The 144,179-nt window shown below is 34.3% G+C and overlaps 5 protein-coding genes and 1 long non-coding RNA gene across 8 annotated transcripts; 4 read left to right on the top strand and 2 right to left on the bottom strand.

Annotated features, from left to right (window-relative positions):
- Window positions 1-12,291: 12,291 nt before the first annotated feature.
- On the bottom strand, window positions 12,292-27,924 carry LOC123553902 (uncharacterized). Its single transcript, XM_045343638.2, has 6 exons — window positions 27,768-27,924; window positions 26,245-27,132; window positions 20,060-20,102; window positions 19,652-19,819; window positions 13,815-13,962; window positions 12,292-13,437 (listed from the first exon to the last, which is right to left on the bottom strand). Exons 2-6 carry the CDS (start codon window positions 26,929-26,931, stop codon window positions 13,215-13,217), a joined length of 1,269 nt encoding a protein of 422 aa, XP_045199573.1. The 5' UTR covers window positions 26,932-27,132; window positions 27,768-27,924; the 3' UTR covers window positions 12,292-13,214.
- An 11,611-nt stretch (window positions 27,925-39,535) lies between these two features.
- LOC123553904 (uncharacterized) lies at window positions 39,536-55,945 on the top strand. Its single transcript, XM_045343641.2, has 9 exons — window positions 39,536-39,663; window positions 41,680-41,889; window positions 43,522-43,682; window positions 44,104-44,307; window positions 45,264-45,445; window positions 45,834-46,008; window positions 46,289-53,251; window positions 53,838-53,999; window positions 54,480-55,945. The coding sequence occupies exons 2-9, from the start codon at window positions 41,687-41,689 to the stop codon at window positions 54,584-54,586; spliced, it is 8,157 nt and encodes a 2,718-aa protein (XP_045199576.2). The 5' UTR covers window positions 39,536-39,663; window positions 41,680-41,686; the 3' UTR covers window positions 54,587-55,945.
- Window positions 55,946-59,879: 3,934 nt separating this feature from the next.
- On the bottom strand, window positions 59,880-66,014 carry LOC123553905 (patched domain-containing protein 3-like). The gene is made up of 4 exons (XM_045343642.2): window positions 65,934-66,014; window positions 64,402-65,525; window positions 63,646-63,846; window positions 59,880-63,101 (listed from the first exon to the last, which is right to left on the bottom strand). Exons 2-4 carry the CDS (start codon window positions 65,402-65,404, stop codon window positions 61,030-61,032), a joined length of 3,276 nt encoding a protein of 1,091 aa, XP_045199577.2. The 5' UTR covers window positions 65,405-65,525; window positions 65,934-66,014; the 3' UTR covers window positions 59,880-61,029.
- A 661-nt stretch (window positions 66,015-66,675) lies between these two features.
- Window positions 66,676-76,967, top strand: LOC123553906 (uncharacterized). Of its 3 annotated transcripts, none has more exons than XM_045343646.2 (6): window positions 66,676-66,813; window positions 67,308-68,020; window positions 68,282-68,324; window positions 74,105-74,299; window positions 74,678-74,822; window positions 75,134-76,967. In XM_045343646.2, the coding sequence occupies exons 2-6, from the start codon at window positions 67,508-67,510 to the stop codon at window positions 75,366-75,368; spliced, it is 1,131 nt and encodes a 376-aa protein (XP_045199581.1). In that variant the 5' UTR covers window positions 66,676-66,813; window positions 67,308-67,507; the 3' UTR covers window positions 75,369-76,967. The 3 variants fall into 3 exon arrangements, with proteins under 3 accessions (XP_045199581.1, XP_045199582.1, XP_045199579.1); XM_045343647.2 differs by having other exon boundaries at window positions 66,684-66,707; XM_045343644.2 differs by lacking the exon at window positions 66,676-66,813 and adding an exon at window positions 66,874-67,025.
- A 762-nt stretch (window positions 76,968-77,729) lies between these two features.
- LOC128558672 (uncharacterized) lies at window positions 77,730-78,676 on the top strand. The gene is made up of 2 exons (XR_008371806.1): window positions 77,730-78,334; window positions 78,524-78,676. It is a non-coding gene; the product is annotated as an uncharacterized LOC128558672 (long non-coding RNA).
- A 2,479-nt stretch (window positions 78,677-81,155) lies between these two features.
- Window positions 81,156-129,907, top strand: LOC123555235 (uncharacterized). The gene is made up of 13 exons (XM_053548674.1): window positions 81,156-81,240; window positions 84,815-85,053; window positions 90,348-90,637; window positions 91,084-91,236; window positions 92,234-92,404; window positions 93,120-93,260; window positions 97,991-98,024; window positions 99,398-99,497; window positions 109,962-110,032; window positions 111,134-111,337; window positions 122,716-123,008; window positions 126,964-127,339; window positions 128,120-129,907. The coding sequence occupies exons 6-13, from the start codon at window positions 93,234-93,236 to the stop codon at window positions 128,218-128,220; spliced, it is 1,206 nt and encodes a 401-aa protein (XP_053404649.1). The 5' UTR covers window positions 81,156-81,240; window positions 84,815-85,053; window positions 90,348-90,637; window positions 91,084-91,236; window positions 92,234-92,404; window positions 93,120-93,233; the 3' UTR covers window positions 128,221-129,907.
- The last annotated feature ends 14,272 nt before the right edge of the window (window positions 129,908-144,179 follow it).

Here is a 144,179-nt window from a genome sequence, read left to right as displayed (position 1 = left end):
TTTGCTGAAGGGTTCCTGCTTTATTCTCATACTATTGGGGTTTTCCACAATAGGTTGTTGCTAAGCTTAAGATGATTACATATTGTTGTATCTTTATAAGGTGATCGGAGGACAGTATAAACTGTGAATTATATGCAATATTATACAGTTTTATAAGCTCTTTGGTAATGAGTTAACAATTGTGTGTTATAGTTCTATGACAGATTCAGTTGCAATGACTTTTGAAGGTCAATGCATGCAGTTGTACATCACAACATCAACAGTTTTAAAAGAATTGACAACAATTAAAAAAGATCAAAATTATTTTTCAGTGTTAGTTTGTGGTTAGAAAACAATCTGAAAAAAAAAACAACACTTCTTTTTTCACTTTTTATTTACATTCCAAAAACAAAATAAAAAGTATTTTTCAGGCAAAAAAATGGCTTTTATCTGGGGTCCTACCACTTAAATACTTGTGTGAATGCTGGCAGACTCGGACAAACTTGCAGTTAATAATATTTGAGCTATTAGTTTCAGATGTTGTATCAAGTACCCAGATCTGATCAGAGTTTATCATTTTGTTGACATGAAAAAGCCTTACAATATGCCTTAACATCTCATGAAAGTTGCGATCATTTTGGCTGAAACTCCAAATAGAATTTTTTACATTTTCTGCACTCAACATTTATATGGTTGAGTACAACTGGAATAGCTTCCATAATTTTTTTTTACAGATTTTTTTTTTTTGGTGGGGGGGGGGGGGGTATGGGGAAGGAAGGAGACTACACATGCATGAACAGGAAAGTAAATTAATTGTAATTGATTAAAACGAATTACCACTGTTGTGATTTTTATACGACCGTCTGAAAGACGGGACATATTATGGGCGGGCGGTCAGCCAGGCAGAATCCACAAATTTTGTCCAGAGCATTTCTTCTTCATGCATGGAGGGATTTTTAATGTAACTTGGCACAAATGTTCACCATCATGAGATGGAGTGTCATGCACAGAACCAGATTGCTAGGTCTAAGGTCAAGGTCACACAGGTCAAAGGTCAAATTTAAGAATTACTTTGTCTGGAGCATTTCTTCTTGCATGGAGGGATTTTGATGTAAATTGGCACTACTGTTCACTATCATGACATGGAGTGTCATGTGCATGAACCAGATCCCTCGGTCTAAGGTCAAGGTCACACTTAGAGGTCAAGTGTCAGATATAAGAATGGCAACTTTTTCTGAAGCATTTCTTCTTCATGCACAGAGGGATTTTGATGTAACTTGGCACAAATGTTCACCACCATGAGACAGAGTGCCCTGTGCAAGAACTAGGCCCCTAGGTCTAAGGCCATATTAGAATCTAAATGATTTATAGCAAAAGAGTGTTTTAACACTATTTATACACACGGGCAGTAATATGTCGTACAAATAATTTCACTCGGGCTGTGCCCTTGTGAAATTATTACGCCCGACATATAACTGCCCATCATGCATATATAGTGTTAAAACACTCTTTTGCTATAAATTGTTTCTTAAATATAACCTTTGTAAAGATATTGTGGTGCAATTATACATCTTCCATTTCATTTCAGTTTTAAAACTGCATTTCTGTCAGAGTTTGAAATAGATACCAGTTTGTGTATAAATGCAGAGAAAGCAGTTTCTGAAAGTTTCAATATTATTTCTATTCTTGGCATTTGTCCAATTGTATTGGTTCATAATTTCGTCTTTCATTGGTTTCATATTGTATGTATATTTTTTTTTTGTTTTCTAAATATGAATATGTCTCTTATTTTATTCCTGTTTATCTTTGCTTTGTTTATACATGTTTTTGCATGAAAATGTTTTTTTTTCACTTTTCAAGTAAAGTTTTCTTTTTTTTGTTATTTATATTTGTGTTTACGAAACTTGAATCAAAAGTAAGGTGATTTGATATATGTGTCCAGTAATAATACAGGACAGGGAGATTGAGTTGTCAAATATTGAGCATCTGAGCATAAAAATGGGGAAGAAAAATTTCATAAGTGTAGTTCAATACACATGAATCCATATATTTGAAAATTAAAATTCAGGTTGTACAAGAACAAATTAGATGTGTGTAGCTGAATTGTATGGAATTAACGATAAATTTAACTTTGACACTTGTTGCATAAAAAAGAAATGGTTACACACATACCAGTAGCCTTACAAAAATGAAGGTACAACAACCCTATTGTGTTTGGAAATGAAAGTGTTTGGGTTTTTAAATAAATCTGTTTGGTTTTGATGTACATAGGATTTTGTGGCATTAAGAATACAGATTTAGCTGTTTGTATAGAGGGAATGGCATTGTGTGCTTTAGTTTGAACAACTTTTGTTTGCTCAGCTAAATATGTCTTACTCAGATCTTTACGATTTTTATCTCGATGACTGGCAGCTTTTTTACATGGTAACATTTTTAATGGGAATGTTAGTTTTATTTGATCAGATTCTTCGCACTTTTGAAATGCAGTACTGAAGTACATGTTTTCAAGTAATTTTTGCAGTTTTTGATTTTGTATTTTTTGGACAACTTATCTAAAGCACTGTATTGCTCAGATTTATGAGATGTATAAGATTGAATGCCTGTAAACAGGAATAGTTTTATTTGGTTTTAACAGACAAACAACAGAATTTGAAAATGTGCAAAATCTATAGGGGCACAGGGCCTCCAGGTGTTAAAACCTTACAAGAGCTGCCAATATCTATATAACACTAAAAAGCCGAATCTGTATAATTCAATATTCTATGTGTATACTGATAAAGTACAGCTAAAATTGTTTTATTTTACACACAAAAAATTCTGGTAACTTAACTGGTAAAGAAAGTTTTTTTTACAGATTGATTACAAATGAATTGGCCAAGAACTCACAAAATTTCTCTGGTTTTACTGTTCATTTATTATCGTCTGACAAATCAAAATAGATCTTGTTTATTAATTTAGAAAAAAAAGGAAAAATCTTAAGATGTACCCTTTTAAAAGTTGATTAAAGAATAACTGGTTTTTTTTGTTGAATATGTTATTAAGCAGCTGAAGGATTATTAAGATCATTAAGTATCTGTACACATAGTTAGTATTTAGTTTGGTTGTAGGGGAGCTGTACTGCACACTGTTATTTTGTTATCTGCTTTTATATATTGTATAATTTATTTAGGTCCCATACCATTGCATTTTATTTGATATAATGCTTTGTTTAAATGCATATAAGCATATTTAAAATGTTCACATTATATATATATTTTATGAAATAAAAATTCTGGCTTGCATTCCATGTATCTTTATGATTTGTGATATATGTGGCAACAGTGTGCATTGTTTTACTTCTGTCTTGAAATATTTAATGTTGAATTTGATAATGAAAACTTGGATGTCCAGCAAACTATTTGAGAGTAATAGGTGGATAGGGACTGGCGATCCCTACTTGGACAAAGCAGGTTTTACTAAATTCATTTACCATATTTGTCAACATCATTGAACATGTTTCAGATCTTAACACAATGTGTTTAAATCTGTGAATAAAAACCATCTACCAGTAAACTCCACTTTTTAGCTCACCTGAGCCAAAGGCTTATGGTGAGCTTTTGTGACTGCTTGATGTCCGTCGTGTGTCGTGCGTCCGTCAACATTTTCTAAAATCTTCTTCTTGAAAACCACTGGACAGAATTAAATCAAACTTCACAGGAATGATCCTTGGGTGGTCCCCTTTCAAAATTGTTCAAAGAATTGAATTCCATGCAGAACTCTGGTTGCCAGAAAAACTTTAAAAAATCTTCTTGTCCAAAACCGCAGTGTAGAGCCTTGATATTTGGCATGTGACATCATCTAATGGTCCTCTATGAAAATTGTTTAAATTGTGCCCCAGGGGTGAAAAGAGGCCCCATCCCGGGGTCCCAAGTTTTACATAGACTAATATAGGGGGAAAAATATTTTTGTTTAAAACCACAAGACCTAGGCTTTCGATATTTGGTACGTGTCATTGCCTTGAGGTTCTCTACCAAAGTTGTTCAAATTATAGCCCTGAGGTTAAAAGAGGCCCTGCCCTGGGGTGTCTCAAGTTGTACAGGAAAAAACTTTTAAAATCTACTATCCTGAAACTGCAAGGACTAGGCTTTTGATATTTGGTATGTTGCATTGCCTTGTGGTCCTCTACCAAAATGTTCAAATAATGCCTCTGGGGTGAAAAGAGGCCCTGCCCTGGGTGTCCCAAATTTAACATAGACTTACATAGGGAAAAATCTTCTCTGAGAGTTCAAGGCCTAGGCCTTTGATATTTGGTATGTAGCATTGTCTAGTTAATGTCTAACAAGATTGTACAAATTATTCCCCTGGAGTAAAAAGAGGCCCGCCCTGGGGGTCATTTGCTATATGAGTTATATAAGAATAAATACTTCAAAAATTATCAGATCATATTTCCTAGACTGTTTAATTATGATTACCTGATGACCTCAAGTGATTAGGGGTCAACTGACTGTGACCTTGACCTACTGACCTACTTTCTTGTTTTTTAAGACACAGCCTTGAAATTTGGATGACCTGTACAGTGTTGCACATCGATCTTAAAACTGACTTTCAGTGATCATGAATATGACCTACTTTGTAATTTTTTAGCATCAGTTTGCCATTTTAAACATGTGGCTCATATTACTCAGGTGAGCGATTCAGGGTCATCATGACCCTTTTGTTGTTTCTCTCAAGGATTGTCAGTATAGACCGGTTTGGGTATATGCCAATAATGTGTCGGGTTACTTTCCTTGTTTGGACAGTGGACAGACAAAAACCTTGGTCCAATCTAGTGAAATGATGTGTTGAAAAATAGCTAAAATCAAAACACGAACAACTTTAACCCTAATATAAGTCTTATGACTTTTACTGGTCGTATACGGCCTGGTCCTGCTGCTTCGTCTGGTTTGAGGCGTTCCATCTGCTTGTGTGATTGAAACTGTAAAATCTATTAACTTCTTGGGCACAAAATTTCATGGTAATTCCACGAAATAAGTCCCACGAATGTAAATGATTTCACGGTATTTGTGGCATTTCGTGATACTGGCAATTAAAAAGTTAAAGGAAGAAACCCGGAGATACACCAAATTGTTTCAAGCTTGATTTTTGTTGAACTACGACAAATCGTTAGAACATCCATAAATTAAGACAGGTTTTTAAAGACGCCTAGATGCCAATCCGTGTAATATTTCAGGCATGACTGGGAACCTTGGTAGAACTACACTCTGGATGGCTTGCTCACATTAAAAATACTATACCCAATACGAGGTTTCGAACCCACAGTGTAGGGTTAGTGATTCCAAAACATAGACCATAACTGCCAGACCATGGAGGCTGTAAGATTTAATCTTTATTTAACCTTAAGTCAAAATGTGGAGATGGGTCATTCTAATGGGACCTCCAATGAAGTAGGGATACGGCATTTCGATAAACATTCAACGGTACCAATATCTCAGTTTTGCGAAAAACTATTTGTCAGCAGTCAATCTTTTTTTTCACTAGACTCGAAGAAATGCGATTCAACACCAATAGCATCACTCAATACTATGGAAATAAGTTTCTGCAAGATGCTCAGAAAAGGTAGAAGACATACCTTTATCAATGTATATTTCAGAAGTCTTAGAAGGTTGATAGATATTTGATGCACCATATGCTACTTTCTTGAACTAGAAAAAAGTGCACGTCAATATCTAGCATATTGTCACATGATACACAGAAAATAATGACACTCAATGTTACTCAAACTAAAACTAAATTTCCAATAACATACACATGTTAACGCGGTGACAACCGGTTAAAAATGCATGCATCAGATACTACAATCGTATATGGTAATCTTATGTACTCTATGAAACCATACGCACAGCAATAAAAACATTAACTTCTTTCAATTTAATAAGAGAGAATGATTAATGGGTTTGTCTACTCATTTGTATTTTGTTTATTAAATGTCACGAATGCCCCATAATATTTTGGTTAAGATCAACAACAACAACAAATACAGATTTGCTATATTCGTTTCCACACTGAGGACGAAGAATTGTAGAGGCTATATTGCATCTGTTGTCACCAAATTACGCATGAGACAAAACGTTCAAGACCAATGCCCAAAGCTCCACATTTTCAAGTAAACAAAATGAAACTAAAGTTATTCCTCGTTTTTTTTTTTAAATTAAACCTAAATGTACATTCATAGTTATGGAATCAAAGTCAAATGTTCCGCTTTCCAGTCCATAAATGTGCAGTTCCATGCGCGTAGCTGCCTTAACGCAGATACGCAGCTGCGTAGTGATACACAATTAATTGGCTAGTCTTGTTGGTTGCAATAAGAAGCCTATATCAAGTAGCAGAGATTGCTTCATACGCAATCATTGCTTATTTCATATTTTGTTTAAAGTACAGTAAACTCCGGTTATAGCGAACTCGTGTGTTCGTTATAGCCCGAGTTAGTTATCAACATATAGCAAACATGTTCCTTATCAAGGCAGTATGTGTTAGCAAACTGATTTATATAATTAGTTGATTTAACGTGCATTGAAATTAACCAGTTGTCTTTGTAGTTTTATAACGATTTATGTACAGTTTTGCAATTTATTTCATTATCCTACTATTAAATTTGTGACATATAATTTTAGTGCACATGTTAGAACTAGATTTACTAACTTGTTTTGTCTCCATTGTACTGTAATATTTGTCTTGTAATATGCTAACACCTGTCTAGCTTTTCCGATTCTGGATCTGATGTCCCCCTCTGTTCCCCCTGTTGTGCTCACAACACTTCCCAGATATGTGAAGTTGGACACCTCTTCTACCGGACTCCTATCAATATCTATGTGGTTAATCTGTGCTCCGTTGATTCGCATGCATTTGGTTTTCCTGGAATTGGTGGCCAGTCCTGTAGTTAGTGCCGTCTGATGTAGATGCGTCTTTTTCTGTTGGATGTGCCGGAATATATGGAACAGAAGACAAATGTCATCCGCAAAGTCCAGATATTCAAGCTTTTTGATGAACGTCCATTGTAGACCTCTTGGCTCGTACATCGTGGTCTTCAGTACCCAGTCTATAGAAGGAAGATCGTGAGTGACAGTAGACAACACTGGCGTACTCCAATCATAACGCTGAATGAAGAAATGAGGTCAAGGTTGTGACGACGTGACAGTTTATGCCTTCGTAAAAACTGCTGATGATATTGATGACCTTCCCTGATATCCCGTAATGCTTCATTATCCTCCAAATAGCTCTCCTGTCAATCATGCTGAAAGCTTTCTGGAAGTCAATTAAGTTCATGTAGGTGGTTGCCGTTTGCCATTCAAGGGATTGTTCAATGATGATTCGCAGTGTTGCATTTTGGTCTGTACACGTTTCTCCTTGCCTAAACCCTGCCTGCTCGTTCCTTAGCCAGCTGTCTATGGCCTTCTTCATCCCTTCCAAGAGTACCCTAGCAAGAACTTTAGATGGGAGGGATGGTAGTTGGATACCTCTCCAGTTGTTGGTGTCACTGAGATCCCCCTTCGTTGAAAGCTTTATTATCTTTTATTTTTCCCAGATGTTCTGGAGTAGTTTGAGCATGACCTCAACTGTGATTTGGCTGTCGGCTTTCCGTGCTTCTGGTGGGATGTTGTCGATACCTGGAGCTTTTCCCGACTTGATCTTATCGACCGCACGATGTATCTCTTCAGCTGTGATGGGTCCAATGTTTATGTCCAGCTCTTCTCCTTCTTATTTATCTGGAGGATCTTCCACTGGGCAGGTGGGTGGGGGGGGGGGGGGGGGCGGCATCAGGATTTCACTGAAGTGCTCTTTCTGTCTATTGGGCTATCTATTGAGCTGATCTGTTGGTGCAGATAGTGGTGTCCCATCTTTCGCTTTGACTTGCTTTCCCATATGTCGTACAGGGCCTTCATATTGTTTCTTTCCGCAGCTTCCTTTGCCTGTGTTGTCATGTTGTCGACATACGCTCTCTTGTCGTCTCTGGCCATTCTCTTTACTGCCTTCGGCTGTGTACTCGGCCGGAGCTTGTTGTTTCTGTGTTTCAGAGTGCGCTTCCTTCTATCTTGCCGATCGTTTCAGTTGTAAGCCAGCTTTTATATGTCCTCTTCCGATGACCTTACCTTTCTTCGCAGGTGGATGCTATTGCTGTTTTCACCCTATTCTATTCTGATCCTACTCTTCCATCTTCCATATCGGCCAATGCCTGGAAACTGTTTTTCAGGATAAATGGGAACTAATGCCTTGTCTGCCGCTGATGTGAGCTTGGATATACAAACGTATCTGTCTTTGTGGGCCTTCTCTTTTGTTCGCATGATCCTTGCTTTATCTTTAACCAGCACAAGTTCATGGTCTGTGGCTGTCTCCGCGTCCCTATCTGCTCTTACATCTAGCAGCAATCTTCTCCGTCTGCGGGAAATGGCAATATGGTCTATCTGGTTCTCCGTAATGTGGTCTGGAGACCTCCATTTAGTCCTGTGAATGTTGTGGTATGGAAACAAGGTCCCTTTAATAATAAGGCCGTTCTGTCCACAAAGGTCCGCAAACATCTCCCCGTTCTCATTTATGTTGCAAAGTTTTCTCTTCCCATGGTGAACTCCCGGCCTATGTTGTCAGTGCCGACCATTGAATTCATGTCACCCATAAGTAGGATGATATCCCTCTTGGGTATCTTGTCCACCACTGCTTACAGTTGGTGGTAGAAGTTCTCTTTGTCTTCTAGTTCTGTCTGGTTGGTTGGGGCGTAACACTGAACTATGCTGACCTTCTGAAATCTTGACTGGAAGCGTGCTTTGATGACTCTGTCACTTACCGGTTCCCACTTCTCTGTGCGTACTTCACTAACGTGAGGCCAGCCCCGGTTCTGTGTTTATGCCTGGTCACAAGATGAGCCGGAGTACAGTACTGTCTCACAAGTTGCTAGTGTGTGTCCAACATACTTCAGCTAGTCCTAGCATGTCTAGTCTTATCGCTGCAACTCCCTGGCAATCCGAGCTGCTCGGCCTGTCTCTTACATCGTCCGTATGTCCCATGTAACGATCTTTGAACAGTCCGAGTTTGCCACGTCATATGCTCTCCTCTGGGTCGATTCCGAATATCCGTTGTAGATAGTGTGTCTATGGTGTTGGGTTCTGTAGCGTTTCGGTTTTCACATAGTAGGGGTGCTAACCCTACGCAAAACCCTCCACTTTTTACGTCCGGGCTCACCGGGGCTTGGGACCGGCATTGGCAGTGTTAAACTGGTTGTGCCGGGATACCTAAGGCGGGAATATGAAAGAAATTAAGTGCGTGGAAAACATAATCGCAATATCTACTCAACCCGTGACAGTGTGTACATGTATTCTGTAAAAATCTAGTTTCGTGAAGATATTAGTATTGCCTTTGATAGTCTTCGGTGATTTTGACTTTTGTAATATTGAAGTTTTGAATATTTTGCATACATATGCTGCATATGGTTACGATAATATCACTATTTTGTCAACCTTCAATATACCCAAGTTTACTGATTTCATTATGGTAATTACATAACTAGATTTAATTCTATGGGGTCATGCTTTTTGCATAGTTTATCAAATGTATTAGGTACATTGGGTTTAATTGGATAGAAACACAATATTGAGAGGTAACGCTAAATAATAGTGCAGTCCTTAAATATAAAAATAATTATTTTATTGGTTCGGTTAAAAAATGTTGTTTTGACATATATTCGTTGTCAAGTAATTTTCGATGTCTTCAATCTGCAAATCTATTATCCGACACACATCCGCTTACGTACTACAATGTGTTCCCAGAATATTTTTTTTCTATTGGGGGACAAAACTGTTACAATTAATAGTAGTGTAAATTAAATCATTACTTCGCACATAACTGCAGAGACATGACAGAATCGGCATGGTCACAATTAATTGTCAAAACCACCAAAACGCAAGAGAAGTTACTTTAAACCATTTTTCATTTCCCATTTTGAATTACATCACTTCTGCATGGTGATGTTCGACATAATATGATCGAAAATGGAACCAGTTCAATTTTCGTTAAGTTTACCCCCTGACGACTATAGTTTTGTTTCCTTATTTACTTTCTAGCCTATGTAAATGCACTAATAAAATGTAAATTTCTTCTTTAATATACACAAAGATTTCGAAAAAGAATACCTTGATTTCAATTTGTTTTGGCGCATTTGAAAATGATTTTTACAAATATGTTTGATTGACGTTCCCACATAAGTGTATATGTATGAGATTTCAAATGTTTTATATCACTTCGTTATACTTAAAGTATTTCAAATTACTTAACTATACAAGCGACGCTAGTTCATTTCACTAGACGTTTCGACTGTGTTAAATGATGGGCTAACAGTTTCCTATACCTAAGGACGGACACCTTAACCTCGGCTGGTCGAGAAAATACATTTTCTATTCACCCGCACGGGTTCTTTCGTCGATCATCCTCGTAATACTAGAACCATCAAAATTATGTTTGATGTATGTACAAATTGTACATTTACACCACTGAACACAACGCAACTTATTTGATTTACTTATCTCGGTTAACCTATTAGCAAAAAATGTTAATGTTGTTTTCCTCATTTTTGTGAGAAAAAACTCCTGATAGAGATAATTTGTGTTTCACGTAACCCTGACATTTTCAGAAATTACGAAACCGGGTCATTTATATCAATTATTGCTCTGAAGCGATATTAAAATTAACCCTGTTCCTGTATCATCAGCATTTTTTTAGATAGACCTTTTATATCGCAAAATAACCATAACCATATAATAATACTTCCGCTTTAAAAATTGGCGCTAGTGTCCGTAAGGGGACCAGATGTGCACTTTTCATTTCATTACCTCTTGTAAATAGACAAAAATATCCTTTTTTTATGAATACATAATTATGTTTGACAAATCTTAAAATCAAGTTTGCTATCGGTTGCTTCGTTGTGTTACAAAGAGGACCCTCTTCTGGGCGTGTACAGTAGTTATGTGCTAAAGTTAGTTATAATTGTAGTTTGTTATATTTGTTCTTATATTCAGAAGTTATTAATTATTAAAAAAGCAACTAGAGATTGTTTTTCACGAAAAACAGATGTCTCCCACCACTTGCACGCAGAAATTGTAAAATGCCACAAATCGAAGGGAAATCACTGAACCATAACAGTCCGACTATATATATATATATCCAACTAGGCTTGGAAGTGGTAACTCCTGTGAAGTTTGGTGGAATTCCAACTAGTGTTAACCGGAACATGCCGACAACATTCATATAAATGAGGCTTGGTTCTGATCACTCCTGAAAGGTATGTTGGAAATTTGCCCAATGATAAACGAGTGGTAAAAACAAAATAAAACTTGATAAATCAAGGGCCATAACTCCGCTGAAAATCATCAAATGCTGACGTGTTGCACAGTTAGGCTTGGCAATGATCAGTCTTGTGAAGTTTGGTGTAAGTCCGTCAGATGATGCCGGAGGAATCACTTGGAAATACAGACGGATAGACTGACTGACAGACAAACTGACAACACTAGATCAATATGTTTCCGCAATACATGTGGGAGACATAACAAAGTTAACAATAACACTTTTATTTTGGCAGACTCTTAAATAGTTGCAAACTCTGACCTAGAACCAGTACGAATGCTTGCAGATCCGCAAAATTTAGGTTATCAGCTAAAACTATTACGTTCTAAAAATAGTACCTGAAAGTACACACTGACATGCTGCTTTCGCTTTCAGAAAATAAGATAAATATTTTTTCAGGTATACTTGTACATTCCTTGCACCGACTTTTCTTTTCTGAAAGTAACACTTTAAGCGTGTAAATAATGAGTCCATTTTGTTATATAATTGGATCTGCCTTAGCGACCACTTATGTTGACTTGCTACAAAAAGCCAGGAAGCTCATTTCCCAAACTGACTTATTGTTCTAATTCCTATTTGTCTAAGCAACTGCCTGCCTTAAGCAGCCATATGGTGACGCCCCCTTGTATTGGCTGGCTTCCTTAGACAGGTTTGACTGTAAATGTCGATCTCGAGTTATTAATCAGATAAAAACGGACATTTCTCTTGATTTTACAGTTTAAAAATATATATTGACTAATATCATTAATGAACAAACGATTGTGATACAATACATATTCCATTATCAAGGCATCAATTCCATTGTCAGGCTAATTAACATGTATAGCAAGTGACCGAGTATTGCAGTAGCCATACAGAAGTTCCCTACCGGTATTAAAATTTGTTAGTGTTAGTCCAGTCCCTTGGGGTTGTTGGCAACAGTGTAATGACTAAAAATGCTTCAACGCATTTAGGAGCTAAGAAACAAAATTTATTTTTACTTAAATTTCAAAAGTGACATTGACCAACAAGCATAGATCATAAAGTGAACACAATTTGTAAAACATAACGATTGATTTCATCGTTGATAAAAATAAAAACAATCAGATAACAGAATGATAACAACAAATCATACACAACAATTGCCATTTCTACATTGTATATGCATAGCACCCTTATACACTATTCTTACAGATTGTACAGTAATGAAATAGGTATTTCTAGAATAGCATAGACGACATAAATTAATTATATGTATATCCATGAGATAATTAGAGGTTAACATATCCATAATATAGGTTAACACATCGGAATATGGACACACCATATTTATTTGTATAATACCTATTTAGTTTTAATAGACATATGCACTGACCAATGGGTACGTATATGGTTCGTATGGGTTTTCTTTTTATTTGTTTCACGTAAAGTGCATTTTTGCGTTCTACATACCATGTCTTGTGTTTACAATGGCGTAACTGTATTGTTATTTATTGTATGTAACTTTGAGACATTTTGAGCATAAAAGTGACGTTCGAAGCATCATCATCCGTTTAAACTCCCCAATTACGCACAGGCGGAGTACCACTGAGTTCCCTTTTTTGTTCATTTCTTCCTCGTCGCCTGTTTTACTTTGTGTATCCTTTATGTCTATCATGTACATATATCCATACCAATCCTGCTATAGAATTGCACAGGGATTGCGTTGTTCGTTTGTTGCTTAATCTATTTAGAGAGTTATTCTTTGACGTTTTATTACACGTAATAACATTCTTACATTTTGTGTAAATAAGATCTGCAAACAGTCTTACTGGTTAAGACAATGTGTGTATGTGTACTACATGGCAGTCAAAGCTGCCGACCACGTTTCCACCAAAATACACACAAGTCTACTAAATTTCAATCATACCAAACACATGCGTCCTAAAAGCACCGGACAAGAAACCAGACTTAAATCGTATGTAAAAGGTTGCTGTTTCTCTTAGCGGTACCTCTACCAACTTCTGAACATACAATGACTGGTCAAAACTGCCATGGACTGAGCAGCCCTGCTTTGTGTTAGATACAATAGCAGTGGTACTTCCTTTATCTCTCATAACATCATACTCAAACATTCTGAAAGAAAAAATGTGCTTCTGCCATAATATTTTCATTTGATTTTTGAGCAATATGTAAGTTTAAACCTGCAATATTAGGTGAATATCATATAATCTGGACTATATGTAATAAGAAACATTAGGTACTTTCAAGCCCGAAACAACGACAATCCAATCAAACGATATGCCGACATTTTACCAAATGTCAACTCAAACACTTCTTTTCTAGAAAGCGGACTAGCATTAAGTATTGCAGAACATTCCATCGTTAAAACAAATAACTGACAATTCAAACGACAGCTGAATTAAGAACAGCAATAAAAAGAAAACAGAAGTTTATAGTTGTTCATTTCTTACCTCATGTTTATTTTCAAGCACATTTTGGTTTATACTCACTCATTTCCGGTACAATTGTTCTTCAAAAACTTAATCTTTGTGTACAGAAAGTATGTCCCACCGCCCATTACATGAATTCCTTTGTTTTTATATGCCATTATGTTGCCATTTGATAGATCTTTCTGCCATACAACCTGACCTCTACTAACTACAAAACAAGATAATCAACTATTTAAAATCTTACATTCAAACTTCTAGGTATAAATGACTCTTTCTATATTTCGTTTATCATTTTGAACAAATAGCAACAACTATAATGATATCGACAGATATAAAGATATCGAAAAATATAACTGTCTGTAATGAAGATTTTAGTTGTAGTATTTCTGATAAAGATATTCAAGACTTAATCGTAATAACGTTTTTAGCAGTGCTCGCATGATACAAAGATATTCAAGATTATATTTTATTACCGTCTATATTTTATAAAGATATTCAAGAGTATATCCGTAATAACGAATTTAGCAGTGCTCGTATGATACAAAGATATTCAAGATTATATTTTATTATCGTCTATATTTTATAAAGATATTCAAGAGCATATCCGTAAGAACGATTTTAGCAGTGCTCGTATGATACAAAGATATTCAAGATTATATTTTACTAGCGTCTATATGTTATAAAGATATTCAAGACTTTATCCGTAATAACGATTTTAGCAGTGCTCGTATGATGCAAAGATATTCAAGATTATATTTTACTAGCGTCTATATCTTATAAAGATATTCAAGACTATATCCGTAATAACGATTTTAGCAGTGCTCGTATGATACAAAGATATTCAAGATTATATTTTACTAGCGTCTATATCTTATAAAGATATTCAAGACTACATTCGTAATAACGATTTTAGCAGTGCTCGTATGATGCAAAGATATTCAAGATTATATTTTACTAGCGTCTATATCTTATAAAGATATTTAAGACTATATCCGTAATAACGATTTTAGCAGTGCTCGTATGATGCAAAGATATTCAAGACCATATTTTACTAGCGTCTATATCTTATAAAGATATTCAAGACTTTATCCATAATAACGATTTTAGCAGTGCTTGTATGATACAAAGCTATTCAAGATTATATTTTACTAACGTCTATATTTTATAAAGATATTCAAGGCTACATTCGTAATAACGATTTTAGCAGTGTTCGTATGATACAAAGATATTCAAGATTATATTTTACTTCCGTCTATATTTTATAAAGATATTTAAGACTATATCCGTAATAACGATTTTAGCAGTGCACGTATGATACAAAGATATTCAAGATTATATTTTACTAGCGTCTATATGTTATAAAGATATTCAAGACTTTATCCGTAATAACGATTTGAGCAGTGCTCGTATGATACAAAGATATTCAAGATTATATTTTACTAGCGTCTATATGTTATAAAGATATTCAAGACTTTATCCGTAATAACGATTTTAGCTGTGTTCGTATGATACAAAGATATTCAAGATTATATTATACTATCGTCTATATCTTATAAAGATATTCAAGACTATATCCGTAATAACGATTTTAGCAGTGCTCGTATGATACAAAGATATTTAAGATTATATTTTACTACCGTCTATTTTTTATAAAGATATTTAAGACTTTATCCGTAATATGATTTTAGCAGTGCACGTATGATACAAAGATATTCAAGATTATATTTTACTACCGTCTATATTTTATAAAGATATTCAAGACTATATCCGTAATAAAGATTTTAGCAGTGCTCGTATGATACAAAGATATTCAAGATTATATTTTACTAGCATCTATATGTTATAAAGATATTCAAGACTACATTCGTAATAACGATTTTAGCAGTGCTCGTATGATACAAAGCTATTCAAGATTATATTTTACTAGCGTCCATATCTTATAAAGATATTCGAGACTATATTATCCGTAATAACGATTTTAGCAGAGCTCACATGATACAAAGATATTCAAGATTATATTTTACTAGCGTCCATATCTTATAAAGATATTCGAGACTACACTGTATATCCGATTTAACGATTTTAGCAGTGCTCGTATGATACAAAGATATTCAAGATTATATTTAACTACCGTCTATATTTTATAAAGATATTCAAGACTACATTCGTAATAACGATTTTAGCAGTGTTCGTATGATACAAAGATATTCAAGATTATATTTTACTTCCGTCTATATTTTATAAAGATATTCAAGACTATATCCGTAATAACGATTTTAGCAGTGCTCGTATGATACAAAGATATTCAAAATTATATTTTACTAGCGTCTATATGTTATAAAGATATTCAAGACTTTATCCGTAATAACGATTTTAGCAGTGCTCGTATTATACAAAGATATTCAAGATTATATCTTACTAGCGTCTATATCTTATAAAGATATTCAAGACTACATTCGTAATAACGATTTAAGCAGTGCTCGTATGATACAAAGATATTCAAGATTATATTTTACTACCGTCTATATCTTATAAAGATATTCAAGACTATATCCGTAATAACGACTTTAGCAGTGCTCGTATGATACAAAGATATTTAAGATTATATTTTACTACCGTCTATATTTTATTAAGATATTTAAGACTTTATCCGTAATAACGATTTTAGCAGTGCACGTATGATACAAAGATATTCAAGATTATATTTTACTAACCTCTATATTTTATAAAGATATTCAAAACTATATCCGTAATAAAGATTTTAGCAGTGCTCGTATGATACAAAGATATTCAAGATTATATTTTACTAGCGTCTATATGTTATAAAGATATTCAAGACTACATTCATAATAATGATTTTAGCAGTGCTCGTATGATACAAAGATATTCAAGATTATATTTTACTAGCGTCCATATCTTATAAAGATATTCGAGACTATATAATCCGTAATAACGATTTTAGCAGAGCTCGCATGATACAAAGATATTCAAGATTATATTTTACTAGCGTCCATATCTTATAAAAATATTCGAGACTAGATTGTATATCCGTAATAACGATTTTAGCAGTGTTCGTATGATACAAAGATATTCAAGATTATATTTTACTAGCTTCTATATCTTATAAAGATATTCAAGGCTATATCCGCAAGAACGTTTTTAGCAGTGCTCCTATAATACAAAAATATTCAAGATTATATTTTACTAGCGTCCATATCTTATCAAGATATTCAAGACTGTATCATTAACAACGATTTTAGCAGTGCTCGTATAATACAATGATATTAAAACGTATATTTTACTAGCGTCTATATCTTATAAAGATATTCAAGACTATATCCATAATATCGATTTTAGCAGTGCTCCTATAATACAAAACTATTTAAGATTATATTTTACTAGCGTCCATATCTTATAAAGATATTCAAGACTATATCCGTAATAACGATTTTAGCAGTGCTCGTATAATACAAAGATATTCAAAATTATATTCAACTAGCGTCTATATCTTATAAAGATATTCAAGACTATATCCGTAATAACGATTTTAGCAGTGCTCGTATAATACAAATACCTGTATATTCAAAATTATATTTTACTGGCGTCCATGTCTTATAAAGATATTAAAAACTATATGCGTAATATGATTTTAGCAGTGTCCATGAAATATCAATCTATTCATGATTACATCAGCACGATCCCGAAGAAACAACATTTATTGTCAGTCAACATTTGCCGGGTTAGACCTAGTGTTTCTTCACCTCTATTATAATTCTGGCATGTAAACAAATAAAAATGGATTTGAAACCAAATCGCTCATTTAAGCTTAGGTTGAAATTTCATTAAGGCTGTAAGTCGACTAGGCCCTACTTCTGATATAGATGCTAGCGTAAAAATTAGATTAATTGACTGAAGAAAGTTTTCGTTTTCTTTTTAATTTCTAGTCTTTTTTTTTCGCATTTGCAGGGAATTTTATTAAGGTCAGTTTCACTTATGCAGGTTATTTCCTACTTTCGTTTTTTGCATGTTTTATGCAGGTTATTTCCTACTTTCGGGTTTTTTACATGTTTTATACGAGGTTATTTTCTACTTTCGTTTTGAGCATGTGCAATCATGTTTCATTCAGAGATTGTAGCTATTGTAATAGTTAATACCTATACCAATTGTATGCTTTAGCAACCATATGTATTCCACGTTGATGTTTTATTTGTATTATACTGTTATAGTCCCATGCATGTAATATGCCATGACTAAAACTTGAGAGAAGGAAAGAAATCGGACGAGGTTATAACGTGTACGTGTAAATCATGCAAAAGACACGGACGGACGGAGCGAAATAGCCTTCAAAAAAGTTACTGATGAAATAGAGTCTAGTACTTTATCACTAATATTAGAGCTTATCTCAGCTGGTTTTTATTTTATTTAAATTGTTATGTCGGTCAAGTTGAAAATAGGGTAAGTGTGAAGTTCGTATGTTCAAAACTGCTTCCTTTACATAGAATACTAACCGTTCTAAGGCGGTGCCCCTATTTTCTACTTGCTTTTTGTCCATTTTGTTTTATATGCTACGTATATATCGTCTTGTTTGTTGGTGATGTTACTTCCTTTTACTCTCTCCACTATCCCTTTATGAACCCCCCACCCTCCCCCATCCCCACTCCGCCCGTTTCTTATGCTACAGTGTTTACACCATCCTTAGTTTTCATATCTTTCATATTATTACAATTGCATATTTGAAGCAACCCGTCTGCTGTGTCCGCTACAGTTTCTATTTCTAGTTGAGCTATTTGGTAATGTGTGGTTTTAGCGATGTTTGTTTCCAGGGAGTGTAGACTCACCTTATATATTTTTGTACGTAATGCTGAAGCTGATGGAATGAACAGATTTTAAAGAAAGTCACCTCAATCATGTATTTTAAAAATATAGGATATATAAATCTATATAATGCAATAAGATGACCTAAGTCGGGTAACTTTAATTTACAGGTGATATAAACAGAAGTAATAACAGAAAAGAACATTTTAGACACTATAAGTATAAGTAATTTAGTCGTTGGTAAGCGTTCAAATAAATACACAATTTGTTATGATTATGTCGGCCTTGTGTAGACATTGGAATAATATAATGTGATTTTTTAACATGTAATATTCTTTCTTTCATGGAAGTACTATTTTATTATCTGATTTTTGTATTAATAGCTTATTATTTATAGTGACTATGTCAGTATGATCTAAATGATATACACATGTCTTCAATATTACAATGACATTCGAATTTATTACCTGAGGTAGACTTAACACTTATTAAAGTGTTCATGTAATATACAAATACAATACGAGAGATCTTCTAAAAGTTGTTACTGGCCTCATAACTGCCAAACACGAGTTCAATTGTCAGCATTAATATGTATAATAAGTATAATGATGGATAGTTTCTGACAAAAATGATTATTAGAATATCACATTTAAGTGTCAGATGAAATACCAAATCAATCTGATCTCAAATATAATTTGTGTTCGCATGCCCGCCATGTTTAACTTTTAGATTTTAAATATCTTAAAATTAAATTTGAACTGTTAAGTCTGCGACCAATTATGTTTTGTGTCCATAAACATAGTACGTTTTTAATACAGCGCTTTGAAAACTTCTTTTTTTTCGATGACGTCATAAAATTAAAACATAAATAGTTAACATACCGATTATTATGTTGGACAAAGTATAATGAAATTACAGTGCATGTTGTTGTTTTTTTCAAAAGAAATTGATAAAATATGGAACTATAGTATCGGTTTTTATAAGGCCACGACATACTTTTCACAGCTTTACAGGACAAACTTATATTTTTATTAATATATATTCAAAACAGTATTCGAATCAATGTATTCTAGATTGCTTACAGCCTCCTACTAATTGCATAGAAGAGCGTTTCCAATTGAGGATTCTGTTTATCAGCTGGCCATTTTCTTCAACTCTTTCATGTACTGCCGTCTTCTGGAAACCTCCCGGCTTGATGTTGGATCCGTTTTGTTGCAACGCGATCACTTCATCTTCCAGTTTATCAATACCTATTATATCGTGGAGTCATACATTACGTACTTGATTTTACATCTATGTTAATCCAATGTAGATAAAAAACGAGGGGAAACTTGATTCTTCTTACTTAATTTTATTAACACATTCAGGAAAGGTTTTATATGTAAGTCAAAAATATGTGTAGATTTCTTGGTACAAACTACCTTCTGATGAGTAGAAATTTCTACTCTCGATTCAAAAATAAAATATAATTACGAAACTAAGTAACTTACTTTTCCGAACTTTCTGTATATTTGTGTCGTATGTTTCTAATTTCTGTAAAAGAAAAACATGGATTCTTAATATGCCAGTCTGAAGAAGTATTGATTTATTTCATAAAAAGCTCCAATCAATGTTATATTAATTGTTTTTTTTTGTTTGCACCATACAAACATTCACTGTATTTCTGCTTATCATTTATAGAAAATGAGCTGCAATATAATTTTATTATATTTATCTTGCATTACGCGGATGCAATGGGTATAAAACAGTATACTTTAAAGTTCCTCGCCATCAGGTACATTTGTATCATTAAAATTAATATAGAGTTAATATTAGATTTTCATATTAAAACATTTTCCTTAGTTTATGTAGAAATATGCGTTGTATTTTCCATACTCGACAAAATCAATTTTAATTTTAGGATTTTAATTTCCGTTTAGCGTATATATCAGAACAGTATATCCACAGGGGTTGGGGTAAGGGTGAAAAGGTTTAACTAGTAAATACTTGGTCAATGTGTCTAACCGATTTTTAAAAATGTATATGTGCTTTCTGTAAGTATAAACACTTTCATTACAAAATAGATATTAGATGCCAATGTGAATGAACGAAGTTCAAAATAATGGTGCCATATGGTACATTTGTTATTGAACGATATCACAATCTCGTTTATCCTGTACAATATGTTGAAAATAAATGAATATTGTACACTTTTATTGTCACTTAAAATGTGCTCGTTATCCGAAATGATTATTTTTTGACTCTCGGAATCCTGCAGAAATCAAGTTAGCATTTGGTCTCAATCAGTACCAGGCTCAAAATAGATCTAGGAGTATCAACTATGTTAACTCGCTCCATTTTGTAGCCTTGCATTTGTATTTTTGTTGATCTACTCTCAACCGTATCAACGTTGATGACATCCCGTAATTACCACTGCCATTTCATTTCAGTCTGATAGTACGTCCAACTTAGTCCAACTCATGATTATCACTTCCATTTCATTTCATGTAATATTACTGTGGACGGACCATCAGGGGAGGTAACTGTACTCACGGATTGGGTCTACGTCCAACTTAACCGCGTCCGATTCCCATCATAAAAACATGTTTTAAAATTTAGAATATAAGACACGAGTAAAATCGTTCAGTATGCTGTAAGTAATTTATTTATCTTGTAAACAGATATGTACCTTGTGATATAATGGTTTAAAGAATCCATTATACCAAATACTTCTTAAGCATTCTTTTCAGTTAGCTTTACGGTCAATAATAAGTCATGTACTTTAAGAATATATTTCGCATTCCTTTTCACACTTAGCTTTACGGTCTAGAAATTAGTCATGTGCATTAAATGACAGGTTACATTATATCGCCCAGTTAATGCATTGTCCAGCAATGCATGTTTCAAAATTACTATATTGTTTTGACAACTGACTAACTGGATAAATGACAGGGTAATTATAAACACCCGGTCTTTTGATCACGCCGCATGACTCAAGTCACGAATCATTTCTTTCATAAGCAGAAGTTTTGAGACAACACTTCAGTATCATTCTGGTACTCAGTTAGGTTAGATGCGTATGTTCGATACTAGCAAAATGAATTAGTTAGATAAAGACCGAGGCAATTAACGTTGAAGTAATTATGTCGAAGAATAGAAGTTCTGTTAATAACTGAGGAAATGTTAGTGAACTATGTTAGAGAATTATGAAGAAAGACATTGTTGTATATATTATCTTAGAACTTAGTAAAATATTAAATAGTAGTTATCATACAGAACAGAGTTGTTGTTGTTGTAGCTAGAATAGTGAACTTTAGACCCTGTTACACCACACGGGTTGATTTGGTGCCTTAAAAGAACCAGGATTCGAACGAACCTTCGAAACGTCGCGGACACAACACAAAAGAAGTACTACCAATACCACGAGGCCACCATGACGAATAAAATGGAATAACAACACTTGCGAATTGGCAGACGACTGGAAATGGAACTGACGACCGATAAACCTCTTAAGACAGCTGTTAGAACCCCCATGAACAAACGAAACGTACGGACAAGATGCAATTTAAGGCTCGGCAAGGAAAGAGAACATCCATGGTGTATGGTTATGGAAAAAGAAATCGATACTCCATCAGGTTAGTGACTGTTCATTTTAACTCGTATACCAACGATGCTATTCGGGAATTCTTTAGATACATTTTTGATTTGAAGAGATGTTCAGCTCTCTTTAACATTTTTTTACAATTTTACAGGCGATCCAAAAGAAACTTTATTCTTAAATTTTACGAATTTTCGTACATTTAAGTCAACAATTAAGATTATTTTACAAGAATATCATATAGAATTTTTCGAAAATGGTATATTTCATAAGGAAAATGCATTATTGTTGTAAAGATAAATTTCAAACAGATTACTCATTAAAATATAAAATTGACAAGCATGTAGTCCAGCTTCGTTTTTTTGTTATATTAAGTGAGGAATACCCTTAGGGAAGTAAAGTTGTATAATTGCTCTCAATTACTAAAATGACAAGATAACATTGTATGAATCATAACCCAAATGCTCTGAACTCCATGAGATTTTGAGATGACGTTGATAACGTCTGTGATGTGTGTGTAACGCTATATGTATTATTAAAATGTATCGTTGTATGATGTGTCAAGAACCATCATAGAGCATGTGTAATGCTTATACATAGTAGAATGTCGCAAGAAATGCGACCGTTGATGAAACAATAAGTTTCTTATTTTATGAGTCTTAGGGGAATTATGTCGCTAGGAAAGCGACCGTGTATTGATATGGACAGGCCCGTGTGCAGGATTTGTTTGCTGGGGGGGCCAACCTGGGGTGGGTTCGGGAGGGGTATCCCCTCCCGATTGTGAAATTTTTGTAATATGGCACATGAATAGATGCATTTTCCTGCTACCTGAAACACCTTTAAGGATGCATGAATGTATTATATATTTGAGGAAAAGTCTACTTTTTAATCATTTCATCAAGCTTTTTCAATGTATGTATGATTGTACAGTCACAGTGTATGGACTTATTTTTCTGTATGATACCCAGTTGAAAAAAATGTTAAAGTTTTAAGATGATTATAAAAATAGATGTGTATTTTATACTTCTTTGACTGTACAAACACATCACAGCACATATTAAATGATATTTTTATGTTAAAACCCTCATAAGTAAACGAGTTTTAGATGCGTTTTGTAAGATTTACCGAAGAACTACTTTTAAAACTATGAGAGTTTTTAAGTAAGGTTATGGACCCAAAAGAGTAAAATTAGATACAGTAGTTTCAAATTCATAATTGTTGTAAAATAAAAAGATAGGATAAATATCTATCAATTTAAAAAAATTGGGGAATGTGCCTTAATGTAAAAACAAAATACAACCATCATAATGTTTCAATTTTCAGATTCATTTTATGATTTACTTAACAAAACCAACAATGTAATGATCATTTTATAACACATCCAAAGAGTAAAAAACATAATAGTAGTAGTAGTAGTAGATGAGTTTATTTATACTCGCCGCCGGTTACACCATATGGGCGAGACTATCTGCGCCGTCATCTCCGATCCTTGAGCCGAGACGGGCGTCTTGTCATGCCGCTGTCGTAGTCCAGTTGGAGTACCAAGTTCTTCGTTCGATGATGTTTCAAAATTACTATATTGTTTTGACAACTGACTAACTGGATAAATGACAGGGTAATTATAAACACCCGGTCTTTTGATCACGCCGCATGACTCAAGTCACGAATCATTTCTTTCATAAGCAGAAGTTTTGAGACAACACTTCAGTATCATTCTGGTACTCAGTTAGGTTAGATGCGTATGTTCGATACTAGCAAAATGAATTAGTTAGATAAAGACCGAGGCAATTAACGTTGAAGTAATTATGTCGAAGAATTGAAGTTCTTTTAATAACTGTGAATATGTTAGAAAATTATGTTAGAGAATTATGAAGAAAGACATTGATGTTTATATATTATCTTAGAACTTAGTACAATATTAAATAGTAGTTATCATACAGAACAGAGTTGTTGTTGCTGTAGTTAGTAGAGTGAACCTTTAGAACTGTTACACCACAACCTTTAACTTATTCCGCATAAAATCCGTAGAAAAGGCAGCTATTAAGTATGTGCATGAACATACAGTGAAGTCATGCTCGATTTGCCCACAAAGTTTATCTGGGACGTTCATAAAAAACAGGCAGTAGATCTGGTTCCTTATAAAATACAAATACAATTGGGCCAATATATTTTGCTTGAGATGACATGCTTTCCAGTAACTGCTATAATGGCAATGGTTCGTGACGCTGAATGAAATGCCTGGGAATGAAGACGTAATAAAAATGGTACGACATCAATGGAGAAAACACATTAGTGGGCGACTTTTTTTTACTGGAAATGCTTATTACATGACATATGATGTGCTGCACAAATCCCTGCACAAGTTCGGACTTTTTTCTTTTCACCATTTAAGTCATCGTTGTGTTAAAAATCATGTCTGAAAGACAGATGTACTGTACCTCGATTATGCCGATATTCAATTTGCAGCTATCAGAAAGTGCAAACATTATTTGGAAATTGTAGAATTACAAAACAGATATTACTACAAAATATTCTTGGATACTAAAAAGATAAATCAATGACTAAGTCATGAAGACTAGAGCTAATTACTATTGCGAACCTAAAAGTCCCTTGCTCTATCAGAACTTACTTCTGTGTGTAAGGATACTATTTATAAAACTTTAACTGAAATCACAAAAAAAAAATCAGGACTATATTTATCTAACAAGTTAGATCCATTTCATTATATGGTGAGAGATTCAAGTTGAATAGAGGATCGCTGTTTAGTAAAAACCCTCCACTTTTACATTGCTAAGTTTAATATAGAATAATGTTCGTATTCGTATACTCAGTCAGTAAAAAAAATGCGTCAATGAAAATTACTCAACTAGATCTACATTTCATTCTTAAATTTACAGTGTTGTATTCCCCTTAAGACTGGAAAACTTTACGTTTCAGCAGCTAAGAAATTACGACTTATCTTAGGGGCACATAAAATGATAAAAAAATTACAAACCCCCCCCCCCCCCCCCCCCCAAAAAAAACAAAAAACAAAAAAAAAAACATAACGCTTATATTAATTCAGTACCTCATTGATGCATCAATACACGTATCGCTAGGAACCAATATTATATAAATTGTCGCCTTATAATTCTTATTAACGTGTATTTGAACATATCCTTTCACTACATATTTATTAGTCATCTAATTATAATATCAAAGACAAAATAGGAGGTTAAACGAATATTCTTGAGATAAAGCTTCAATGTCATTTTTAAGTTATATATTTATAAACACTTGACAGAAATCTAACGATGAAATATTATATATAGCAAAATATGATGAATTATGTACCATTTCTAGTTTTTGGGGAAAAAGACCATAAAAGACCATAAATTTGCATGATAAGGAAGGCGTACATTTTGGCTAGAAATTGCCCGGTAAGGCACGTACGTAATATCGGTTAAGCACACCCTTGGAGTTAACCGCCTATTGTATATACGGCATTTGCGAAAAGTTATTTACCGCGCGAAAAAGTAAATTTAGGATATTTTTACACATAACGAAATACCAATAATATAAACAAAAATGGAAGGGCGGCTTAAGGGACAAAATGAATTATAATAAACGCGAGATCTAACTATCATTCTATATGTAGCACATGGTGTCTACCGTATATTGATATACAAAAATTAATACTCCCGTGCCCTATAATCAGCCGGCTCTAAAATACATCTTAATTATATTAGCGATTCTATAGTCATTTTGTACGGAAATAAAGAGGATTTGAAAATTCGTTTGATATCACAATGGTATTGTTTTAGTAAATAGCAAGAGTCATTTCCAAAAGGAAACCATTTTTAAATTCTTAAAAATGGTTTGAAAAATTGCTATTATGTATGCAGCATCATACACGCTTTTAATCAAAATTAGTTAAAATACGTTATACATCCTTGGTTACAAACAATGTAATTCATCGTGCAGCCGAAAGAATGCACATAAAAGACATTTACTAAACTATATCGCATTTAAAATTTAGGATGTATTAAAAATATACACTACTCTCACTACAGTTTATGCAATATGTATTTCTTTCAGTCTCTAAAACGGAGTACTTACATCGTTCATACGACGACAATCGTCACAGGACGCATGCTGCCGTATTATTTCCTTTGCACGTGGGGAATCCAGTTTCCCGACCACAAACTCTTCCATAGCAGCATCAAGTGAGATTTTGTCTGACGTGACATGGTCGTTTCCAATACGTAGTGGCATCAACATAACGGAGATGACAGACACGGCACAAGTAATCAAAATGATGTTCAAAACTGCCAAAGTCAAGAAAATTTTCTTTAAACTTTTGTAATTCTTACGAGATTTCACAATATCAGCATATTCAGTTTCAAAGAATTTCCTGAAATCTTCGCTTCGAATTAAGTCCTGCACTGCGTATTCCCTTTCACTTCTTGTAAGTAATGGCACCGACTCTCTTTTCAGTCCTATGGCACGTCCTTGTGGATTCCTCAATAAATATCTTGCTTCTTTTACATCTGATGACATGTAGAAATAGTCATCATGTTTGCTTTCTTCTGAAAGATGCACATTTCTCCGCTGACACTCAACATCTGAGTCTATGGCGGGTCCATTACGTACTGCATCCAAATGTCCAATACCTTGACCTGAGAGTGGTTTTGGTGTTTTGGCGCAATCGCTAACGGTTTCATCAGATAAATCCGTTTGTTCTGTACTTCCAGATGCGTTCGTTGCATTTGAGCTCTCACTTGTGAGTCGAGAATGTGTATACATTTCTTCATTTGAGATATCAAATGTATTTTGAGATCAAAAGTAAATGTTTCTTTTAAAGTGAAAGGTTTGCACGTCATGTAGGCCTAAATGGAATTTTCTTTAATTACTCGTCACTGATAATTTCAACTTTAAAAAAAGTACAGTGAATATTTGCTAAGACACTACACTTTGAGTTTATAGTAGAGCTGTTGGCGGTAAATCCTGAAAAAGATGAGATATTCTTATTATACCGAGTGAACGTAACCTAGAAATTCAAGAATAAACTAAAAATAACAGGTCAGGGACATATCAGGCTTGAAATAGGTCATGCGCGCTCACTGTAACGTTTACAAGAAAACGAATGTAGTGTTTATCATATTCATAATTTATGAGCAGTATTGCAAGCTCGAAGATCTGAAAATAAAATTTTCATTGTAAGCGTGAAAATATATCAGAAATAACATTATCAATAAAACGTGTTATTTTGTAAGTCCATGTAATTTGCGTTTCAGCTACATGTAAAATCGTTGTTCTCATTTTAATTGCGACTATTTAACTAATATTTGTATCATCCTTCATTTTCATCTGCCATTACTTGACTTTTATGCGTACAAATGAATTTGTAAAATGCATTTAACTTTCTAATTTAATAAAGGATAAGTCAATAAATCAATATAAATATATTTTTGGAGAAACAAATGTGTCATAACGCAATTTAAAAATAAAAAAAACAGGCCTGTCAAAATTAATAGTGCTAAAAACTATACAAAACTGCATTTTTTTTGTATAGGCATGAACCATTCCGGTAGTTCAGTGCGCATTACTTAACGCAATATTCTGCATGAAAAAGTACCTACCTGTGAAATTACGTCCGCAGCATTCGAAAGTAACAAGTGATCAGATTAATTCATAAATTATACACAACTTAAATGCAACTGTTAGCATGTATAAATCTGATATTCAGTTAGGCAGCTCTGATTTCATTTTAATGAGGCCGTTAACGTTTTCCGAAAATCTAGACCATAATTAAACGATATCAGAAAAAGCGGTTATATCTACCTTGATAAGGGTTATAAATAGGTCAGGTAGTAGGAAGTATATTAAATGTCAACACAAAATAAATATATAATAGTTTGATTCGACAGAGACCATCTTTTCGATTGGTTTTAATTATATAATGGGATATTGGATGATAATCAGATGAAAGCAAGAGAGGATAAATAATCTAAATTCATCTGGCCGATAAAAAAATCTACTTTTTTTCTGATACAGCGAATATGTAACAGGGATTTCCGTGAATTGCGTCTTAAAAACCGAAAGATCCAGATATAAACTATACAGCATTCTAAATGTTTCCGAGGGGTCTTAGTAGGATAGTTTTGACAATTTCAAGTTTGTAGCTAATTGTATTTCTTATTGTAATAATCTGGCAAAATCACAATATTGATTTTTTAAAAAAAAAAAAAAAAATGTTGTTGCTATATACGCAACTCAGATATTTCTGAAATTGGTAAAACGATCCATTCACAAACGAAGTTAGAATTGACTTTTAAAATTAGTGTAAAAAATGTAACTGATGTGGAAGTGGTTCCTTTGCTGAAAAGCAATACCGTGTTAATTTCTGAAAATTCGTTTCGAAGTGAAAAATAGTTTCTCAATTTTTAAAACATGTTCTATCGTTTTAATGATCCGTTTGTTCCTTTGTGTTGCGTTTAACAAAGATCACTAGGCGGCTTTCCAGCTTTAATAGTGGAGGAAGACCCACGGGCGGGATTCTGGGTAGAACCTCCGACCTTCCGTAAGCCAGCTGGATGACTTCCTCACATGATGAATTCAACGCCTAAAATTAGGCTGTAACCAGCATTGGTGAGGGGCAAGTGATTTGCAGTCTTCGACCCCCCCCCCCCCCCCCCAATTAGGATCAAGGTCACTGACCAATGTGCTTGGTTTGGATCGAAACTATATAACTCACAAGCAGAAAGTGAAATTCAGAAAACAAAAACATGCATGTTTCTTTTGCAAACATAATATGCTGATTAACGTGACCATGATGTGGGCGACATGAGACGTATGTTAAAGATACGAGATAGTAAAAATTTGACATGGACCTTATATTCTGCATCTAATAGTATTAAGAAAGAAAGTTCAGGATTAAACCATTTTCTTTCATATTACATCTAAAAACTTACTTGGGGTGGCGCAAAAGTATCAGAAAAGAAGCTTGATCTTTGGCAGGAAGGTGTTGTAGGTAATCACTGTAATAAATACTATTTACAACTTTCCTGAAACTGGCAAATAACTATTGAACAAATCGTTGTTTAATCCAGACTACGTCTTTAACTACTCTGATGAAAAACTTACATATTATTAAAATAAATAGAAGGTTCAAAACATATTATCATTATTAATACTTAATGAGTGCATCTCATATAAATGACGTCTCTAAAATATAGAGACATTTTTAAAAACTGCTTAAAGATTTCTAACTTTGATCTAATCATTTAGTTCATAATTGCTGACGTACATATTGCGGCAGACTTGCGAGCTGAATATCTAAAACAGAACAGTTAAAAGAACTGGATGAAAAGCGGGCTTAGACACTTTCCAAAGCGGGATGATTGTATCTAATATAAACTGTTCCCCCGTGTTTCTATAGACAGGATTATTATTATTATATACCACATTTATATAGCACTGTTTTCATATAAAAATACGTTCAAAAGTGCTTTACATAAAAACATTTATATAATGTTCAATAAAAATGGTGATTGAACTATTATAGAAAGAATTTAAAATTACATTACGGTAATAAGATACCTAGCATTTTAAATTTAAGGTAAGCAGATCAAAACATGAAACAAAATACAATATCGTAAAAAACATTAACTAACCTATTAAAGGATGGCACCAACGTATACACATTAGGAGAAAACATGTACATTTTCACATTAAGAAAGCATATACACATTAGGAGAAAACCTGTACATTTTCACATTAAGAAAGCCCTTTCAACATTTTTGAAAAATGAGATGTTTGTTTAAGTACGCTGAAGTAGAATTGGAGGGGCAAATTTGAACTATCTTTCGGGAAACTAACCTAGCAAGATTGTGTAATCTACGTTTACTTTATCGCATATATCTGTATTTATTACCTCCCTTGACCAAGTGGGCTGGCCAAGGAACTAGATCATGTTTATCTACAACCGCACTTATTGCGATAATCAGTAATTGTTACCATTCCAAGACCATGACGCTTGTCCTGAGCAAGGAGATATTTTATTAGTAGTCAGAGAAGCGGATCTTGTCTATCCATAACTGTGCCAACATTCCAATACATTGACCAGTAGTTTCGGCAAAAGTAGTCTCCCTTGAATATACACGGATCGCGGACCCGATAACGTTTATCGATAAACAGTTTTACTATAGATTTGTATAGGAAAATATATTTCAAACATTAAAAACGTATTTTTATCGTTATTAAACAAAATTTTATAACCTCGTGAAGTGATCTTCATTTTTTACCCTTTATTTCAATATATTTTTTATCGATGTGATACAAAAACTTATTGCTTCCATTTTTGTTTGAAGTTGATGACTATGGTCTATATAGAAATTTTGAAAAGATTGGTTATGTCAGGTTTTAAAAGGCTATAAAAGTATTTTCTATCAAAATGACATTATTTTATAACCCGTGAAGTATTCTCCATTGTCTGAACATTGTCTAGGTATTTTTTATTTTAAAATTAAATAATGACAAATTGCTTCCATTTTAATTTGAAAATGAAGTAATCGCAATCTTGAGCACGCTTTTCACAAATATTTACTTGACGGTACGACGGCACAAGGCAATGCTTATCAATGTGTTGCATATCTGTCTGAGCGTTTTATTTATTGATTTATATACTATAACATATATACATAACATATACTTTATTCGGCATAAAATGACATTAATTTATATATTATGATTAAATGTAAAACTTTTTGAATTAGCAAACTTTAAGTCACATCTTTAAAGGCGCTCGCTACAGTTTCGTTTTTTTTTTCCTCAATAATAGATTTTGATGAAATGTTTTGTATTAAAAGATCATGTTAAGATGTATTGAAAAATGAAATAAAAATACTAAGTCACCAGCTTTGTTTCAATTTAATTTGCCCCTAGACATGGTGCTATTTTAAACATTTTTCAAAATTTCTGTAATCCTAAAATATCTTTCAGTAAAGTACAATAATAAGCATAAATTTGATTATCTAAGCATTTTTATAACGGAAAACAATATATCTATTTGAAACATGCTCAGAGAAATCAAAAGAACATGATTTTGTAAAGAAAGGAATACTTGTTCAGCAGACCCAAGTGCTATTTTTGCCTATTTTTGTCAGTTTTAAGTTGGTACTTCTGCTATTTTATCGAGTTTCACATAATAGAATTTAATCAAACTCTGCACATACCTTTGGTTATGTCTACATAGTCTAAAACAAAAAGAAAATTGATAGGTCACCATATTAGATTTCGCTTAAATCAAATTACAACGAGGTAGGGTGTGACGGGCATTTATACAACGCAGGATGGTACGAAATACTCTTTCAGTGTTTGAGCAAATGACTTAGAAATATATATATAAAATTATCAAACGGCAGATTTCTTAATAAGCGGATTTTAAGGTATTTCTGAAGCATTTTGATGGCATAGAACGATGAAAGTTTCCGCCCTTTTTTTAAACAAAACCTGTAGTTTACGAATGTACGGTACGGATACGGTACGGGATTAGAAACAGCTGTGACTCAATGCAGAGTTTGAACGCTGGTAATAAATAACAGCCTCCAGTATATGTCGGATTGAAGCAATTTGAACTAAAAGTACCTTAAATGTATATATTTTGTAACCATGGTGATACTTACCCTAACCTTTAGTCAGTATATTAAACATTTTGTACATTAAATGCATGCGAACATGCAATAATTTGCCATACGCGACATTAGATAATCACTTCCGGGCATGCGCAGAAGACCGCACCAAGTCTGCAGTGAGCTACATCGAACCAAATTGGCACGGTGTTGGGGTAAATATCGACCCGTCTGGAAAAACTGTAGTGGAAAATTGGTCTTAAAAAGTCCGCATTAAATTAAAAAGGCATATAGAATTAATTCTATGTAACTGCTTTACAAACTGTGGCCGATATAATTTTTGACGATATTATAATAAACTGTTCATTAATTGAAACATTTCACGAATTTTTTTTATATATTATATGGGCCTAAAATATTACATACAACCATGGCTTCTTTACGTTCACTGATCACTGCGTGAACGTAAAAGTATAAATTACAAATTAATGAATGATGGTCATATTTTGATTTATTTACCCGTGCGTGCATTTCAGTAGAAGATGAAAATAGGTACACTTTACGAAACTTATTATTGAAATTGAAAAAAATAACAAGTATATATTTATCAAATACAATAATCACTTTCACCGGTATATGACCTTTTTCATTATCATGATATTGGCAGATATCTTTTATGAAAACAGGGACATAAATAGATATATGTATACATTGTTCCTGATGAAAATAAAAACATTTTTATAACTATATCATTATTCATGTATTCTACATTCCATAAAGGAAAATTAATTCCTACTAATTTAATAAATAAATATCTGTTTTATCGTTTAAGCTATAAGAAGATATATATGGCAGAACATCTCTACTTAATGTCTCAGTTGATGATTTTTATTACAGACGTATTTTGGGGGTAATTAGCATAGCCTGGGGTGTTAATCTTGTCTCCATCCAGTGTATTCGCAAAGGTCCATAAAACATCACGCGTAAAACACTTACAGTCAATAGGCAGTAATTGTCAAAATCGAAATTTTCAGGGCGATGAATTGAAAAAAAAAATAACACGAGAACATAATTTTACAACGTTACGCTTCGCAGCAAAAAGGGGAAAAGCTTTCAAAAGGGAATTGAAAGAAAAAGAATTGTTTTGTGTTATGTTTTATCCTTTACCACTAAAAAGTGGCATTTTTTATTTTTATATTTCCGGTCCATGTATTCAACGAAACTTTTAACTTCACCCAGTATATACATGACAGAAAATACTCATTACAAACGCATGATGAACAAGTATTTTTACTGTAAAATCGTACATTTTACTTATTGTAATGTTTAATATATAATTATTTATAACTCATGGAACAATGTCGGTATCTAGCAAAGTCCATAAAATACATTTAATTACAGTAGCTTAAAGATGTGTTATATTCTGCTTTAATTTGCATACTTCAATAATTCTATCTAACCAAGATGCGTTGCTCAAAAATGTAGAGGCGAGTTTATATAATTATGCCAAACAGCAGGTTTATCGATATTTTAGTGTAAAGGGAAACAACTACAACGGCGCACAAGGCAAAAAATCAATACCGGCAAGAGTTGCGGTTTTCGTATATTTCACGCTCAAAGGTGGGGATGCTTCAGCAATTATCATCACTATTGTCCATGGTGCCTGTCTGGTTAGGGATATATTTCAGTATCAGTCAGGGAAGAGAACCTTGTCTAACAATTTAATTTCATATCGAAGGCATTGGATCTTAGTGGTAGCGGTTAGCGCTAGGTTTCCTCTTAGAGCCTCCATGTCAGTACTGGTAGGTGTAGGCCTCAGGGCTTTTCACTATATCCAGCTATGGCAAAACCTTCTTCCATAATTTCTAAACCATAGGGCTGTATTCACAGTCCTTACTCAAACTCACACTTGACTAAAACATGAGTATATCTAAAGTGGACTTCGAGTGGATCATGCGGGAGTGTGAGTGAAGTTATCATATTTTTAAATCCCTCTCAATTTTAGCTTCCGGAAGGACAACTCAGCTTTAAAATAAACATAAGCTCTTTCTTTCACTGAAACTGAAAATTATTATTACATCTTGACTAAACTCATGCCAGTAATTCTTGGTGTTTCAGAGCAAGTTTCAGTTATTACCAACATATCATTGATCCGATGTCATTTAAAAGAAATGAAATTAAAGATGACACATTTAATTGGAGGGAGTATGTATATTTTTCAGCATGAATGAACTGTCATCTTAGTTTGTTAAAATGTAAATTTTCGTTTCAGCGACGTGCGTTTCTGGTCGTTACAGTGACGTACGTGTATTTCTGGAAGTGACTGATAAGCACCGTTATGCTGGGTTTCGACATGTTTAATTACCTATATCTAGTTTTAAAGAGTTTACATCAATTAAAAATTTGTTGATTTGTTTTCTTTGATGTGTTTACGTCGTCCTCAACTTTATTGATAAAATACAAGTTAAAACTGTTTTCAAAAATGCCATACAAATATATATACTTTTACTCATGCGCGGTACAGAGGGAGTGGGGGTCCGGGGGTCCGGACACCCCCTGGAAAATCCTTAAAAGAAAGGAAAGAACATGCTTTTTTCGAAAAGGTAACATTAGGACTGCATTCAAAGTGTATGTGGCTGCGACCCCGACATAATTCATATTTATATTAATTATCTCAAAGAAACTAAGAATAATTTTTCCCAAATTTAACAGGTTAGTCCATGAAATAAGGGGTATATTGTATATAAAATTGCAGTAAAAAAGGTGTTCTTAAATGCTCCTAAAAAGTCGTCATATGACCTATCATGTGGCGGTGCGACGTTAAATCCAACAAAAAAAAAGCTCCTAAAATAACCCAGAATGCAGGAAATAAAGCGCTGAATTTCAAGGGGTGGGACATGCCCCCGAAACCCCCTAGCTGGACGGCACATTTTCTGGTCAACCTGTTCAACAAGAACTTATTGACAACCCTGTACCTTTAAACGGCTAACATCCACACAACACACACATCGAATATTTATTGTGTGAAGACACACGTGTGTCATAGCTGGAACGACTGATCAATACTTGTTAGACCTTCCTGGTCATAGTGAGGGGTTCGGTCGGACCCCCTCTGAGAAAATTGGCTTGATCCGCGCATGCTTTCACTTTATATACATACATGTATTCGACACTGTTATTGTACCTTCGTATGGATAAAATATTTTTGTAAATCTATCATTTAAATTTGAACACTCAAGTATCCCCAGGACCTCCTCAACATTCACTCACTTTGGAATACACACCTTTATGAATACAATTCGGGATTACATGTCCTCCAGTGCTTTGATAGGTAGTCCTATTTGCCAAAGATACTACATGGAAATTAAATAAAAAGTTTCAGAAAAGCTTGAACAGCATGCTGAAAAATGACCAAATCAAGACTTCAGTGTTACAGTCGGTCTTAAATGTTATGAACACCAACCGTTAATTTTTTAAATTGTTTTTCATAATATGCAATTTCTATCATGTTTTTTTCCTTTCCTTTTTTTTTTTTTTTTTTTTTTGGATTTAACGTCGCACCGACACATGATAGGTTATATGGCGACTTTCCAGCTTTTATGGTGGAGGAAGACCCCCAGGTGCCCCTCCGTGCATTATTTCATCACGAGCGGGCACGTGGGTAGAACCACCGACCTTCCGTAAGCCAGCTGGATGGCTTCCTCACATGAAGAATTCAACGCCCCGAGTGAGGCTCGAACCCACATCGATGAGGGGCAAGTGATTTGAAGTCAGCGACCTTAACCACTCGGCCACGGAGGCCCCCTTTTTTCATAAAATGACACTGAAGTAGGCTAAGGTTACAACTATAAGCAAACTTCTGGATTACTATTTACTCGTCAGACCATTGGGGCTGCTGTGATTTTTTTCACGTTATTTACTACAAACTATTCAAGGCTTGGTGAATCTAAACGAGATCTTAAAATTAAATGACGTTAAATCATAGCTTGACATAAACGTTTCTTTCCTCCATGAGTTATATACTTACGAAAAACATGCACGATAATTGAGTACGCCACTTATGACAAATGTTTGAAAAGGAGGAAATTGGAGTTTTTTCCCCATCAGACACTTAGTATGTCAACGGTATCAAGCACTGTACCACTTGTGGTTATAATTGATCATATTTAGATCAAACGCGGTCCTACACTTCCCATACCAATTATAGCTGTTTTAAAAAGGAATGTCCAACTTCCCTCTGACCGAATAATAATAAAAAACATTCAGTTCAATTTTTTTCGGTATGTAGAAGTTGTCGTTTTTGGTTTAAAACAGAACTTTCAACGCGGTATTGCCGTAAAACGATTACAAGTTTCTGTAGCTAATTGTAATCCTATATTTTGAAAAGTTATGTTTTTCTGAAAGCTCATGTGACACCTTTTAAGAATTCTTTTTTTTTCTGCAATCAGTATGGCGGCCTCTTGAATTTCTAAATGGCTGCTATAATTGAATACGTATGCATTTATATATTCAGTCTAGCCTTCAAATAAACCTTTTTACCTGTATATTTCTAATAGTTTAGGCTTGTTTTTATAATGTTTATATAAAGTTTTAATTAAGTATAATTGATTTTTTGTACATGAACAACATTTCAAATGCAAATATAGGTAGAAAATCGTCTTTGTGTACATGCAATTCTTAAATGGTAAAATGTGGTTATTCTTTAAAGGAATTAATATATTTCTCCAAACACATGCGTAACACTTCATTTTACACATAATATCAATTATTTAAAGACATTGTATTTATAAGTTATGAGTGACGGGGTTTAGCAAAAATCCATGCTGCAATGAAAAACCTATTATAATGACAGAAAACACAAATATGTTATCCGATTTTCCTTTCGTTTAAACATCATCACTTAAACTATAACAGTCTATACAGTATTTTGTTTATTTATTCATTTCAGTCTTATCTATGTACAATGCAACTAGCAAATACATGGTATTAAAAACATAGCATTGCACATAGTCACTTTTAAGATAGAACTATAAGAGACTATAATTATATATATATATAAATTATAATTACCTTTGTACAAACTAAATTCTTCATCTGTACAAGCAAAATTGCAGGTTAAAAAGTTAGACTATTTCTGCTAATCACTACACACCTAAAATCACTGAAAACAATATTGGAAAACATTTATGAGCAATGCCCTATGTTCACCGAAAAAGTTTAAACCTTTCTATGCTATCATAATTTTTAAGAAGAATCAGATAAGAAGTGAGTAGATTAACAGATATTTCCCAACTTGGATAAACACCAAACAAATTAATTAATAAGACACTGCATACAAGTCTTAAAATACATGAGCTAATATTAAAATTGTTTACGATTTACTGTACAAAGTATTGTTTCTAACTTTTAAAATATTGCAACAAGTTTTTGCTATAGTTCTAATCATGTCTGGATGGGTAAACATGAACTTGAGTTTATCAATATCACTGAGAACTCCAAAATTACTGTTTACAGTGTTAGCTTTTTCAAACAATAACCTCCTGTTTTCTAAATATGTAGGACAATTGACAATCACATACTCATATTTTCGGACGATTTACCACATACAATTCAAAAAAGGATATAAAACAAGTAAATGAAATGAAGTGTCCCTCTTCATTCGCATATCTGATTTATGTTTACCACTCAATAAGCAAAAATATTATTGAGAACTGTCAAATTCATGCTTCGACTTGGCCTACATAAAGACTTAATTATTGAAACATCGAGTTTCAAGGTACAACAGAATTATCAATAAAGCTAGTCAACAGTCATTTATTTTTTATTAATACCATGAGAACTTTCCTTGCTACCAAGACAACGCGTTAAGATGAATATGATACGCATCCGTTAATACTGCTACATGTGAAGAAATGCACTTCCGTGGTCAAGTGGTTACGGTCACACATTTCGAATCACTTGCCTCTCACCTCTATGGATCCAAATCCCCGTGCGGTGTAGAAAAAATAAAATCTGTAAACAGATCCTTTGGAAGTATAGAATGAAAACAAGCAGAACAATAGCAGACTCAGTTTGATTGAGTTTGTTCATGAGAGGTAAAGAAATGTGCAACACCCCTCACCCCCAATAGCGCCGGCTTAAGCCGAACTCTATTACACATCTATTGAATGGACTCCATGATCCCAAAGGACAAGAAAGTATAAATGCACTGAATCCAAGTAAGGGTAGACTTTTTACAGCCGCCACACGGCACTTAAAGATTGTTGCTGTGATAGTTAATAAAATCTGTAAGAAAGATCCTTTGGATGCATAGAATACAACCAAGCAAGTCTTTTACGACAGGAAGCCTTCCAGCTGACTTACGGAAAGTCGGCAGTTCTAACCAGGTGCATGCCCTTTTAAGTGATAATGCCCATAGGGGCACGTGGGATCTTCATCTATCATCAAAAGCAAGAATGTCGTCACTTGACCTATAATTGTACCGGTAACAAAAGAAAGAAAGAAACAAAACAAACTAGAGCTATCACTAAAGGTGATGAATGTACCCCCCGCATGCACCAACACAGTACATTGCAATTTGACGCACACAAGATTGCATAATTATGTGGACTGTATGTATATACACTGTATGTATACAGTATAGTAACAAAAAACAAAGTCCCATATCTATGCAGAATATTTATCTAAAAGAACGTAACATGTACCATGCACAACTAGGGTTGGTACTGATCACTTGTGTGAAGTTTCATTAAATTGTGTGCAATGGTTCGGAAGATTAGGCGCGCACAAGATTGTATATGCCGACTGTATGTACATAGTATGTTAACAAGAAACAAAGCCCCATAACCCTGCATTTTTTTTGTTGAAAGAACCTAACATGCCCCATGCACAACTACTGTTGTTACTAATCACTTGTGTGAAATTTCATTAAATTGTGTCAAGGGGATGAGGAGAGATGGTGCGCACAAGATTATGTCTATGTATATAGTAAAGTTACAAAAAACAAAGTCACGTAACTCTGCAAATAAAAATTTCTGAAAGAACCTAACATGACCCATGCACAACTACTGTTGTTACTGATCACTTGTGTGAAGTTTCATTAAGTTGTGCCAAGGGGATGAGGAGAGATGGTGCGCACAAAACTGTGTCTATGTATATAACATAGTAACAAAAAACAGTCCCGTAACTCTGCATTTTTTTTCTGAAAGAACCTAACATGCCCCATGCACAACAACTGTTGTTACTGATCACTTGTGTGAAGTTTCATTAAATTGTGTCAAGGGGATGAGGAGAGATGGTGCGCACAAGATTGTGTCTACGGACAGACGGACAGACAACCTGAAACCAGTATACCCCCCCCCCCCCCCCCCCACACTTACAACTTTGTTGTCGGGGGGTACAACAACGATATCAACAAATGACATATCCTCATTTCGAAGTGAAATTACACAGGATGATTCACTGCTGATTTAAATATTGCTTATTGTTTTTCGTGTCATTAATTTTTATGCTGTCTATTGCAATAAACAATTTTATTATGCTTATATAAAAATAATTTTGTCAACCGGGAAAACTTTACGTACTCTAATAAGATAAGACCTGTCGTAAAAGGAACATACCTAGTACGTATCAAAAGATGACGTTGAGATGAGGAATAAGGAAAAGAGCTGATGAAGTGAAGGAAACACTTTGACTTTTGAAATTGGCGAATGAAAAAATAGAACATCCCTTTTAAAGTGGCCCAGGTAATAAGTTACATATACGAAAATGGTAAATTAGGTAGACGCGTTGGTAGATTATTGGTTGTTTGATAACTAAGTACTGTAATATACCTCCTATATAAACACCATTGTTATATTCGATGGCATCGTCTGCGGAGAAGGCATGCAAGCCAAACAACAACCAGGTTAGTTTTTTTATAATGCATAAATTAGTTTATGTTATAAAAGTTCTAAGTGTTGTTCAAAGACTTTATGATATGCTAAGATATGCAATTAATTACAGCATGTTAAAGAACTATTTCAAGACTATTAATCAATTACTTATATATTCAAAAGGGTTTCTTGCCAAACAGATACAAACATTTCATCTAATTTAATACTAATTTAAAGAAGAGCAATGACTTACATGCCAGTTGCACAACCTGGAAATCGATGGTTAAATTGGTGTCACGACCGTATATGATACCAGTATTGTTTAATCACGGAAGCGGACACTTGAGTGCTTTAGATCAGCCAAAAGTTTTCGTCACAAATTAGTTTCATCTATAATTAACTAAAGAAAGAATCTGAAATTAAGACTAGGTATCCTTTGTAATGTATTGGTGTTCATGTATAAGTTGCAAACTAAGCAATTAGTCCGTTCAAATTAACGAACTCTAAATTTTCGTTTAGTAGAATTAATGCACTTGTGCCTTTATGGGATAAGTCTTGTCGAAAAAGGAACATTTTTAGAATGTCAAACATTCACTGTTTCTGTCTGGCTCGAGAACATGTATTATTCATAATTAACAAATTCAGATGATATATTTACGCGTTTGAACTAAATACTACTGTTGTCTCGAATGGCTATTTCACAACGTTATATTACTAGCAGAGCTACCGGCGCCGCTTCGCGGCGCCGACAGCGTCGCATTACGGTTAGACGTATGAAAAAGAAAATGAATAGAGAGATCTTACTGTGTATACTATCGAGTTGAAAATTCGTGGTACTTTTTGGAATCGGTGTTGTTCGGATTTTTTCAAGTACACTATGCACATAGTAATTAATCAGTAAAGACGTCAGTAGACGCTTACTGTTTACGGCTGACAAAAGCGTCTCGCTGACTGCTTTGAATATTGAATAAAAATGTAAATGAGCGTTTGATAATAAGAAATTAGTGCTAAATACATTTTCTACGAAGAAAAAAGAAATAAAATAAAATATTTTCAATCTGAAACGACTTTCGTCACGCTGCCATTACTGAACTTTATTATATATACTTATGTTTGTCCAGATGACGTCATAACTCCGTAGTGGTGTAGTGGTTAGCGAGTTCGCGTTGAAATCCAGAGGTCGTGGGTTCGAACCTCACCTGGACCAGATTTTTTTTTAATTCCTTTTTTTATTTCAGGGTGTTTTTTTTTTGTATTATTATGAGTTTTGAAAATATTGTATAACTAAAATCATTCATGTGAAATTTGTTTAGTTTTGATGTCAGGTTCCAATGTAGTGTCTGTGCAGTAGTCAGTAGACATAACTTAAAATAAAGCTTTAGGATCAAAATATACAGGCATTGAACTGTGAAAAGCAAATAATGCTCTTCTCCCGTTCACATATACATGTATTTCATTCGTTAGCTTTAAAATCACTGACCAAAGTTTATCAAAAAAACTAAAACTATTGGCGATGAACGATCAATAAACATCAAAAAGGTTATTACTACCATCCCTATTCTATAGTGCTAAAAGATTAACCATAAAAAAGCCATAGATTGTTAACTTAAGTTCAGTAAATGACATTTAAAAGAATTTCAATAGTCATTTCCAGGATTTCGTAAATTCTAATTTCTATTAACTTTGGAATGGAACATTAACTATTTACATTAAGTCCTCATTGCCAAACATTCACACGGAAAGAGGCAGAATTCCTTTGGCTATTGGCCTAATGAGATTCTGTTAGGTTTGAAATTTTCAAGGTTCAAGCTTTTCAATTTAAAGGAGTTATCATTTAAAACATGCATGCACTGGTGATTTTTCAAGGGAGCTCTGCTTTTTAGGTAGCCCCTAATTTCATATTACATTTAATGTATAGAAAGGAAATACATGTAGAAATCGAGTGTTCTGATTTGATTTGTGTGTATGAAATGTTTTGCTGTATTTTAAGTAAAAATGAAATCGACTTTTCTGTCTAAAAATTAGTTTACACATTTTCTCATTTCAAGCAATAGAATGGACGACGAAATTGCTGTCGTCGGGATCGGATGTCGCTTCCCCGGTGCCGACAACATCGACGAATTTTGGCGGGTTCTTGTAGAAGAAGAAAATCACGTGGTAGATATCCCAACAGAACGCTGGAACAATGACGCATTCTACAGCGATGACAAAGATGAGCCGGACAAACTTTATGTAAAGAAAGCTGCCTTTATAAATAGGTAAGATTATTTGTATGTCTGTTAATAATATGCTGATTCATTATAAACTGTTCCGAAAAACGTATTCAATTTTTGAGCAGTTAGAGCTACCAACTGTGGGGTTTATAGTAATGTAAAGACCTGACAAAACTTATACATCACGCAAAAAATAAAGAAAATAGAATTTCCCTTTTTAAACACTGATTAAGTGCAAAAATTTACATGTGTACACATACTGAGCATAGGTGCAAGAGGTGTTCATTTTTATAATTTATCAAAACACAAATATACATATTTTTGAATAATTTGCATTTCATTGTAACAAGACAGTGTTCCATTTATGATCTGTTACAGTAAAGCTTAGATGAAGAGGGCAAATATTTTTGACCAGTTACTTCCAATTGTCTTTAAAAAGCAGTTTCATCCATTTAAAAGACTTCATAGTGCAATTGCTACTTCGGTATATACAATAGGCCATTGGACATTTTCAGTTGTATTGCTGTCTTTATGGTGTCAAATCCTCTCGAAACAGACACTAAGCATATGTTGTCCACAAATTGTCAAAAGTAATACATTTCCTGTATAGAATTTCAAGTTCGCTTTAGCTCATTTGTTGCCAATACTAATATCAGTATTGCCTCTAGAACCACACAGCCAAAGAATGACGCTTAATGGTTTTTCAGTTTTCATGATCATCGACAAGTCTTAGTCGTGTTGAGCGACCTGTGGAGTTTCCACTTTTTCTATTTTGTTTTGTAGGACAATCTCCTATGTATAAATGATTAGTCTTCAAACGCCCACACAATACGACTACATGTACCTACTTGTTTTAGAATCAAAGAAATTAATGCTACTGGTATCAGTAACATAATGTTATGAAGAAATCAGTGTAATGTGCACATTTTGAAATTTCCGTGTAATCCTGTCTGAGGTAAAGATTAGACAGTATTCCTTGACAAGTCGAATACCTCTCGTATACATAACATTTATGATACTTAATAATGATTTAATAGATTAGATATGTCATAGAGTCTGCTGTTTGTGTTTCAAATATATTGACACGATCGAATTGTAAGTCTGAAGTCATGGCGTTTTTTTCGATATACAATCATGGCTTCAGTTTTATTGAAATGCCAGAACTCACAGCATAGAGCACTTAAGTAGGAACAGTTATATTTCACATTTAGTTCCTTAAGTTAATGAAACATCTTAATATTTCACTATCATGATATCTTTTATTAGGGTCATTACAAAATAATATACCAGAACATCTGTTTTTGGACGCATAGAAAACAACAAAGCAACATAATAGTAATTGCAGATTGACTGAGTCTGTTCACCAGAAATTAGTAACATTATACTAAAGTATATCAACACTGAGTCTACGGCGTCGCATGACAGTTTCTGTTGCTTTGATAGTTAAAAGAATATCTTTTGCACGCTTAGGATGCAAACAAGCAAAATAATAGCAAGCTCTGTTCGACTGATAGGCTAACCTTGATTAATTATCTTTACAGCTTGTATTTTATCTCCAAAATGTTACTTGTTTACATCCAAACAAGTATTCATTTTACAAGGATTTTTATCAATGTAACTATTCTTCAAAGAGTACTCTATTAAATGTTGTTATACACCTTGTATTTGTAAATACAGTTTTGATAAATGGGACAACAAGTTATTTGGTATAAGTGATAATGAGGCGGCACAAATCGATCCACAGCAACGCCATGTTTTAGAATGTACACATATGGCAATGGAAGATGGCGGTATAACAAGAAAACAGCTCAGCGGATCCTCTACAGGGGTTTACATAGGTAGCTCATTTAATTTTTTTTATAAAATCAAATTGTTTACTCACATCGGAGTCGAATGTTTTAATAAGTTGAGAAATATATCTAGACTTATTAACATACATAAATATACTAGCGTATATTTGCCTTTTCCACCAATAATATGTATTGTGTATCAGTACCTGCGTAACTATACATGTCAAGGAGAAATTTAGTCATTCGATAGGATCAGTTTCCATTAAAGTCTTTTTTGCGAGTGGCTCATGTTATTTCATAAATAGATACTTTGTTATTTCCATAATTGTGTCGCACAGTCTATCAGCGTAAAATAATGTTAATTGTTTCTAATGATTTAGAACTGTTGATATATCATCATCACTTCTTAGCGTAAACTACATGAAATGGTACAGTTCATTTATTGCATGAAATACTAATTAAATTGCAGGCGCAATGGGTGCTGACTACAAAACACTTTTTGATTTTGATCACAGTGAAGATACAAATTACACTGTAACGGGCGCAAGTGGTACAATCTTAGCATCTCGTGTTTCATACGTATACAACTTGCAAGGTCCTTGTATGGTCATAGATACAGCATGTTCTTCTTCAGGTGTTGCTATGCATCTTGGTAGCCAAGCTATTCGAACAGGTATGACTTTCTTTTCAACTGGAGGTTCTAGAAAAATGAAACTCCCTAGAAAATTTATTGTTGAGCTTTTACAAAATTAGATATAGCAAACTATACAAAATATATGTGTAAAGATAGGTAATTACCCTCCGGTTACAATAACTTGAAATACGGTAAATTGTGAAATATTTTCGATTGCTTTATTTTCGTTAGCATTCGCTATTAGAGCGACATGCGAATTCTAAACATTTGTAAATTTATACAAAAATTTTCTGATAAAGTTTGGAAGTATGGACTGCAAATTGTAGACAACACCATAATGTCTATTGTCAATTATGTAGCAAAGTAAAGTGACACGTAAAAGACAATGTTGGTAGTGGAACTGTATGCTATCGATCACGCCCTCTATGTTCAGGCTATAAGCAACATAAATTGAAATAAAAAAATCAAAAAGATGATATCTGAAAAATTTATACTTGGTTTGCTTCCAGAAAGATAAATTTCTACACTGTAATTTGTTGTGTTTTTTTTTAGAAAGAATTATTTTAGTCCAAGGGAAACAAATATACTTTGACCATATGTCCACCTTTCTTTACAGAGTTTGTGGCAATCTTTAACTGTGACTGAAAGCTATGTCCATATTAAAAAATTATTGATAAAACATTTAGTCTTTGATGATCGGAAAACTGAGATTTACTCCATTTGTAGACTTTTAGTTTTAGGCCATGCTATACATGTACTTCTTTACAAAAACACATGCTCAGCACGTGTATCACCCTTTTAAAGTAGTAAACTGAAAAAGGAACTGTACTGTAGTGTTGTAATTAATTTTTGTTACTTATAGTAAGATATGTCTGTGCATCAATCTGTGGATTTTGATATCTTCGTATTTATTGAAACGACAAGTTGTACAGCAACCACATGCTGTAAACCTTGCTATTCATTATCTCTGTATTTCTCTATATGATTTATTTTAGGGGATTGTGATATGGCAATTTGTGGTGGGGTTAATCTTATGCTTTCACCTGGGGTCTTTCAAAGTCTTAGTCGAGCTAAGATGTTGTCTCCGACATGCCAGTGTCATGCTTTCTGTGACACTGCTGACGGTTATGTGCGTGGAGAGGGTTGCGGAATTGTTATTCTAAAGTCGTATACAAAGGTAGGTTAATTATAGTATATTAAACAGAAAATTGATGTAGCGTAATTATTATTTATATATTACCAATTTTAATTGTTAGTTTTATCCACTTTTTATGAGGACATTTTTGCTAATTTTCCGTAAAAACACATAATTGTCGTTTTTTTTTAAAAAATAGTCTTTTACTCTGGCCTTGTGCAACCCGTCCTACTTGTCTGGTGTTTTGGAAAGAACCCCGGGCTATATTGTAAAAACACTTCTTCAATTAGAATCGCTGAATCCGAGGTAGGAAGAACATTTAATTAATTAATTATTAATATATATATATATATATATATATATATATATATATATATATATATATATATATATATATGCGTTTTTATATCATTTATTGATATTGACATAGGCTGTCGAAGATGATAATAAAATTTGGGGAATTATAAAGACTGGAACAAATCAAGATGGTAGAATGGCGTTGCCAATAACAGCACCGTCTGGTGAGCAACAAGAAAAACTATTAAACAAACTATACAGTCAGCACATGATCGACCCTTCAGCTCTGCAGTACATAGAGTGTCATGGTAATATTTTTATATGTTTAATGTGTACGATTAAAAGTTTTAGCATTGTTACGGACTTTATCTCGTGCCGAAAATGCCGTCTTAGACTTTCGCCGTGACAAATCACGGAGTATAGTATTTTATGACGAAAAATTCAAACTGTCTGTAATGGGATTCGAACCCAGGTCTCTCAAGTTCTAGTCCAGTGCTCTAACCGCTGAGTCAAAGAGCCTACTCCCTGGCGCAGTTGTCAGAGATTGGCTTTAAACTTAAATATAGATAGCATTTAAATCAATTTCAGGAACGGGAACGCCTACTGGAGACCCGACGGAAGTGAATGCAATAGGAAAATTCATTGATTCATATAGGAAAAAGCAGATATTTTCCAATGAAAAACTATTTTACCGAAATGCAACTTCAGCAAATAAAAGCATTGAAAGCAACAACTTCACAGGCAGTGAAGATGTAAGAGGAGAGGTAATAAGAAACAACTCAAGTAACATAGACAAAAATGATAGTCAAGGCATCGACAGAATTTTAATTGGTTCTGTCAAAACAAATATTGGTCATTTAGAATCTGCTGCTGGTGTTGCCGGTCTAATCAAAGTTCTCCTTATGATGAAGTATTGTAAGTTCGTTCCAAGTTTGCATGTAAAAAGGGACAAATCAAACCTGAACCGAAACATCAACTTTAATGAGTATGGACTTGATGTTGCACTAGAAGTAAAAGACTGGCGTTTTAACTCGGACGGAGAAAGAATCGCATGTGTCAATTCATTCGGATTCGGTGGTTCAAATTCACATGTCATTGTTATTCAGAAGCGCACGTATAAGTTACCTGAGAAATTGTTACCAAAGAGAGCTTTTGGTAACAAATATGCCGTCATTTGCATTTCAGCTGGCAGCAAACAGACACTGAAACTTGCATTGAAAGGTCTAGAAGATGATCTATCAAAATACAGTTTGGAAGATGTTTCATATACATCCATTTTTCGTCGTGATCATTATGCCTACCGGACACTGGTTTTTGGAAGAAATGTAGAAGGTGTCAGAGAAGACTTGCAACAGAAATTACATTTGATGAACATCTTGGAGAAAACAAACAGACTTAGACTGATTTTTGTCTTCAGTGGAGTAGGGACAACATGGACAGGTATGTGTAAAGAAATGATGGAAACACAACCTGTATTCAGAAGCACAGTATCAAAGATAGATTATGTGTTGAAACCTTTGACGGGCTGGACAATTACAGAAAAGTTTGACAGAGTTACAGACTATGATGACCCCTTGCTGAACCATATTGCTCTTTTCTGCATGCAAGTTGCTCTATTTAAACAATGGCAGTGTTGGGGTATTGAACCTGATGCAATTATCGGCCAATCTGTCGGAGAAGTTGCCGCTGCCTACGCATCTGGAGCACTTACGTTAGATGGTGCCGTTTCTGTAATTTATGCTAGATCAAAAGCCCTGTCTAGTCTTAAGAGTGGCAAAATGATGGTGGTAAGTAATTACGACTGCCACAAACTCGAGGAGCTCTGTCTAAATTACAAAGAACGAGTCGAAATTGCTGTGTATAACAGCTCCATTTCATGCACTCTATCAGGTGATAGTGATGTCATCGAATGTATCAAGAGGAATATTGAAAATATCAACGAAAAGGAAAATACCGGTATATTGTTGAAAATACTACCTACTCAATGTGCGTACCATAGCCATCACGTGGAATCTTGCCTAGATAATGTTGAAAGACAGCTAAGGCATATTGACACAGGACAAAGCAGAATAGAACACTACTCTACTGTGACTGGACAACTTGCTGTTTCTAGAGAATTCAAAACCGGTCGATACTGGGCTGAAAATATTCGAAAACCTGTACAATTTATGCAGTCAGTTATAAACGCTGTTCATGACGACGCCATGAATGTTTTTGTTGAAATTGGACCTAAACCGGTTCTCAAGGCTCATTTGAACAATGTCATTACAGATAAACGAAACGGAATATGTATCCCGTCTATGAGAGAGAACAGCGAATGTGCAAGTTTTTTCTCATCACTCAGTTCTCTTTATGAGCTAGGAGCAAACGTTCAGTGGGAAAATGTTTCCATATCTGGAAATCTCGTCCCTGTGGCGCGATATATACAAACCAAAGAAAGACGACTGGATGTTCCAGTAAAGCACCAAGCAATGTTAAAGGGTTACTTCGATTTCTCTGACTCTCACATGTTTGTTAGACGAAATGGAGGCAACGAAACAAAGTTTCAGATGACCTTGGACCAAAGGACAACACCGTTTATCTTCGAACATTTTTTCTCTGACACATGTATAGTTCCTGGTGCAGTATATGTAGAAGCAGCCATCGAGGTAGGACAAAGAACGTTGAAAAATCATAATGCATATGAGCTTAGTATTTCAGCAGAATTCGTAAGCATTCTGTCCGCTGAAAAAGGAAGGACTCAAAATGTAGACATAATCGTTACAGGTGGACTTCAAAAAAGAGCTTGTTATTACGAAGTAATGCATGGACGACAAATCCTTTGTCGTGGCACTATCAACGACAGAGTACAACAAGAAAGGGAAAAGTTAGACTTGGGTCTTGTCAAAAGTAGATGTTATTCATATAAGAACAAAGTTGATTGTTATGAATACCTGGAAAGAATGTTTTTTTCTTACGGTGCCTCTTTAAGAATCATAGAACAAACATGGTCGTCACCACTGGAATGCCTCGCGGAAATCGAATTGCCGGAACTAGTGAAATTACAAAGTAAGCAGTTAAATATTCATCCGAATGTTATTGACGGATTATTTCAGATGGTTGTAGTCCTACACCATGAAGCATTAGATAATTACAAAGGAGACCCAGACCCATTCTTTCCAAAGGAAATTGGATCAATTGTGTTATACAGACCGTGCAAAAGCAGAATGTTTGCATACGCCCGTTTAATGGAGAAATTTCCGACAGGACATCTTTATAACTTTCTCTTAGTTTGTCCAGATGGTCATGTAATTGCCGAAGTTCAAGACTTCTTTTGTAGAAAGATGCATGATTCTGTTACACTGACGCAAAGCAAATACTGTGATATATTGTGGCAAGAAACAACACCACCTTACAATACTTATCACAAAACATCACCGGTGGATGACGGAACACTTTGTGTAATCGGTTCTGATCGTTTCTTAGAAAACATCAAACAGACAAATGTCTCGGATATAACTTACATATCTCTGAAACAAGACGAAGAGTTTTGTATAGAGTTTGCTTCTTCTAAAACAAAGGCATTTCTATTTGCACCGTTTTTCCACGTCAACGAGCTTGTATCGGACAGTATTGCTCTTTATCAGACATCAAAACAAATGATGATGTATCTACTTCATATCATAAGAATATTACAAAGAAACAAATATGAAAGCCCACTTTACGTCATAACAGAAAACGTCGTGTCGGCTCCAGTACTACAAATTTCGGCAGGTAATGTCTGTGGAGCCGAGCTATGGGGTATGGTCAGATCAGCTGTAAGTGAAAATGCATACAGAGATATACGACTAGTGGACATGACCCTTACAGCCGAAAATATCACGGCATTGACAGAAGTTTTAGATAACAGTTCAGCTGGTTACAATGAGTACCTGATTAACAGAGGTAAGGTATACTATTGCGAGGTTGTCGAAGTGCCGGTTGATACCAAAATGTGTCGTCAGAGAAACATTTCACACCACTGCAACTATAACTTGTCACTTAAGTCAGCAAGACAAGATTGTCTATATGATCCTTGGTATAGATTCACTTCGATGGAGGTCATGTACACAAAGCCAGATGATTATCTCAAAATTCGACTAAACAAGATGTGTCTACATGATTCCGACCTGTATCCAGTATCGTCGTATAACAATGACGACGATTATAGTGTCTGGTTACCAGAAGGAAGTGGCTTTCAGGCTATATGTCTCGAAGGCGTTGGTGTGATAAGTGACGAAACGGATAAGGATAACTTCTTTAAGAAAGAGGTCGTGTTTTGCAGTCCGGTAGATGTCACGTCATATGTATATGTACCGAAAGAGTGCGTACATGACATTGAAGGGCTGAATGGGTATGTTCCAGGAATGTTAACAGAGGCAGTTATCTTATGGAATATGTTTTCAACCTGCAGAAAATTAGACTGTGTAGCTGTAATAGTTGATGGTGAAAAACGTATCTGGATATCACTTATTAGGCACATGCTTTCAAACCTAGGAGCGACAAAAGTTACCATAAAACCAAAGGATTATTTGACTACGTCTGTACGAAATGGTACTTCCGATACACAAGTCGTCGTAGTTCTTACAGACATTACTCGCAAGCATTTTGAAAAGGTGCCTTTTCATTTTCCTGTGGCGAAACAAATCATCAGCACAGACAGCTGCATACCTAGGCTTCTTAAGCTCTGGATAGAAAGGCATGTTACTGACCATCCTGTTGATATTCTAAGGACGGAGAGTATGTTTCATGCATCAACTCTAAAGGAATCGTTGCCGCAGATATTTGGCATTTTGGAGTCGCATGAAATAAATGAAAGCGGCATACAAAAGAATCTAAATCATTATGAGGACAATAGAGAGAACAGAAATGTATTTAATCTGCCTCACCTTTCCTTACAACTCCAAGAATATAATGGTGGAACCAAACAAATACCACTGAAAGTATGTCAGTCAGAAGTATTTAGACCAAACGCTTGCTATATTGTTGTCGGAGGATTAACTGGATTGGGTTGGGAACTAACACAGTATATGGCGGAACTTGGCGCCGGATATATTGCAACTATTTCACGACATTTGCCATCACAGGAGAAAAGACTGCAGATTGAAAAACTTAAAATGTGTAAAATTATTCCTCTACAAGGTGATGTTACTGATATCCGGTCGCTGCAAAAAGCCTTTGAATTCCTTCAAACACAAATTTTTGATGTTCCTATAAAAGGTGTATTTCACGGAGCAGGTGTAATATGTGATCAATTACTGGAAAATATGTCCATAGAGGACCTAGAAATAGCCCTCCTGCCAAAAGTTCTTGGGACGTGGAACTTACATTTTCTCACATTAGAGATGTCACTTGATTTCTTTGTTATGCAATCCTCTATCGTATCAGTCATCGGGAATCAAGGCCAATGTAACTATGCTGCAGGAAATTCGTTTCAGGATTCATTTGCGCACTATAGACAAAGTCTTGGTTTGTGTGGGACGAGTATAAACTGGAGTGCATTATCAGTCGGAATGGCAACATACGATAAAAAGCTAGAGGTGTATTTAAAGAACAAAGGAGTTCATTTGTTAAGTACGAATGAAATAAGGTCTTGTTTTATTAGGTCTATTATGGAAAATTCGGTACAAGTCATATTTGGACAGATTGACTGGGAAAGACTTCTAAGTGACACTAGTACAAATATTAATGCAAACAAGTTTGCCAGAATCATCAAACACAATAAACAACAAGCATCAAATAGCTGTGGAGGGAAAAGAAATATTGTTGACGTGTGTTCCGATTTAAACCCACAAGATAAAAGGAATGTGGTTATGGAACTCATAAAATCAGAGGTAGCTAAAACGTTTGTTTTAGACGGTAGCATACTTATAGCTGACAGCCGCTTCGCTTCACTTGGAATCGATTCTATGGCTGCTATGAGCTTCACAAATTCGATGTATGAAGCCACAGGAGTAAGGATTCCTACTGGAAATATGTTTTCAAACTCCGCTTCGATTGGAACTGTAACAGACTATGTGTTACAGTTTATCAGCAAAGGATCCAGCACTTCTTACAATAAAACGGACAAAAAGGCTACTGAAGGTGAAATAAAGTTTTTGGAGGGAAGCATAACCTTCATGCAGAAAAGCGTATTGTTGGATTATGAGGAAGATCCGCATAGCCCAGATTTGATACGACAAGCTGCTTGGGAATTTGCCGGAATGCAATTTTCAGCAACGCAGTGGAAAGTAGTATTGAAATACTTGTTAAAGATGAATCCAGATATGCGTCGAATTTACAAAAAGCAAGCAGATGGCAAATATGAAAGTTTCGTTTTGAAACTAAATGATGTAAACGACAACGTAGAGGAAATAGATTATGAGAGTCGGGAATTTTCAGAAGATTGCAGAGGAAATGTGTCTATAGATCTATCGAAAGAAATACCCATTAGGCTCAAAATTGGACGAAAGAATGGCAGGACTCGTTTAGTCATGTTCATGCATGCTATTGTCACAGACCTCTTTGGAATAGGGACACTTATCCAAGAAATCAGACAGTGCGTAGATAACAACTTCCAAGAACCCCGTATGTCAGATAAGGACAACAGCATTGAACCAGCTGAAGTAGTACGCTCTGCTTTGATTCCAAAAATGAATGTCTTGAAAAAGTACTGGAAAGATCTGATGTCACACAGCATTCGACCATTTACATTAGGCAAAGCGATAAAACCTGTTTTAGATCGAAATTCCTGGAGAGAAATATCAAAGGATATATCAGTAGAATTGATTGACATGATGACAACCTTCATTCACAAAGAAGAGATTACGTTGTACAATTTCTTAACGTCCGTCTATATGTTTTTGTTGTATGAGCGAACGGGATGTAAACTTATACCCCTCATAACAAATGCTGATATGAGAAGTCACTTGCCACGATTACACTCCGTTGTAACCAGATGTGCAAACGAAATACCTATACTTGGAGATCTAAGAAACGTGACTACAATAAAAGAATACATTAAAGCAAGTTCCAAGAACCTCCATGAAACGACAACGCACAGTATATATCCATACCAACTAATAGAAAGGGAATTCAAAACAGCAGAATTAAAGAAATATATCGGCCGTCATAGGCTTATCATGAACAACATGACCAATTTGACCAAATCAATGAGAAACACAGGACTGAGAGTTGAAGATATCAATATGTTTTACAAACGACATATATACGAAACTGCATTGTCCGTAGTCTATGATACAGATGCGAAAAGCATATCCTTACAGTTTGGATATAATTCAGATGTTCTTCGTCCCGATTACGCAGCACAGTTACCAAGTCGTTTGATATCCTTGATACAAATATTTATAGAAAATCCAGACATATCTTTAAAAGATGTTAAGCACCGTAGTCATCCAAGGCCTGATTGTTCCTTCAATGCCGTTAGGACTGAAGATACAGAAGATAGCAATACAGCTGATCATGCCATGATGCAGACAACTGATGATATAGCAGTTGAGAAATCTATCACCAGCAAAGCACCTGTCTTCAAAGGTAAACCGTTTAAGAAAACGTTTTCGTCCGTTATCAGTTGAACGTTTTAGTTATGTGACGACTGAGAGCCAATATAAAGAATTTTATTTGCACTGTTTAGTGGAGATTCATTATTTGCAAGTTCGTAACTACTGTCACGGGCTTTTTAAGACGGATCATTTTAGACTGAATTCTGGAAATGTTCTTTGGAACAGGATCTAAGGTTTATATTATTGACAAGAAATATTTGTTTTGAAGATATAGAATGAAGTCAAAAATTATTTCATTTCTATTAATTGAGCGGTATAATTTTCATAATGAAACGTTTCATAGAAAATCAATATGAAACTTTCTGTTCATTGATAATAATATGCGTGCTGTAAGTCAGGTGCGAAACGTTTTGTCTCATTGTATTTAGCAATTTAACTCGCAATGTTTATCATTATATAGTGTGTCAGTGAATCTAACTGCAATAAGACCATTCAAAATAGATACCGACGAAAAACGAAGGCATTAATTTTTATTGCAAGAAAGATTCAAATACAAAAAAAAGTTAAATAGATATTAAACTGGTTCATATGCATTTAACACTTATTTCACTTTGCAGATTGTTTTCGGAAGCTTTCTAGTACAGGCAAGGAACATACTGTTCAACTTCAGCTGTTCCAAAATGGAAGTAACATTCTACTAAGTTGGCGTGGGAAAGATGATGTACAGGATTACGGACTACCAGTCCAAGCAGAGGATGCAACTTTAACGAATTTAAATGGTATGCATTTGAAAAGAATTGTCTCGGTATGAACAAAATAAGCTAACTAGAAAGAACGACATAACATAGAAAGGATATAAAATTAACATATATTCTCGCGCGGTTTATGTTTTTGCGCACATAAGATGTAAACTGATAAGACTGTCGTTTATTAAATTAAATTCGGAAAACTTTTATTTTCGACAACTTATAGAGTCATGTGTTTATGTTTCATGGGAAAAGCAAAACAGATTGTTTGCAAACATACATTTCTTGCTTGAATAGATAGACCCCCGGGGGTGTATGAAATGACGCTTCATTAATTTATCAAAATACAATGGAGTTTAGAGGAAATTTACTAGTTATCTCAAAGGAATTCGTGTGGCTTTCATATCTGAAGAAAACTCAAGAAAATAAAATATAAAAAAAGTATCTCCACGTATAGTGTAATGCATTCAAAACTGTATTTTTCACTTAACCAAATATTTTTTTTTAATTTAGGTGAGTTCAACATTCGGTTTAGTGTTCCTGATGGGTTGGTCCAATTCAAGACTTCGTCGTCGGACAAAGCCACTGCACTGATGGCTACTTTAAAGAGGGAACATTAGCGAGCGTTTTGTCAAGAGTGAGATTTGATTGGAGTACACCATATGCTAGTAATATCTCTTCATTGGTGTTTTGACAATAATCGTTCGGAGGCGGTGCACCAATGGGCGTTTTATTTTGCTGTTTGTTATCCTTTTTCTATGTATGTTTTGTGTATATTCTAAAAATATAAACATCCATATATCCACAGAATTTAAAAAAATGAAACCACTCCTATATGTTTACAGTTGTAAATATTTCTTTCTTTTAAATTTGTATATGTTGGAAAAGTATTTGAAAGTATATTTCTGCTCCTTCTATAATGCTACTTGCAATTTTACTTGTAAATAATGTACACGTTTTTAAAGTCGCAAAAAGTAGCTTTTTTGATAAATACATGGTACATACGGAGGAAATGGCCATTCTTTTTGCGAATATTTCAATATGTCAATATTTTTGTATAAAATATTAAATTTATTGTGAATCTAAGTTTATTGTGAGTGACTTCTAATTGTCTACAGATTTCAGTTGGTTGCAGGGTAATTTTAGCTAAATGTTATTTGTTCAAATCGGAATGTTTCTGATATATATAAAAAGATATTATAAAAGATTATACTAAGGATTGTTTTTCAGCGTGAAAAAATATTCCCAAACTGTATCTGATGTCATTAGTTTTATCCCACAGGAATGTGGTAAAAATTATTTTAGTACCCTCGCATGCCGACTGTCATAAAAAACCTCAGGCTTTCTCTCAAATATATATAACGAAATTATGTCGGTATGACTAAAGCAAAACATAATACAAACAAGTGCCATTTCTCATATTCTATACCATTTTCTGTTCGTATTTTCATACTTGTCTGTACGAAGGAGATATCATTCCAGTGTCGTCTTCATAATGTTTACAATCATTATCATTATATATATCTTTATTACATTGTACGAGTACAACTGATATATTTATACAAAAATGTTATTTATAATTCTTTATTTCATTTCATGAAAAGTGAACATAAATGTTTGCAAGTAGTACAAATTTTCTTCTGTCGATGAATGATTTTAAATCAAATAGAATTAACGCAATGTGCTGTTTTGCAAGGTTGTTAATACAAAAACTAAAACATTGATGTGAACATTGAGACTAGATAAATTCTTTCTATATCCATTGCCTAAAAGACTGCTATAAATGACAATAACTTTTATGCAAATTGTGATATCAAAGTTCAATGACTATGTCGTCTAACTGTGTTTAAATAATTTACAAATGACTAGTTATAAAGACGAAGGAAATCGGAAAATAAAATGTGATTATTGCATTTTTGTTTCGATGAATCTTTTTGTCCATTTACTGACTTGTAATAAATAAACCTTTGTTTAATTTATTTGTTGTTGCTTTATTCTTCACATAAGCCTATAGCTTTGTTGTATTGTTACACACTGACTCAATAAAATACATAAAAGAAGAGTCATACTATACTGAAGTTCAAATTGTATTGATAAAGTTAGATAGGTATGTCTTGAAAGTAAATAGAATAATTAGATAATTAAGAATCTTTCATTGAAAATGATAGGCAGCCACCCAAAGATATTGCATGTAAATAACTATAGGACCATTCGTAGCTTTTCAGTTGTTTGTTTTGTGTTCAGCGCTGTTTTCAACATATTTTACTTACGTAACTAATGTTTCTGCTCCAAAACTAGCTTGCTCCCCGCAAGTTACAGCCAACATCTCCACATGAATAGTAATGGAGACACTATATTCTGTACCATATCGTCACGGAGACTGTATGTCTCGCCCTGGAATCGAACCCATGGATCCTCCATAGACGTTCTACCTATTGAGCTATGTTCTTATGTCACAATTAGGATTCGAAAAATAAACACTTTATGGTGGTTTGATCAAACATCGCTACAATAATCTGATCTCGGAGGAAAACTTATTGAGGATAAATTTCCTCTTACCCGACGGTCACATATCAGTCGCACCCATTCATTGAATGATGGTTGACCTTGTTTTCAATTTTTTCTTTCTACTGCCACACCCGTAGAGATCTTTAAAATGACATGTACTAGTAATCTTGTATTTGGATTTTGCAAAATAAAGTAAAAATCCACACAAATAAGACATTAAAATGTTCAGTGGCTGAAACAGTAATTCATTTCTGCGGGTTAATCGTGTTTTCCAAAAGTATTTTAGTTATATTTTGCAGAAATATCGCGGTCAGTTAGCATAAATAGTGCTACTGAGGCCTAGCAAATATTAATATATTCTTCGTTAGTAGCTGACAACTTAATTATATCAATCAAGTAAGGATAATGAACGGACTCAAGAACGGTCTGAGTCATTTAACTCGATTGTTCAAAGATTAACGAGGGCTATTGTACTCGTTTTTTCAGGTTACAGTTTTAGGTATGATTATAATAAAATGTAGAAGTAAGTAGAAATTGCCTTTAGACTTACAACTTTACAACTTTATATTTTATTAATGTGTCACATGTAAAACATTCATAGCATTTTACATAATGTATAAAACAGTCACGTTAAAACAGTTTTACATCCAGTCATTACTGACTTATGAGACACTAAAACAGTATAAAACATGAATTTGTACATCAAGATGTTTAGTTTGGAAGTATCTATATTGTTGACCATCATTTACCCGAAGGCGCCCACGCCACCACCACAAAAGCAATGACGTAACTAAAGCATCGACGGGCAAATCAAACTCAACAGCATCGAAACTATCCATTGACCTAACATCGATTTTCCCATATAAAAAAGTAAAACGTTTTCTATATGTAAGTTAAAAGGGACTGACTATCTGATAGGCAAAGACGAAAGAATTATCATAAAACTTTATGTGTCGGTATCTTTTACTCATGGAATAAAGAATTAGACTAATGTTTCTCTACAAAATCAAAAACATACACAACTGATAATTGTTCCAAGAAACCGTGCAAAAAAAAAATCTGCTTAATGATATAAGTGTAAGCATATATAAACTACTTAAACCAGAAAAGGGTGCATTATCTGACAATCAGTCTCTTCAGATCACATAGCTTTCACATCAATATCGTTTTTCTACAATTTAGTACCATAAAAAAAGATAAAATGACTTATTAAAAATAAAAATAACCATTTAAGATTGTTTGCGAGAAAACTAATATTTGGGGTACAACAACCTGGATTAAGCAGGGCCAACATTTTTAATGGCAAAACAGACATAGGCTAGCACCAGATGAAAAGACCCACAAGTTAGTTTTCATCTAGCTTGGTTAGTGTAGTTGTATGTTACAAGACATTCACATATTTCATATTGTCCTGATGGATTCACTTAACACCGGCAATCTGATCTACATAGTGAAAAACATTCCGTGCCACTGCCTGTAAATCAGTGGGATATGTATTAAATTAATATGATGGTAAGATAGAAAAACTGCCGAGCGAGTTGCAGATCCAAGGACTAAAATGCAATTAAAACTAAAAGTTATATGTATCCTAAGTTAACATAAAGCGTAAGTGATGCTACAAACTACTGTGTTAGTAGCACATCAATGGACTAAAATTCAGTTACAACTTAAAATCAAGAACTGACCGTAAGACAGCACGCTCGACTTTTCTAAGTGTTTAACTAAAAGGGGCATACATATGTCAATGTTAGATGTAGGTAGGAATATCCGGTTCAATGTTACCGCTAAACCAGTTACGAGGCAGCCGAATATACTCTCTGAATCTAGAACCAGAGGTACAATACTTTGCAAACCATATTTAACAATTTATATGTTAAATAAAGCAAAACGAAATACTTCCTTTGCAACACGTCTTTTTAAAACTTCACGTCCATAAATATAATTATTATAACAATATCACAAAGACGTATAACAACAAAATCTTATCATTTGTAGCGTTACGTTATGTTTTTTTTATAGAGTAACTTTTCTTGAATCGATAAGCATAATTTAAGAAACAAAGAACAACTATCAAAAGTGTTTGCTTTTTTTTTTTTTATCAAATTTTACCTACAAATATAATAATAATAATAAAACAATCATCTCACGAATCTTTTACATAATGTTATACGTTAGGTGTCTTTAACAACACGAGAGTCACCTGGTATTGGGTGCAAGATGGGTTTTGCCGGCATGGGTTAAATCACCGAAAACGCCTGTCCGCTACGCGTGACATAACCCATATATCAGTATATCAAAATGTTGTATTTGTGACATTGTTTCTTTTTTGTAATTACGTGCAAACTGTCTGCTCCACTTCTGCTGAACAATGAGACAGAATTGACAGCGATCTACAATACAGTATTCACGTTTCTCATACCTTTAAAGTCAAAACTCGATATTCTTCTTTTGAGTACTACCAAATAATAGCAACTCTAAAAGGGCAAAAAACTAAGACCGATCACTGGGCACCTTGCACAATTTGCAGATTGCAAACAAATCATAACCGAATAATCCACCGCTCGTACTTTGACACACATTTCTGTTCAAGAAAATGATTATGTAAGCAGCACATTTCTAATTATCAAACTGCACGAAGCAAGAAAGGTACAAAACTATATCCACAAAAGACTTCTTACGAGTGGAATGTGTAGTTCACTTTGGTCTTGCTTTTTGTCTCCGCGACTTACACAATTTTCTGCTTTGGAAACCTTCAAGAATTATATCGCCGCACCAAGCATCGTTGGACATTAATATGTATTAGACACGACTTAAAATTATCCCTGTATTAAATGGTGATCTAGCAAGCCATTATGGAGATATGTTTAATGTCTTATAAGTTTCAAATAAACACACGTCAACGTAACGTTGACGTAATTCACAACGTTCACGTAGTGTTGTAATACGTGAAACACCAGATCGCAGTCTACCCATTATACTTTCGATGACTCTCCTGTAACGAGAAAACTAGACGCTGATTTTGCCGCGTCTTCTATAGAATGTAAGGAAATAAAAAAAACACACGCTTTGACAAGAATAAAAGCTGATTACATTACAGTTAAACCTGTCTTATCGGCTACCAATATTAAACAGCTCAATTCTCAAACAGACTTTCTGTTCCAATTTAAACTAAAGCAGCCACTTTTCTTCAGTCTCTACCTCTGCTGTCTACTAAATGTAGGTTTGACTGTAGAAGTAACAAAGGTCCGGATATTGTGAGGAAATGATTGTTCATGAGCTTGTTATCGACTTCAACATGTTAAAGTGTTTCAATATTTTTGTAAATATGCGCGCTGTGAATTATGAAACGAGCTGCACGCGCACACAGTACAACGGTTACACATCATATATCACAAAACTCAACCATATTAGATCAGATTTAATCAGTAATAATCAAATGATATAAAATGTTTCCATATAAGTTTGAAAGAAGTTAAAAATAAAATTATTGCCATAAAAAGATGAGGCGTTTTAGTGTAGGAGAGGATAATTTTCAATGCAGATCTCTATAATTGCCGCCATATCGTAACAGAACTGAATCAAATATGACAGGTATGGACAAAATCAATGAATTATTTCCTATATGACAGGTACTATATTATATCATTATGATCAAATAAGTAGAGAGAATCTATATACAGTAATCACCACCATAATATACCAGACTAATTACAGCAAAGCGCCTAGCAGCACAAACGAACGTGCACATTCCACAAGAAATCCAATAACCCATTGATCAAGAAAATTTCTAGGTGAATTTACTTTGTCCTTGCAATACGTGCATGTCAGTGTTCCAAAAACGCCATGGTATTGTAAATATGATTGATGAATAACATTGTGAAGAAAACATTTGATGTGTAAACAATGATGGGCTCAATATGCGTTACTGTGTAAAATTGATATTATCTTTCTTGTGCCTACTGTATCTTCCCCAAAAGTTGCTAAATCGTACTATGTCATGGGCAAATGTACTCAACTGCACAAGACATACTTACACATTACATTGCAACTGAAACAGTTTAAAAACGGAAAACAAACTGCGCATGTCGCATAAATACAAATTGCGAACAAGATGAAAAGGGATTCGAGTTCAAATGACAAAAATGTAACTATGGTTACTTTAATGTGTTGTCATCGCCAGTTGTGCATGGCACTACTTATTACTGGGTAGTTCAACTGGAAGATTGTGTCCACATTGAAACGTTTGGTTCAAGGAAAAACAGTAATTGGGAAATTAAAACCGTTTATCGTCAACAATCCTCTACTTATCATAAATCATAATTGTTAAACGAAGCAATATTACATATAACTAAAACGGTTATGTTTATAACACCATTATGTTTAAAACATCATTTATTTACTGTGAAACAATCCACGAAACTACGATAGCCTTTCTTTCACATACATTACAATCGTTCAGAACCATACAATTTGATAACATTTTGGAAGTTATCAGTTTTCATCATTAAAGTTCGTTAGTTTCCGTTGTGTTTTTTGTGAGGGAACTATTACATGTTCAAGTTTCCGACAATTTGTCATCTACAGTGCTATACCCAGTCCTTGCTTCCGTCGGGAATGTGGAAACTGTATTATTACCAGTAAAACTTTCCGTCGGTTGTGTTGCATCAGTGCCAACAATGTTATTACCATCTTCAGATCCAGATATAGTAGGTCCTTCAGCAACACTTCTTTTACCATTATCGCCTTTCGTCGACTGTGTGGCAACACTGCTATTGCCAGTTTCAGATGTCGTCGGTTTTGTGATATTTGTGCTTTGACCAGTTTCAGCCTCTGTTAATTTTGTAGCACCAGTTTTATAAGCAGTTACCGCTTCCATCGAGTGTGTGGAATCATTTCCAGTACCTGTTCCAGCTTCCATCGAGTGTGTGGAATCATTTCCATTACCTGTTACAGCTGCCGTCGAGTTAGTCCAATCGCCAATTTCAACTTCCGATAATTTGTTGGGAACAGTGATTCTACACTCGGCAGCTTCCGTCAATTTAGTAGTAACATTGTTTTTGCCACTTTCCGGTTCAATCAATTTCAAGCCAACAGCACAAATAACTTTTTCAGCTTCTGCCGACATTGTTGCAACAGTGCTATTTCCAGGTTCGTCTTTCATAGATTTAGTTGCAAAATGTGTATCAATGTTATCGTCGTCCCCCGATTTTACGGCAACAGTGCTATTATCTGTTTTCGCTTCCGTGGAGTTAGTATCAACAGTGCTATTGCATTTTGCAGAGTGTGACATTAACTTTGGTAACCATAAGATGGAGGTGATAATACAAACTCCTGTGGTAGTTATTGTCAGCCGGAAAACAGTGACGAAAAAGAAGGACTCAGCCAATAACAAAAGAAATATAGCAATGAACTGCCCTACCATGGCATGAAGTAAAGATTGCACGACAGTGTTTAGTATTCTATTGAAACTATCCTGCATGTTCTGACTTGATCCGTTAGGGACTGAAATACCGGACTGTACCAGTACTTCAACACAGTAGCATCCACTGATTGTGTAAAACAACATCGATACCTGACACAAGTAGATGCTAAAATAGGATGATAAACCAGCGATACATGTAACCATTGAAACATAACAGAAAGGTGTGGCTAATGCCTGACAAATACTTCTACTGAATAATATAGAAAGGAGAAACAGCAAACTACATTGCACTGCGAGAAATACTATCATTTCCAAGAGAGGTCGCATGTAACCATCAGTAAACAGAAAATCAGGTGAGTAAACAATGACAAATTTGTCCTTTGGAAATACTGATTTTAGGCCAAGGTTTTTATGTTTGTCTTGTAATATGCGATTAAATTGGAATGATATTTCATTTAGCTCTGTTTGCACTTTTGCTATTGAACTAGTCGAAGAAATATTTCCTACTTTAATATAAATCCTCGATGCAACAATTTTGTTTTTCAGGTCGTCGAATACTATGTCATCAGCAGTGAACGGATATTTTTGAATCAATTGGCTTCTAACTGATCTTACTAAAACTGCCTCTGAGTTAAACGGTTCTGTATCATTTTTATTTACAAAAGCCTGCCAACATAACAGAGATTTTGTCTTTAAACTAGACGTTGATGTTATGGTATTAACCAGATCTGACACTAACGCCCTGTCGTTTGTGTAACCAAAAGGGTGAGCAATAGCAATTTGTACTGTTGATTCTTTTTCGAAACTACCTTCTGTCATTTCATTCCAGTCATAAAAATAGGACCCTGGAAGTACTTCATTTGCTTGTATAACATCACAATAAAAATTATTCATCAAACCCAAAATAGCAAAAGCGATGACGGCTATACAGGAAACAACTGCAATAAATTGCATAGAAGCAGTCGACATCAAATGGAACAACCCTTTCCCGGAGTTAGTCTGCAGTTTACTTTCAGTATCAGATCTTCGTATGGGCTTGCTACCGGTGCAACAACAAAGAAAGCAGCAGTTTCCTGTCAGATCACGTGATTTTAATTTGGTGCATATACAGTAATGCCTTCCTGCGTCTATTCGTCGCTCGTGGATGGCGAGGCATGCCGTGTAGAACACAATGTGGTTCAGATAGTTAAACAGTAATGTTGTAACTGAAAATGAAAAAACGTTGATTCTAAAAGTTCTGTCTAGGCACCTTTTTAACGTGTTTATCATGAAAAGCCGCTATATAATTCTGGTATAATATATGAAAACCTCAGACTTTGAAGCTTGTTTTTACTGATAAATTTATACTGATAAATTTACGAAGTATTAGACAAAAAGAAGTATATTAAGCAAGAAAAGATTATAGTTATTCATATTTCCATAAAGTTCGTTTGCCGTTTTCTGTACGTATAGACTATTGCTTAATGAGTCTAAAACTACACACTTTTGATGAAATAACACACAAGCAATTTCAGCACAATAACTAAAATATTCTCTTTTGAAGATCTATTATTTCAGCTGAAGCAAGAAATGGAAAACTTATTGACATTGCTGGGCGCTTTATAATAAAGCAAACGCTCTACCAAATGCAGGACTCCTAAATATACCACAATGGTTATTTTTTATATTCATATTTGAAACCATCTTTGATTAAAATACATTTTAACATTTCTTTTTCAATTCTTGAAATGTTCTAGATAATGTTCTTACCTATATACATGCTGACTTGTTTAATGACATAGAAACTTGACATTAATCCTACAGCGAAAGGAAGTATATGGCATATCACTGACGTCGTGACTGGTATAATTGACTTCTGGATGGCGTACTTGACACGGTCTTTACCGTCAGCTATACCGTATGTGTCTGACAAATGTGATAACGTTAGCATCACGTTAATAATCTGATGACCTGAAAAAGAAGATATATTCTAAAGTGACACATGTTTTAATTACAAATGTGGCAATGTTATTACTTGTGAAATGGTGGATAAACTGTAGCAAAAAAATATTGAAATAAGAAAACATAGATATACGTTTAAATCTTAGTTGTAAAGTTATTTTTGCATTTACACATTATATAACTACATATACTGAATATCAAATTCTTTGCTTGTAAAACAATTGTTGTTATGTCGTAGAAAATATCTTTAAAACAAACTACATGACAATATCTATTGTGTGTTTTATTGTTCAGTCTTATCGACGCAATGTAGGAAATATGGAGACTTCTAAAGTTCAAAGAATAATGGAAGTGTCCCCACTTGCCACCTACACCCCCCCCCCCCCCCCCCCCCCCACTACCACCACCCCACCGAAAAAATCCCAGGCGATAGCAGGCACTTGAGTAGAGCCGTTGATCTTACACAAGAAATACAAGCTAGGAAGCTTCCCCTTTTGAAGGAACCACTCGACCATTTAAACACTCTGGGAAAATAGTTAAAGACAATAAGTATGATGCACGTACATACAACGAAGAACGGAATTATTCCAACGATGTCAGTATACATCACATTGCTGGCTGCAAGTACGCCCCAGGCACCCAAAATACTGACTGGTGTCACTATGATCCCCATTCTGCCGATATTGGCTCTATTTGTAAGGCTGTTTCCGCCCGACAAAACGAAACCAATGTAAATAAAATACACCGTAAATGATAGCGAGAAGTAGCGAATATCTTTCTTAGAATCTTTGCTAAGTTCCTCGAAAAAAGATTTGGTGTGAGAAAAAACGACTCTAAAATCGTTATGTGTAAGAGTTTTAGTAAAACTTTGCATTTCTGTTATGAAGCGATCCATCCATAGTTTAGACTTAACATCTCGCCTTAGATAGAACCTAAATCTGAGATCTCTTGCTGCAATGAATGTTTTATTTTCGTTTGTATCTTTAGCAAAAGTCTCCGTAACCAAATTAAATTTCTTGTCCACAGCGAAAGTTTCCGTAATCAAGTTGAATTTCTTGTCCATGGGCATTTGCAAATACCTTGCATCAGCAGATTTGTTCCTTTCTAAAATGCCTTCTCCATCAATAACGCACTTGCCATTCATACGCGCGCAAACGTCCTGATAAGTAACACGGTTATTGTTTGCAGACGAGGCATTTACTGAAATACGTTTGACATGATCTAGAATGAAATTTATTTCATCATAAAGAGAACTGTTTATTAATGTTCTTATATCTTTTCTCACTATTATCAAATCTGCATAAATGTGCGGTCGAATGCTCCGATGTGAATAGAAATCGTCGTCAATTTGGTCGCCGAATACATTCAACAAAATCTCCATTCTGTCTTGAGTTTGCGTATTGCTTGGTAGATAAATATTCTCATTGTTACAAGTAAGAGAATTTAACAATCCAAGTCCAAGTAATGCATTGCAAAGAAAAATCGCGACACAAACTTTCCAGGCGTGGCAAGCAATGTAATAAGCAAACGTTCCGAATGAACTTTCAATCGTATCCCGAAAATGCATCTTTATTGTGTTCTATAAGAATTGACAAATGTTCTCCTAAACTAGTTGAAGAGATGACCAGTAAAACAACAACTTTTTGTCCAATTCATAAGCAACATTACCACGTGACTTTCTCACGTTTCTGAAATAAACAACAAATTACAATTGATGTTCATGAAAACAGTCGTACAGTTTTAGTTTCAGTTTTTTGATCTCTTGCGTGTTAAAACAGTATTTGTTTATAATGTTGGCGTAACTTTAAGTCCAACCCATTTGCTGTTCTTTTCATTTCAATATATGATTATTTATTATGTATTTTATGTATATAGATAAATCTATGTACAAATGAAAATTATATGCAATAAAATACGATTAAACTAAAACTAAAACAGTATTTAATTCATTATGCTGCGATATTTACTTCAGCTTTTGTGCGTTACAATGTTATTATTTGGAAACAAGTAAGAACTATTGATATCAGTTACAGATTTACATGTTTAAATGCACTTTATTGTTAATTTTTATATATTATATTATTCAAATAACGAACCTTACAGTGTTCCTTGAACATTAATAAAGATGTTTACTTCAAACATAAGAGGTATAAGTATGTCTTACAAACAAGGATGTGACAACCGTATGTACACTTTTCCTTCTTCCGACAAACACGCTGAGTACGTTATATAAGAGTATAATTGAGGAATTGAGGAAAATGCTTTATCAAGAATGGAGGAACTTCCTACAAGACGCACAGTAGTCGTGTCAGTCTTTGTTGAGGTCGAAAACTTAGAATAGAAAAACATCCGACGAAGTGATACCATTCGTAATAAAAATAGTCATAACAAAACATCTTAGTATGCGAGTGTTTGACCGAAAACGGTGGTAACTCAAATATTACAATAAAGTTGAAAATTGCAATGAAAGTCCAAAATTGTGGGCGCATTACTAGTATTTAGAAGTTAGCACCCTATTGCAGGTGCGATTACAGAATAATAGACCGAAAATACAAAAACGAAATATACTTGCCCCGTGTGCTAAGACATGGAAACGAAACAATGGAAATTAATCTATATAAAGTTTTTGTTCCTATTTGTTCCTATTTCGCGGAAAAAAGTGTTATAAAATGAATTAAAATATCAAGATTGCTACCTTAAAAAAACAAAAAACAACAGTTTCCCGCCATTTACAAAATTAGCATAATAACCAGGTATATTTTTATACTCGGATTTTCCGCCATGACCTTTTTAAACAAGAAACTACCACACACTTTGTGTTATCTTTACAAACTAATAGAAGAGATAAACATGACCCAGAGGGTATCAAGGTACTTTTTGTTATGATTTGAACAAGTAAGACAATGTTTTATGCATCTGCAAACGTGTTAGATGCCTTGAAGGATACGTTTGCAACAGTTTGTGGCATACATAACGGTATATTTAAAGTATATATTTGCATTAGGTCTTGATTAATATAAAGTTTGTTTTATTGTTTATCTTAGCAACAGTGTGCAACAACCGTGAAGACAAATGCAAGGTTATTCATTATGATTTTCAGAAAATTACAGTCGGTATGTTAACTGAAATTGAAAGTAGGAATTTAAACCGCATTGTTGATCCATATATTAATATTAAATGTAAAACAGGTAAGATTCTTTATTAACACACGATTAACGACCTTTTGTTTACTTTTGATGTAACGCGGTATAGTTAGCGTTGGGGTTTAAAATAGGCCAATTTATTGTTTTTTATGATGGATGTTTTAAACAACAATTTACGTTTCGTTTTAGTATATTTTGTTTCGTTCAGTCACAACTATTATAACAAGAAAATATGATTTACAGAAGTAGTAAATATGTAAATATATAAATTGCAAATATTATGCAATTTACTGAAAATTCGTTATCTCTTTTTTTTTGTATTTTCAGAAAGCGATAAACTGAAAGTGGATCTTAAATAGTGTCGAGTAGTATGTTATGAAATAAGAAATATTTTTACTGAAAAGTTTTTGTTCAGACATGGGTTATTACAGAACAGCAGGTATTCAGTGCAATGATAGTTAAGTGTATTTTTATATAAACAATAAGAGCAACAAAGAAAAACATATCAGTTTTCAGTAAAACACGCAATGAGTGGGTCCACTATGTCATCAAAACCATTGATAATAAAGAACGGTAGTCATCACACTTGCAACAGTGATGTTGGATCATGTGAGATTAAAATACAAGAAAGCGATAAGAAAGATGATGGCTTCCAGCCACAGGACCAGATACCTTGTCAGTATATGGACAAACCTGAACTAATTCAAAGTTTCAGGAGCTTGAAAAAATTATTTCTGCTTTTGGCAACTTTAAATATGTTACTTATCATTGCCTGTTTTGTCTTAGTCATTCATAAGGAATCAGAATGTACAAGAAAATCAGCAGATTCTGTGAAGATGGTTGAAGACGTGAAGACGATCGTTCAAGAAAATCTTTTATCAAGTAATTCTCTGAATATCGTACGGAAACATATTTTCTGTGCATCATGTGACGCTGTACGAGATGTTATGCCGCACTTTTTCGAGTCCGTTGACAACAACAGATGCTGTATTGAAAATATATCAACCTTACTTCGACTTCTGAAATATATTCTTTTAAAGGTAAATCAGGCTGTAGTATAATTATTCCATACTCATTATCCCATAAATAGCTTTAAAATAATTAATCTACTTTTCGGAAACAAATAAACAGAGAATACCAGATTATGACGTGCCGTACCAGTTAGGTAACTGTGTTTAAAAATAATTATGTCGTAGATCTCTTTATTTCTGACGTATTATTGTCTTAGATACAGTGCTATCTATTCTGATATATTTTATTACTTACTTGTAGTTAGGAAAGAACTATTTTTTTATTTGCAGAACTTGAATGAATACAATTCGGAAGTAAGAAATTTAAAGTCAAGTAAGTTCTATTGTTTTATTTTATGTTCTAAACCAAAATTTGATGAAATTATTGTTTTCTGTAGAGTTGTTTTCCTATGTCTGATCAACCGTTTAAGAAGAAATGTTGAATGATTTCTTATCTCAAGAATGCAAAAGTTTTTTTCCTTCAGTCTCTGTATAATCGGATTTCCAATATTACTATTTTTATATCCAGCAATCTATTTTTATTTGAACCAATCAGACGAATTGTTTCAACAAGCGTTTGGCTAAAAAGGACTGGACTCAGATTTTGGCTAACAATTTTCTTTAGAATAAATGTTTCATTATATTATGAACATAAGAACATGATATTTTGTCTAAACTATCCTTAAAAAATGTGAGCTCAAAACAAAATCAAGCCCGAGTCGGGAATCGAACCCGGACCGCCGCGGAAATAAATATTTTCCTGCCTTCTTGACCAATACACCACACAGCGGAACACGTACTTATCGATGGTTAAATATAAAACTTTATAACTGAGGCAGATTACCTTCGGTGTCTCTTACGTTTGTTTTTTCAATTTTAAAGGGGAAAAAAGAGAAAAACAACCTCTATAAGCTTTCTTAATAGAATTATAAACCCGTATATCGAAAACTGGAATCCCAGGTTAATTAGTTTCCGATTTTTTAAAACTTCTACTTTCACTTTCAAAATGTTGAAAGCAAGACATGAGTCTCAATAGCAAGTAAACGAGGGGTACTGGCTCGGATGAACATCGTGCGTAGTTTATGAAACTCAAATACGACTTTCCTTGAATAAAGCAAGTATCTAGTACCTTAGATTTGAAGCCGTTGGTCTCATCTTTTTTTGTAAATACACTTCAAGTGGTTATTTTCATCATGTTTACTCAAAAACGCCCTACTTTCGATTTTGTTAATGCACGGGATCCCTCTCAGTCAGCGCAATTTTGCCTCACAGGATCCCTCTTAACTCTCAGCATCCAGCACGAGAACCCTCTCAGACACAATTAATTTTCTATCGGCACCGGCTCTTCAGTGTTAGAATTATGAGATGGTATTCGTATAAATATTGGTGGGGAAATATGTACGAGTTCTGCGCGACTTTAGGAGCGCAATATTCTTCCGCTAACGGACGAGTGCATATTTACCGATGTAAAGATAGTAACCTTTTTGTACATACGCATGTACACGCATAAAAATGATGTAACTGTTATAAATTTGTTAAATAACCTAAATAAGAACTAAATAAAAGAATTAATTAAATTACGCCACGCACCCGATATGAAAGTCAGTGTATGGAAAAATATTGACATTTCCGGTACCATTGTAACTCACCGGAGAATATAAACGAGTATGTAATAATACAGACTTGTGTGCCCGGGTGGACGGGGGTTTGTTATGGTACAGATGTGTCACTGAAATGCCCCCTTTTCAGACCTTGCTATGCATGAATAGCCCCTCTTTGTGTCAAATCACATTATACAAATTCTAGTTTAAAAGTAATTTGAGTATCACTAAGGTATAGGTAAATTTGATAATAATATTTAAATACATTGTATGCATATTATGTGAAATTGCTAATTTATTTTCAATTAAAAAGCATATTAAGGGAAGTAAAAATACTATGATTTATTTCCCTTAGAAAAAAATTGTTGTTTTCAATAAGAATACCATCTAATAATTCTAACATTGAAGTTGAGGGTGCAGGATCCGATAGAAAACTTTGTCAAAGAGGGTTCCAGTTCCGGGTGCAGAGAGTCAAGAGGGGTCCTGTGAGGCAAAATTGCACCGACTGAGAGGGATCCCGTGTATTAACGAAATCGAGAGTATGGCGTTTTTTAAGGAAACATGGTCAAAATAGCCACATAAAGTGTATTTACAAATAGGATCGGATCAACGAATTCACATCTAAGGTACTAGATATTTGCTATATTCAAGGAAAGTTGTATTTAAGTTTCATAAACACCGCAAGTTGTTCATCCGAGCCAGTACACTCCGTCTACATTCCATCTTCGTTTGGACTTGTGTCAAATGATAAAACAAATGTAACGATAACAAGAGGGCCAAGATGGCCCTAGGTCGCTCAGCTGAGTACACTATAACAGTGTAAACATGTTTGAACTAGTGACCCAGTTTTTGAATCCACATGACCCAGTTTCAAATTCGTCCAAGTTCTTTTGTTTTGTTTTGAATTTAATGCCGTTTTTCAACAGTAATTCAGTTATGTAACGGCTGGCAGTTAACCAAACCAATGTTCTAGGATTCTGTACCAGTACAAACCTGTTCTCCGCATGTAACTGCCAACTTTCCTACATGAATCAGAGGTGAAGGACGAATGATTTCACACACAATCTTTTATCAAATCGTCACGGAGAACATACGCCTCGCCCGGGGCTCGAACTCACGATTCCGAGATCCGTAGATCTGCGCTTTCCCTATTGAACTAAGCGAGCGGGTTCGTCCGAGTTTTCGATGAGATTAACATTCTAACCAAGTTTCATGAAGACTGGAGTAAAAATATGGACTTTAGAATTATTTGATTTAGCCTTGTGATCTAGTTTTTGAACCAAACTGACCCAATTTTTAATCCGTATGAGATTTCATGGAGACAAATGTTCTGACAAATTTTCGTTAAGATTGGATCAAAGCTGTGGCCTCTTGAGTGTAAATAAGCTTTTTCTTTGATTTGACCTAGTGACATAGTTTTTCACCCAACATGACCCAGATTAAAACTCGTCAAAGATTTCATAGAGACCTACATTCTAACAAAGATTCGTGAATATTGAAGCCACAAAGTGGCGTCTAAAGTGTAAACAATCTTTTCCTTTGATTTGACCTAGTTACCTAGTTTTAGACCCAACGTAACCCAGATTCGAAATCCTTCAAGACTTCGTGATAACAAACATTCTGACCAAGTTTTATAAAGACTGAATCAAAAATGTGGCCCCTAGAGTGTAAACAAGCTTTTTCTTTTATTTGACTTGGTGACCTAGTTTTTGAACTCACGTGACCCAGATAAAACATCCGAGATTTAATAGATATAAACATTCTTTCCAAGATCCATGCATATCAGATGAAAAATGCAGCCCCTACTGCACACACCAAGTTTTTATTTTATTTGATAGAATGACCTACTTTTTGACCCCTGATGACCTATATTCAAACTTGACCTAGACTTGATCAATACAAATAATCTGTTCAAATTCCACGAATATCCCGTTAAAAATGCAGCCCCTATTGCATTCACAAGTTTTCTTGTTAAATTTGACCTGGTGACCAAGTTTTTGACCCCAGATTTCCCATATTCAAACCTGACCTAGATTACATCAAGAAGATCATTCTGATCGAATTTAACTTATATCTTGTGACAAAAGCAGCCCCTGTTGCGCACACATAGAGTTTTCCTTTGATTCGACCAATAGACCTAGTTTTTGACTCCAGATGATCCATATTCAACCTTGACCTAGATGTCATCGAGAAATACATTCTGATTACATTTCATGAAGATGCAGCGAAAAATGTAGCCCCTGTTGCATACACAAAGTTTTTCTTTGAGTTGACCGGGTGACCGACTTTTTTTTACCCCAGATGACCCATATTCAAACCTGGCCTAAATTGCACCAAGAATTTAACATATATCTAGTGAAAAAAGCAGCCCCTATTGCGCACACATAAAGTTTTCCTTTGATTCAACCAATAGACCTAGTTTTTGATTCCAGATATTCCAAATTCACTCTTGACCTAGATTTCATCAAGATAAACATTCTGATTACCCTGTTGCACACACATAGAGTTTTCCTTTGATTCGACCAATAGACCTAGTTTTTGACTCCAGATGATCCATATTCAACCTTGACCTAGATGTCATCGAGAAATACATTCTGATTACATTTCATGAAGATCCAGCGAAAAATGCAGCCCCTATTGCATGCACAATGTTTTTCTTTGATTTGACAGTGTGACCTAGTTTTTGACCCCAGTTGACCCATAGTCTAACTAAACCTAGATTTCATCAAGACAAACATTCTGATTAAATATCATAAAGATCCAGTGTAAAATGCTGCCCCTGTTGCAAACACAATGTTTTTCTTTGATTTGACCGGGTGACCTAGTTTTTGATCCCAGATGACCCATATTCAGATTTGACCTAGATTTGACCAAGATAAACATTCTGATCACATTTCCTGAAGATCAAGTATAAAATGCAGCCCCTATTGCATACACAAGGTTTTTCTTTGATTTTTTTATGGGATGACCTACTTTTTGAACCCAGATGACCCATATTCAAATGAAACCTAAATTTTATCAAGACGAACATTCTGATCAGATTTCATGGAGATCAAGCGTTAAAGGCAGCCCCTGTTGGATACACAAGGTTTTTCTTTGATCTTGTTTATCGGATGACCTAGTTTTTGACCCCACATTACCCATATTCGAACTTGGCTTAGAAGTAATCAAGACAAACATTCTGACTAATTCTCATAAATTTCAAACTATAAATGTGGTCTCTAGAGTGGTTACAAGATTTTCCTTTGATCAGGCCTAGTGTCCTAGTTTTTGACCCCACATGACCCAGATTCAAACTTGGCCTAAAGATTATCAAGATAAATATTCTGACCAAGTTTCAAACAGATAGGGTCATAAATGTGGCCTCCAGATTGTTAACAAGCTTTTCCTTTGATTTGACCGGGTGAACTAGTTTTTGAGCCAACATGACCCAGATTCGAATTTGACCTAGAGGTCATCAAGACAAACAATCTGACCAATTCTCAACAGTTTCAAACTTAAATTGTGGACTCTAGAGTGTTAACAAGATAACTTTGAAATATAGCAATATCTGTAAAATCAAGGGCAAGAAACTCTAGTCCTAATGGTCAGATTTCACTTCACTCATAATCGAACTCATCTGAGATCTTATGCTCATACACATTCTGATTTTGTTCAAAATTGAACTCATCCAAGATCTAATGGCAATAAATACATATACTTCGTAAATATGTTTTGGATTGTGAAGAAATGAAGGTGTTAGAGTGTAAACAACGTAAAATATAGTATTTTTTGTAAATCAAGGGGAACATAACTCTACTCCTACCCATAATTGAACTCATCCAAGATCTTGGGGTCCTATACATTCTATGTAAATATGATAAGGACTGGTGAAGAAATGAAGATGCTAGAATATAAACAAAGTGAAATATAGCAAATTTTGTCAATCAAGGGCACGTAACTCTGGACATGCTAATCCGATCTAGCCCATAATCGAACTCGTCTGAGGTCTTGTGACCAAAAACACTGTGACCAAGTTTGATTAAAATTGCTTCAAAATTGTGGTTGCTAGAGTGTAAACAAACTAAATGTGAACGGACGGACGACGGACATTCATCGATCCTAATAACTCACCATAAGCCTTCGGCTCAGGCGAGCTAAAAAGCAATGGTATATAGCTACGTCATCCCGTGGTTCATGTTTTTTTGCACATACCTGTGATCAGAACGAAAATTCCGATTTTCCAAGCTCCCTGTCGTTAGAGCTCATTGTTTACCACAAAAGAAGGTCCTGGGCCCTGGGCGCGAACAGAGAGGGATCCGTTTTCTCATTTACCACAGAGAGGGATCCAATATGCATACACACCCTGAATAGCCTGTCTTCAGATTCAATGCGTAGCGTTAATTGGAGATGATTTTAATCAGATTGTCATTACAATCAACTTTTTTGAAAGACATAAAAGACTTCTCAATAGATATATATTAACATAACATTCAAGATGATAAGAATACGTGAATAGCTTAATTTATTTCAGGTATTGAAGATTTGAAAGAAGACACTAACATTTTAGAGAATGCTTTGTTCAGCTCAAACAAAACAAATGTGACAGAGGGAACAGATTATGACATTCGGAGAGAAACTGTTATGTGGTCTACAATACAGAAAAACAACCAGCTTATAAACACTGTGCTGAATCATAGGCGCTCGGCACTGCATTTGTCAGGAACAGGTACTACATGGCCAAATTTGATACGTGTTTTTTTCCGTTAGGAGGAGTTCAAAATTACAGAAGATCAGCCTCCTTTTAAGCAATCATTGTACAATTTACAATCTACGACTGTTGGTTTCATTCAGATGTTTTCGGAAATATCAAACCGGTTACACACATTGTACCACACTGTACCCGTTTACTTTAAAATACATTAAGAAGAGAACTTCTCTTAAATAGAAAGCAAAAGACGTAGCCAACAATAATTGGTACGGTTCATCGTGCATTATACACGTTTGAACTAAATATGGTTTAAGTAAATGCTAAAAACTATTCTAATTTACTGTTTCCAAACAGTTTTATTTCCAATTTCCGACATCTAAATGTATCGTCTTTTAGCTGGTGAAACTAGTATCCATTGGTCAGAAGAGGTGCAATCAGGCGACTTGTCGTACGACGACGGTGGCATTCATGTGAGAAGTGGAGGGAAATATTTCATCTACAGCAGCATTCATTTCTCAAAAAAAGTTTGCGACGGAACAGAGTATGTTTTGTGTTTTCATATTATACGAAGCGTGTTGATCAAAAACGAATAAAAATGACATTTTAAAATAAATCTAATTTGACTTCACTATACATTTCAAAGATCAACGGACTCTACATATATACATCAAACAACCTATTATTTGTCGCCATGAAGACATGAAATATTGGAAACGCATCTACCGTAGACACTTTGTAAGAATATATTCAGCTTGATCCTGACATAATTATTTACTGATCTTTAATTTGTTGACTACTATATAATGCTAACCTTATGGCATTGTTGTTAAAGCTTTTTTTATGTATCTTCAGAAACTTCGGGTACAGTATCGATCAAGAATACAGTCCAGGAGAATTTATACCAATTGCTCGAGTTGAAAAGCACTGTGCAACTAGCCGAAGTATAGATACAGGTTTACTCGCGCAAAGTGTTTTACAAGTTGACCTTGGACAGCATGGAACACTAAGAATACAGTACGATAGAAACAATCAGGAGTTTATAGCAAAAGAGAATAAGCTGCACACCATTATCGTTTTTGAAATTTGATATGACAGAAAAATATTGTATATACTTGAGAGATTGGAATTCAAGTGGAAACATTGTTTTCTTGTTTCATGTATAACTAATGCATGTAATTACAAAAAAATATGTAATTTGTTTTATGTATAACTAATACGTGTATTTACAAAAGAGTATATAATTGTTTGATTTTTGTGTTTATGCACCATTTGTAATGCGAATGTATATCAAAATTACATATATTTCTATACAGGTATAAAAAAACGTGTTGTATCATTGTTTCATTACTGATTGTACATCACAGTAATCAGTTCATATTCTCTATTTAAAACAAAATACTGTTTACTGCTTTTCGGACTAAAGAGTCGCTGTGTATACGTCTTAGCAAAAGTAAAATAATATATCTACTTATCAATACCTGAATTCAACATTTTATCGTTAGCAGATTACAATGAAAACTCTCTGAAAAAGCTTATATTCCTTACACCAAGCAATGGGAAAGCAACGCTAATGCAAAGAAGATTCGCTTCAACACAGGTAAATACAATAAGTTGAATGAACTTGTGTTGGAATGGTTCTGCATGGTCCGTTCAAAGAACATCCCAATGTCTGGTCCGTTGATTCAGGAGAAAGCATCGGAGTACGAGAAGGAACTTCAACTGTCCGAATTCAAGGCTTCAAATGGCTGGCTTCACAGTTGGAAAAATTCTTACAATGTGAAAGGATATAAAGTGTGTGGTGAAAGTGGTGGTGTAAACAGTGAAAGTGTCAACGATTATAAGAAATGAATTCCGGAAATAATAAGTGGTTACGACAAATACGATATCTTTAATTGGGATGAAACAGGACTCTACTACAGAGCTTTACCGGATAAAATACTATCTGTAGGACTGTAAGGGTCAGAGTGGCACGAAAGTGGCAAAAGATAGAGTGTCATGTTTGCCCACAGTGCATCTGGAGAGAAATTGAAACCGCTAATGATGACGTGCCCTTGGCAACACTGGTTGCTAGGTTTTCTGTGTCGATGGAGGATATTCATTATATTGACGATGGAGCAGAGACTGCGGAATCTGGATCAGAGGACTGGGAGAAAAACTTATAAATCCTCACACGCTACAGATGATTCTGTTATTGACGGTGACACAGATGACGTTTGTATTCCTGATACGCCAATGCCTGGAGCTGAAATGACTTATTCAGACGTGTTAATCATGGCAATTAAACTGAAAAACTTTGCTCAGGAAAATGACTCTAGTTTGCTGGAACTTGCGGAAGATCTCAAGTTAAGAACTGAATCAATGAAATGCTGACAAGCACAAACAAAACTAGATTCATTTCTTTTGTGTGAAAAGTAGAGATCTTTACAGTGGCATTAATTACATGACATATGAAAAGAAATAGATGTATTCTATGAAAGCTCTTGATAATGTGCTTTATAAGTTATCATGATATTTGAATGAAATCTTTTTCGTATTACAGTACTACATGTATAATACATGCACTATTTTCGATTCCACATATACATTATATACTAAATGTATTTACTGCTTTATGCATAAATAGTTTTGCTTTTTATATAATGTTTGAAAGCATTTTTGTTTGTAAATATTAAAAATGATAACATAATTTGCAAAATGTCTTCTTCAATTATTCTGGTAACATGGTAATATTAATCAGGTATTAACATTGGGTTCATATTCACTGGATCGCCCTGGTACAAAACCTTTGTAATCTGAACACTTCTGTAATCCGAACAATTCTTCTGGTCCGAACAGGTTCGGATTAGACAGGTTCCACAATCGAGTGGCGCTATATTTATCTTTCAAGTATTTTTGCACAACTACCAACGAATGTCTCCTTTGTGCCTCATATATTTTAATTTCACATTTATATGAAAAAGAGAAAACTGAATATCCTATAACACTGCACATGTCTTTTGCTCACCACTCTTTAATTGATTCAATAAATATTTCTCCTCTGGAAATCAAGTACTCTGTGGTGATTAACATCAAAGATCAAGTAATAAAGAGGTATTTCTTCATGGTAATATAATCGATTTTGGGTGTTAAAGAAAGTTTGGTATCTGATCTTAATGGCTATATAATCTTAATCTGGAAAAGAAGATAACCCGTTGTGTGCATTCAATGAAGTCTGACATTTAAAATTGAATATAATATGATACTTTGTTTACCATTCTCCTTTTTCTGACTACTCTACTGTGCTACCTTGTGTGTTGGTGGATGAATATTTGTATGGATCTACTTATTCGATTACTGGTGAACTTTCATAATAAAGTACTGTAGAATATAAACAATCTTCGAAGACAGGTATCTGCTGCGGATGAGAAGGATATCAGACAGGCTATAGTTTTTTAAGTAATGTATCTATACAAGAATGTTTATCTGTTAATGGATGCTATCATATCAATTATATAAATGCAATGACTGGCTTTCTCAATGAAACTCATACTATTACAGTGTTGACAGGGTTGCAGTACTCGGGGATTGGAAAGTATGCTCTTATAGTAAAAGTAATGCATGTTTTCTAATTCTACGTCAAGGTTTGAATACTCGGTGTTTGAAATGTTATGTTTTAAACTTACATATGTTTATGAAGGTTTCGATCGAAGGTTGTGTTCCTTTAGTAAAAATAGTGCCAAATGCTATGTATATTTGTGTAATTAATACTTTTAGGTCACAAATTATCTCATTTAAGAATAAAAAGAAATATAAACGCCTCTTTTGGGGGAACCATTGGTAAGTAAACTCTTTTGTTGTTTAGGTTTTAATTTTATTAAGCGAAGAGGAATGAAGTCAATTAAGTCATGTGTAACGCATTGCTTTAGCGAATACACAAGCTTTCTAGACGTTTTCACATTTGTTTTTCAGCAAAAAGTCAGGAGGGTTTTGTTTACCAATGTGATCTCCCCGAAAGGAAGAGATTAAAGAAGATCCGATAAAGGATGTGCCCGGATACCCGGAGGACTGCGCCTGGTGAGTACATCATACTTTTTAGTAGTTTCGTTTATTTTCAAACTTATAGCAAACTTTTGTTTTAGATGATTATTTTTCCGATGCAAAATTGTATTAAATAAAGCACAGACTATATCTTTGGCGTGGCTTACGTTCATAAAAGATATGTATATCTTTCCCGCCTTATCTACGTTGTTTTCTTTGTTCTAGGCTGAGGCAGTCAGAAACGTTGAGACCATCGAAAGAAACATGTTGCTTTTTACGAGACAGTTGCGAGAAGTGAAAGAACACATAAAAGAAAAAGTTATAAAATGAATTTTAAATGTAGTAAATAAAAAATAAAGTAACAACAAGAACTACAAATTTCGTTGACTTATTTCACTAGTTAAATTATCAAATATTTGTTCTCTACGATCTCTACGCGTGTGGTTATAATAGAGACGATTAAAGTTTTAAAAGAACCCGATAATGGGTATTGTAATAATATTAAATAGAGAAGAATCGAATTGTTTTACCCTTATTCGTGAAGCTGGTGTGAAGAATCTGGGTGCGACCTATGACGCCTATATCTAACCCTTGTCTTACTGAACAATAGATTAATAATAGGGAGACTTCCACTATTGCCCCATACGACAGTGTGGCCGGCCTTGACCTACCTTCAATATTGCCCCATACGAGGGTGTGGCCGACCTTGACAAACCTTCCATTGTTCCTTTGCAGTCATATGATACCCACCCCATTGTTCCTATGCAGTCATACGATACCTACCCCTTGTCCTTTAAAAGGTCACGTGACAGCACCAGGGCACCAGGCAAGCTGCGAAACTCCTTTTGTTGCTGCTGACTTTCCGATTGGGATATTTTTCGTATTTTGGATGTTTTTCACTACTGTAACATGCCCTTTACCTGAGCATCTCTTAGCTCAGCCAACAATATCCATGCATTTACTGAGGGTGTGTGCAGACCTTGCACTAATCAGTTTCCTCTTATTAGAGATAAATTAAAAAAAAATGTGATTTAAATATAGTCGTCTTGCATCTTAGGCGAGTATCCAACAATTAACAGCTTTAAGTCAGTGACAGTTGTTCGAAGGACGCTTCGGGTTGCTGAATCCATGATCAAAAATATACTTGTTGTTTATTAGACATTATGCTGCTCAAATTGGTCGAAATATGTTATAAATTTCTTCTTCTTATCTACTACTTCATTTCAAGTGGAATGTATTTCCGTCCCATTTCTCCTACCCATTTGCACTTGGTCTCTACTATCTTAAAAACAAAGAAAAATATCAAACAGGGAACGCCACGCACCAAAAGCGCAGCCTCCCCAAAACGAACCCCCCAGCACGCAAACGCGTGCACCACACACACACACACACACACACACACCCAAAGCCCACACATCAGGACAAAACAAACAACACACACACACACACACACACACACACACACACTCAAAGCCAACACAAAAGGACAAGACGAACAATAAGCATACACACACGCGCGCACACAAAGTCAACACACAAGGACAAAACGAACAAACAAAGGAACACAGTGGGGCACCGCCTTGGAACGGTCAGTGGCAAAAACACCACTGGGGAGCTTAAACCGGTTTATGGTGCGCACCCAACCTCACTCTTACCCCCACCATGTTCCAAAGACATGGGACAGTGTAAATAAAAGTAATCCCCTCCAGGTGAATCTCTAACACACGTAATGGAAACAAAAAGGCATGACATGTAAAACACAAAAATGCTCGTGTATAAATATATAAAAAGCAAACCTTAAGAACCAAAAACGTATGTACTCAATGCCTTTTCAGAAGACAGAGCAACAAGAGAAACACCCTTAAGGGCCCGACGAAACAGGCCAGAAGACAAATATCAAAACAGTTCAGTCCTGGTAGGATTTAAAAACTGCTCATCATAGAGTCCTCCCCCTCTTCCGTCAGACGCAATCAAAGAGGGAAGCGTAGTGTCCAACTGTAAACGGGTTGAACACTAAACATGCGGTATGTCTCAAAACAGTTGGGTCGTAACCTCTTTTAATAAAACGTTTGATAATCTTTTCAAATACATTTGGAAAATTACCATGACCCAAGATCTTACGAAGATCTTAAGACTTTTCGAACATCTTTAAAGCAGCCAAGTCCCTGGCTTTCTAGTTCATTCTTGGTCTTTGTCCTCCATTAGAACCCAATCGTTCTTAATCGAATATAACACTTGTTAAGTGTAACAGAATCAATAATTCGCACTAGGGTACTTGTACCCCTTTAAATAATAAGTGTTTAATTCATCTACATTTAGAATTAAACGTTTACATCTGACACCATATTTTGGTGTTTGGAAATATTGAACAGTTCAGACGCCAAAGGGGCTGCATACTAGTATATAATGGCCAGTAACAATAACTCCTATTATTTAAGCATACATTTTTTTTTTGGATTTAACGTCGCACCGACACACATGATAGGTCATATAGCGACTTTCCAGAATGGTGGAGGAAGACCCTGGGTGCCCCTCCGTGCACTATTTCATCACGAGCGGGTACCTGGGTAGAACCACCGACCTTCCGTAAGCCAGCTGGATGGCTTTCTCACATGAAGAATTCAACGCCCCGAGTGAGGCTCGAACCCACATCGATGAGGGGCAAGTGATTTGAAGTCAGCGACCTTAACCACTCGGCCACGGAGGCCCCTTTAAGCATACATGGGTTGTTTTATAATGTATATATAAATGGAGCGTGATTACATGTCCATATTTAAAAACGTGGATATCTATAAGATTTAATTTAACATGTAGGTAAGTATTGCCGTGTTATCAACTTTATAAGCGTGATAATATTTACGGGATCCCAACTATTATATGTCCCTACTTAAAAACATGTTACGGATGATTGTCAGGTGTTTGTGAGAATATCTTTAAGATTCGTAAGTATTGTCTGTTTTATCATTTCCTAATTCTCATCAAATTAGATTTTTATCTTAATAAAATTACTTTTTTATCAAATGGAAACAACCCCTGTTTTTACTTGTTTATTCAGAATTTCGGCAGTGTTATTTAGCAAAATCAAAATACATGTAGTACAAGTTAAAGCATAGCAAAGCAAATCTATATAAATATATAATGATAATCTTGTACAATTTAGGTTGAAATGTGTACACACCAAATATCAAAGGCTTAGGCCTTGTGGTTTCAGACATGAAGATGTTAAAAAATCTATTTTACCTCCTGTGATCTAGTTGTGCAATGGGGCGGCACTTAAAGTTAACATTTCGCACTCAAAACGGATACACTACCACTGAGTTATTGAGACGGTTGTCTAGATATCAGGTTACAGGAACCCTTGACATTACCTTATTGACATAATTATATTCGCTTTAATAATAGTTTCTGTTTAACACAGGTAATATAGTGATTTGATGCGCTAACCTAATTGACAATGCATTTGAAGGCAACAACGTATGTTTACCTTTGTGACAAATAAGATGTCTGGCAAATTTCAACTTTTCTATCCTCGGGTTTCATAATATGTAATCCCCGGAGCACGTTCAGCCAGAGTCGCCTCAGTTGGGAAAGAATAATTTTAACGTCAAAGATTATTTCTAAGGTCACGGTTTTTGATTGGCTGGCTTGTAACAGTTTTCAAGATAACTTGCTCAGTCAAATGTGACTTATCAAAGAGAAGAAACAACGATACCTGGCATTTACTAAAAGAAGTTGCGTAGATCTTTCATAACCATAATTCTTAAAAAACGTTTCAAAGATGAAAAATTGAAAACTAGTGTACTTGATTATTTTTAGCATTGTTGGTTATCTGTCTAATATAATTGAAATGATCTTAAATCATGAACTTAAAGCAAAAGCTATCTTAATGTTTACATAGTAGCTTTACGACTGAGGTGTATATGCATTAATTGGACATTATCAAGATAAATTATATTTGTGGTGCATCGAACACAAAATGGAAAACAAATAAGTTTATCCTTATAGACAGAAAATCTATCAGCAAGAGCCAATCTACTAGATATTTGAAGGGGACAGTTTCAAGTGGCACCTGGGGTCTTCCACCATGTAAAGCTGGAAAGTCGCCATATGACCTTTATAATGTCGTTGCGATAATCGTCTTCCCTTTAATATTTGTTTTACAATATAAGTACATGTACACGTTTTTTGGTTTCTTAGTTGGTTTGTTTAAATAAAATGTATTTCAATAGAATTTTTTTCATCACAACAATATAAGTAAGTCAAAATACTTTAATAAATCTCTATCCTGACTTCTCTTTCGGTTCTTGGAATATTGTTTATAGCATGATCCCGTTTTTGTATACGTATTGAATGAACTGTCAGCGATGAAACAGAACAAGTATGAACTCGTTAATATACATTGTATCTATATACTTTTCATGACAGAATTGCCACTCACATTTACTATAATTTTTAAGAAGTGAATTTCGTTCTGTTGACCCATCTCTGAAACTGATCTTTAACTGTTTTTAGAAATACCTGGAAACAAGTATAAAGCTATCACTGTCAATTATGTTTGCAAATGTATATTCACATCGTACCTTTTTGATATTCAATATGCAGTTTTGCTGTCTTTAAAGCGACTAACCCACACATTGTGAATTGTAATTTTTAAAATAATTTATCATCGAAAGGCAAAATACCGCCACTGTTTCATATATTTACATGAAACATAATGGTTGGCCAGTTTATAGTTTCCAGAATTACGGGAACATTCGAATTTTTGCAGTTTTTCTCATGTACTTTTATAAAGCGTTACAACGGTTTATTTTGTAAACATTGGTAAATATAGAACGAGACGCGACAGTATTTTTAGACGTTATCATCACGTGGGCAGCAAATCAAAAGTACTTTGCCTTATTTAGGTAAGAACCACTAATCGTTCCGAATAACACTACCTAAATAATGGACCGTTCCATTATTAAAAGTACATGTAAAAACATCGCTCGCCACAAAACCGAACTATAGGTAGTGCACAGTATCATGTCGTTTAGAATTGAAAACAAAACAATAACATAAAATTAAGTCAAAACACCAAGTTGACGATTTAGTCAGTGATTCCTCGTTGGCCGAGCGGTAACGGTATTTCTATTATACCTTTTTGTCGGGAGTTTGATCCACATTTTTTTTTCAGTTTGCATTACATACTTCGTGTAAGTTTGTTTTTCTCTGGTTTCTAATTTATTGTTTAATTTCTTATTTTCGTATAAAATTGGAAGTATTTATAAATCAATTAATCCTATTAAATTATGACCAGGCAATGCTTGTATTAATGTGAAGTGCAAGATTGTTATAAAATACAGAAAAGTGAAAACTTCACAGGTCGCTCATCACGACAAAAATGAAAATGTTGCAGGCTCGGTTTGATTGAGCCTGTTCATGGAACTAACCCGTACAGGTTTAAAAATATCACAGGAATGATGAAAAAACATTATATCATATTAAAGGTTGAGTGTATTTAGACACAATTACGTGTCAGTTGTGACATATAATTTTAGAGAACATGTTAGAACTAGATTTACTAACTCGTTTTGTCTTCATTGAATTGTAGTTAAAAATTTAAAGGCAAAATTTAACCGGTCTAGGAATCGAACTCACGACAAACAAGTATACCGTATTTTCCGGACAATAGGCCGGAATTTTTTTTCTAAATGGGCCTTTCATGCGGCCTATGCCACATTTTTAATTTTTCACTTGCATTTTGAAAGCCAGTCGAATCATGTTAAATGTACAGAATGGACAATTTTGCCGAAAGGGCCTTTATAAACAGCTCAAGAAACTTACATTCGGACTTAACAGTTCACTGCATCTGTCAGATTAAAAAGTGTAATAACCTAAAAATACAACCGATTTCAATGACTATTTATCGAGGACAGTTTTTATACGACATGGTTATGTTCGCCGCTTAGTCGTGTATAGGCCGCGGCCAATATGCCGGAGCGGCCTATACGTTAAATTTTATTTCTGATATAGTTAAAATATACGGCTGCGGCCAATACGGTGCAGCGGCCTATTGTCCGGAAAATGCAGTAATACGAATGCCGTAACCGCACTAGGCCAATGAGAAATCACTGACTTCATTGTTTACATACTTAGTGTACTGACTTCGTTTTATGTTTTTATTGCAAAACGTCAAAAAAGTGCGCGATACCTATACGTGTGCGCTCTTTTGAAAATTACGTGATGTTTGCTGACGGGAATTCCGTTTTCTTATAAACCGGGAAACCCTTATCAGAAATTGTAGACGGATGCTTTTATTTTAAATGTATTAGGAACACAACGATTTTCAACAGAATTTGATGTAAAATACATTGTAAGAACATGGATTATGCAGCATATAGGTGCATAAAGCAAAAGTTTGATTTTTTTTTAAATCTGACAGCACGATGTGTGGTTTAGTCGTTTTAATAAATCAATATAACATGTTATCAGTATACTGTATTAGAAAGCTTTTCCACGATCTATTTCGACGAACAGGCACTGACAATGATACTGATGCCAGCAATATAGAAGATATATTGCATATACTAGCAAAACACCAGCCTGAAGTATTGAGTATCATCTTACTAAATACTGTAACAGAGGAAGAGGCTCAAGATCAAATTAAATCAATGAAATTGTGAAAAGGTCCTCAAATAGACGAAATCGTGAATGAACAAGGTGCATCTGATGGCACACGGGGTTGTTTTTCAAACTAGGTGAGCTAGGAATTACAGGTAAAACCCTACGTTTGTTACTTTAATCCTATGCAAAATCTAAATTCTATAATAAGACTTCAAGGAATGACGTCACTTTTGGTGTCCGTTGAACGCGGTGTGCGTCAGGGAGGAGTCTTGCCAACTCTTTTCTATATGGTCTACGTGAACGAGTTACTTAACCTCCTCCATAAAAGGTCACCAAGCGCATGCGTTCTATCAACTAAATCCAGTAACCCAGTTTTTGCAGACGACATTTTGCTGACTGCGGAATGAGCAATGAAAAATTTACAAACCTGTAGGAGGTCTGATTACATGACCAAAATCTGTAACATGCATATCTCAAATACATACGCATGCACATAAACATGACTAACTGTACAGATAAACATTATTAAAAAGAGGACGATTGAAACGTCTAGATCTAATATCTTAACTTGACCTCCTAAGCAGGAGATCAAATAAACACAAGCTAAAGTATTTGCGCAATGACTTGTATCCGTTTTTTTTGGGTGTGGCGGGCGTTTGTATGCAGGGGGTATCATTCAGTGTTATAAACATATGTTTGATTTTAAGTATTATATATATGTGGTGTTGAAGACCAGACATGTATAAGGTAAGCCTGAAATGACATCTAAACATGGTTACACATAAAGATCATTCTGTAGTAATGTACCAGCATGCAGTATATTTCATTGTACTTTAATCATTAAAATCAACAATTACAAGAGTGATTATTACCATGGTATCGAACGGCATGACACATCAATTAAAGCGCCCGGTTCGAGGCGGGAGGTCGGACCGCGTCATACCAAAAACGTAAAAAAGGTACTAGTAGCTTCCTTGCTTGGCGCTCAGCATTAAGAGGATAGTACTAGGACTGATGAGCCCAGTGTCAGTATATTGTGACTGGGTGGTGGATCATGTCACGTGTCTACGGCGTGATATACCAGTTAGGCAGCACTATAAAGATGGACATTGTGTACATTGCTAACATTTTTACAGTTCGTAAAATCGAAATCAGCCAAGCAGTTTACTTATTTGCGGAATCATTAAACTCCCCTTGTATCATCTCCTGATCTGTTTTATTCCTTGTTTCAATTTTTAGTCTGTTTAATTCTAGGCTTTAATTGCTACTGTACAGAGTAAGTGAGTATGTCATGCTACAGGTCTGGATGTGACTTCTTGATTACAGGCTGGTATTTTCAGATGCTCCTGGAAGTACTTCACTACAATTTTGTCACGTCGCAGATCTACGCTATAGTCGATTCCATACTTTAGCTGACCTGAGCAAGAAGTGCTCAATAGTGAGCTATTGTGGTCAGTGATTGTCCGTCGTCCGTCGTACGCTGTTCGTCGTCCGCCAACATTTACTCATAAACCACCAGATCAATTTTGATGAAACGTCACAGAAAAGATTCTTAAACAGTCTTCTTTGAAAATTATTGAATTGAATTCCGTTTAGAACATTGGTTGCAATGGCAACCTAAAGGAAAACAAGAGGGTCATGATGACCCTGGATCGCTGAGTAATTGGGCATACATCCTCTAGAGTGTAAAAAGTCTTTTTCTTTGATTTGACCGGGTGACCTAGGTTTTTATCCCAAATAATCCATATTCGATCAACTTTCAAGGAGACAGGGTCATAAATGCGGCCTCTAGAATGTTCCTTTGATCTGAGCTGGTGACCTAGTTTTCTCCCCACATAATCCAGTTTCAAATTTGGCCCAGGGATCATCAAGATAAACATTCTCTCCGAGTTTCATGAAGATATGGTCAGAAATGTGGTCTGTACAGTGTCAACAAGCTTTTTCTTTGATTTGAGCGAGTGACCCTGTTAAATCCACATCAGCTAGATTCAAACGTGGCCTAGGAATCATCAAGGTTAACATTCTGACCGAGTTTCATAAAGATAGGGTCAGACATGTGGCCTCTACAGTGTTAGCAAATATTTCCTCTGATTTGAGCACATGACCTAGTTTTTGACCCCCACATGACCCATATTAGAAATGGACCTAGGCATCATCAAGATAACATTTTTATCAACTTTTATGAAGGTAAGATCATAAGTTTGGCATCTAGAGTGTTAACAAGCTTTTCATTTGATTTGGGCGAGTGGCCTAGATTTTAAATCCACATCACCCAGATTCAAACTTGGCCTTGGAATCATAAAGATAACTATTATGACAAGTTTCATAATGATTGGGTAACAGCTGTGGCCTCTAGAGTGCCAGCAAAACAAATGTTGATGACGCACGACGCACGATGGACGACGGACTGTCAGGATACGAGTTATATGACCCAGGGAAGTGCCTACGCCTTTAGTATCTTGAACAATGAAATGGGTCCAATCGCTAAGATGACTATGTTTTAGAATAGCTGACAAACGATATAGAATTTCCTTTGTTAAAACGTATAGCTGGTGAGACCAACTATCTCATACATAAATTTTCCCACGGCTACCTTGCCTAAATGATTTGTGTACCAATGGATCGTAAATGATTTTAATTATAAGCTAGATAATTTCAGGGATCAGGCAAATCACTAAATGTTTCAAAATAACACTCTTCAGTTAATAATAATTAGCTCAAACTCCTATAGGAATTTATCCGCCCTGAAAGAGTAGTTGCAATAACCTCCTTATCAAGATACTGGGATAAGTTATTAGTTAAATCCTCGATGTGTCTTCTTCGATCGCCAGATACCGAATGATCTCTATGTCATCCATCTACCTATTTATACCTTAGCAGACGTGAGCTTTGATGGTTCTATTTATAGAACTTGTTTCTGATTGGTCCAAATTTGTACACAGTATTTCACGGGTACTTGCTTTAACAAATGGTTGGTTCCCCTTAACTATCGTATGATGTAGCTATTACTGTAATTAACCCAAATCGTCCATAAATGACCCAACTCCTATTATTTACAACAATTCAAATATAATTATAGCAATGGTAACATGAAAAGGGAGTCAAGCACTATCTGTGCTTATGTATAACGTTATCAATATATCAAATATATATATTATTCTGACACGGACGACGCCGGAAAATGACCGGTCACAACAATTAAAAATCTTCTTGTCCAAAACCAGAGGTCCTTGGGCTTTGTTATCTGGTATGTAGCATCATCTAGTAGTTATCTACCAAGATTATTTAAATATTCCTCTTAGGGTTAAATATAGCCCCGCCCTGGCGGTCATTTTGTTATATAGACTTTGAAAATCTTCTTTTCCAAAACCACATGGCTTGGTTAATTGATATTTGGTATGTAGCATTATCAAGTGGTCCTTTACCATGATTGTTTAAATCATTCCCATACGGATAAATATTGCTCCACCCTGGTGGTCACGTTGTTTTTATAGACTTTTATTGGGAAAAACATTCAAGCTCTTCTTGCCACAAAAAAGGGGTTTCGATTTTTTCCCTACGGTCAGTAATAAAAAGGGAAGTAATTCTAAAACAAGGGTGCCTCATGGTGGTGAACATTTGTGCCAAGTTACACCCCTCCATGCACGAAGAAGAAATGCTCCAGACAGTCATTTATGAATTTGACCTTAGACCTAGGAACCTGGTTCAAGTCATTCTTGAATTTGACTTTAGACTATTAAATGTGACCTTGACCTTAGACATAGAAACCTGGTTCTTGTACATGATTATTCGTCTTTTAATGGTGAACATTTGTGCAAAGTTACTTCAAAATCCCTCCATGCATGAAAAAGAAATGCTCCGGACAAAGTCATTCTTGAATTTGGCTTCTAAGTGTGACCTTGACCTGAGACCTTAGACCTAGGGACCTGGTTCTTGTGCACGACAATCGTCTCATATTAAACATTTGTACCAAGTTACATCAAAATCCCTCCATGCATGAAGAAGAAATGCTCCGAACAAAGTCATTCTTTTATCTGACCTTTGGCCTCTAAGTGTGACCTTGACCTTAGATCTAGGGACCTGGTTCTTGCACATGGTGAATATTTGTGCCTAGTAATATTAAAATCCCTTTAAGGATTGTTGAGTTACAGACTGGACAGTAAAAAGCCCTTTTGGCCTTTGACTTCGAAGTTTGACCTTGACCTTTAAGCTAATGGCCGGGGTTTTGTGCATGGCACGTTGCCTTATACAAGGAAATATGTGTGTCAACTGATATTTAAATCCTGTTTGCACAACAAAGTTATAGTCCGAACAGGAAAAAAAATCCTATTGACTTTTGATCTCCAAGTGTGACATTGACCTTTAAGCTAGGTTTCTGGGTATTGTGCACGACACGTCATCTCATCATGGGGAACATTTATGCTAAGTAATATTGTAATCCCTTGATGGATGACAGAGTAAGGACCGGACAGGAAAAAGCCCTGTTGACCTTTGACCTCCAATTGTAATCTTGGGCCTACTTTGCGATGCATGGCTCTATGGCTGTGTTTGTGGTGCTGTGTGCTTCCGGGATATCTACCCTTACCTTTTATCCTTTATAAACTATTGTGCGTAATGATGTTTTTTGTTGCCAACGAACAGTTTGAAATTCTAATTAAAATGTGGATTTTAATTCAACTCCTACTTCCATTGCAGACACGAACAGTTTGATATAATTTATATATTTATATATTTCTACTTCATATAAATGTTTATGGTTTTCTTGAATATTTTAACCTTGCTGATTTTATCTATATTTATAAATTAGTAGGAAAAAGAATGGAAACATACATTTTAAATCACTTTAAGCATGCAATATTTAAATACAGTACAGGATTTTCTACCTAGAAATAGCTACACTGATACTGAGAGTATGAAAAATATTTCTTAGAATAAATGTATAGATATTGGTTGTTTTCCTTTTAACAAATTTCATATCAGAATAAGGGTGTTCTCCAAATTTGTACTTTAATTTTAAATTATTACATTGACGACAAAATGCTAACTTCCTTAAAGTATTTACAACAAATCTGTAATTAAGATTGTAATTCAAGCAATACCTTTGCAAGATATTGACACAAACCATTATTGTATGAAGAATTATCATCTAAATATTCACCCTGACTTCTGTGATAACCTGTATTAAAGAGCCTGTAGCCAAGAATAAGGTCTATAGTATTTCGGTGAGATTCACTTCTTCTCAATTGCTTTTAGTGTTATTATTTCAGTTCTGTTTGAGTCTATATGGGAAAACAAAATCGCCCATTTACACTTATCTATCAAATTTACTGGTGCTCTACTAGATATCTATCAAAAAGAGACTGCATATAAGACATTTATCAAAATGTCAAATATGTATCTTATTATGTTTTTTGTAATATTTAAAGCTTGATGTTAAATATTTCAGATGGATTTCTAATTTGATGGTACACAAAATACATACCTCGTAACATGAAAAAGCATTTTTTAATAATACCCGATATGACAGCAACTTTGATATGCATTGTACTGTGTTCTACACTGCTTGCCTCAACAGAGGGTGTTGTGAAAGGCTACAAGGAAACGATTTGCGTACAATGTACCTCTCTGAATGTTAAAACCACATGTCAGGACTTAACAAGTTTGGGATATATAGAGATTGAAAGTGGAAAGTACTGTCCTGATGCTGGATTTGAAAACGAACTTGATAGTGAAAAGGTAATTACCACTTCACATTTTAATACAGTGAAAGCCAAATAAGTTCATTATATCCGATTTGCATTTAAGTGTTACAAAATTTGTGAAGTGTATGCGGTTTTAGATTTAAAGTTATTGGTTAATCAGCATGGTATCAACAGATAATGTCGATTGAATTGATGCAATGCGTTTGTAGCTTAGCTGTCCAAAATGATTTGATATGTAGGACCTGATAGTAGATATCAAAATACTGATACATCATTTTAACATGCCACACGCGATTAAGTAGTCACCGGTTACTCTGATTACCGTTCAGAAAGAAGTTAATAGCTATGTGCAGAGGACATGTCAAAGTTATTGAAAAAGGAGTTAAAACAAAATCAAAAGGTGCAGACTAAATTAAAAAGAAAACTTACGAAGTGGAGTGAGAATCATTCTGCATAACTTTGAATAAACTTTATTTTCAGAATCGATTATCAAATTTTGGCTCAGCTTTTACAACAGCGGATCATTGGAGAAAATTTGAACAGAAAATTAGGCACACTCTTGGAAAGAGCAGACACTGGTATCTTGTAAAAAAAGAAAAGAAACACGAAACGCACTATGACTTTTATGTATTGGTAAACTTTTGAGATTGTTCATTTTTTATCGAATACTAAAACGCCTTATATATAATAACTTAAAATCTTAAAAGAGCCAAATCGACTAACATATTTATGTACACCAACAAACAAACAATCAAAAAATAATATATATTCCGGTGGCGATTCAGGAGTAAGGATAAAGGGGTCTGATTTGCAAGAGTTCCAGCGTATGCTTCATGTAAAAGTTTGCACAGATATAATTTAATTGTTGTACTCTTGATACCGTTTGTCTGAGTGGCAGCTTTACGTTCTGTAATGTTTGACATAAGTGATACGGCTGTCCGAGATTACCTCAATTCATCATTGTAAACGACCTGTTACAGGAGGTTTACACTACAAAATGTAGTTATATATACCCGAAAATATGTAAGAACTTTCTTTCTTTTCGTTTAACGTCACAACGATACAGTTATAGGTCATATGGCGACTTCTTAGCTTTCCATGGTGGAGAAAAACACCAAGTGCCCCTCCGGACATTATTTCATCACGTACGGGCACCTGGGTAGAAAAACAAAACCTTTATCAAACCGCGATGTAATGCCGAACGTCGTTTCTCTTGTCTCATTTTTGAACAAAACTTACCACCAAAGCGAGGCAGAGTTACGTGTACTAAAATTTACTGTTACCCACTTTACAAAATAGTAAAGGAACAGTACTGCGCAAAAACAACCAATCAGTTATATCTAGACATCCTGCAGTAGAAGTAAATGGTTTAATGCTATGCTCTTAACGAATTTACGTAAGTATTGTATCATCCAAATAATTTTTTTTTATGAAAATCACAAACAAAAGTATGAAAATGACATGTGTCCCCAAGAAGTCTTTTGAAGAAACCTGTATTTTTAAAAAACGGTTGGAAGACAGATGGTGAATGGATTAGATACAATAGCGCTTTGAACAGACATTACTGTAAGAGATAATCACAGCTGTTTTCAGATCACATAACTGTTACAAAAGCAGATTTCTGTTTCAGGTTCATCTTAAGCCATTGATAGAGAGTGTTCAAAAAGCCACAGAAAAATGGGCCATAGTAGTAAAAAGTGCGTACCACTGGACTAAATTTAAAGAGGTGTGTCGTAAATTAAAACTAGAGTATAGAAAGAGAAATGATGCTGAAAAACAGCACTACGGAAAGTACAAAAAGGTATCTATAACTTCGGACATCTTAAATGCATGGAAATGTTGTACAATACACAACATGATATAAAACTACAGTTATAAAACTGCAGTTCAGTTCTTATGATCCGTTTAGCTAAAATCTTTAAAATAAATGCGTAAAATAATTCACTAGTTATACTATAGAATTTACGCAACAATTATTATGTTATCTTAAATCCATCGTCTCGGTCAATCTCTCATTATATCTCAATGCTTAATGGTCAGTCAGTGATTGCTAAACCGATTCATCTGAACGTGTAATGGTAGCTGCACCACCATCTTGAAAGAACTCGTCACACTTTTAAAAGTAATAAATTTTTAAAGGTAATATTTTATGTTCAATTGTATTCTGTGAAAATGTGTTTTGGTAAGCGTATGAAGTTTTGCAATGTGTCACCTTAGGTTGCAGAAGGAATGTTTCGAAACGAGTAAAAAGTCTATGGCGCGTTTGAAACTATAAACAAAATCAATATTTAATATTGGTTTTTATAATGCCTAATATTTGATTTTACATTTTCTTTGTATTTCTCGATGTCTGATATGTACATACAAAGTTGACATTCAATCCCCTCACCCCTAACTGTGATTTTATTACCATATTGTCCGACCGAAATGTTTTCTGGCTTTTGACGAGAGATGGTATAAATAAATATATGACATACGAATTCTATCAAAGCTTAAAATGTGTGTTTCTATTCCAGATCCTGAAATTACTTCGGTCTCTTCTCGCATTTTCTGCACTTCGGCGCTGACAGTATGAAAGAGATATTCTCACAAGCTTGCATAAAGACAGAACCCGATGGTTGCAAACGTATATGCTGCAACAGAATTCTTCTGCAAAGGTATTTCGGATTTAACATTTACTGAAATTTACACATCAGTTCATTAGCAATAGCCATCGTTTGAATTGCTCAAAAGCTCTGGAAATATATTATGTGTTCGAGATTTGATAATGGTCGCAGGTAAACAGTATATCACTGGAAGTGTTGTTGGTCCTGCACTTTGTCAACGATTAAATACTTTACCAAGATGAGACATATTTGCAGCATTTACGTCTTGGATACAAAACTTAAAAAGTGTGTTTTACTTTGTTTTGAATGTCAATTGTCCTGATGTTTGATAATTTAGGCATACGAAGACCAATGACAGAAAGTATTAAATCACTCTCGTACTTGGAGCGTGTACATGATCAAACTAGCTACGAATATCCCACTCTCCATATTTACTTGGAGGAACGGAAATGTAAAAAGGCGAGAAATTCCTCTAAATGTTATCGTTTTCTTTCTTGGATTTCCGGCTACATTATATTTTACTTTAATAGAATCTGTTCGAGTCATTTTTCGAAACTATTTTACAATGTTTAAGTTTTTTTTTATTCTTCTGTATTTTCGACCAATTTGCTTGTCTCCAACTCTATAAAATAAACACTTTATTGGACATATAAAGTTCCACTGAAGGTTACCTGGCTAACCAAGTTGGACATTAATGATATGATGAATCTGATATATTTCTCTAAAACGATACCTTGTCGTTGTTGTTGTCACAAGGGCTTGCCATATTTACTGAAGGTTGCAATAGCAACATTAGGAATCGTTACGTTAGTATATATTGTCTGACTTTTATCATTTTGATATTTTCAATAAGTTAATGATATAAAATATTTACTGTTTAGGAACAAATTTTAAAATTGTCTGTATATTTTGAATGTACTAAATAGAACTAATACAAAAAGTAATGTTCTGACAGGGAAAACCACGTTCAAAGAACACAGCCCCACGAACATAACCCTGTAACAGTGTACATATGGATTTGTGAATGGAAGACATGAAGCAAATAGTGTACTACGAATTGAAATTACAATCTAACGTCGTCCTTTTGCGTGTTCATACAAATATTGTATTGTTTATTATTCCATTTATAGCATTATGATTATTCTTAAGAATTTCTTTTGACTCAATTTTGTTTTCATGTTGTTAATTATGTAACATATTGACACCTGGCACTTTGTATACTCTCTATACAAGAATCAGTTAAGATGGTACAAAAATAAAACATCACGTAATGAGTACCATCTGGTGCTAGTCTGTATAGCGCAGAAAATGCCATCTGCGGGATGAAACAATTTTAAGGCCAACTTATACTCTTCAAGGGATAACATTTGAAGTTTTTCTGACATTGGAAAATATTTTTGCATGTGTACATTAACAGATTATCATATTTGTATCGAGGAATAAACACGAGTTCCGCAGTGGAGTCGGGAAGTAAAAAGTGTTCACGGAAAGTGTTTCACTCATTGAAGTTGTAGGTGCAACATTTGTTCTGGTCAGCATCTGAGCCATGCTAAAAATCGGGATTTTGCTGTTGTTGATCTGTTGTTTCAGTACATATGTTGACCAAAACTTGTTTCATAAACCCTACGATAAAAGTCCAAAAGGGTGGCAAGTTCAAGTTACGCAGTGAAAGAACTTCAAAAAGGGCGCCATCAACTAGAAACAAAATTACTCGAAGAAGCGCAGTAACTCCATGTTAACGCAGGGACCACAGAAAACTCAGAAACTCCATGCAATACTCGAGTCACAGGAAACAAAGCAGTCCATGAAAATTCATGAACCACAAAGGAAGCGCTGCAACTCCATGAAAATGAAAAAACACAGGAAATGCAGCAACTCCATAAAAATGCATGAACCACAGGAAATGCAGCAACTCCATGAAAAATCAGGAGCAGCAAGTCCATGAAAATACAGGAACCACAGGAAATGCAGCAACTCAATATAAAAGACGGAAGACAAGGAATCTCTGCAACTCCACAAAAATGCAGGAACCCCGGGAAATCCAGCAACTCCATGTAAACGCAGGTTCCACAGGAAATGCAGCAACTCCATAAAAATCCAGGTACCCATGAAATGCAGCAACTCCATGAAAATTCAGGAACAGCAAGTCCATGAAAATGCAGGAACCACAGTTAATCTAGCAACTCCATGAAACCAGATGGGAGACAAAGAAACTCAGCAACTTTATGAAAATGCAGAGATCACAGGAAATGCGGTAACTGCATGACAACGCAGGATCCAAAGGGAAGCAGCCACTCTATTAAAATGCAATACCCTCAGGGAACTTAGCAACTCCATGAAAACGAAGGAACCAAAGGACAAGCAGCAACTCCATGAAAATGCAGGAACTACAGGAAAATTATTAAATCCATGAAAATGCAGGGACCTCAGGAAACTCAGAAACTCTATGCAAACGCAGGAACCACAGAAATCCCAGGAACTCCATGAAATACAGGAATCTCAGGAAATTCAGGAAATCCATGAAAATGCAGGAACAACAGTAAATTTAGTACCTCAATGGAAACGAAGGAACCAAGGGTTAGTTATTAACTTAAAACGCAGGAATCACACTGAATGAAAATGAAGGAACCATAGGAAATGCAGCATCTCTCTAGGGAAACAAAAGAACACCGTTAATACGCATGAAACGAGAGGAAACGCAGCAAATCCATGAAGCATACGAACCGCAGGAACAATGGAACAACTGGATGTCAGTAACTCCATGAAAGTGCAGTAACAGCTGGATGACAGCAAGTCCGTGAAAATACAGGAACCACAGGAAACGCAATGATGTTAAATTCTTCAACTGACATAACACATACCTTCTGCACTGGGAGATTGGTGGTGAGGCAACCATTACTATACTGTTTCGGCTGGATTGATACCCTGTTATCCGCGTCGACTTCACTGGGAGCCAAAACGGGACAATTTAGATTTAGACTGTCAAGTGCTATACAAAATCATACGCTTGGTTTAACGTGCAAAATACTACTGTTTGCAGAGATCAAATTGCCCCTTCAACTTTTTTGAAATCGATAGAGTTGCACGTTTACGTCATAAAAACGGTGAGGCTGAAGCTATTTTTGGAGTGATCCTGACAGGTTAACCCCGCCCCATCTATTCACTGAATGCGTCTTTGACTTACACAAAGCGCGCGCTCTGACTCTATCTTTGTAATCGCCGTTCTTGCATACATTGTAAAGTACAATAAGGTGATAATGGATATGTTGTTTTAAAAGTAGAATATAGAATATTTCAACTACATTCAAATGTGGAACAGCGTTTTTTTGTTTGTTATGACAGATTTTATCGACGAAATTTCCAACCACGAAAAGTATATAAGGTTTAAGGTATCATTGAACCATTAAGCTACGCAACACTTGTAGATCTAATTGTTGGGTTTACGTGTATGTGAATTTATCTACTATTTATTTGAAGTCGTTTAAACACTATTTCAGTTATTTCCAAACAGGCAGTTGATAAGCCTTGTCTTAGTTCATGGAAAGAACCAGTTATAGACTCGCATAAGTCAAAATAATTCGAAGTTTAGTTTGTTTTATATTTGTGACGGTCAATCTAAAAGGACCAAAATAATTTAGGATAAATCACAGTACACCGTCATGAAAAAATACTGGTTTTGTCGCTTGCATATATGTGTAACGCTAATCGTGTTAAGTACATACACAGGTTTAAATCTAAAGAAATTTAGTATTTTGGGGAATTCTGATAATTTTTACATAAATTAATCCCTTTTGATACATGTAAGTTTTATTTGAATTTATCTCATATTCGCAACAAAATCAGCATTTAAACCCAAATCGGCAGACATGACAATTTCTTTCGAGTGGAGAAAATAACTCGTAACTGTTTCCTAGGATCGCGTCAAATTAATAAGACTAAGACTCGCATATTCCGTAAGAAATTACCAACTTTTTGCAACTAAAGGGGCATGGTCGGTTCCGGGAATCGCACTTATGCCCTTTAATCAATGATGAGCGAATCCAACAATTCGACCACGAGTCAGTCACGTTTTATAATTATTGTGAAAGCTAAACACGAGATACGTTATTTAAAAGAAAAGTCTGCAGCAAAATGTACTGAAATTTAGGCAGAAAAATGCCTGTAATGTATAAGAGGGTGTCTTTTTTCACATCCTAAATGTAGTGTGCCAAGATTCATTTAAATTTTAAATAAAGATTAGTACATCTGTTACATTCCAGTTAAACACCCGTTCCAACAGTATTTAAATCAGCATTTTATCTTGTAAAGTTCTCGGTCATACAGCCAATGTAAACAAGTTCATTCAATTTACTCGTATCGGAAAATATACTTGAAGAGCGGAGTTACCTGTATAGACGAGGTCCAAAATTAGCTTCAGCATCGCTACTTTTGTGACGTAAAAGTAAAAAGTCTATCAATTTAAAAAGAGGAAAAAGGGCAGTTTGATCTGCAAACAGTAGTACAATAGTAGCAAAGTTTAACATCTGTGTTATGTTTAATGCACATTGATTTCGTTATTACTTTATTTTCCTATGTAAATAAAATATGTTGTTTTTTTTTGTAAACAAACTTATTAATATTGTACTGAGTTTTTTTTTTTGTATATTTTTAGATTTGCTATTATGGTCTATTATGTCCGTCGATCTTCCGTTTGTCAAGTCTTTTTTTTAAAGTAGTATCCTTTAATTATTATTAGCACAATACTCATAAAATTACTAAATACCGAAAACTTCTTTTTTCAGACAGCCGATAATCAAACGGAGAAAGCATATTCAGGTAATCCTCTTACTTTATTTTCTAAATCTTATCAATAAATCGTATTTTTTTGTAAACTGTTTCAATTCTTGTTTTACACATACATCGTTCACCTCGAGTTTTATAACGAATAAAATGTGATAGCTGATATTACTGTTTAAAGTTTTTTTAAGTATTCACTAATTTTTCATTATCCTAGAAAAGGCTGCACATTCAGATGCAAAGAATGATACTCGTATGCTATATAAGACTGTTGTGCTTCGTAAATGATAACACAGTCTGAAAATGATTCGATTGAAGTTTTGATCATTATATGGAAGACCAAGACTTTGAAGATGGGCTACTGATCCCATGTAAATATAATTAAGATAAAGTCGTAAAATTGACAACTCATAAACCCTGATATAAATAGCAAATGCTCTATAGATATAGTCTAAATTGACAAAGCTCATGTTTTCGAACGTCCGAAAGTTCGCATTTTGTAGACTATAATGAATTTCGTAAAAGGACGACATTGGTTTTATGTAAGTATCAGAAAATCAGGGGAACTAGTGCATTGTATATTTAATTGATAAGGTAAACTCGTGACACTGCTTAATTTGTCTATTCATATATCGGTTGGCTTTGTATGCTTGTATTCCATAAGCACATTTCCAAACTTTGCCTGTTGACCAGAAAATACGCTTTTATTTTATGTAAAGTACATGATTTATATCAGTTAATAACAATTTATTAAAGTATATCAACTCCTGTCAATAAAATGCAGTTTTTCAAAGATGATAACAATAAAAACATAATGATTTAGAATAATAGAAAACACCAAAAGCACAAAACCAGTATTGAAACAGTTCCTCATCGACGCAAAAAGAATCCTTTCACTTGATCATCGTTGTTTTTGAAAGATATTTTTATTTCTCCCATTTGTATGGGAAAAAGACCATGTTTTATTCATTTGTCAACGCTATGATCCACAAAAACCATATCTGTTCAACACATTGATGGATACGTTACGCTATAACAAGGACTTGATTATTCATCTTTTGCTACAAAACATTTATAGTAATCAGTCCATAAAATTAAAAAAAAAAACAACAAAAAACAAAAAAACACGTCGAATAAAACATTACTACCTGTAGTTATAATACAGTCTGGACACTTCAGTATATATGTAAATATTACACTAAAAAGTTCTTTTTTACCTTACTAATCTACATTGAATGTGTAGCATATTAAAAAAAAAAAAAAAAAAAAAAATATCAAACAGGGAATGCCATTTTCCAAAAACGCAGCCTCCCCAAAACGAAACCCACAGCTCGCAGACGTGCACACACACACACACACACACACACAAACACATACACACACACTCAACTTTCAGCATATTTACTTTCCAGATATACACTGTACAGAGCATCTGCCCTTGTTCTTCGGTGGAATAGGAATCGGCAGCATACTGGGTGTTATAATTGGAGCATGTGTCTTCAAATGTATAAGGTATGTTTGATACCTAAATGACGTTCGATTGCAATGCTTTAAATTACTTAATGTTAAAAGTAGTTAAATATTTGCTACAATAACATTAACCAAATGCACCGTGTCCTCTTGCGCACGTGTTATTAAACATGCTGACTTTGAAACACTTGCTCATCGCCGTGTCTGCCTGAGTCGAGTTATTTCACTGATGAAAGTTGCATGTTCTTATATGTAGCCAACCCGTGAACGATCTAAGCACATCAATTTTTTTCAACAGACATATGCCGTTCTTTTTCAAACTAGAAAGCTATGAAAGAAATTATGTCAGCATTACCTAAAACATTGAACATAAAACTGAAACAGTAAACAAAGTTCAAATTACGGACATTAGCTCCGGCAGTATGTTAAAAGTCAAGGTCATACTTATTCAGATGTAAACACGGTCACTTGAATATTCATAGGGTAGAGATACATGTAATACCTAAACTTATAGAATATGAAAAACAGTTTTAAAGATTAACGTTTTAGTATTTATACATACTATTTTAGACCGAATGTTACTCTTTTAGACCGAATGTTACTCTTGATTTGTTCATTTTGAAGCATGATAGTTTAGTCTTTCTTAAACGTCTTATTTATTTTCTATCATTGAGTCCTACCTATCATGTCCTTGGTGTAAATATATTCACCATATATAATTTGACTACTGACGGTAAAAGAGTTGTCAAATACATGCATATTGTTTAACATAGAACATATTTTAAGTCTGATAAAAGAAATATGGACCTTCTATTTTTGCATTGCTATGTGTACCATATCGCACATCGTATATAAAAACAAAAAAATAACTCTTCAATTTTTACCTTAACATTTAACATTTACTACTCCCGCAATTATAATTTCTTATAAATAACATCATTATTATTTTGCCTTTGAGATTAAACTTATATGAATGTGTTTGTTCAATTGATTGTAATGTCGTTATTATTTTTATTTGTTGGGTTTAACGTCGTACCGACACAATTATAGGTCATAAGGCGACTTCCCAGCTTTGATGGTAGAGGAAGACCCCAGGTGCCCCTCCGTGCATTATATCGTCACGAGCGGGTACTTCGGTAGAATCACCGACCTTCCGTAAGTCAGCTGGACGGCTTCCACACATGAAGGATTCAACGCCCCCAAGTGAGGCTCGAAGCCGCATTGGTGAGAGGCAAGTGATTCAAAGTCAGCAACCTTAACCACTCGGCCTTTGAGGCCGCAAACGTAGTAGTATGGAAAAATGTTGATAAAAGTATACGCTACTTTGTCATCGGGTCATAAAGAACTTTCAACGTTTGTATGGTTTAAAGTAAACGTGATATTACCAAGTTATTTTGTCAAATGTTTTTAGGTAAGAGAAATTTTCAGAAGTTCGTTAAAAAACTTTAGTGGCTGAAATTATGGTGACTTATTTCTGCCAACCACATACACATTTATTTATGTAGACAGTTTTCTCAAAAAATTGTCACATATCCAGATATTATCTGAAAAGTGGCACAATTGCGTGTTATCCAGATAGTTATGTCAACAGAACAAAACTGACTGTTAGTGCCCACTTCTGCCATCCACATAACTAGTGGTTATTAATATTCGTACCCAAATTGGCGAATATCGGTTAGATTTTTCGTCCTCTATGTAACGTAGCACGTTGTACCTGAAGCTTGTCTTGAAACACAACACATTACGACAGTCCTAACATTTTTATCTACTACGAAGAGCAATGCACAGTTACTTATGAATGTTCAGTCTAATTTCACAGATATTATCAAGGTTCAATGAGACTTTTAAAACAATTCTGTTTACAATTCTATAAACACAATTTCTTAGTTATAAATGTACTTCAGCCTAGCTCTTAACATTGCTTATTAAGTTTCAGCTCATGAGAGCGGGAACAAGTCCCTTAGCCCGCACCTAGGCACCTCACTCTGATCACAGAGTATATTGAGTTTATAAAGGATTATACAGGAAAACACAGCAGACACATTATTTCACTTCCTGTCTACCTGGTAATTAAACTTGGATATTAACGGATGTTTTATACCCCGAAGCTACTGCAGCGTTGACAAGTTTTGTCAGATTGTTAATTAATGAAATGTACAGTTTTCACCTTCTATAATTTTTAAAATCTTAAACTTCTGAAAGAAATACCCGAAATAAAATACAAAACACCTGAGCATTACACTACATCTATACGGAATGAATGAGTGTAAATCATAACTGACTAACTGACAAAATTCAAGATACCTAGTTAACGTTAGTGAATATGTGGATGGCAGTAGTTGGCACTACAGGCAGTTTTGTCCTGTTAAGATACTTAAGTAAATAACACGCAGTTTTGTCACTTGCCAGATAATAACTGAATAAGTGACATTTTTACGAAACTTTTCGAGATAAATAAGTGGATATGTGGTTGGCAGTAATATGCCACCATAGGAAATAGTGGGGTAGATTATTACTCTTTTTTTTTACAGAACAAAAGGGGTAAATATCACACAGGGCACGACAACGGCGCTATTTCGTTTTTGTTGTTGTTTTCTTCCTTAGTAAGGTGTTTTAGCTGGTTCGAAAATCTAGCCATTTAAGTGTAGTTTTATGAGTTTTCAAAAGTGGATTGAAGTGGTACTCGTAAAATGAGTAAATGTGTATGATGAATCGCATAGATTTTTTTGTTGTTTAAATTTTAACAGGTTATAAACAATAATTTTTAAAGGTAGCTTCAGAAATGTGTAGGATATGAGCAAAGTAACAAATGGCGTGTTAACTTCTGTTTAGTATACATTTCAAGTTCAAGATGTTTTTCAGATAACGTTTGTGTATAGACGTTGCATAGTGATATAATACTTTTACTGTAGAAAGAGAAAATGTTGATATTTTGTTGGGCTAAGAACATGCTATATCTGTTCACTTGTGAGACCCATAATGAATACACAATACAGTCCTTAATAAAGTTCAGACATAATTAATTTTAGTAATACATATTCTCAAGTATATATTTATCGCTGAAGTAGAAAGTCCAGCTTTGGTGGCAAAATCATGGATGAGTATAGTAAGGGACGAATAACCCGTTTCTTTTGTATGCTAATCTCTCTGATTAATTCAAACACGACCACGAAGGAAAATTGTTCAGAAAATAGCGTAAGAGGTCGAGCACGTGCAAAAGAATGCTCCAAAGACCAATTAACCACACAAAAAAACCCGAGAAAACAGGGGTCATTTATCTTCCAAGAGTTATAATTTTTCTGACAGGCAAACACTACAGAACAGGCTGCAATGTGTAATAAGGTTGTTCACGTTTTTATAAGTGCAAAAAATCTTCTTGAAAATGCCACCAAATGTCAAGTAAAGGTTCACAATGGAATTAAAACTGGCTTACATAAGACACGAAAATGACACTTTAACACGGAAATAGTAAGTGTTTGTACTTTGCGCTTTTGTCTGACTAGCCCGCAAGTGCTTCTTGATCACCTCTTTAGTACTATTATACCTTTTAAGGGCATTTAGAGGTTATTAGAAGCACCTCTAAACGATTTATTGGGCCACTTGTAGTGCTGTTAGAGCTAACGATTTATAGCAATGGTTCTGCATGATCCCTTTTAAGGCCACTAGACCTTAAAAAGGATATTACTTTTGACGACTTTTCACCATTGACCACTTGATGAAGCTTCATTAACTTGCTATGTAGCATCATTGTGAAGTTTTCTACCAGTTTCGTTCAATTGATTATCAAACATGGTCTGTTTTGCTATTATGAAGTCCTCTGCAAAAATGTATTCAAATATGGGTACTTGGCCATAAAAGAGACCATAGGAACTAACCTTTACTTTGAGGGTCGCCACGGCGAAAACTAGAAGAAAAAACCCTTTAAATGACTCATTCTCATGGATGTACTTGCATATCTTTGGTCTTTAGCATCATTGTAAGATCGTCCCCCAGATTTGTTCAAATGAGAGCACTTATAGGAGCAACTAGTTTATACTAAACACAGTTGTTCATGATTCGGTGTGTCTGAAATATACTAAAAAACTATACATTACATACATGTATTTTCAGAGAGTTTTACAAGAGATGTATGACATATGTATCATGTAAGCCAGTAGATTTCGCTCACCCAAATCTCAAAACTTTATTCTCTTGTGCATGTCTAGTAAAATATGTTAGCAGGCTGTGTTCATCTCCCATGCCAGGGGAATATCATCTCGATCGGAATATATAAGAAACACCAATCGCGGTAACAGAAGCAAATAAGAACGAAAGAACAGTGCAAAAGATTTTTATAACATTTCATTTTGCTCATATTATCTTCGCAACTTTGTAAGATACACATATAAAATATACCCAGAAATCTAAGCCAATTTGCTGGCTCAATGGCGAATTTGTCTCCCTTGAAGACAGCTAATCGAGTGTATCGATTAGCCATTATCGGTCAATTTACGCCTATTAAAATATGAAGATGGGTGGGGTGTAGAATCTTTCAGTTCTTGAGTTCATATTTAACAAGGGCAAAGCAGATAAGATTGTAGATGGGCATATTTGTATTGATGATAGTCAAATCGAGGTAAGATGGCCCGAAAAACTTGGGTTAATATTTTCAGGTATACTATGATAACTTGTGAATTAATAACAGCGCCCACTTGTCAAAATATCAAATTTTGAGCAAATGCTACATTACAAAGTAAAGATGTTATATACACCTTTAAAATAGGGCCCATTTATGAAAAGCTTCACTGAAAATATCCTTCCATAGGAAAACAGTTACTGAAAATCTTCTAACATCCTCCTATTGGAATTAATAAGCTCGATCAAGGTCAAAATCTGCAACTGTCAAGACACTGGTTTGAAACCCAGGAATGAGCAGAACTTAGTGCATTCGGCTTTTATAAAAAGCTTCCAATTTCCAGAGGTGTTAATACGAGTATAGTTTTAAAGTATACTCCAAAATGAATGTACATCAAAGCAACAATATCAAAAAGAAGGAAATAAGGCAATGACGTCTATAAATACAAGACCAAGTAAATTTATTTCTATTTACTACAAACTTAACTGCAAACAGCTTGTTTTGTAGATTTTATAAATTTTACGAGTGTTTTAATGTATTAAAAACTGCCTAAACCTCATCAAGGCACTTTCCTATAAGTTAACATATACCTACGTATGAAAGTTCAGTTATGCATAAACTGTTAGGAAATGCCTGTTTTAAAGGCATTCGGGTTGCAGATATGTAAGTGAGTGAGTTGGATTTTACGGCAAATCGACATAAAAAGGTCGTATATCGCCAAGAAGAATTTGTTTTGACAAGGTAAAATGTAAAGTACCTCTAAAAATATATATGTAAAAGCGTATATACATATCAATCGTTACAAATATCAGTGGCAAACAATAATACTGCAAAATATGTGACTAAAATACATATGATGTTCAGATTTTATGATAAATGCCTGTCTACTTAAAAAAGGATAAGATAGTGCCGATCGAAACTTTTTCAAACAGCTCTTTCAAAGATTGAACGTCATAGTATGTACTGCGCTGTGGAGTAAAGTCCACACAGTCGATTAAAACATGTGTAATATTAAGGTACACCTTCAGGTTGATCTTCTTTGTCCAGAACATAAGAATGAGTCAAACGGGTATGACCTATTCGACAACGAGAATGAACAAGTTCCTCCCTGCGAAACAGAAATAGTCATTAATAATTTATATGGTCCAAACGAAGATAAGCCAAAACTTTTCGAAAAAATTGAGTCCAAAATTCTAAAAATGGATAACATCAATTTACTAACCGGAGGAGACTTCAACGCAGTTATCGATATTAATAAAGATAAAAAGAATGGACAACTTGAAACACGTAAAAAATGCAGAAAAACCATAAATGAACTAATTGATGTATGTAATCTGATTGATAGTTGGAGATTTTTTAATCCACATAAAACACAACTCACATGGCACTCAAATACAAAACCACGTATATTTAGGAGATTAGACTACTTTCTCATCTCTGATAACCTCGTTAACCTAATTAATAACTGTAATATCAAACCGGGTTATAAATCAGATCATTCACTGGTCGAAATCAGTACAAATTTCTTAGAAGACAAAAGAGGACCAGGATATTTTAAAATAAATAATAGTCTAATCCTTGAAAGTGAATATCAAAATAAAATAAAAGAAAATATATGTCGCTTGACTGAAAATAATAAAGATGCAAATCCAAATACATTATGGGAACTTATAAAAGGGGAAAAAGAAATCAGACAATAAAATATGCAACCTATCAAAAACTTAAAGATAAAGAAAATGAGACAATTTTAGTCAAAGAAATAGATACACTAGAATCTAAATTGCATAATGGCAGATCAGATAGCGATGAAATGTCCACAGAAATTAAAAGAAAAAAACAAGAACTTGAAAATATATATGATAAAAGAATAAACAGAGCAATATTAAGAAGTAAAGCTATCAATATTGAAGGAAACGAAAAAAAGAAAAACAGTAAATATTTTGCAAGTCTGGAAAAGAAAACTGCAGAGGGAAAAACAATTTTTAAGCTAAAAATAGAAGGAAATGAAATAATAGACTCAAAAAGGATATTAAAAGGAAGAAACTTTTTATAAACTCTTATATAAGAAGAAGTATAATTTCTATGATAGCTCAGACTTCTTCAAACCAACGATTAATAAATTAAGTGACAATGATAAAACAGTGTGTGAAGGTATCCTGACAGAGGAAGAATGTTACAATGCATAAAGTGGAATGAAAAATTAAAAAAAAGTCCAGGATCAGATGGCATTACGAGCGAATTCTACAAAACTTTCTGGAATTAACTTAAAAAAATACTACATCAGTTCAATAAACTACTCTTACCAAACGGGAAATTTAACAGTATTGCAGAAAACAGGGATAATCTCACTATTACCAAAAAAAAAAAAAAACAGGAAAATATTTATTAAACTAAGTTTGCTAAATGTGGATTACAAAATTGCAACAAAAGCAATTTCAATCAGATTAAAAAAGGTTATTCAAACAATAATAGAAAGTACACAAACAGGTTTTATCAAAGGAAGGTATATAGGGGAAAATGTCATATTAATATTTGAAATGATTGAATATTTGAACAAAAAGAATTTACCAGGACTTCTCCTATTTGCTGACTTTGAAAAAACCTTTGACAGTCTAGATCATAACTTTATGTTTAAAAGTCTGAAACATTTGAACATTGGTGAAAGCTTCATAAAATGGGTAAAACTTTTTTATAATGATGTTTCAAGTGTAGTGATTAATAACGGCTACATGTCCAAGTCTTTTCAAATCGAAAGAGGCGTAAGACAAAGATGTCCACTGTCATCTCTGCTATTAATAATTTGTATGGAAATATTAAGCAATTATATTGCGAAAGACAAATTAATAAAAGGTATAGAAATAAATGGGCAAGAGATTAAACAGTCACTCATTGCAGACGATGCAACCTTCGTTAATAGTGGAACAGAAAATTCCTTTGAACGATTAACTGATGTAATAACAGATTTTGGAAATGTGTCGGGTTTAAAATTAAATACTGATAAATCTACTGTTTTAAAAGTTGGATCATTTAAAAACATAAATATTAAAATTAAACATAGAAATAGATTTATTTGGACATCGGAATCAGCAAAAACGCTAGGAATGATCTTTTCGAATGACTATGAACAAAACCTTAATAATAATCTAGAACTAAGATAAATAGTTTTAAAAACTGTCTTAAACAATGACAACATACAAAATTAACACTCATCGGCAAAGTAACAGTTATAAAGACTTTTGCTCTACCGAAAAATAATATACCCGCTTACAGTGCTACCAACACCCTCAGATAGCAAAATTAATGATATGATAAAAACAATATTTCAATTTATATGTAATGATAAACCAGAAAAAAATCAAGAGAGATATATTAACACTTAATTATGATGAAGGAGGTTTAAAAATGACGGATTTCAAGTATTTTCTGAATGCATTAAAAGCATGTTGGGTTAAACGAATAAATGATGAAAACAACAAAGGAGCATGGAAATTGTTTTATGAAAACATAATATGTAAAATAGGAGTATCTTTAATATTTGAAATTAATCTTAACAAAAATGACATTGGAATGATATGAAAAGAAAATACTTTCTTAAAAGACATATTATTAGCAAGGAAATCCATAAAAGATAATGAAACAGAAGTAAGTCATCAAATCATATGGAACAACTCAGATATAAAAATAAAATAAAAAAAAACATTTTTCTATAAAGTGTGGTATGAAAAAGGCATTAAGTATATAAAACACTTCTTTGACTATATGTCAAATAGTTTCTATTCCTTCCAAAATTTTAAGTATATTTATGATTTGGAAAATATAGATTATTTAAAATATCAAAAGCACCAAATAAGTTTTTGTATGAAATGCAAATAAAAAAATGGAAAACAAAAATTAAAAAATGAAGCCAAATGGGAAGATGTTTTAGATAAAGAAGAAATAAAATGGAAAATGTATACCGTCAAGTATTCAAATCAACCATAGACTCAAAACTGAGAGGTTTTCAATACAAATATATTCACCGTCTTATGTCCACTAATAAGTATCTATTAAAGGTAAAATTAAGCAATTCAAGTCTATGCGATTTTTGTAACATGTATGTAGAAAGTCAAGAGAATTTATTTTGGGAATGCCAATATGCTCAACATATGTGGAATAGATTAACTGATTTCCTAAGTGCCTTAAACATCTCAGCATACTTTAATCTAGAAATAATCAGTTTTGGTTATTTAGTAAGCGGACAAAATAGAAATGTAATAAACTTTCTGATCTTTTTAATGAAATCCTACATTTTTCAGGTGAAAAATAGAAAACTCTTACCTGTCTTTGACAATTTTATTTTATATTTGAAACTATGAATTAAAATAGAACAGGAAATAGCCACAATACATAACAAAATAGAACAACCCAGGCAAAAGTAGTCAGTTTTTGATAGTATTGGAGAAATAATATGAGTCTTAATAACATTTTGCATGAGCTAAAAAATACATTTTTCCATCAATAACAGTATATATATCCTATCGAGAACATCCAAATCTTCATTTAAAAAAAAAAAATCATTCTTCTTCTTCCTCTTCTTTAATTTACTATTTTTTTACTCTCCTTTTCCTTTTTATCACATTTTCCCAATAATATAGACATACATGTATATAATAAAAATAAAATGAATATTGAAGATTAATTAAGAATGTACTTCTTTCTCAATATTGAAAAGAAATAAACTGTCACTGATGTATTTGTTGTAAATGTGCTGTATTTATTGGAAATAAAAATATATTACAAAAAAAGTTCCTCCCTGCGACCCTTGGTGCCATTCACCTAAAGTACGTTTTATATCATGAAGTTTATTGAACGAAGATGTATTTATTTATATTTGGTTTAAAATCCGTATCAGGTAATATCGCCCCGACTTCATCTCAGTGTTGTTATATTTTCTGGTCCTTCGGGCTCATTTAGATTTGAAGATTGAATACTGCTCAAGCCGGTGCTAGGGGTCGTGGGCAGTGTTGCATTTTCCATTACTGCTCATGAACAGACTCAATTAAACCGAGTCTGCAATTTTCACTTTTTGCCTTGTTCTCGGAGCTTCCGAGGGATCTACTTTCCAGATTTAATTTGAATCCAACAGAATATAAATGACTTTTTGGAAGATAGTTTATGAACCCTGAGAAGAATATTTTGAATGAAAGGATTTTCTATATTTCGGTTTTCGAATTGACTATAAAACAGAAAGTGAGTCGGAAAATATGATAAACCTTTTTTCATTGTATTTAAATACAAAATGGGGCTAAATCAATAACTTTTGCCTCGGCTGAGAATATTGTTGCGTTATTTGGCAAATGTTAAATTCACACTAGGCGTGCCCGAGTGATAAAGGTCTCTGACTGAATCATTTGCCCCCACCGATGTGTGTTCGAGCCTCATTCGGGGCGTTGAATTCTTCATGTGAGGAAGCCATCCAGCTGGCTTACGGAATTCGGTGGTTCTACTCAGGTGTCCGCCCGTGATGAAATATTGCAAGGTCTTCCTCCACCATCAAAGCTGGAAAGTCGCCATATGACCTATAATTGTGTCGGTGCGACGTTAAACCCAACAAAAACAGTTCAAAATTCACATTGACTACAGACTAATTTCTAACCAATGATATGTTTTGTGTATTCCTTGTACAATCTGGATGTAAGAAGGTTAATCTTCATACAGAAATTGCTTAAGCTTTAAAGATGTGGGAGGCCTAATAAAGCTTTAAGTTTAAATTTATTTATTCTTTTGCAGGCATCAGTGTAGTAATTTAGAAAATAGGTAAACGCAAAAGGTATTTGTATAAGTATCTGAGCTCATTAGTACATAATTATGTATAATAAGTAAAATTGTTTCGTCTTTTTTTAACGGAGCAGGTCAAGATGTATCCAGATTATGAGGTCCCAAAATACAGACGCATCAGAAGAAGAACAAACTTTTCCAGAAGGTATTCATAGTAAATTTCAATTAATAGAAGATTTATTATATTGCAATTTGATTCAATATGTAACATATACACATATGGTTGTATACAATATACATACTAAAATTATTGATTAAGTCGTCTTCTAGAGACAAGTCTAAGTTAAAAGGAAAAAATCGAGTTCATTAAAAACCGCAATAATTTTGTAACTTTTATGACTAATTAACTAGTCATGGTTTGTTTCGTTTTTGATTCGTTCTTGACAGCTACCTGTAAGATCTAATGTTCTTTTATCTCCACTGCTTATGTTTTTAAAAACATAATTTATGAACCAAACATTGAAAGCTTTTGAAATTTATAAAAGGCGTAATACTAAAGACCTTAAATGCTTAATTGACGTTTGAATAGTACATGGAGCTGTTTCTCAAGAGATTAGAGCTTTACTAAAACTAATATAAAGTCATACTTTGTAAAACTTTCTCTGGCAAAGAATGCCTGAAAAATACATTCTTAGAATACGTTCAAAAACCTATATTGTAATAAGATGTTCCACTATTTGTTACGTTCGCACTGCTGTGAGAAAAATAATTCTTCCTATCGGTTTCTAATTTACAATCTCTAGATTTGTAATTCATTACCTCCGCTGACCTGTAAGTTGCCGACATTACAAGCTGACATCATAATCTAAGGATAGACATTATGGCCACAGAAACAAAGGCACGGAGATCAAATCACACTTATGTCAAAAATTTGTATTTACAAGGATTATGTATTTAATATTGGGACAAGACAACTGTAAACTATCTATACAGCATATGAAAATGACAGTGGTATTTGAATCTGACCGTCTGTTTGCAGAGCTTTAACGGCAGAGATAAAAAAGTTAAATTGAATATACTGCATGTAAATAATAGATATCATGTAATTCTGGTCTAAATAAGATGGTGTAATTGTAGTGAAAGAATATAATGATACCGTTTATCTTGTATAGGGTTATTTCATTAGTTTAATTATTGTTATTTATTGACTTTGGCCTACGTCTGCACCTACAAACACAATCTTAAAACAATTACGATGAGGATGTAAATAACATTTTTATTGACATTTTTTGACGTTTTTTAACAGGCTGTGAAAAAAAAATGCCATCACGACGTGGACTTTTCAAAAAGGATATGGACGAAACGCTCACGGAAAAAGATGTACAATCTATCATGGAAACGATGAAATCAGTTGGCGTTTTCCGTGTCAGTAAGAGGGCAGTTGGAACTGTAGTAAGAGTAGGCGAAAAATCCGTCCTTACAGCCTGGCATATACTGGAACGAACAGTTTGTACGCTATTTTAAGAATTTTATATATATATACGTAAATCATCTAGAATGGAAAGTTGATTACAGATAATAATACACTTTTCAAATGTTATAACGCAACACTTAAGAAACTGCGAAAATCTTTTAACATACGTTTAGATACGAATGCGCATAGGCAGTTTGTAATATCAAATTAGGCATAGGAAATACAGATCAATAGAACTGAACTTTTACTAATCCTACCTGTCAGGTATTACAGCATCATGAATGTGACATTATAATACAAGCAAATCTTCACTATAATATACTTAGTGATATCTTATTTTATTATCGGCTCGTTAAAAGTTCATTTTTACCGTAAAAAAGCTGGCAATAAAAAAAACTGAAGCAGTCTTTTAAGTGTAAAACAAACACATGCGAACTGTCTTTGTTGTAAAAGATAGCTAAACCACTTTTCATTTTCCACTTAATTTTCTAATCAATTGTTTAATCGCAGGGGAAGTAAACTAATAGATATCACTGCTTGTAAGGCAAGAGTTGTCATTATTTGTGGTAACAGCTGTAAATCAAATATCAAAACTTCCGGCATTGTAATAATGAAAACTTTCATAAATATCACATTTGCAAAATCATTTTTAGTTATTTGATGGACTTAGAAATCAATTTCAAGACATTTTTAAATGTCGTTCTATCTTTAGTCAAATGATATTTTGTGATACAGAAAAGTTGTACACGATTTAGTGGTACAAGCATTTTATCCGGTGAACAGGAGGGCAAGACTAAACAATCGCTTCATGTGCAGGAACCAAATTATGAATTTAACATGCTTTATTGTTTGCTTCAGTTTTAAGTTGTGTATTATTCTAAAACTTGATATTTAGGCCCGTCGTCGCCGAGGAAAAATACTTGTATTACACAGGATATTCATTGTGTGATGGTCACTAAATACACTTCTGTATTTTAACTGAATATTTTTCATAAAATCTGTAAAATTTAATGAGAGCTAAAACTTACCTACCAGTATGATATGGTGCTTGCAAAAAGACCCATTTACTGGCTTTAAAACCTCTGACAAAAAGTTAAGAATAGAACTATGCAGGACTACATGTTTTTCATACATATATAGGGTAACGTAGAGCATGGTAACGGATGATTGGTTTTCTTTGTTTTGCTCAAATCATGTAAGAAATAATAGACTATGAGCCAGAAGGGGTTTTGCTCCCCCCCCAGGGGGAATTTTGTGGACCATATTTTTTTGAAACTACAATGTGTGGTGAACATTTTGGCATAAAGTTTGCAACTGGCGAGTGGGGCTTTTCTCCGTAACAATGACTTAAAATACGTTACCCTCAAAACCAATAATTTTTTCATCAATTTTTACAGACAAATGGTACCATAATGTTAGTAAATCATTTCAAGTTTGCATATTTTATTTCAAGGTGTATACTAGATGCTGCAATTTGATTAAATTTCAATGTCTAAAATGTGATGTTAAAGAAGAAAAATATCGGAAAAAGATACGTTACCCTAAAAAACCAAACATTTTTTGCATAAAGTTTTTACTGCAAATTTAGATGACCAGGTAATTAAAAATGGAAGTTACTATTAAAAAGTTCAAAGATCAGCAAAAATAATGATATATAGATTACTAGTATAAGTTAAGGGAAAGCTTACTTTTAGCGATTCTTAAAATGTAACGTCATTCTTCCAAAATATGCTATTTTTCAATCATACCTAATTCAAACATGTTTTTCATAAAAATGTTCTATCAATTTTATATTGACATTCTTTAGTTACATGTAATACAACTATATACTTATTTATCAACAAACCTCTAACTTGTAAGATGTGTTACATTGAATTCTACGTTACATTTTACGTTACCAAACATACAAATTATATTGTATGTCTTCAGTTTCTTTAAAACATACTTTATCATTTGGAAAAAAACAAAAAATAATTCTGTTCTCAACAGTATAGTTTTGCATTTCAAACTGAAGGTTTAACTTAAAATGCATGTATTAATATATATCAAATTAAGTTACAATTTATGTTACCGAACGCACTAACTATATCTCTTGTGTTCTGTTACCTTAAATATACTGTAGCACTTAAAAAAAGCATATTTACAATTCATTCAAAATATGTTTTAACATAGTTTTGCGTTTTAACTTTAAACCCATGTATTTAAAAAACAATCTACGTTACAATTTACGTTACCTAACATATAAGTTATACATTTTTATGTATTCTGTATTGTGAACATACTTTATCTTTGAAAAATAGCAAACTTACAATTATTGTTTTGTTTTAAATATTTTGCTTTCAATTCTAAACACATACATTTAACAATCAAACTGTGAAACTAGAACCTAATTTACATGGTCCATGATTACACCTCCACGAGAACACTACACACCCAAACATTTTTTAAAACAATTAAAATATATATATTTAGCTATTTAAGCACATTGTAGTGACATACTTATAATATATACAGACAGACATTGCCTGAAACAGTGCTCTATAATGATGCTAAATTTGAAACAGGCATATAAAGATATTTATAAATCTTGTGCATATTTATGCACACAAATGTTACATTTTATTAACTGCTGTATGTTGTAACTGTGATTGTTTTGAATGTACAGTACATTCATTCATCAACATAGACTTCATCCAACATGTTGTCAATTTCAACTGTATCCTTAAGTAGATATACCATGTACATATTCTATGGAGCCGGTATCCAGTAATGGTCATGACTGGAATACTGTGACTTTCTTTAATACTGTCTGTATATATTGATGGTAGTTCAATAAGACAATTATAGGAACTTCCTCAAAATAGGATTTTCTGTAAGTGAAATTAATGTAACTCTACTCTAGTATGTAAAGTGCAAAATGGGACATTAGACTGCCCAGTCTGAAGGCAAGTTCTTACAAAACTAATTCTTTTGATGGCAAATATGGGACTTTAAACTTTTATGGGTGAAGGCCGTTACCCCTTGACAAGTTTATGCTATTTGATTTCCAGTCATTTGAACCTCAACTGGTTTCTAAAGAACCTAAGGTCGGAGACAAATAATATCGGGGAACATTGTTACTAAAAGTCAAGCCACTTGTGTGAAGTTCGGAGGCCACTTCCTTCCAAAAGTTTGTGGACCTTATACTAGCAACCCCATTCAACATCAAAAGCTCGCTAGAGTATTGCCCTTCAATCACACTGGGCAGTTGCCTTTTAATAATGTTGGGTACCAAAGTTAATCTATCATTGGATTGTCTAGGTCATGAGGGCGTACAGGCCTGGTGGTTGCCACCACTAGAAAATGTGTCATTGTATTTGGTACCATCTTCTCTAACAGGGTTCCATCTTCCTGAATTTAACCTATGTGCATGTACATCAAGTCCATCTCCATGACAGCAACTATGGAACAAATATATGTTTAGCAACACTTGTCCTGCGTCGCAAACTGCAGTGTCGTTGTTTGGGGATCTGTGTCCTTTACGTCTGTTTTACTAAGTCCTTCATTTCAAGATTAGTAGTTTACACTACCATTACTGTGCATATTTCAGGGGAAAGGGTTGGGTTATGACAACAATTACCGTATGGACCTTGCTCCTGACACTATGGCTTTACACAATTATGGAACATCAACTTGGAGGGGCTGGGTCTATAGGATGTGTTCAGGTCTCGTGTTCTGATGGATAGACCAGTAGGGGCACGTTGTGCCAGAGTCTCAATTATGGGTCTGGTTTTGGCTTGCTAACCCTTACTCAGTAAGTGGACGTGTGGATTTGGTTAAGTGGCGGCAAGATCAACTTATCTCCAGTGTGAGACTGCAGTCTCTAAAACTGATGGTAGATATGGCTGTGCAGCCTTTATTTAACCAAAGCATCCTTTGTACTTGGGTTAAAACACGAGTCCCTTCCAGATGGGAATTGGTATTTCGGGTCCTGTTGCGGGACCTGTCTGGTTTAAGCAATAGAGATTCTTGGGCTAGAGGCCTTAGGAAAGGGACTAGGGGTCTTGGATCATTTACTTTGAATCCTCTTTTAGATACGTGTCAGGAGAGGCAAAGCCAAGTCCGGCAATAGACCCAGAAACTGTATCCATCTGTTTGAAGACTTCCCAGCTTCCTGGGCATCTCAGGTTTGTCCTTGTGAAAGATGCAGAAACTATGTCCATACGTCCGCCAAACTTTCAAGAAAACCCAAGTTTCTCAGATTTGTACGTTTTGCTAGGTATCTTGACTGTGTTTTAGAAATTTAGGTCAGAATGGGTATCCCGTAGTACACATTAGTATGGGTATGATAGTCCCATTCCTGGGTATTCCAGCACGATAATAATTTGGTATGTTTCTCTGTGCAACCCAGGAGTTTATGAACTAATGCAATATGTGTATCACTTGGCATACATTAGTGTTAGTATTATGGTCCTTGCTCTGGGTATCCCAGGACCTTAATAATTTGGTGTTTTTCTAGGCATCCTGGAAGTGTATGAACATGGGTCAGGGTATCCCATGACCTTACTTTTTGTTATTATAAGATATGTGTGGAATAACTGCTTCAATATAGTAATTAACCGTCCATGGGGAATCTCGTCTGTTTTAAGGTCACACTTATTCGTCAGAGGTCATACCTTAGGACTAATATTGTTTCGCATTGCGGAGTTCATGTTATTTATTTATACTAATGATAATTATAATATACAGTCATACTTGGTACATTCAAAGAGCTATATATTCTTAATATACATTTAAATAATATTGTCTAATGAATTATAAAATCTATATACATTTATTTGATAATGTTGTTCATGTCTGTTGATGTTTATTTATAGTCCAATGTATACATTTTTATGCCCCCGAAGGGAGGCATATTAGTTTTCAACTGTCCGTCCTTTCGTTTGTTCGTTCGTCACAATGTTAACTTTTTGCATGAAGGCACTTTACTCGCGAACCACAGCACCCAGGACCTTCAAACTTCACATGCTGATAGTACTTATTGAGTACACGACCCCTACTGACTTTGGGGTCACCAGGTCAAAGGTCATGGTCACCAGATCAAAGGTCAAGGCGCTGCGGGGGCATTTGTCACCATTAGTGACAGCTCTTGTTTTAAAATCCTAACCATATAGGTAATACCAAAATTTTAAATATTTTTTCTTTAACATATATAGTCATATTTCGGAAAGGTAACGTATTATACGTGACGTATTGAATAAGTTAACTCAGTGGGCAGTTTTATTATTATATAAATCTAATTACTGAACTGTGTATTGGCCATTATCATTATTTTACAACTTAAAAAATCATCATATTTGTTGATATATTTTTATGTTCTAGTAATTTCAAAAAGAGTAACGTAAGTTACGGATAATACATAAAAGGTATGAACATATGATAATTTCTATTTTAAACACATAAACATATGTAAATGTCTTGTTTATTATGATTAATTGTACAATTGACATGTTTATAATGATAAATTAACATAAATGGTGAATTAAATGAAAATTGGCATGGTAACGTAATTTAAATCTCCGTAACTCGTTAAAGCCCCAACGGAAACTTGCAAACTTTTGTCTGTGAATGCCAACTACCATAAGGTTTAAGGAAATCATAGTGTTGAAAATTCCCCCTGGGGGGGCAGCAGGGTCAATTGTCAGCTCAAGGTCTATAAGGAAATACATAGATGGTTGAAAATGAATGCATTACTATAAACGAGAAGTGTTGAGTTAGAAAGATTTACACGATAGCGAGTTCTTTGTAACCTACGAAAACCTTTATTTAGTACAAGAGAAACAACTGTCTGTACTTTGTTATTGCTGCACGTGTTCAGTAATGGTATTGATAATTGCTTATAATGAAAATAAAAAATAAAACGAAAGTGTAAAACACCATCAGCACTGACTGAAACACATTTAACAAACAAATTTATATACCAGTCTTTGAAAACCAGTATCAAGCGAATATCTAAAGTTTATATGATAGACAAAAAATCTAAAGTGAGATAACAATATGTTCATGAAGGACATTCTGTTACCATTCTTATCTGAAAATTTGAAGAGATTATCTTCACTATTTCAAGACTTAAGTAAAATAGAAAAATGTGGAAACTCAACAGGTAGCTCAACACGACAGAAACGAAAATGTTGCAGGCTCGGTTTGAGCAGAACTCAACATTTACACATGCTAGTACACAAAACTTCATGAAAGCAGTATAACGTCGTCGTGCATCACGTGTATTTTTCATGTCATTTATGCGATAAATTAAGCTATTGCTAACAAAACATCATATATCTGAATATTTAGAAACATATTAAAATGATTTTACTGTGAAATAGCTTGACCGTGTTTTTTGGTCTTACCATGGCCTTTTATCTACACGCCTCTATATTCTCATGGTGCATAGGTAGTTTGGAATTTCGGCTACCATGGCACCACAAATGATATTTTTGTAATATATTGTAGAAATTGTAGAATTGGATTTGCCATACATAAATAAATTACGATACACTAGGTTCTAGGTTTTGCATTAACATATGAAAAATAATGATTTTTCAGTATATTAAACTTTGTATTATGCAGTTATTAGTCATAACACTTATAAAGGTATTCTCACGGAACGGCCCATGTCAATTGCAGACTTCAACTAAGTTCTTTGTAAGTCTGGAACACACTCACTGCTTTCTCTTCTCAAAGCAGTTAGTGGACGGTGATCCTTGTTATACTGCAGGCTATCTTTTTCAAAGTTATTTACAACACATTCTCTGGGTACATATTGAAACTGGATATGACAGTGACATACTTAATATTTTTCTTTTTGAATAAAGGTATCTACTTCACCGACATACACAAAATTGTTCTCCGATTTTCCATAAAGCATATTTAAGTAAAATGGATCATTTCTGATTTTGGCTACACTTACATATTAAAATTATGAATGTGAAATTCCAAAATCTAAATATTTAGAGCTATGTAATGTCATCAATCGTTTCTTACGCAGTTAAACAGAAGCAAATCCGCATTTTGTTCTAGAATGGATCGAAATATAGACTTTTTTCTATATTTGATTTTATGCTTGCCGAATCCACTGGTATGTATTGGATGTCTCACGAAATGCAATTAATATTCAGCGGAATAATAAAAGTAAAGGTTTGCGCTGCATTTTTAACTTAAATATTCAACATATTCTTAATAAGCGCGTTGAATTAAAATTTCATTTAATGCAGTATTTACAGATTGATATTATTGGATTATGCGAAACGTATACACGATAATGAATTAGTAATCCCAGGCTATAATTAAGGCTGTAAAAAAAGGATCTTATTGGTAAACGAGGTTGCGGCATAATTGTATATATATCAAATAGAATATCATATATAAGGCGCTATGATTCAGAATTAGACACGTTAGAATCAGTTTGGATTCAAATCAGTTTAACTTTGTATATAGACCTCCTGACTCTAATCAGTCATGGATAGATTTATATGACAGTCAGTTCAGTAAATTAGAGTATCAAGATTATGAAATATATGTTCTGGGTGATTTAAATTAAAATTATTTCCCGCATGTAAAAATGATAAATTCAGAAACAAACGATGGGAGATTAATTGAAACACCTGCAAAAATACATAAAACAGGTACTTCTATTAGTTTTTTTTTTTTTTTTTTTTTTTTGGCGGGGATGGGGGGGGGGGGAGGGTTTAACGCCGTTTTTCAACAGTGTTTCAGTCATGTAACGGCGGGCAGTTAACCTAACCATTGTTCCTGGATTCTGTACCAGTACAAACCTATTCTCCGCAAGTAACGTTCAACTTCCCCACATGAATCAGAGGTGGAGGACTTATAATTTCAGACACAATGTCGTTTATCAAATAGTCACGGAGAACATGCGCCCCGCCCGATGATCGAACTCGCGACCCCGCGATCCGTAGACCAACGCTCTTACCTACTGAGCTAAGCGGGCGGGCTACTTCTATTACAGATCACATTTATTTCAAAGTGTTGACTAACCTGTTTAATTCTTTTCTGTTTGACCTGTGTATGTTTAGTTAGAACACTATTGATGATATTATAAAACATATCTAGCGCCAGATTTAGGTTTCGATACCATTAAGATGTGAATTTCCTAAGTCAGTTCTAAAAAGGTCTACATTAAAGTTTTTGAAACACCTGTAAACTATTGTTTCATGACTATTCATATTGTTTTTAATTTTAACTTCTTTTTTGTAGATCTTGTAAAAAAGACAGGTAAATGATCGCTTATAGCGTAGTCATATACAGCGATATCAGATACGAGATCGCTTCTTGTCGTATAAATGTGACTTCTATTACAGATGTTTTATAATATCACCAACAGTGTTCTACCTGAACATACACAGGTCAAACAGAAAAGAATTAAACAGGTTAGTCAACCATCTTGTATATAGACTTTGAAAATTTTAAGAAAACTAGAAAGCTATCCTCTATGATACGGAAAAGTAAGAAATCTTTTTATAACAACGCTGTAAAAGATAATAAATCCCCGAAACATCTGTGGAAAAAATTAAAGAACATTACCAATAATGACAAGGAAAATCAACTACTTAATATTCCAAATAAACTTATTATTGGCGATAATGTCGTAACTGGTGAGCTGGAAATATTAAATGCCCTCAACTACCATTTCGTAAATGTATTCCATATGATTAAAAAAATACCTTCAGTTGATACAAATTTTACAAATATTTAGAGGCGAAATTGCGCCATGTACAGTTTAATATTGAATACATTACTCCATTAGATGTAAAAGATATCATTGACAAACTTGACTTACCGAAATAGACTGGCCTTGACGGTATCGGACCAAGATTGTTGAGGTATTGTGGAGATCATATTACTTCTGCAATTGCAGCTATCATTAATAATAGTATATACAGTGGTACTTTTCCTGAGAAATTAAAAGAAGCATGGATTATTTCTAAATTTAAGTCAGGTAACAAACAAGACCCAGGAAACTATAGACCTGTTTCCATACTTAATACAATATCTAAAATATTTGAACATCACATTGCTACACAGTCACAGGACTTTTTTAAACGAACAGATATAATACACAAAAATCATTCGGGATTCAGACCTAACCACTCCTGTCAGACTGCTTTAATATACCTAATAGAAACGTGGCTAAAATACATTGACAATGGGGAGTATGTAGGGGCTATCTTTCTTGACTTAAGGAAAGCTTTTGGTATGGTGGATCATGAAATACTGATTTATAAACTTAAACTTTACCATTTTACAGACAGAACATTGGATATATTTAAATCTTATTTAGCGAATCGAACGCAGATTTTAAAAGTAAAGAAGTTGCATTCCAAAAGAATGACAGTACAATCCGGTATCCTACAAGGACCCATACTAGGGCCTCATCTTTTTCTGATATATATCAATGACATGGCGTTGATTTCAAATACTACCAATATTGATCTATATGCCGATGAATCTACCTTACATAAATCCGCCCAAAGTATTACAAAAATTCAGTCTGAACTTCAGTATAGGCTCAATCCATAATTGATGTAAAATAAATAACATGTCACTTCATCCTTTAAAAACAAAATGTATGGTATTAAGCACTAGAGTAAAAATAAAACACACTAAAAACCTTAATTAATTTTAGATGGTTCGGTCATTGAAAACGTTAAGTGTCAGAAAGTTCCAGGTGTATACATCGATGAAACTCTGTCTTGGCAATTCCATGTTAGTACCGTGGCCAATAAACTAAAATCAAAAATTGCTCTACTTAGAAGAATTGCATTTTTCTTAACAGATGAAACTACTGTGTTACAATGCATATATTATGTCAACCATGGAGTATTGTTGCAATGTCTGGGGACTTTGTCATAAATCGGAAGCTGGGACACTGATAGAATTACATTTTTGTAAAGACGCGCTACAAAAATAATTACAAAATCAAAGTCTATCGATTCAAAACTTCTATCTTTTGAGAACAGGTGCAAATATCGTATTTCATTACTAGTGTACAAATGTAAAACAGGAGATTGTCCTATGTACATTTCAGATTACTACATTTTGCTCATAATTATCATTACAGTCTGCGTTCATCCGAACATAGGGATTTTTCTATTGTTAAACCTAAAACGAACTACCTGAAACAAACTTTTAGTTACAAAGTTGCACACATATGGAATTCACTTCCTTCTTACATAAAACTTCATAATAATATGTCAGCGGTCAAGCGTGCTTTAAAGAATTTTCTCTTGCTACAATAGTTTTTAGCAATTTATTACTTGTAATGACAAGAATTTTATTGAATTAATGTTATTTGTTTCCAAATGAGCGTGAATGTTGAATAATTCGGTTAACAACAACAATAATAATAATTGTATTATCTTATTATTCAAATCTAGAACATGTATATTATTTTATGGGACAGACTTTCCTTTTTTGCACATCTTAATTGTCGTGAATAAATATTTGTGACGCATGGTAATTCTTTTAAAACATAGTTATTGTTATACTTATAATTTGTGTATATTATGTTTATTTAAGACTTCTATAATTTGAGACGTGTTTGTCGAAGAAACATTTAAGTAATTCTGATATGTGTTTTTGTATAAATGTTTAATTACAAATTGACTGTATGATTGTGTAGATGTATGAATGTATATGCAATTTAATTGAAGGCCATACTGGAAATAAGTTGTATAATATTTGTATTTGTACACTTAGTATGTAACCTTCAGAAAGTAAAGATGTTATCTTATCTTATCTATTAAGATATATTGTTTGAAATATATTTACAGACAGAAAACGTAAAATATTTAGAAGTATCTATTCTCGTTTGCAATTCTACAAGTGAATTGAACATACGAGGGTCCAGCAAAATTTCTGTCATTGGGTTCGGATTTCTTTAGTCCTACGGTTTTTTAAAATTATTATTATTACAAACCTTCAAAGCATTCCCCCTATACCGAAACACATTTTTGTAACCTTTTTACCTAATCGCGGAAAGCAGATCAATAGTTTTCTTTTGGTATCTATTTGAGACACTGATAAATGGCACTGTCAGGAGAACTTTGGTGCGTGGCATTCCCTGTTTGATATTTGTCTTTGTTTTTTTTTCTGGACTTATATTTCTTTCCAGAAAGCATTTTCTTAAGCCTTGGAAATGAAAAACACACAGGAACTCAGGCCAGGTGAATAAGGTGGATGGTTAACAGCTTCCACCTTTTCAGAAGCCAAAAAAGACTTAACAACCTCGCACTTATGAGTGGAGGTGTTGTCGCATATAAGACTCCTTACCATCCTTTCAGAACTGGTATCACCATGTTCTGACTACAGAAATACACTTTGACCAAATGTATCTTTTCTCATTTGTATCATTTCAGGTCCTCCTGGAAAGTTCAATATAGACGGTAAGGCAGATCTTGAAGTGTACCCACAATATTTAAAGGATATTGATGTGGCATTTAACGGGAAATCATTTGGCGTTTTACCACACATTCCATTTTTCGACAGAAATTTAGACATATGCCTTCTTGAGCTTATTGTAACCGAAGGTGAAGCGAGCCATCTTCCACCACCAACAAGCCTTTACAGGGACTTCAAGACAATGAAATGGTTTGGTACAGAGCCTCGTTGCGTTCACGTTATTGGGCTTCATCCAGTTACCTCCGAAATAGTAAGTAGTTGTACAGGTATTTGTTTTTATTTATTGCACAAACTTTTATCAGATCAGGGTTAGGAGGGGGTTTTGTTTTCGTTTTACGAACCGGTCCTGTCCAAATTTTTCAGAAATTGGAATAAAATAAAAGTTAAGATCCAAAATTATTTTATTTCATTTTTCCGGCCAATTGCCGCGGTTATGATCAAAACGAAATCAAAATTTATTATTAACTCTGCGCAGTATCCACTTTATCATGCGAATACCACTGATATTATGGTGATTCGCTATACGTCCGTGAGATTGCAAAAGAAACAAATGGGGTCAAGGGACAGTAAATTTGAAAATTTGTGTTGATACCTGTGCGAAACATATCATAAAAATCCAATATTGAGAAATGCCAAAGGGTAGAGCGGTTGTATTGCATACACATTTAGCACTTTATCATGTGACATTTTCAGACTGCCGCTTCCGTTGTTTCTATGATAAAATCGAGTAAAACTACGGTTTCATGACACTAAATTTTGAGGCAAAAATGGCCAAAAATGCACACATTGCGCGACTTGTAACTTATTATCTGCAAATGACTGACCTGAAACATGTGTATATTTTTAAAGTATGTGACCAGAAGAAATTATTTGCGGGAAGAAAAGTGTCTCGTAACCGTTTATGTTTTCTGCAATAATTAATCGTCCATCGAAATCCTTAGTTCTATAAACATCATAAATAATCAGTTGAATATAAATGCCTTTTAGATAGATTTTATTCAAAAGACGTACTCGGGCCACAATTCGGGCTTTCGGGCAAGTATGCATCGCGGCTTTTTGTCGAAGTTTTACAGGGATTCATTCTTTTGAATTACGCGGTTGTTTATATCATGGATTACTCATAAGGCCGCTCCATTCACATCGTCATCAAGCAAAACTCTTACAACCTCTGACCTTTCGAAATGCCGGTACGAGTTATGTGGGGACCTGAGTTCGTTTTTTCTCTTCTTTTTAGCGCTTTGAAAATTTGTAAATTTGGTCTCTTGATTGGGTGTTAAATAAGGTACCCATCATCTTCTTCGAGAATTTCCTGTTATTTGTTTCGTACAATATCGTTGTCCCAAATTATTTTGTCCACAAGAAATACAAGGCTCAAAATTCTATTTGAATTGATGTTGATGACAGAGATTTTAGACAAAATCAGTGTTAAACAGGGTGGCACATCTAAGTATTAGACAAATTAGCTACTTCATGGTATTTTGGCCACATTGAGGAAAAGTACAATTTTCGTTATATAGCTTTAGAGAAAAAGCTTTGGTTTCGGTTTTCACTGCAGCTTTGTGTAAAGGAAGTGTCCACAGGTACATATCTATTCCTCTAGACGAGCCTGTTAAGGATTTATAGAGGTACGGCCCTCTTTTTGCAGATATGGGTAATTTACATTTTTACTTTTGGTGGAATATCAAATAAGATTTAATCAATATACATCTAAACATGGAATCTAGGCGATTTTATTGTTGAAGTAGAAGCGATTAATCATTGAGAACTAAACATTATTCATCTTTCAAAATCAAGTAGATCTTGTTTAGTTTTGCCGGGACTCTCCGACAGTTTTACTTAGTTTAAATCTATTGGTCTTTATATATTGGAATTTGATTAATATTTGCACAGTACAACCTCTCCAGAGCGGTCCTCTCTTAAGCAAAAACCTCTCTATAACAACATGTTAAAATTTCCCTAAGCTGAAATATACTATCAAATTTACCTCTCCAGAACAACAACATCTACATAGCAATCAATATTTGTATCTCCCAAAGGGTGTTGCTCTACAGAGTTTGCACTGTATATCCAATTTTAATTTGGTCAAGTTTCTTCATTCGGTCAGATCACGTTAATTTTTTATATCCGCTCGCCCATATGCATAACGCATACTAGTTAAAGTATGACATCTGTCTGATGAATTTTGTATTTTGTGTACTAAGTTGTATAAGTTGTTGCGTTAATGTGAATATTTGTAATTATGGTCTTTTCATTAATATACTCAGTGTATTACTACTACTACATAGTCAATTTGAAGTCTGTTGTAATGACTGATATCTAATTATTTATAACTGAGTGGTCAGTATAAGATTAAACACATCTTAAATCGTGATCAATATTAAACCTGTCAAATATTTAAAATCTAAACATTTTCGATTGTTTTCTTTAAGTATAAAATTCCAGGTGATCATTAGCTTAATGGTTCGCAAATTAACCAACATTCACTTGATTGTTTAAATTTTCTTTCGAAGCATATACAACTAAGGAATGTAAATAACCCACAATGCCTGAGAAAAAGTAGGTCTGTACTCCAAGGCAACCTCTAACAGGCTTGTCTAGAAGTAGTAAAGGCTAGTGATCCCTTGTCAGGGTACCCTTGTCATGTTATTAATAATAGATTACCGGAAGGTCTCTGGCACCCTATGGGATTTTAACATGGGATGTCATATTACAATCCAGGACGGTACCATAATTTTACTAGTAGATGATAGCACCCTATAGAAATTTAATATGGGGTGCCATATTACCATTAAGGAAGGTGCCATATCACCGTTCGGGTGCCGATCATCATCCAGGAGCCATCCGGGAGCCAGATCACTACCCAGGTGCCATAGCATCATCCAGAACGGTGCCATAATTTTACCTGTAGATTATAGCACCCTATGGGGTTTTAATATGGATGACATATTCCCATCCAGCACGGTGCCATTTTGTTTTCAAATAGACAATATGAAGAGAAAAATAAACAAGAGTGCCGCTGAGTTTCTGGGAAATGTGTAGATACAAAACTTGTGCCTATATCCCTATGCTGTGAGGTGTGACAAAATGTCTTTGGACAGTAAATATGGTGACCTTTAAAATACTCTAAGCTTACTATTTTACTTATCACGCCGGAGATACGTGACATGATTCGCCACCAAGCCAAATTATACTAACACCGGGCTGACCAGTGCTAGCGCAGCCCTTTTAATGCTCACCGCCGAGCGAGGAAGCTACTAGTACCATTTTTACGTCGGCAAGAGATCGAGCCCACGACCTCCCGCACTCAAAACTGGCGCTCTATCACTAGGCTACCGAGTATGTAGTAATCACTGTTGGAGGCTAATGGTTAATAGGATTTTTTTTGTTCCTTTCCGGTTCATAACTCTGTCTTCGATTAAGGGATTTTAATATTACTTGACACAAAATGAAGTTATCAAAATTAAAATAAAATATTGTTTTTATTTATAGATGTTATAAAACATTCAACAACTGTAATTTTTTGTAAATGCAAATTTTATTCCAAGTGTGTGTTCCTGTATTTGTTTGTTTTGTCCTTTATGTTCATGTTTGTGTATGGTGTGCAAGAGTTGTTCGTGTGTGTCTTTGGGGAGGCTGCGTTTTTTGAACGTGGCTTTCCCTGTTGGATATTCTTCCTTGTTTTTTGTTTATACATTATTGACGGATGTTGCACTGCGGAAGAGAAAATTAGATGCCTTCCAGTAGGGGATTTTGTATTCGTATTTAAGATAACTTTTGACTGTGGTAGGAAGTCATCCAATAAACACCCATCTGATATATCAATATTTCATTTTAATATAGGTCCTATGTCAAATGTTCACTGACGCTTTCGTCGATATCTTTGATTATAAAGGAATGTGTCAAAGAAAGTAATGCAATGCTCGGAATTTAAAGCGGTTTAATAGAAATGATTGCAATGTGATCATCAATCAAAAATACCAGAATTTCATATTATCTTTTAAATGGTTTGTCCAGTTTTTGTTTACAATACTATAATGTAGAATACCTTAAATTTATTTTCTTGAGAATAAGACAACAGTAAAATACAACTTGAGACTCCCCAATATATAAAAATGTGGTAAAAAAATAACCAAAAAAAGGAAGAAAAAATGAAAAAGGAACGTGCTGTAACACATACTAAATACAGATTATATTTACCTGGTTAGGTGTTGGATCCAGGATGCAAAATAATTTCTCCCGATGACAAAATTGTACAGAAAGCCAAAAAATGGACATATAGCAACAAGATGTATATTGAGATGAATTTTCAAGGTAAAGAAAAAGTTAACATTGATGCTACTTATGCGGATGTGTTAAATACTGAAACCAATTTAATAATCAACACCTACTTAGAATTTGGTGGTAGTGGTGGCGCAGTGCTAGCATTCACACATGACAGAAAGGTGGCTTTAGTTGCCATTCTTCTAAAAGGTCTTCCTCCATGGTACTGGAACATGAGACAAGGATGTGAATTTCCGAAGTATCTCAGGATGGAAGTCGGTTGCCATATAACTTCAATTCTTGGGTCACCAAACTGGACAGGTATGATTAATTTTAACGGGTTATCATTGAAAAAGCGCAAAGTAAGGGCTTTCGTATTTTCTTGAATGCATGTTTATATGGTGGCGTTCATTATATATGTCATGCTTAATGCTTAAATTTATCCTATATTCATGCGAAATAAAAGAAAAATAGCTAGGGATATTTTGCTTTATTAGGTCAGTGGTGAAATAGAGCTTTTCTGGGTTTCTTTTTGAGTTTGTTTTCAAAACGACACCATCCTAATTTTAAGAGCAGGATATAAAGACAAATTTCATGCAACGATTTCATAAACGAGGTTTTATTTGGAGTATGAGTATCCTCTTTGCAAATGAATATCAGATAACACTTCCCTTTGGCAGCAAATTAAAATTTAACAGTGCACAGAAGTCGGAACCGTTTGTCTTAGATTTTCCTCTTTTGTGTTATATTATTTCTGAATATTAAAAGATATTGAAAATCAAATAACCAAATAAATATAAGGCTGTGTTTATTGACTATATACATCAGTGACGTATAAAATTTTAAAACATTTTTAAAGCAGAAACATACCTAGTTGGTGGAGAATGATTTTAAATGTTTTTAAATCATAAGGTAGGATAAAAGAACAGCAGGTTACTGTCTATATTTCTCAGCTACCTACGCGAACAGATCTGGTCAACTGTTTCTTTTAATTCAAGCGCTATAGATAAACTATAATGTACTACGTTACTGTGAAGTTTGTGAAGATCACTTCTTCGATATGCATTTCTTTCATCGTATTTGGTTTTTAACAATTTGCAGCTGAAGAAAAGAAGAGAATATTTGAAGAAGAGAGCATGGAGACAGATTTTTATTCAGATGAAAATATAGAGAATTCTGTGTCCAGACTATGCATCGACTAAATCAGGATTAAAGGGAACAGAATATCATTGTGTAGTCGGTCAAGAAATCATCTGGCATGAAATGTCTAAGTTTCATAGATCACAGTAATTGCTTTTGAGCACACATTTAAAAGTTTGCACAAATGTTGATACTTTACAGTACACACGTAATACAAATGCGCTTATTTTGTACACGTAACATGTCACACAAGGCTGATAAAGCTTAAAGTACTTGAGCAGTTTATATATTCGGCACTGTATGGAAGCTTATTTCTGCTTCTTTTTTTTATTACATATCTGTATATTTGTACCTAAGTAGACAATATTGCCTATAATTATAACTTGTTATCTTATCATCAGCGTAATGGGATTTTATAAATTTAGTTTTTGATTTATTTTGATTTATGATTACGATCGAAGTTTGGATGATATTGTCAGATTATTCATGTAAAATGAACAAATTTGTTATTATTTAGACGTTAATATTAACAAAGTAGTGAACGCGCACAATAGTTATTGAAATGAAATGAAACATATTTCTGACTTATACAGACATTGATTCTCAAAAATGTCTTAATAGTACGCAAAACATGATATATTACTGTTTTTAAGTAACAAATAATATTTTATTTTCTGCAATATAATGGAAAAGATGCATCGTGTCTGTTAATTTCACGCTAATGGGACAAGTTGTTTAATATTCTCTAGCTCATTCGAACCGGTATTAATTGTGCAAAGGAAGTGGTTCTGACAAACGTTCCACATGAACCTCGCAATGAAAAACATTTTTTGGTTTTGATTCTCGAGCACATATTTAAGGTATTTGATTACCGTGTTGTCAGTTTGATGTAAATGCTTCATATAATGAAGAAAGAATGTGTTGATATTCTATTATATATAGTGCTTTTGTATTTTCAATTCACATATCTGAAAAAATTTGTTTTTATACTAATCAAGAAAGTAGTATCATCCCTAATAGATTTGTAGTATCCGTTTTCAAACTGCGTTTCTTTTTAGCTCACCTGACTCAAGGTGAGGTTTTATGACCTGTCGATGTCCGTCGTCCGCCGTGTGTCAACAATTTCTAAAAAATATTTCTTCTTGGAAATCACTGAACAGGTTTACACCAGACTTCACAGGAATGATCCTTGGTTGGCCACCTTCAAAATTGCCCAAGAAATTGAAATCCATGCAGAACTCTGGTTGCCATGGCAACCGAAAGATTAAACTTTAAAATTCTTCTAAAACATCAAAGCATAGAGCCTTGATATTTGCCTTGTGTCACCGTCTAATGGTCCTCTATGAAAAGTGCTCAAGTATGCCTCTGGGGTGAAAAGAGGCCCCGCCCCGGGGGTCCCAGGTTTTACATAGACTTATACAGGAAAAAACTTCTTGTCTGAAACCTAGGCCTTTATATTTGGTATGCAGCATTGTCACGGTGTGTATGCATATCGGATCCCTCTCTGTGGAAGATGAGAAAACGGATCCCTCTCTGTTCGCGCACAGGACCTTGTATGTAGTAAACAATGAAATTCAACGTCTCCGCTTCGGAAGTGAAGTTGGAAAATCATTTTTTTTGTCCTGAACACATGTTTGTGCATAAGACATATGAACTACGGGAAGATGTAGCTGTCTACCATTACTTTTTAATCGTTACATTTTTTTATCAGTTGACACAAGTCCAGACGAAAATGGAATGTAGACGTAGGATACTGGCTCGGATGAACATCAGGCCATGTTTATGAAGCTTAAATACGACTTTCCTTGAATATAGAAAATATCTAGTACCTTAGATGTGAAGCCGTTGATCCCATCTTATTTGTAAATACACTTTATTTGGTCATTTTCATCATGTTTCCTTAAAAACGCCCTACTTCCGATTCCGTTTATGCACGGGATCCCTCTCAGTCGGTGCAATTTTGCCTCACAGGATCCCTCTTGACTCTGTACACGGCACGGGAACCCTCTCGGACAAAATTTTCTATCAGCACAGGTGCCCTCTCAATTCAACTTCAGTGTTAGAATTATAATATGGTATTCGTATTTAAAAGCAGCACAATAAAACAGACTTGTGTGTCCGGGCGGACGGGGGTTCCTATATATGTGTAGCTGAAATGCCCCCTTTTCAGACTAGCTATATATAAATAGCCCCTCTTTGTGTCAAATCAGATTATACAAATTCTAGTTCAAAAGTGATTTAAGTACGAGGGCTGTTCAAAAATAACGTAGACTTTTGCTGTCAAATGTTGCATATTGTGTAAATAATAATGTGAAATATATCGTTGTAATTCGGAATCTTTCTGTAATTTGGTCATATATTTTTTGTAACATTTTTGCTGATAGGCGAAGCGCGTCGAACGTTTTTATTACCATAGCTACGTATAACCGGCGGAGTCGCTTTTTGATCTGTCGTGATTTGAATTAGATCGTTAATGTTCGCACTTATAGTATACTTGTTTGCCCAAAAAATACGCCAAAGTACAGCAACACGTCAGGGCGACATGTACCTAGAGTATCGCGTCATTCTGGCGTGGGAGGTGGAAGAAAACAACGTTTAAACTAAGTGAGTATTACTGTTTATAATGCATGTAATGTCGTCATCGACTCGCATGGATAAGACAGTTGCTTAGTTATGGCGAAATGCGACTATAAATTATAATTTAATGAAGCAGACGCCACAACAATGTTCATTCATCTGTGTCTTTATCTTCAAGTGGTACAAACGATTCTCAAATTGTCCAGAATGGCTTAAATAGCGGAGATGGAGGGAGAAAATGGAAACACTGCGTTAACGTTAACGCCAATGTATGCCGCCGTAGATAAAGACCAAGTACTCACATTGAGTACCCTGTCCGAGATGCGTGTCAGAAGTGTTCATACATTTTCAGTATTCTAACCAAACAACTTGTAATGACTTAAATATTGCTCATGAAAATTTATAAAAAAAATTTGCCAATATGAATTAATGCAAACTTAATGAAAGCATCACAATGAAGGCACGACGTCGTTAACGTCGTTGAAATATGATCGCCGTGCGCCGGATCCGTGTAAGTGACTGTTTTCTAGGAGGCGTAACTCCTGAATGCATGATCATAATCACGTCAAATTTACAGTGCAGTTAGTAGAAAGATTGTAAATTATGATGGTATATTTCTTGTTTTGCTTCATTAAAGTATATAAAAGCTAGAGAAAAAGTCTACGTTATTTTTGAATAGCCCTCGTATCACTAAGATATATGTTAATTTGATAATAAAGTTTAAATATGCATGTTATGTGAAATTGCTAATTTATCTTAAATTTAATAGCATATTAAGGGAGGTAAAAACACCATGAGTTATTTCCCTTAGAAAAAGATGTTGTTTTCAATAAGAATACGATCTCAAATTTCTAACACTGAAGTTGAGGGTGCTGGTGCCGATAGAAAATTTTGTCCGAGAGAGTTCCTGGGTTGCAAAGAGTCAAGAGGGATCCTGTGAAGCAAAACTGCACCGACCGAGAAGGATCCCGTGCATTAACGAAATCGAAAGTAGGGTGTTTTAATGAAATATGAAATATGAAATATATTAATGAAATATGATGAGAATAACCACATATAGTGTACTTACAAATAAGATTGGATGAACGTCTTCTCATCTTAGGTACTATAGATACTTGCTATATTCAAGGAAAGTCGTATTAAGTTTCATAAAGATGGCCTGATGTTCATTGTTTGGACTTGTGACAATTGATAAAACAAATGTAACGATAAAAAGGCAAGGGTATATAGCTACGTCTTCCTGTGGTTCATATGTGTGTATGCACAAGCCTGAGTTCAGGACGAAAATTTCGATTTTCCGAGCTCCCAGACAAAGCGGTCGGTTCATTGTTTACCACAAAGAATGTCCTGTGCCCGAACAGAGAGGGATCCCTTTTCTCATTTACCACAAGACTGTTCAAATTATGCCCATGGGATGGAAAGGGGCCCAGCACCGGGGGCCACTTCTTATGTGAGTTATATAGGAAAAATACTTCAAAAATTATCAAATCATATATTCCAGACTATTTAATTCTAATTACCTGATGAGCCAAGTGATTAGGGGTCACCTAACTGACCTTGACCTACTGATTTACTTTCTTGTTTTTTTAAGATACAGCCTTGAAATTTGGATGACATGTAAAGTTTTGCACACCAATCTTAAAACTGACTTTCAGTGACCATAATTGTGACCTACCGACCTACTTTCTTAATATTTTAGCATCAGTTAAACATTTGAAACATGTTCACACAACTCGGAAAAATTTCAATGCTTATATATATTTAACTTTATTACCTGATCTCTTACACTTGTCAATGTAGCTCACATTACTCAGGTGTGCGATCTAGGGTCATCATGACCCTCATGTTTAAACGATACTGGTATATAATTACACAGTCAGTGCCTAAGATATCTCTATCTTCTGTACCACGCTTTTAATCAAGAGACATTTTATACTCTTTGCAGCATGTTTGAACCTTATAATAATACAGCTGCTGGATGACTTCAGATGCTCAAGCAGTATTTGTGATGGCATTTTGTCAATGTATGTCGTAAATGACGATTTTGTTCTTTCGATTTAAGAAATTTAAATTTATTTTTTTAATGTCTGGCCTGGCCCATGATAAAATTTAAATTAAATTAAATTAAAAAACAAAAACGAGAAACATAAGTTTCATAAGATAGGAAAGAAATCAAAGAGCAGAAAAGAAAGTATTTTTTGTCGGACATCACTGCTTTTCAGCTTGATGAATGTGCTAGAAACAGCAAATTCTAAAGCATGAACATGTGCATTCGTTGTAGAAACTTCTATATGACTTATTGTGGACAATACAATGATTTTGAGCCAGTGGGATTAAGGGAGATAACCAAATGTGGCTCATAACTTAGTGCAAACAAGTGTTTTACTTTTTATTTAGTTATTTGTGTTGATAAAAGACATTTTATTTTGTATTTGTGTTAGAAAGTGACACTTTTATTTTTATTCTTTCTAAGTTTTTAAAACCACTTATTTGCTCAATTTTCCGCATTTTAGCACAAGGGTCAGTGTATTTTTACTTAAGGTAATGCAGTAGATAGTTTACACCTTATTAAATTGCCAGGATTTGTATATTTTGTGACAAAAACACTCTTTTTACTATTATGCATACTTTTAAGTTGATTTACAGTAAAACTGACAGTTAAAAGTTTTTAAAAGGGTAATTTTACTGTTATGTAAACATTAATCACTGACTCACCTACATCTACAAATAGCCAGTAAAAAAAGCCAGATTCCACTTATTGGCTTTGTCCACTCTAATTACAGAAAACTGCTGTTTATTGTTTCGGTTTATGATTTATTCATTGTAGAAACTTCTATATAACTTATAGTGCACAATACAATGATTTTGAGCTAATGAGATTAGGGGACATAACCAAATGTTGGGAACAATGGCTCATAATTTAGTGCAAATAAGTGTTTCACTTTTTATTTAGTTATTTGTGTTGGTAAAAGACATTTTATTTTGTATTTGTGTTAGAAAGTGACACTTTTATTTTTATGCTTTCTAAGTTTTTAAGACCACTTATTTGCACAATTTTCCTCATTTTGGCAGAAGGGTCAGTGTATTTTTACTTAAGGCAATGCAGTAGATAGTATACACCTTATTAAATTGCCAGGATTTATATATTTTGTGACAAAAAAAACCTTTTACTATTATGCATACTTTTAAGTTGATTTACAGTAAAACTAACAGTTAAAAGTTTTAAAAGGGGTATTTTTACTTTCATTTAAACATTAATCCCTGCCTCACCTACATCTCAAATAGCCAGATTCCACTTATTGACTTTGTCCACTCTAATTAGGTAACACTGCTGTTTCTTGTTTCGGTTTATCATTTACTGATTTATTTTTACTCATTTTTTACCTTTCTATATGTGTGTGTAAATATTGCAGTTGTTTTTATATTTTTGGCCACATTAGGATTTTTAATTACTTTAATACTTTTCATGTGTAAATCTGATAAACCTTTAGGTTGGGTCAGTCCAATCTGAATCATTCTGATCGGCTTGTTGGATTTTTGTCTCATTTTGGTGTATATAAGATTTAGAGGGGTTTTCAGAGAAGTCATATATCCTGGTCCACTCGTCTCAAGAAAAAGAAAACTTTTGGACAACAAAGGCTTTTTTTAGAATAAATTATTTATTCTAGTAACCTTTTCTGAAAATAACTGAATTTACTTAATTGTTTAAATCTTAGGGGGAAGGATTTATATTTTTGGAATTAAAGAACTACTTTTTGACCAGCTCTTTCGAGTTTAAGCTGGAGTAGGAGTTTAACTCTGTTTCAACTTTATTTGCTTGTCTCCTAGTGAGACCTGGCTTGTAGACATATGAGCTGACTGCCATCCAGGCGACTGATTTCCTTGAGCACAGATTGCTGTTATTGTACTGGTCTTCTATTATATGTTATTAAGTAAATAACAGTCTCAATTTAATAACAGTAAATGATCAGAATCGCTCAAGTTCAGTTAGGCACACATTTGTTTTTCTTGTATTACTTCAGTTAAGGTACATTCAAGGTGTAAAGTAGGTTTCAGTCAGCAATCATGTTAAGATGTGCCATTTCTTGTTAGCTGCTTTAAATATTGTTTGTAATCTGCTCATACTTTGTACTACTGTAGTGTCAGTGTCTGTTATTGCAATTCAAAATCGCATTTTACACACATGTACTTGGCTGGCACTTGTTCGGAATAACTTTGCATTGTTTTATAACTTCACTTTGCCATCTTGTGTTTAGAGTTCATTTGTTGATTAAACTGTTGACTTAATACAACTTATCAAACTAACCTGGTTTTACTTTTTACATCCTTAGTTATTCAGAGTAAATTGAGTTGATCTTATTAAATTAGGCTTTCTGGCTGGGCTATTCTGCATTAATCACAAGAAATCAAACCAATTACCTACAGCCAGTGGTGTCCATCCTGACAGTACATCAAACAACCACTCGGTTTATGAACCATTACGTAACTCCTCGTAACCAGATCCAGTAGATCGTACCAGACATTTCTAAAGCACATATTGATGGTTTACCAGTATTGTTTTAAATGTAAGCGTATCCAAACATTTTGTTCAGTGTGTTGCAATAATTACCGTTTGCGTAATTTGCATAATGATATATGCAGTAGCTGCGCAAATGTTTTGTGCAAATAAACAGTCTGCTCGTTTTGTAATCGCGCAGCGCAAATAACCAGTTTGTGATTTAAGACAACTTTCACAAACACACGAATGAAATATCAAGGTCTGACATATATTCCAAGTTAATTGTTAATTTTACTATTTACGTACTTAATCTTACTTTTGCATGGCATTATAGTTCAAGGTTCAATTATGCCAATTTGTAATCTAAATAGCTACATTTTTTTTTCTTTTAAAACTGTGAGTTTCACGCCTCTTTGTCTAACATTCATAAAACCCCGTCAGTACTGCATACACTGCTTTGTCTGGCGCGGAGTCTCCTTTTGCTGCATCTTGCAGTAGCTTTCGTACTTGCAGAGTGTATTGTTCCGAGTACAAGTTTTATGAAGGCTTTGAATAACAGTTAAGGAGACAATAGCAGAGATAATCAAATTAACATTTTTACGGTTTCCTTCTTTCTTTAAGGGGGCAATTCAATATATTTGGTCACAAATGCACTTCCGTCGCGGTACTGAAACTCACGAATGTGAAAATTTAACAATTGACAGATAAAGCTGTTGTTAAATGTAACGTTATAATGTACGGATAATACATGATTTTTTTGTGTATAAACGTCTGCAGAAGCCCGCGGGATTATTTGTGACCGAGACCGAAGGTCGAGGTCACAAACATATCCCAAGGGTTTCTGCAGACGTTAATACACAAAACAAACGTGTACTGTCGCTATTCTTGCATAAAAAAATATTTTACGACGATTTATGTATTGTTTTCATATGTGATGACTTGACGATTCCGGTACATTTTTTATTTACCATTCCTGTTGTTCTTGGAAACGGTAAACATGTTTTAAATATTCGTATCCAGGCCCGGAAATACACAACACTATCAAAAGCACATCCTGAAGGTTTTTAAGTGATTTTTTATCTCTCATTATTACAAACACAAAATTACCAATAACTGTTCTTATCATTTCACAATTTGGTGGACTCGATCACAATTTCAAGAATAATAACTTTGCATTCGAGTTATATTGAGTACGGACACGCAGTTGGAGTACGGATAAGTACGAACGTAGTGTCAAGTTTCCAAGCTGTTTATATAAATTCTTCGAGAAATTAGATAAAAACATACCGGCTGATACTTACCAAAATCATAAATATAATACCTAAAAACGAACAATAGCACAACTTACACGCGATACTTATTTATTCACAGTTATTTACAATAACTGAACAGACGCTTTGTAAAGGGAGTGAACTCTAAGAGAAGCTAGTGCGTACATTGATGGGGGCAGTACGTTTGGGGTTGGAAACAGATGCAGCTAAACATAATATGGATTACATTGTATCTATAATGCTACAAGATGAGGTTGTTAAGGAAGAAACAAGACGCAGATGCCAAATATCAGTGTGCGTAAAAATACATACATATTTCCCTGGCAAAGCATTTCAGAAATAAAAGTCATGTATTAACAGCACGTGAATTGCCTTGTTTGCCCACGATTTTTCTCCCGTTTATACATGGGCGGATCCAGTGAAAAAATTAGTTTTTATGCAAGAATTTCAAGTTGTATTTCATTAAAATAATCAAAGGCCTGAAGGGCCTGAGAGTCGGCTAATGATTGATGTACTGGTAGTATAGTCTACCAGTTTCAGTTTGGTTTTAGTTTTTTTCCCCAACTGAACAGAGATTTTGTTACAATAGATGAAATGGACATTCAATCGATGCCTAGTAAAACTTTGATTGACATTATACAAGTTTTTAAACCCAATATATTTCTCTAAAATTGAAGAGTGGTTCGCAAAAATAAAAATGTTGAAAGTACAAACTACAATTTGACAGGTGACACTAAGATACTGCCCATGACTATAAATATTTTTCCAGTAAACATTTGCCTCCGGCATTACCAAAACAGGCAATTATCGGCTGGTATATATTCGCGCATGATAAAATTTGAATATGAAAATTTATATATTGAAATTTTATAGCGCGGATTGCCACATACAATTTGTAACGGATGGACGAAAGAACTGTTCAGATATTTTACAGATAAGGGGCCTGGCAATAACCGTGTCACACGCTAGGTTTTGTTCAATCATATTATAAGGGATGTGAATTTAAAGTATACTTATTTTGCGTTTAAAGATATGTAAATGTTGCTGAGTGTCAATATATAGTGTCATGAATGTTTACACTGACAGGAAAATTGCGCATTCGAAACTAAGAGAAGTTACTCGGACTAGCTACCAATTTCGGAAAAGATAACCAATATTAATAAATGCAGTTTTCTTGTTTTAGTTAAAACCATCATTTATTCTATTTCAGACCTGTTAAACCCCTTCAAAACCATGTCAGTAGTCCCCAAGTCTATGTACTTTCAATTATCCGTTTTGATTCATGTAGACAGACAGGCCCAGACTGGGCTGAAAAAATGTTTGAGCCATTTTTACGTGGTCGGTAGCAGGGTGGGTTTGGGGAGGGGTGTTCCTTCCCGCTTTGAACTGCAGTCAGATTTTGAAATGAGCATTGTGGCAGGTGGTAAAAGGGCAAATGTATCAAACTGTAAAGTGGCAATATGGGGGGAGGGTGTGGGAGGATACCCCCTCCTGCAATTAGGGTATGGGGTATCACCACAAGGAAATTTTGAAAATGTAGACCCTTGATACAGCCTTTGGTGCGATTTCTAACTGAAAATTTTATGTTTCAATTTCTAAATATTACCTCTAGATTCTTTTTAGTATTACAATATTCAAAGTATGAATGACTGTCACTTCATATTTTTACTTTCAGGTCATGCCTCAGCACTAGAATATAAGTCTGATATTGATTCTATGTATGTATTATAAAAATAAATTCTAGAATCATTTCTGTTACAATAATATCTATCATGTCTGTTACTTTAATGTTTAAATTTCATAACACAGCTCGATATTTACCCAAAATATTATATCCGGATATGATTACACTTTCTTTTATACCGCCAAAATCTCCAGTTTCAACAATATGTTTTACAAATTGTGATGATATGAAGACAGTTTAGCAGCAATTGGCAGTATCTGACATTGAAGTTTACGGTGAAATTATTTAAATCATTTCATAAAAAAAATTGTTTCGTTTCGTCAAAGCACTCTAACATAGACGATCTACTTTCGATTTCAAAAACTACAAGAAAATACAATTTAATGTTTCGCCGATTTGTTTATTTCTCGAAAAATAAGAAATAAAATCATTTTTAAAATCAGTAGTAATTAAACAAATCAGTAAGAGCTCTTTCTCGGGATAATTTATCCGCTTACTGACTGAAAAAATCAAGCCATGTGTCATCATGAAAAGCAGAATGGGTGACGGTTTCATTTTTTTGCGAACCAGAATCGTAAGCAAATTATCCAAACCAGTCAAAATTCCAGAAAGGTTACGATCTAGATTCTTTCTAGTATTACAATATCCAAAGTATGACTTCACTTCATCTTTTTACTTTCAGATCATGCCTCAGGACTAGAATACCAGTCTGACATAGATTATATGTAGGTGTAATAAAAATAAATACTAGAATCATTTCTGTTACAATAATATCTATCATGTATGTTACATGAATGTTAAAATTTCATAACACAGCTCAATATTTACCCAAAATATTATATCCGGATACGATTACACTTTTCTCCATTTTCAACAATATATTTTACAAATTGTGATGATACGAAGACATTTAGCAGCAATTGGCAGTATCTGACATTGAAGTTTACGGTTAAATTACCTCTTATTTAAATCTTTTCATAAAAAAGTTGTTTCGTTTCGTGAAAGCAGCCAAACATAGACGATCTACTTTCGATTTCAAAAACTACAAGAAAATACAATTTAATGTTTCGCCGATTTGTTTATTTCTCGAAAAATAAGAATTAAAATCATTTTTAATATCTGTGGTAACTAAACAAACCAGTAAGAGCTTCTTCTTCCGATAATTTATCCGTTTACTGACTGCAAAATTCATGTGTGTGTGTAGAAACCCACGCAAAGTTTATAGAAATCATTCGATGCGTGTATACGTTCAATGTGGGAGAATTAAGGCTGATCGGGATCGGCTATGTTACCTAACGCATCCAGACGATTCAGATTTTGTTTTTAAAAAAGCATTGTGTGCATTTCTGTAATTTTATATACGTTTTTATACGCTTAGAAATTATTAGACATGCGTATTTGCATTATTTCTATACGTAATTTACGCTAATACGCATCTTATCTGGAGCCCTGTGGAACTATTTTTTGTCTTTCGCTGGATGTTACGCAAGCTTTGTAAGCCTGCGCAATTCATAAAATGCACATTTATGCTTAATGAGTTACATTCGAGTATTGCACAATTACAAGTCATAAATATGACAGATTACATCGTATATTGGTCATAGCAAAGGGAATTCACACAACTTAACTTCATTCATGCAGTGAACTGTTTGAAGTTTGAGAAATCTAATGGAACTACATCCCTTCACTGTGTTATTTGGTCCATTTAGACTTAGAGAATCGCTGGATAGCAAGGACTCGTCAAAACGATTTCATCGTTTAGCCGACTCAAAAATAGTCCAGTCAAGTACAAAACGTTTCAATTGTACTGAACTGTGACAGGTACAAGGCAGTGAGAATGAACAAATCTGGCATTAAATGTTCTATGAAGTAGCGAAGAATAGGCTGTAAAGTGTTTGGGAAACGAAGATGGGCTGTATACAACTGGAATTCCATCAACACAATAAACTCATCACATTTTCACTGAAATAATAAAAGCCACTTGGATAGTTTCGACGATGGCAGACGAATGGACAAAAATGAAAAGTGCTTCACAAGTGCTTAATCTTTTGTTTTCGGCAGGGTAAAGAAATGGGGCTGAAATTGGGCACTCACTCTGTCAGATAGTTCTGCATATTTGATTAACTTGAAGTCGTGGCGTAATGTCATTTATCGGGATAACAATGAATACAATCTGCACCCGGAATACCGAAAGGAAAATAATTCTGTGATCTCCCGTTTTTGCATGTATAAAAGCGGCAACATTGATTTATTTCTAAAACAAAAATGTTGACAGGTGAGATAATTCCTCATAACGCCTGCAATCCGCTTGAGGTATGTAGATTCTTAAATCAGAGGCAACTAAATCATAAGGCCTAAAAATTGTTTGTTTCCGGTATCCCGACCTACCCTAAATTTTTGGCCCCCTAAATGTTATTATGGTCTTGGAATTTTTGTTTTCAACTTTTTAACAAAAAGTTGCAAAACTGCACTTTTTATGATTTCAACAGGGTCAGTGATGTTAGAAATGAACTAACTGATGCTCTAACCCCCTTATTTGTATTCTTTTTTTTCTTTTTTTGACACAAAAATAATTTTCGAAAAGTCCAACTTAGTAAAACGAAATCCCTCCCCCCCCCAAAAAAAAATACCGACCTACCTACCCTTATTTTTTTTTAGCATGTTACCGGAAACAAAACATTGTTAAAGTTACTAATAAACGACAAAGACAAAACAAACAAATAAAGGAGCTTAGCTGAACAACTTCGAAAGGTTAGTGGCGAAATTTTAGTAGATTACGGCAATCAAGAAGAGAAAATGAAATATTTAGATAATGTTATCACCAGTAATCAAAGAACTGTTAACGATTCGAATAGGAAGTAAATTCACATGATCGGTTTCAATGTTGATAAAACCACCACATACATCTACAATTATCCAAAATGTGTTTAAAGAATACGGCCGCATGGCTAAGTTGCATGCATTCGCATGTCGGATTCGGTGTCCCGATTACTATTCTATATTTGCTGTTATATCAATGGGAAGTGATTGAAACTAAACACAATTATTCACTGTGATAACTCAGTGCCACATCTCTAGTTTCCTATTTATACAGTTATGTCCCGTTTCCGAATTGGCAATTATTGTAACTTATTTTATGTTTTTCGGTGGTTTATCGAAATATAACGGTGAATTATATCTGAAAACTCACTGCCACTCAGTGAAAATATCAAATCTGATACCCGGATAATGAATTCAAAAGTTTACCGAACGTACAGAAAGCCGGAACAATATGACGATGAGTCTTTAAAATGACGTCATCTTTGCTATTGTTCTGATAAAATTTCCCGCAAATTTCGACATTTTATTGAAATAAACACAACAAAAGTAGAGTTTTAGACATAAAATAAACAGAACAATTGTTGGTATCGATGTAATATCACGGTAATTTCACTCGTGAACACCAAAAGTTGTTATTTTCACTCGTGGCTGCGCCACTCGTGAAAATATCACTTTTGGTGCCCACTCGGTGAAATTATAACGTGATATTACACCGAAACCAACAATTATCCTCTATATTTTTGTATATATGAAGTTATTTCAGTTGCCACTAGTTGGAATGGATTGAAATTTTACAAACCTCTTCACTGTCATGATCTCACATGCAATGGACATACTTAATAACTCTGAATTTTGTTTTGTTTCTGCAACTTAACAAATGTTTGTTTAACTTTTGTATTCATGTATGTATATCTAACTTTCACTATTTTGACTTAACAATTGTTTTGGTTAAGTTTTATTAGCTGATATCTCATCTAGCATTATAGGAGTGGAAAGTTCTACGGCTTAAATTATGTTTAAGCAAAATTGATTATGTCATAAATTCATTCCTTTAGTTTTTTAGTGATAAGGCGCTTGAAACATCGAGCTTTGTTGTCCTTTTTATTTGACATTTGCCCATTTTCAACTAAGTAGGTGTAAATAGTTTTGAAATGACTTTTAAATTTATAACAGAAATCAGTACATTCTTAAACAGCAAATTAATAATTATGCTTTAAAAGAAAGTTCTACCTTCCTTTCCTTGAAACGTAGAATCGGGTGTAATGGTTCTGAGTTACAAGTAAACTAGCCACCACGTATAAATAACAGTATTATGTAGTCTTTCACCATATCATACAGTAAAGTACTAGGCTTGTGTGTATGAATTACAAGTTGTGATGAATGTTCTTTTTACCATCTTTCCTCTCCCACTTGTGCTAGGTGCTTTGTACATATCATATTTGATGCATACATATACTAGAGATTATAATCAAATATATTCACACCCATTATGTCAAAAACGTAAGATTTTACTAACAATAAAAACGAAAGTTTAGAGGACCTGGAACGAAATTTACAAAGCAAGTGTAGCGATTACTTCTTTGGACAGTATCAGGGTTACTGAACAGAGCTTGGTAACAAAATTTAAAGAAGACGTATAAAATATCTTCAAGAACTTACACAATCTTCCATTATTTTTGGTCTTGAGGAGCCATATTGAACAGATCCAAACACACGGCCACAGTTGTACTTAATATACAGTATCGTATTTAGCAGGTTTATTGTGCACAAATCCTCATCTTCCAAAGTTACAGGACAGCGTTTATAACAATTCCCTGCGAACTGAATCTTTTACTTGTGCTACGATAATAAAATCCACGTTCTGTAAACTACGGTAATGCTCATGTAAATACGTAGTTTGTTTAAAACTCCAACGAAAATATACGCATGAACTCAACGACATTGCAGAAGGCTATGCATCAAGAGAGGCACAATTAAAGGTATTAAGTTACTTTGTGACTTCTGTTTTGGTGGTGGGTGTCTTTTGTTGTAAACAAATACGCAGTAAGTGTTGTTTCGGCATGAAATTTACGAAGTATAGCGCATCAATATTGACCATGTCTTTCTGAAACTGGAGTTGTTCAGATTTATACTGACTAAAGCCTTTGCAGTATATTCCGTTTATATGTTGATGCATTTTATACAATATCGTATTTGATGCCAACTTAAACATTGAATAATTGTAACCAAAGCAAAATTTTAATATGCCATCATTGTTAAATCTCTTTAGATATCAACAACCTTCGGCACATGAATATTACCCGATTTACATAATATAATTATATGGTAATACACGCATTTTTACATGTTCTTGCAAATTAGTTACAACATGTATTTTCTACCCGCACCATCGCATACAGAACAAGAACACAGCCTGTAAATGCCTTGTCTGTAAGTGGTTGAACTAAGGCAATACGCCAAATAAGAATTTCGTGCTTGACCTCCCTACTCACCTACTGATGATACAAAATTTTGTAAAGTTTCAAATCTTTTGCTATTACAGCATTCTAGTAAAGTGGACATATACATAAATAATAACAAAAAAAATCAATTCATGACCTTAATTCTTACAACAGAGTTATAGTTCTTAAAGTAGCATTATGCGCATCTTTTTTGTGTGTTTCTGGTGAATGTTTTACAAAGGCAATTTTCAATTGCATTGCATTTAAATGTGTTCAATTAACGATAATGCCGCATAAGCATTTGAAGTTGATGCTTTAGAAATAAAGAAATCGGACTAACAAAATAATAGTTTTTTCTTCAATCTTCTACGCAGTGATCTCTCTTACCTATAGGTAGAGACTTTTGAAGTTGAAGGGAAGCAACTCCTGCAAGCAGTTTGACTTTTCTAAAAAAAAAAGAGACTGCTCCAGTCAAAATAAAAAAAGACATATTTGGAAAGTTATTATTTCGTACTGGTAACAGGAAGATTTTTGTATATTGGAATAAAAGCTATAATTCCCTCTACCCTTTTTACACACACATCTATTTCAGATGGATTTCTTCTTGAAAAATGCGCATAATTCCACTTTAAGTAACATATTCGACTAAGGAGGAAGAACAGGTCTGCAAAGTTTCAAAATTTTCTGTTACCATTTTTGAGAAATAATAACTTTAAACAAAAAATTCAAA

The sequence above is a fragment of the Mercenaria mercenaria genome, chromosome 7 (assembly GCF_021730395.1).
Source record: "Mercenaria mercenaria strain notata chromosome 7, MADL_Memer_1, whole genome shotgun sequence".
In the NCBI taxonomy this organism is placed as follows: domain Eukaryota; kingdom Metazoa; phylum Mollusca; class Bivalvia; order Venerida; family Veneridae; genus Mercenaria; species Mercenaria mercenaria.
This window is presented reverse-complemented; position numbering and strand designations above follow the sequence as displayed.

What these genes read in the sequence shown, in the direction of transcription:
- LOC123553902 (XM_045343638.2), bottom strand. Translation starts at nt 26,931, where the DNA reads ATGTATACACATTCTCGACTCACAAGTGAGAGCTCAAATGCAACGAAC. An exon ending in TATGCAATTAGTAGGAGGCT is followed by an intron (nt 13,963 to 19,651) that starts GTAAGCAATCTA and finishes CTTGTTTTGTAG; the next exon opens with TTAGTAGAGGTCAGGTTGTA. An exon ending in AACAATTGTACCGGAAATGA is followed by an intron (nt 13,438 to 13,814) that starts GTGAGTATAAAC and finishes TTTTTCTTTCAG; the next exon opens with AATGTTTGAGTATGATGTTA.
- LOC123555235 (XM_053548674.1), top strand. Translation starts at nt 93,234, where the DNA reads ATGCTGCAACAGAATTCTTCTGCAAAG. An exon ending in AACGGAGAAAGCATATTCAG is followed by an intron (nt 98,025 to 99,397) that starts GTAATCCTCTTA and finishes TTTACTTTCCAG; the next exon opens with ATATACACTGTACAGAGCAT. An exon ending in TATACTGGAACGAACAGTTT is followed by an intron (nt 111,338 to 122,715) that starts GTACGCTATTTT and finishes GTATCATTTCAG; the next exon opens with GTCCTCCTGGAAAGTTCAAT.
- LOC123553904 (XM_045343641.2), top strand. Translation starts at nt 41,687, where the DNA reads ATGGACGACGAAATTGCTGTCGTCGGGATCGGATGTCGCTTCCCCGGT. An exon ending in CTCTACAGGGGTTTACATAG is followed by an intron (nt 43,683 to 44,103) that starts GTAGCTCATTTA and finishes ATTAAATTGCAG; the next exon opens with GCGCAATGGGTGCTGACTAC. An exon ending in AACTTTAACGAATTTAAATG is followed by an intron (nt 54,000 to 54,479) that starts GTATGCATTTGA and finishes TTTTTAATTTAG; the next exon opens with GTGAGTTCAACATTCGGTTT.
- LOC123553905 (XM_045343642.2), bottom strand. Translation starts at nt 65,404, where the DNA reads ATGCATTTTCGGGATACGATTGAAAGTTCATTCGGAACGTTTGCTTAT. An exon ending in AATTCCGTTCTTCGTTGTAT is followed by an intron (nt 63,847 to 64,401) that starts GTACGTGCATCA and finishes CTTCTTTTTCAG; the next exon opens with GTCATCAGATTATTAACGTG. An exon ending in ACAAGTCAGCATGTATATAG is followed by an intron (nt 63,102 to 63,645) that starts GTAAGAACATTA and finishes TTTCATTTTCAG; the next exon opens with TTACAACATTACTGTTTAAC.
- LOC123553906 (XM_045343646.2), top strand. Translation starts at nt 67,508, where the DNA reads ATGAGTGGGTCCACTATGTCATCAAAACCATTGATAATAAAGAACGGT. An exon ending in TGAAATATATTCTTTTAAAG is followed by an intron (nt 68,021 to 68,281) that starts GTAAATCAGGCT and finishes TTTTATTTGCAG; the next exon opens with AACTTGAATGAATACAATTC. An exon ending in AAAGTTTGCGACGGAACAGA is followed by an intron (nt 74,823 to 75,133) that starts GTATGTTTTGTG and finishes ATGTATCTTCAG; the next exon opens with AAACTTCGGGTACAGTATCG.